Source organism: Eutrigla gurnardus, assembly GCF_963514095.1.
Source record: "Eutrigla gurnardus genome assembly, chromosome: 1".
In the NCBI taxonomy this organism is placed as follows: Eukaryota; Metazoa; Chordata; class Actinopteri; order Perciformes; family Triglidae; genus Eutrigla; species Eutrigla gurnardus.
Genome location: NC_139915.1, coordinates 27,378,726 through 27,522,904, shown reverse-complemented (window position 1 = coordinate 27,522,904; position 144,179 = coordinate 27,378,726). Strand labels below are relative to the sequence as shown.

Below are 144,179 nucleotides of genomic sequence, written 5' to 3'. Positions count from 1 at the left end.
ACAGACTACCAAAAGGCTCAAACAATGATTTATTAGAAGATTAAGTAGACACCACACTTAAACCACTGTTTGACAGTCTCTACACTATTAAATCCAATTTAAGATTGAAGTGCTGATATCATTTTTACTTTTTCCCTATCGTGTTTGTTGCTATTTAAAAACAGATTCAGCAAAGAAAAGTGGGAATGACTTGGAATACTATGTTACAGTATGCAATCTGAGTCAGGATCACTGTATCAACTACGACATATAAATAAAATCTCCTGCAACAACTCTGCACAAGGTACTGGTAAAGCCAATTATTCTCTACCAGCTGTACCACTGCAACAGACTACTGCGTCATGAATTCCTCCTTCCAAGACCAATAAACATCTTTTATCCACAGTTTAAATAGTGGTTGTCTGTTTCGGGTGAAGGAATGTTAAGTTAAAATGGAAAGTTTAAGACGTTATCAAATGATCCTGTAGAGATTATTGATGAGGGACTTCATGAGAAAAGGAAAAGACTCATTAAACAATGTCAAAAAGACTCGGGGGAGAACAGATATCTCCAAGTTTGGGAATCGGTACAACTGTCAAATGAAGTTGAAGAGAAACCCATGAGCTTATATTCTATATAAAAGGTCATGGTCATTATTTATACCTTTTATATTATATTTTATATTTATAACATCGTCACATTGCATACATTTTTTAGCAGATAAATGGGATGATATAAGTTTGTCAATTAAATTAATAAGTAACAATACAAGTGATACGAATATACAAAAAGTTTAATCTAAACTAATATTTAATGATAATAATAAAATAGAAGTAGATGGAAAATAAATAAACAATACAACTGTTCAGAGTAGGTTTTAAGGAATGTTAAACTCTATCAAAAAGAGATTTGTGTTTGGGGAAAACTTAAGCATTTTTTAGAATATTGGATTTACAATAAAACAGAAGGAGTAAATGTTAAGTGAGGAGCACAACGAGCGTTGGGACCCCATGTGGGTGAGTAACCTCCAGCCACACAGAGAGCAGGCAGGCCACAGCAGGATGAAGCCTGCCTTGAGCGGCATTTAATAAAAAATCCAGACACCTTCCCGCATGTTTCTGAGGAGGTGTTTATGTGTTTGTGTGACACAAAGTTGTATTCCTCTGACTCATGGCTGTGTTCCAGTACAGACTATTTGGACTTTGGTCTCGATTGTTCCATTTCCTGTCCTGATTCAGGTGTATTGCAAGAAAAAGCAGCAATTCAACAGGATGACATAAGTGCGAAACACACTCAGTATGCAGCCAGCGAGAGCAGCTCTCTTTATGTGTCTGTCACTGATTGGGGATGATTAGAGTTGTTTTTACATTCAGTGTCTGACCTTGGATGTTTTTGTTGTCTCTTTGTGAATTTCAGTGTCCTGATTCTTGCTTTCAACAACGGCATTTTCTCCCATATGTCAGTGATTCATCCTCAAAGGGCCAGGAGCTGAACCTTACAAGACCTAGAGGCATCTCATGATTGAACTGAGAGCCAAGACTTAAAGAAAACTTTAGTTTTTTGAGAGCACAGCCAGACTGGACTACAAAAACAAAGCACAGAGAAGGTCAGATAACAACACACACAGAGGGACAGTGAATTCATTCTGCATGATGAGAGGCCCCACCAAAACTCCTCTAAATTGAATTTAATGACAATTTTGATTGATTATTGATAGTTACTTCACAGTAATGCTTTCAGGCCAAACTTATGTTTGAAATGTTTCTTGTGTTCAACCAGATAGTACTTGTGAGAAAAAAACAACCAATACAACAATGTGAGGACAGTTTTATTATCTATATCACAAATTGTGGTTACAGATTATTTTTGGCTTATTTACAACATTCATATTTCACACATTTCGTTGTCTTTTGTACCCAAACTATTCATTTTGGCACGTTGTAGTTAATAACTTTGCCTGTAGCTTTCCTTCCTTTGGTTCTAGAAACGATATTTGCATTCATGATTGTCTTGTAAACACGCATTTTTGGTACACCGGTTACATTATTAAATACATTATTTACATTTATGGATGTTCAGGTTATAAAGTGAGGACACAAATGCATGATCATTATCACATCACAGTGGTTATTTAACAAGCTCTGCCACAGTGAACATAAGTGTAATACACAAAACAAGCCATCCCTATGCGCAAAGCCCCAAAAGCAGCTCCAGTGGGTTCTCTATAGGAATGGGCCACATTACACAAAAGAACTCAAGACAGAAAGCCAGGGCGGCCAGAGGCATAAGCAAACTAAGCAACTGCCTGGGGCCCCCCGATTGTGTTTTCTTTTTTTCATATTAAATAAATGAAACAGGTAACAAAAAAACATCAAAGTATGTATGCAAAAGAAAGATAATTCCGATATAATAGGGCCCCTTAATCATACAAAATGTGTTATGATGGCTGAAAGGGGCCCCTCAGATAAATATCACAGGATTTGTGATATAATTAATAATTGATACAATTCATAATGTAACATTATAGTGTGACATTTGTGTCAATAATCGTCAAACACAGGTGACTGTGGTGGTGGGAGGGGTCCCCAAATCAAATTCTGCTTAGGGCTCCCAAAAGGCTTGGGCCGGCCCTGCAGAAAGCTGATGAAAGTTGTTTTTTTTCCCTAAGAAGATGAGTTCACATATAGAATCCTGCTTTGTGCGCTCTGACACTTCACCTCTCTTTTTCTGTTGTTTTTGTGCCGTGCGCACTCGGCGCGTCTCGGTTACTGTTTGGCAAATCATTCACAGAGCTCCAACACAAACATCACCCTCTGTGCGTCAGGCTCCTCAACTTCTTCCTGAACTCGTCCCTCATGAGGCAGTAGATGACCGGGTTCAGGCAGCTGTTGGTGTGAGCCAGACACACGGTCAGAGGGAACACGTACGTGTGGACTATGTAGTACGCTTTGTCCCAGTTCACGGCGTTCAGTTTGACCAGCACGCTCCACAGGGTGATGGCGTGGTTCGGCATCCAGCACAGGAAGAAGGACAACACGACGATGGTGATCGACTTGGTGACTTGGGATCTCCTCTTGGGGTTGCTCGTCTTCATGCTGCGCACGCGGATGAAGCGCAGGAGCATGATGTAGCTGATGGACACGATGGACATCGGCAGCACGAAACCCACGAGGATCTTCTGGATGTGATACAGGGCCAGCCAGTACTGTCCGCCGGGGAACCGCAGCAGACACAGCTTCTCTCCGGTGACGTTGCTGACGGTGGAGAAGATGGTCGTCGGCGCGGTCGCCACCGTCGCCAGTGTCCAGATGAGCGCGCAGGTCCACCTGGCGGAGGTGGACTTGCGCGCGGTTCCGTTCTTCAGCGCCGAGGCGACCGACCAGTAGCGGGTGACGCTCATGGCCGTGAGGAAGAACACGCTGGCGTACATGTTCATCACGGTGACCGAGAGGACGATCTTGCACATGGCGTCTCCGAACGGCCAGCTGAAGTCCAGCGCCGTGTCCACGGCCCAGAAGGGCAGCGTGAGCACGAACTGCAGGTCCGTCGCGGCCAAGTTGAGGACGAAGAGGTTCACCGTGGACTTCTTCCTCTCCCGTTTGACCCTGATGAAGAAGAGGACCAGCAGGTTGCCCACCAGACCCGCGGCGCACACCACGGAGTAAACGAGGCAGATGAGGAACCGCAGGATCGGGCTCCCGTCCGCTGTCACGTCGATGTCCTCCAGGTTGCTGAAGCAGTCCACCTCCACCAGAGACCTGTTGAGGCACACGCTCTCGTTCTCTTCACTCATGGTGCCAGCAGCCCAAAGACACATGCACTAGTCTCGAAGACGGGTTAAACATTTATGTCCAAACGGAGCAGGATGCTGGAGTGCCACTTTGGTGCGTGATGCCACCCCACCCTCCTGCCCTGTCCCCTCCTCTCCTCTCCAAGGCGCGCAATCATCCAACACCGGCGCGCTCAGCTCTGACAGCATGGCAGGGGTGGTGTGGGTGAGGAGGTGTTGTGTCAGGTTGTGCGAAACGCGCTGCAAAGCTCCACCATCGCATTTAATTCAAAATTGAGCACGGATTAATAATTGCAGGTGTTAAATATAGCTCGCCTTGCAGCCAGAAAGGCACCGGCTGGAGCTGCCGACGCGCATAATTGGGCTTGTAGCGCCACAGCAAGGGACACGCTCATCAAAACGGGCCTCTCTGCTGCCACCCAGTGTCCACTCCGGAGTGTTACAGGCTGTTAAACACGATGAGGGGATGAAGCCCCATCGTTCCAGTTAAATGAGGGAAGACCACACAAAGAATTAATAGAATGCATTTTTATTACATCTAAACTTTTCTACATAAACAGGTAACATTCAATAAGTAAACAATTTCTTCCAATGCAGGTAATAAATATTTTTTTTCACTTGGTATATTTGTACAAACTGACAAGGGTCTACTGTACACCGTCTTCTCCTCCGCGCCCTCCTTGAAAAGCCTTGTTCATGATTTTTCTCGGATCGGAACCTGTGAATGTTTTAAGGCAGTGAGTGCAGATGTCGACGCGAGTCCGACTTTGATATTATTTCTGCTGTGTAAGACTCTTTATTGGCCACAGTCCTTTTTTTCTTTTTTAATAATAATAATAATAATAATAATAATAATAATAATAATAATAATAATAATAATAGTACAGCTGTCCATTTTCTAAAAAATATATAAATTAATTTATTCTCTCGCTCTGAATTGACACACAAAAAAGCATACAAACGGACATCAAACACCCACGTCTGGATCTGAACTCTCAGGTTTTTCCCACACGGACATAATATACACACGTTTGACTTTTCCCTTTTTTTTTTTAAATCGAAGGTGAAAGGTCGCGACGACCGGAAGAGGTGAGCTGCTCGTCGCCGTCGCCTGTTGAGATGTTTTGAAAACACCTTTTTTAAGAGTAACTACTGATAATAGTGGCCTTTTTTTCCCAGCGACCTCCACACCAGGGACAATAAGAGGCCCTGCCCGCGCTCACACCAGTGTGCGACTCAGATCGGAGGGGTTGAGATGGAAACAGCGCGTATCCATCCCCTGCATGCAATCTGACATCTAACGACAACAACAACCAAAAAAAAAAAAGCTCAATAACGACGGCTTCTCTCTTTAGAAAACACAACCACAGGATGGAGCCGTGGACACTATGAAACATCCCACAGAGAAGCCGACAGGAACACATTCAACGCGGTCTGCTCTCCCACTACTCGTGTGCGTAATCTGCCCCGACAAGCGTGATAAAAAGAAGAAGTTTCAAATAAATTAAGTTGTGATCAATATGCATTCGTTAGCTGCGACCACAGAGTCAAGCATCCAAATACTGGTGATCCATATTCAAACTGACACCATGGAATCTTCGTCAGTGTAGAAAGTCAGGGTAACATTTCACAATAAAGGCTCAAACACATGCTTAAGTAAAATGCACAACTAATGAGTGATGATTGATGCTTGAATGAACTCAGGATGAAGAATCTGTGTTGCTCAAGCCATGCTGGGTTTATGTGATGGGTTATTTAAGGTCTAATGAATCTTCAGTCAATGAACCCAAAGTTTCTCAAAAACATCTACCTTTTGGTGAAGTAAGAAAAAATAGTTTTTTACTTGGTGAAAATGCGTTTTCAGCCAATTTAATGGATTTTTAAGTTGTTCATTAAGTGAAATAAATAGGAGATTTACTCTCAACCCATAAAGGTATAAGGGATATTAAAAAATCCCCAAATTTGGAGACATGGTTTTCTTTGGAAAAGGATAATAATGCATCTCATCAACCTCTCTGAAAGCAGAACAGTAATTCTAATAGCATTTTTCTAATAGAAATATGAAGCCAAACTCAGACATCCGACTGTTGCTGCATCGTCTTTGTTTACGTCTTCACTTGAAAAGCTAGCAAGTGAATCCTTTGTGTACCACGGAGGAAATTAGTGCCGTAAAACCAAAAAACCTCCAGCCTGGTGCCATATTAATTTATCTGTGGGGGTAACTTAGCGTTAATCATTAATTGATCATCCATTAAGCATTAACTAATCACATAAACTCACAGCGGCTCGGTGAACAACGGGGATTCATAACACATCCTGAATGAATTCATAATGAAATCATGAGTCATGCACATATTAATTAAACATTTGCTTTGTGTCCTTATCGTGGTGTTACCAGTGTCAGCTCCCAAGAAAATACTCTGCAGACGTTTCCATGACAAATAACTAAACGGTACCTTCTGGAGAAATCACGCTGCTGGCAAGAATAATAATAAAAATCCAATATTAAATAAAATCATATCACAACTGCTCCCGGGTGACCGCGAGTCGCACGCTCAAAACAATTTGTAAAAAATATAATATACGGAAAAAAGAATACATAATAAATAAAATACTGAACGACACAGGATATTCACGCCACTTTTTCTGCTTCGGTGTGAGAGTCTGAGGGGGGGGGTTCCCAATGATATATAAAGAATAAAGTTAAAGATGGAGAGGCCCAGGGAGGAAAGGAGGGGCGGAGAAGTCTCCCATTTAGTCGGCGAAAGGACAGAACAGGATGTCGGGGGGGCGGCTGTCAGGAGTGATTATCTGGAGGTGGTGAGGGGGGGGGGTTGGGCTTTGAAGTGAGCTGCCTGTCTTTCCTGGAAGTGAACAGGGAGAGGCAGGAAAGAAGGGGATGTTTCAAGGACACGGAGGCTGGAGGAGGAGGAGGGGGAGGGCCAGGTATGCCACCGGTCATGTGACCTCTCCCACCTATGAGAATGACCCGAATGAAAGCACAGACCAAAAAAACGTGTCCAGTCTCACAATACATTCATGAGCGAACACTCGCTTTGACACTTCCACGTCGTACACCGACGCGCTCTTCAGGGTTTTTAAACTACAGACAGGTTATGTATCTTTTAAAACCAGCTGGCTTTGTGCCCCCGGTCCAAGTCAGCATGCCCCCCCACACACACACACACACACACACACACACTAGCACTTCCCAAAGATGACTCCCTTAATACCAGCTACACCGTCACAGATATCAAGTCACAAGTCAAAGCTCGGTGACCATTTAAGACATTCCTTTGAGTTCTGAAAGCTCAAACACGCTGTGAAGCATGCACACCAACAGGCACTGGTTTAAACGTGGTCACAAGCCATCCGATGCCCGTCTCTTTAAAAGGCGCCGGCGCTGCTACAGCAGCTCCACCTTCATCGAGATTCCCTTTTTTTTTTACAGAGACGCGAAGAAAACAATGAAACTGAAAGACGAGAGAGCAAAGTGTCCGAACGAACCGCCGGCTGAAATCGAAGAAGTGGACTGAAAACACTGTGGCACAACCGACTCAACTGCACTCTGGTTATTGTGAGAATTTTCATAGGAACCATATCTTATTTTTGGCATTGTGCAAGAAAAAAAAAGAATTAAACAAAAAGCTCAGAACTCTAAGTTGGCATGTATAAATAGTGTAAAAGTCTCCTTTTCTAAATGCTGATGAGTCTTTGTGATGATCCGGAAATCAAGGAATGAAAATGAAAAACCAGGATTGGCTAATTGCCACCGACACACTCCCACAGCATTAACCTAAAGGTCAAAGGGAATGTATGCATGTGTATGTGTGTGTGTGTGTGTGTGTATATACATACACATACACACACATATATACACACTGTTTAAATATACATAAGTTAAAAGCATAACAAAATTATTAGCACATGAATAAACTGTAGATTCAGTGTTCTTGTCATCGGACAGAGAAATAATACACCGTGAATTTAAAAATGAAATTGCGCAAGAGCTAAAGAGAAAGAGAACTGTAGTTAATATTGTAGAGATGCAAATAAAACGACATGTAAGCAGGATAAAAGAGAAGGAAATCAAACAGGCGTATGTATAAGCTACTGTGAGAAGAAAATAAAGAAACCAAAACAACCTCAGTCCTCCACTTAAAAACAGCGATCGAAGCAGCTCACGAGACTGAAATTGTCCTGATTTAACATACAAAAGTAAAAGAGGAAAATATATTTTGTTCTCTGTACACGGTGCCACTCCTCATTTTTGTACAAAAAGAAAAAAAAAGAAAAAAAGAAGAGCCTTCCTCCTTTGTGTGTTTTTGCTCAGGTAGCGTCTTTGCTGTTTGTGCCGGGTCGGGACCAGGTTTCTGATCTGAGGTCAGTCTACAAACAGAACGTCCAGCCGACCCCTCTAAGTGATGACTCGGTACTGTTCTCAGGTCAGCCTAGTGAAGGGAACCCCTTAGACTCATAATATTAGTGCTCTTCTTGAGGCAGCCTCGTCATCGCGACTCCACAAATGTTTGAAGACTTTTTTCTGGATCAAAACTTTACCCTGCAGTCAGAAAAAGTTTTTTTGTCACCGGATCGCAGCTGGACCCAAAGTGTAGTTTTGACCCACCTCGAGTCAGTCCAACGATATCACGTCGGGGATCCCGCCGTAAATAGCTGCCACCGCTGCCTCGGCGCTGCTCCGGCTGGCCACCACCCCGGGGTGCGCGTGCGAGGAGTGCGAGCCCGAGTGCGAGGACGAGTGTGAGGAGTGGGTGTCGCGGAGGCTGCTGGACGACACCAGGCTGCTGCTGCTGCCCGAGTTGCTCGCCCCCATGTTGGGCGCCGTCAGCGACGCGGCCGAGGAGGCCCCCGACTGATCCAGGAACAGCTGGGAGGAGGAGGACGAGGAGGAGGAGGTGCTGTAGGGCAGGAAGCGGTTGAGAAGCAGCTCGTGGTCGTCGGAGGCTGAAGCGGCGGCCGCTGCTGCCATCACCATGTTGTAATGCTGAAGACGAGGAAGGAGGAAGAGTCACAAAACATTCCAAGTTTGGAGAAACTCCTGATGTCAACAGTTTGTTTTTCACAAATCATTTTAGCACTTAAAGACATTTATGTGACCTTTAAAAGCATATTAAGATGACGCCCGAGATAATAAGAGTCTATTCAGCTCACTAATAAATCTAAACAGTCTAGTTAAACCAGACATGGTGGTTCTAACAACTCTGCACTACTTAGACTAATGGAAGCTGTTATTCATTGAATTAGTTTGACATTTCATTAAGTTTAAACTCAACAACCGCTTCAATTAAAGGAATACATCTGATGGCTGAATTACTGAGTAGAACTGATCTGTAGAGTGAAATAGACAGATTTGTTCAATCAACTAGAAAATAATTACACTGCCAACATGAAGATTGTATTTTTTAACTGTATCTTTATCTTTCTGGGTTCAGGATATAATATAAAAATGCCTGTAGTTCTTATAAAATGTTCTCTATGTCACATGTAGTGGCCAAACAGTGGAATAACAACTTTGGATGCCATGGGTGCCCCAAAAAACGTTTCCCCATAGACATGCATTGTGAAAGAGACGTGTATAAATCAAAGTTTTCTTTGAGGTAAAGCCCTTATTTAAATCAATGCGTCCGAAAGGCTGTAAAATGCTTTAAAAGATGATTCCAGTATTCCATACGTTTTCTCTCTACTACCACGTGGTGCGGCTGTGAAGCTGTCGGGGGGGCGATGCCTTTCAGAAACACCCTTTTCTGTTCACTTGTAAGGAAAACAGCAAAAAATAGCCTCACAAAATGTGAGAGCAGGTTTGTTACGGAGGCAGCACAGACCGAAACGGAGCTGCAGAGAGCAAAACACCGACCGGCGCAAAATAATTGTGCTGTTATGTATTACATTTCAGCGTGGGCAGTTTGTGTTGGATGCTGTTGGCATGACGACCCAGAGGGAGCGCACTGCGTGTGTGTTTCCAATAAGTTTTCCTTGTCATGTAAGAATTCAATGGTCTGATCTTTCTCCACCAAACCGGAGCTGTTGATTGTTGTTGAAGCTGTTGAACAGTTTGGTACTTTCAGTTTGTTTCTGTACCAGTTTGAAGTGTCTTTTAGGATGCTTTAATAAGGACATTTTGTGATTTTATTTTGTTTATTTACTGGACTAAAAATGTTAAGCGAGCTTGTGTAATGTAGCAAAATGTTCACTCGTGTGCAATGCATCCTGGTACATGTAGGCACACCTGGCATGGCTCCACAACAGGTAGAGATCTCGGTCCTCAGAGCATTTACATTCACCATCATCACTGACTGCACAGCCACATAAATGAGATGTTCCCTTTAACAGGTTGGTATTTTTCTTTATTACCTCATCTGATGTTTTAGATGGCTTGTTAATGTCAATATATTTGTGCTTCTATGTATTGATTAATATTTAATGTCACATTCACTGACACAGATGGGTGATCCGTCATCTTCATTAAATCCCCTCTGAAAGTTGCTGTCATTCATAGCATCGGTGTGAACCCGTCCCGAGTTCTCTCAGCAGCTCTCTGAACACGTATTTAAACTCTTTATGTGCAAACACCAAACTGAAGGGAAGCAGCAACCGACTGACCATTGATAGCTGAGTGTACCCGATGGTGGTATTGAAGATGACAACCTTGTGATTAGAGTCTCTTTACTCGTCTCTGGTGCTGTCCAGCTGTGTAGGCTGTTTTTCCTTCCATTTGTTCGGGGTTTGAGTCATCCGCATAGATAAAAAGATATATTTTGTTTCTGCACATATGCTCTCCATTCACCCTGCCTGTATCAGAACTGCTGTATTCAACCCATCAATAACTGTGGGACGGTCATTTATCAAAAGTTTTGCTGTCACGTCTCCTTGAGTAGTGCACAGAGACAGAAAGAGGAAGCGAGGTTGTCTGACATGGAACAATATGAACAATACCACCAGCGTCACACTTCAAAAACACATTTTTCTTTCTTCTCTAGGCTCTGCATGAAGGATCTTCACTAACTGCAGAGAAGAAGATTGTCCTGAAGGGACACAAAGTGCAGCTTATGCGTTGTAACGTGAACCACGGTCACAGGACTTCACCGGAAACAAAAGTGCCTCAGGTTGCGAGTTCAACGACGCTGTGTTGTACGTACCTGATGATTGTCGCCTTGAAGAAAAGAGAAGAAGTTCAACTCTGGAAATCAAACACAGGCTGAGTCAGTGGAGAAAATCAACAAAGATCTGTATGACGGACGCTATTACATGATGGGTTTTAAAGTTAAAGATGGAGGCATATTATACAGCTGGATCTAATGCTATTATCAGCCAGATGGATTCTGAAGAAAATAATATTTGATCTTTTATATATATATACATAAAAACTTTGACCACTTAAACTTAGAAGTTTTACACTTATGACTTTATCACATTTTATTTATCTGCTTGATCCTATTTTTAAGAAGTCACTAATTTGTATGGCTTTGTAAATACTTAATAATCTCATAAATATATTTTTATTTCCCAGAAAATGATGTCCGACATACAATATTTCATATCTCCGGGAACTTAAGTGGCCATGTTAGGAGACAGCTGGAGAGACTCCTAGGCTTGGCTGCAGACCCTGAAGGCATCATATTGCACATCATGTTTTATTGTCACAATAACCCTAATATGTACTCAAAACACAACAGTTGAAAATGAGCACTCAGCCTAACGTGAGTTAATAGGGCTTGTTTTTGCCGTTACCTGACAGGTCGTTGGGGGTGTGGTAGTAGGGTCTGTAGTCCTGGATGAGAGGGGGGACAGGAGGGATGTAGCTGGTGTCCACGGCCGGCATGCTGGGAGTGCGGCTCACAGGAGAGGCCTGGTGGTGCAGGTTCAACACCCTGAAGGCAGATAGACAAGAGGAGTCTCAGGGATGAAGAAGTAAAAGGGAGGCACATCAGGCTTTTATTTCATGTCATATTTATTTAAGTATCCTCCTCTGACCTCCAAATGCAAACCTTGGAAAAATCACTGAATGCATTTAAGGCAAATCACACTGCAGAAGTTTCTACACAAACGATCATTCATCAGAAAGCAGCTGTTTAGAGTTTCAGTGTTTAGAGGCAGAATGAGGAGGATTTAACGTCCCCGGCTCAAAGACACCAGAACGGCATGCCCCCCTGTGTGTTGGGGTGCATGCCATGCGGCAGGCAACCTGAGAAATGAAGCTGTCGTGAAAACAGCAGTACTTGAAATGGCCACTTGAGGGAGCTCCAAAAGTGAGTCAATCTCCAAAGTTGTCCATATATGTTATGTTATGTTAAAATGTCCAACTTGACATGTTTACAGCCTGGTAGAAAATAACTGGGTTGGTCTCTTTAGCTTATTGATGATAACATGATAACTGAGCCACCGACTTTGAGATTTATAATGGCTTGTCAGAAAACTATAGGTGATGTCACGGAGACTATGTCCACATTTTATAAGGTCTATAGTGTATGTGAGCAGGTGGAAACCAAACCCAGATTCACTCTTGTTTTTGAACAAGCTTTAGTCTGTTAGTGAGCTCAAAGTTACCAACCCTCCTGATCTCGACACGTTTGTCAGGCTAATGAACACATCTTGTGTTTTTCTTTTGAAAAACACTCTCTCTGTCAGCACTTTCTCTGTCAGCACTGCCATTTCCAAGTTTAATGAAATAATAAAGTGCATGTGGAGATGAAATCAGACGGCCCTGGGTGTGTAAGTGTGTCTGACCCTTTGTTGATGATGGGCGGCGAGGTCGGGGACATGGAGGGACACGCTCGTTTAGGTGGAGGAGGCAGCGGTGGCGGCTGCGGAGGCGGCGAATCCTGCCCTTCGTCTTCCGAGGAGCTGTCCAGTGTCAAGTCGATCACCTCCACTTTCTTGCCGTTTCCGCCGTCGCTGCCGCCGTGGCCTGACGACGAAGTCCGCTGATCTGAGCCTGCAGACGTTCGACACGAACCTGCGGAGCGGCACGCGTCATTCAAGCTCGTGTGATCAAGCGTCTGATTTTTGAGCTTCAAAGCGACAGAAAACAAAGCAACTCTGAATAATGTGTGAGCGTGCTTTAAACGCACGCATTAATATTTCCATTACTCTCATATGAGATACAGTGTTTTTGTTACTATGGAGACAAGCAGTGTGCTCAGTGGCATCATGAGTGATGGCTCACCAAATTAAAACTGACAACGCATAAACAAAGAGGGGACGTTCCCTCTCTTTTCACCTCGTCTCTGTGGCTCCAATTCAATCCCTTCCAGGCTTCAGATGGAACCAGCCTTTCTGTTTCCTACCCACGCCGTCCCCCCATTAATCCCTCATCATATGTCTCACCATCCAGTCCGTTGCTGTAGGAGGCAGAGGAGACCTCCTGCACTTCCTTCTTAGACCTCATGGGGGCCCAGCTGCCATCCTCCTTGAACTGGATCTCATCGCAGTCCATGCAGCTGTTGAGGATCTCCACGAAAAGCCTGAGAACAAACATGCATCGCGTCACAGGCGAACCCATCCCGAGGAAATATACACAAACACAGACAGACCTTTTTAAACAAAGGCTGAGCGTAGTGGAAAAGACCTTCCACTCACTGAAGACCAGAAATCTACTCTAAACAGGCTTACATCAACACTGCACTACGGCGGGCTGAAGGAATGCCTCCGTCTATATATTAGATCTTTATATTCTATACTCGCCGCCTGCAGGCTTTAAAAGTTGGCTGAGTGAGCCTTTGGAACCGAACATTTGCATAAATGACGAGTGGTTTGAACAGCTTTTATGAACATATGTTTTGGACTCGGTGGAGACTCCAGTCATGAGTGAATGAAGTCATAAAAGGAGCTGTTGAATATGTATTTAAATCTGTGATAAAAGTGAGAGACAGGCATCAGTTTAGATCAGGGAGTTTAACAATACGACTGTTTCCAAAGTCAAGAATGAGCTGCTAACCTGTCACACTGTCACTAGTGTGGAGAAATGAAAATATGTAAAACATATTTATTCATAAAAGGAAAGGGACTGTACAGTGTATGAAATGAAGAAAGACAGATGTGTTTCTCTTTTTCATTATTTTTGGGATGCAGGTCTTGCTGAGCGTTAGCCGAGAAGACTGAAAGCTCTCATGTGAACATGAAGCTGCAGTCAGCAGCTGGTGAGCCGAGCTTAGCGTAAAGACTGTGAGACATGGGGAAACATCTGGCCCGACTCTGTCCTACCAGCACCTCAGATGCTGACTATTAATCACATTTCATATATGCATGTTGGTGTAGACGGAACAAGTTGCTTTTAGGTGAAAAGGTTTGAACATCCTCTGCACTATTTCTAAACAGGTCATCCATAGGAGAGGACTTACCCGTCGATGATGAGGTGTTCGTAGGGGGCCTTCTTGTCACAGACAGGACACACCCAGGTGGGCTTCTTCTCATTCATCTGGATGTACAGTGTGGCGTCAAAGCACTGCAGGTGGGAGCATGTCAGCGCCCGGCATGGGATCATCAGTCGCATCTTCCCCAGCTGCACAAACACACACAATCACAACCACACACAACCACACACGTTGTTAGAGCATGAAGAGGACACACACACACACACACACACACACACACACACACACACACACACACACACACACACACACACACACACACACACACACACACACACACACACACACACACACACACACACACACACACACACACACACACACACACACAGCAGGGATGGAGGACATACGGGAGGCATAAATGTCACAAACATGCCAAACCCACATGGAAAAAGGTGCATGACGGGCTGAGAAGACAATTTGACGGATGGGTCGTGTACACAACGACCAAAGCTAAAAAAAAAAAAAGCACGTTGAGACACATACAAAGAAAAGAATGGACGGACACGTCTCAGCATGACTGAATCTGCGAACGCCGCCTTGAATAGATGAGGAGCGGAGAGCGTGTTTACCGGGCAGAGCAGCGACACTCGAAGGCTGGTTGTGGCTATTTCACTGTCGGGGTCGGCTGTTAGCTTCTCCTTTACTGCAGAACAGAAGAAAACACACACATGTATGTGAGTGAGAACCAGACTGCAGACTTAAACTCCTTTACTTGGTGTTTCAAACCAAGACACTAGATGTGTTTTGCTAAAAAAAAAAAAAAAAAAAATTCTCCATGTGGACCAGTCATGTCTCGGCTTATACATATAGTTAATACAGGCCCTGATATGGATCTGGATTATTGGATCTATTTGACCATCCTTACTGAGAGCTCTGGAGTGGTCCGGGTTTCTGATGCCCTTCGTCCGTAGTCTCTGTAACAACACTGTGGACGACTGCTGCTTCACCAAGTACACCGCCATGGAGTAACTCTGGGAAAATCACACAAATGGGTATTAATCAACAATGTGCACACTGATACTTTAAAACCCACTAGAGGCGTTTTTGTCCTGCTTTTATTCGTTTAGTTCTGTCCTCCGACTGCGTTACTCAAAGTGACCTCAGCAGGCGAGATGTCCTTGTAATTTAAAGTCGATCCCGCTGCTCAGAGACAGATGTACGTTCAGCCATGGCAAGACATGTGAGGCCAGAGATGCTTCCTTCACTGCCCTCTACTGCCACCCACCCAAATATCAGTCAGCATGTTTACTATACTGCTTAAAATATATATTTATAAATCAAATTAACAGATTTATTTGGTCTAAAAAAAAACAGGAATTCTTTAAAAACTATTTAATAGAAAAAATAAACATCACATGACTCATCGGCAGGGACCCTGCCCTCCGTCTGTATTTTCTTATTTCGCTGTGTTTGGGTTTGACGAAAATAGCGGACACAGTGCAGAAGATACACAAATATAGCGAGGGGGAAAAGCCAAGCAGACAAAGCTGGTTCCAAAACCCACAGAGAATCTGGGGCTGGCTTTCACTTTCGCTGTGTTTGTGATGCTGCAGGTGGTACGCTGGTCTGGATCCTGGTAACTGTGGTCGGGTGGTGTGTGCTTCTGGTGTTGTTGAGCCCTAGGGGTGGGGGGGGGGGGACTGAATGTTGTGTTTCCAAACCGTAAGTGGCAATTCCTGTAGGCATTTCATGTTTTCCTTCTCTGCTCCATCATTTAATGCCGTTTTGGCCGTATAATTTCAACACAGCGGTGGCCAGAAATCCCACTTCCTGTGCTTCAAACTGCTTCCCACACGTGCATACACACAGATACAGTAGGCAAGCTGGTGGATTGAAAGCTGCAGTATCAAATGGAAGTGTATCCAATCAGATTTAGCAGCAACTTCTTATATAAATTGACAGTTGAGAGACATAACTTATCCCTCATGACCCACTGCATATGTGTGGTGGTGTCTGTATCACTTTTCTTCTTGTGTTCAGGACTCTTCTGGGCACCGAGGCTCAGACCTCACAGGCCTGACACAGAGAGAGAGAGCAGACAGGCCACAGCGGGATGAAGCATTGCCTTGGGCTGCATTCATCCAAAATCCGGCACCTTCCTGCAGTTTTTCAGGTGTGGGTGTGTGGATTTGTGCTTTAGCACATTACCGTCATGAAAAAAATCTGAAAATAGCGTTTTAGTCTTCTGATTCACTGCTTTTTTTCTCACTAACGGTAACTATCACCCACGCATTATATAAAGACCAAATGTGAGTATGAATATGCAAGGAAAATAAATTAATATAAATGATTGTCTTATTGGCAAAATTGGCAAAATGTGGTTGAAGATGATAATAAGAGCTGCAAATTATTATTTGCATGATCAATTATGCTTTAAAGTTTATAAAATGACAAAAAAAAGCCCATCATAAGACACCAAAGCCTGTTGAAATGCATCTAGTCTGTCCCCACAACCGTAATCAGTTTAGAAGGACAAGAACAAATCAACCAATCTTTGTATTTGAGAAGCTTTTATCAGTGTTTAAGACATTTAACTTGATGACATAATTACTTATCTAATCCTTGATGATCAAAAGTTAAAGAGTCCCTTGTTAGGTACCGGGACACTTTGGTTCTTACCCTTCCGATCTCAGCGGTCCACGACACCACGATGGTATTGGGGACCGTGGTGGACAATCTGACCAGTGAGGTAATGTTGATGGGCCGGCTGGGCCGCTTGGGCTCTACACCGTTTTTGGTTGGAGGAAGATAACCCTGGAGGTCAGACATGAATATTAGAAGGAGAAAGGATGAAAATGAGCCTTTTTGTCCTGAATATTATAAAGTTAAGTTATAATGAAAATGGGTTCAATGCTAAGATGAAGGGGGGACAAGGCAGAAAAGGGGTGAACAAGTGAAATGAAAAGCCTGTCACTCTTCAGATTGGGTTACACAGCAGCAGACCAAAGAAGCCGTGTTCTGCTGGACGTTTATGTGATTAATGAGCAGCTCTTTACCGGCAGGTTACATGGCTTCCCGTTGACTTTCACACACAGGTTGGGTGGAAAATGGTCTTCCTGAGGACAACTCGTCTCCGACAGGCAAAACCGCAACTGGACTTGAACTGAGAAATCACATTTGGTCCCCGAGATGTCCCTTTCGAGCACGGAAACAAATTTATCACCAAACACATCTGTATAAATCATGCACATTTATGAATTATTTATGGACGGCATCCTGCACTGACAGAGTGGTGTTCATCTTACATCGAGCTGCTGATCTGCTGGACTTGTTGTGGCGTTAATGCAAAGGCGAAACACGTCTCCTGAAATCGCTGGCTGTTGTCTGATGCTGGGGAGACAGGGGGACAGGGGGGAGGACGGACATTATTAATAGAGTACATACAAGCACCAAGTTTTTAACAGTGTCAAAATATCCGCGACCTCAAGACAGCGAGATAAGCTTCTGCAAACAAGACTAAGCATCTCTGCATAAACTAAACCGCAGATTACATCTACAGACGAGCGGATAGGACAAAGAAAAATGGTGCATCAGTGTTTGTCTCATGAGATTAGCCAAGGTTTAAGAACATATGGACGTCAAAACCAGACGACCTCACATAAAGGTGAAGAAGAAGAAGAAAATGTGTGTGTGTGTGTGTGTGTGCTCTATTTATAGGCCACTGAGAGGTGCTGGAAATAACTGGTGCTACCAACCAAGCCTCCATTAAAGAGACAGCCAGTTCGCAAAGGCAAGAGAAGTTTGTGTGTACATACTAGAAGGTTAGTGGTACTTAAAGGAATAGTTCAACATTTTTGGGAATATATGCATTCACTTGCTTTCTGGATTAGATGAAAAGGTTGATATTATTCTCTGTGACTGTATTTAGGATTAAACTAGAAGGTGATTAGCTTACCTTAGCTTAGCATAAGGACCAGAATCATGGGGAAACATTGGCTATATACAAAGGGACACCCCTGCGAGTATCTCGTTTTACAGTTTAATCTCTACACAAACAGAAATGTAAAAATGAAAATGTATTGTTTGAGGTTGGGACTATTTTTTTATTCATTTGACACAACAAATCTTGATGAGCTTTCATACTCAACAGCTTAACAAGTCTTTATCAGTTCATATACAGTAATATAAACCACAGCGGACAGAACAACTTGGAGCTCAACACCCTGAAGACAGCAAGGTGGTTGTGGATTTATAGAAGATGGACCGGGTGGAGTCTTTCCGCTTCCTGGGCTCCATCACCACCCGGGACCTCAAACAAAAGTACAGCAGATGTACTTCCTGCGGCAGCTGAAGAAGCTCAAGCTGCCAAAGACAATGAAAAAAAACCTTCTCTACTGCCATCGTTGAGACTATTCCCACCTAACCATCACCATCTGGTACGCTGCTGCCACTGCCAACGACAAGGGCAGACAGAGTCATTCACTCAGCTGAGAAGGTGATCAGCTGCAATCATCCCTCCAAGACCTGTATACGACCAGGACCTGTATGCGACCAGGACCTGTATGCAACCAGAACCTGTATGCAACCAGGACCTGTATGCGACCAGGACCTGTATGCGACCAGGACCTGTATGCAACCAGGACCTGTATGCAACCAGGACCTGTATGCAACCAGAACCTGTATGCAACCAGAACCTGTATGCAACCAGGACCTGTATGCAACCAGGACCTGTATGCCACCAGGACCTGTATGCAACCAGGACCTGTATGCAACCAGGACCTGTATGCAACCAGAACCTGTATGCAACCAGGACCTGTATGCAACCAGGACCTGTATGCAACCAGAACCTGTATGCAACCAGAACCTGTATGCAACCAGGACCTGTATGCAACCAGGACCTGTATGCAACCAGGACCTGTATGCCACCAGGACCTGTATGCAACCAGGACCTGTATGCAACCAGAACCTGTATGCAACCAGGACCTGTATGCCACCAGGACCTGTATGCGACCAGAACCTGTATGCAGCCAGGACCTGTATGCAGCCAGGACCTGTATGCAACCAGAACCTATATGCAACCAGGACCTGTATGCAACCAGGACCTGTATGCCACCAGGACCTGTATGCAACCAGGACCTGTATGCCACCAGGACCTCTATGCCACCAGGACCTGTATGCAATAAAGACCTGTATGCAACCAGAACCTGTATGCAACCAGAACCTCTATGCCACCAGGACCTGTATGCAATAAAGACCTGTATGCAACCAGAACCTGTATGCAACCAGAACCTGTATGCCATCAGGACCTGTATGCAATAAGGAGTCCTGTATGCAACCAGAACCTGTATGCAACCAGGACCTGTATGCAACCAGAACCTGTATGCAACCAGGACCTGTATGCAACCAGAACCTGTATGCAACCAGGACCTGTATGCAACCAGAACCTGTATGCCACCAGGACCTGTATGCCACCAGGACCTGTATGCAACCAGGACCTGTATGCCACCAGGACCTGTATGCCACCAGGACCTGTATGCAACCAGAACCTGTATGCCACCAGGACCTGTATGCCACCAGGACCTGTATGCCACCAGGACCTGTATGCAACCAGGACCTGTATGCCACCAGGACCTGTATGCCACCAGGACCTGTATGCAACCAGGACCTGTATGCCACCAGGACCTGTATGCCACCAGGACCTGTATGCAACCAGGACCTGTATGCAACCAGAACCTGTATGCAACCAGAACCTGAATGCAACCAGGACCTGTATGCCACCAGGACCTGTATGCAACCAGGACCTGTATGCAACCAGGACCTGTATGCAACCAGGACCTGTATGCCACCAGGACCTGAATGCCACCAGGACCTGTATGCCACCAGGACCTGTATGCCACCAGGACACTGAGGCGGGCAGCAAAGATTGTGGCCGACCCCTCCCACCCTGAACACAGAGTCTTTGAACCACACTTTAGTCCTTGAGGAACCAAAAACCTCATGCCACAAAACAGTTTCTTCCCATCTGCAGCGAGGCCGGTAGGTCTGGGACGCCCATGACAGCTGAAAACCTGCTTATTTAATTTGTATTATTATTATTTTATTAGACTTCATGCTCTGTTTTTAAACTATTAGATATATGTTTTAATATTTCACTCATATATTTTAGCATCACAGTTTTGCATATTCATTCATGCCATGTCACTTCAGTATTTAAAGACTTCTTCCATTAACAATGATCGATAATATCCTTTTTTTTATTTCAGATGGAGACAGATGGCTAAACTCAGTGATTTGTTTGTATGCAAAAGTGAAACCAACTGAAATCTTCTCTACTGGCTTTTAAGAGTGCTCGCTACACCTGAGTGACTTCCTATTCCAGACTGCTTTAACCATTGTGAAAACAGAAATCCTTTTGCGTGTGTGCATGTCATATTTTGAGAAACACGCTGAATCTCCGTGGGAACCTCTTTTTTTTTTTGGCTCAAAGTCTACGCAAGTGAGAGGGAAGAAAAGTTACAGCACTGAATCACGGTTGTTGCTGTAGTGACTTTAAATAACGGGGAGTGAGTGACGGCTGAAATCACATGCAGGGAACCGGTGTGCAACACATGATCAGCACACGCCCAGCAGCGGTGGAGGTACGGAGGTCATTTCTTCCCATGTCGGGAACGACGAAGTGGATGATTACTGGACCAATCACGTTCCTCCTTTCATCCGCCTCACAAACACCCCCCCAGTAATTATGAGCCAATCTTAACACCCACATATACAGTATATACAATGTGTATGCCGTGTTTTTTATATTAAATTCTTTATGTTCCTGCGTCTTGGGAGCGGCAGCCTCTGTGTGCACTGCAGAACAAAATCATGGGCACCAAGTGTGCTTTCGAACAACAGTCTTCCTCCTCTCCGGGCACACGGGCTATAAATAGAAAGTGCTCTCTCACTCTGTCCTCCCTTGCTCTCTCACTCTCTCTCTCTCTCACTCTCCATCGCTCTATAACTCACTCTCTCTCTGGCAGCTGATTTTTTCTCTCTGGTGTTTCAATGTGTGTGGTTAGGAGAGATATGAGGAGGGTTCAAATGAGCTTTGATTTATGTCTTCCTCTCTCTCTCACACACACAGAAACGTACTTTTACTACACACACACACACGCACACACACACAGACACACACACACACACATTGGCTTCTTTAATTTTAGACGTCTTTATTCGTCCGACACATTGTGATATTAAAACTAAAGATTGATATTAAAACGCACTACTTTTCTGAAACCCGGCATCAAGTGTTTTACCTATTCTTGATTAGAAACGGTCTGAGTTCAAATCATCGTTTTGCCAGTTTTGTTGAGTATTTTATTGAGGCAAAGTTCTTGTAGGGCTGCTAGTTTGACATTTGGGTAAATTCTTTCTTGCAAATTTCTTGCAGAGATGACGAGACGGATAACGATCTCTTTTTTGGTTAAATATGAAGCCACAGCCAGCAGCTGGTTAGCTTAGCTTAGCATAGAGACTGGAAACAGGGGGGAAACAGCTAGCCTGGCTCTGTTCAAATGGTAACAAAATCAGCTTACAAGCTTCTCTAAAACCTATTATTTAACATGTTATATCTCATGTGTTTAATTCACACAACAACCAAAGTGATGACAAGTTTCTTTCGTACCCGTGGTATCGATCTGATGATCTAATTCTCAGCAAGAAAGTGAACAAGGCTATATCCTAAAAAGCACAACACATTTCGGAAGTTTGGCTTCTTATGTTAAATTTAAAATCAAATTAAAGTTAGCTTTTAGAGATAAACTGGGAAACTAAGTACAATTCTAGAATGAATATGAAAACCATCACTCCTCTGATACGTGAGCACACAAAAAACTGTTCACAGAAATATTTTATTGTAATATACTTCATTCAAAATGCCCAAATACGCTTCAGTCGTTCAACCAATCACAAAGATTATGTTTTAGCAAATCTTTCTTCATATTTTCTTCACTTCATTTTTATTTAAACTGCGACAAATTAATATTTTCTGACAGATCAAGAACAGCAAAATAAAGATTCTTTTTTTTTCACATTCATCATGTCATCAGTGCAGGTTTTTGTGTTTTAAACCTCATCAAAAGTGAAACATGTATATAGTTAAAGTATAAACCAGGTGAGTAAAGCATATGTGTGAACTGCATGTATGAGAACACAGGAATGATTTGCTGGATGCATCACATCTGGCAGAAACTCGCTACTTGAGGAATGGTTCATCATTATAAAGAATTAATTGACGACATAAAATGCAGAATGTAATTTCAGTGAATGAAGTCTCTACTTAGCTTCGATGAAAGAAGACACAAAATGAACGGCGCTATGAGGCAAACTGTAATTACTGTTATTAAGCACTTTCTGCCACCGCATGTAATCTGATTTCTGCTTAGTGGTGCTTATTAGAATATGAACATTAATAAATCATTGGGACGTTCATTTTGAGACGTGAGTTTTGAGACAATAAACAAATCAGGGCGTTATGGAGTTTGTTCTGACTAAACACCACCGTCTCAACGTCTTTCCAAGTTGTCTTGAAGAGACGAGACGAGATATAACAATAAAGGACAGAAGGATGTGCTCGTCAACTTTTAAAATCCATCCAACTGTTTTGAAGTTGTTTTAACAGTTATCGTGTCATCATGGATGTAAAAGGGAAAACTGTAAGCATGGAAACCTGCAGACCACCCTGCCATTCTGCTCCACTTTAAAAAAATGTAATAATATAAAATATATGTGCTGGAAAGACAGATGGTGGTGGGAAGAGCGACAGCTGGGAAAATGCTCTCCAATTGGTTGATGTTTACAGTGAAGAGGAAATAAACCGAGGAGGACTCAAAACAAAGTCAGATGCCATTTTATGAGGTATGGTGCATGAGAACTATAGACCGAGAAGCTGCTAATATTTTTTATCATTTTTTCATCTTTTTTCATGCTGGAAAACATCACATGACACATGCTTACATCAGCTAGACTCTCAACCAATAATATCATGACGTAAACGATCTGCAACTTCGGCTCTGCACGGCGATGGAGGAGGTCCTCTAGAGGAGCTTCCTGTCTGACTACCTGTCTGTCCCGTTTCACTGGGAAACACAGACGGAGGCTAGATACTCTGCAAATGCTGCTTCAGCTCCACTTCAACCCATAATGAAAATAAAATAATCTTTTCACATTTACTCAAGTACCAATTGTAGACATTTGTACTTTACATGAGAATTATATTTCCGTTTTATGCATCTTATACTTGAGAAGATGATCCTGCTTTGTGTTTCTGAGCCTTTTGGAGATGTGTGATTCTTCCAGGACAGAAACACGACAAACATATGATGCTATAGAATATGACGCACTGTTTATGAAAAAGCAGTAAAATGCAACACACACATGAATGCACCACATATTCATTCAAAAGCATAAAAGCAAATCACTGACAGGGACATGTTTACTGCACTGAGTAGAATTACTTTGGATACTTTAAGGAAATACAGTTAATAATACTGATATAGTTTTACTGAAGCAATGCTTTGAATGCAGAACTTTTACTTCAAGTGGAGTATTTTCAGTATGATATTAGTACTTATATTTTTAGTGGAGTATTTTCAGTATGACACTAGTACTTTTATTTTTAATGGAGTATTTATATGATATTAGTACTTTTATTTTTAGTGGAGTATTTTCAGTATGATATTAGTACTTTTATTTTTAATGGAGTATTTATATGATATTAGTACTTATATGTTTAGTGGAGTATTTTCAGTATGATATTAGTACTTATATTTTTAGTGGAGTATTTTCAGTATGATATTAGTACTTTTATTTTTAATGGAGTATTTATATGATATTAGTACTTTTATTTTTAGTGGAGTATTTTCAGTATGATATTAGTACTTTTATTTTTAATGGAGTATTTATATGATATTAGTACTTATATGTTTAGTGGAGTATTTTCAGTATGATATTAGTACTTTTATTTTTAATGGAGTATTTATATGATATTAGTACTTATATCATACTGAAAATACTCCACTAAACATATAAGTACTTTTATTTTTAGTGGAGTATTTTCAGTATGATATTAGTACTTATATTTTAAGTAGAGTATTTTCAGTATGATATTAGTACTTATATTTTTAGTGGAGTATTTTCAGTATAATATTAGTACTTTTATTAGGGTCTGAGTACTTCCTCCACCCATACTCAAGACTGTTATTGGTCACATTGGGGGGAAAAACCCAAACTGTTTGTAATCTCAGAAATGAAACAATATTTCAAACTTTGCACATTTATGTTGATGAACTAGAGTTCCAGCTCGGTTCTGGTTTGAAAGCACTTGTTACATCACTGTGAAAGGTTTCTTGATTTTCACACTGAAACCCAGCTGTACAGTAATGATACCATGGCATTTCACTCTGTGGATACTAATGTCTTCTCGTACGGAGCGTGAACGTTCTCACAATACTGACTGTGACCCTGCAGACGGTAAAATCCTAGAGAAGCCTCGGCTCTGGCTTGATTTCTGCTTCCAGGAGAGAAGATGTGTGAGCTAAGCTACAGAGAATGTGCTCGGCTCCGAAGGCCGTCTTCAGCACAACAAAGCCCAGCTGGAGTTTATTAACTTGTTAGTGGCTTTGCTACTTTTTCTGTGTTCGGTACACCACAGACACACACACACACACACACACACACACACACACACACACGCACACACACAGACACACACACACACACACACACACACACACACACACACACACACACACACACACACACACACACACACACACACACACACACACACACACACACACACACACACACACACACACACACACACACACACACACAGCAGCGTTCACAGGCAGAACAAAGACGCAAATCCTTTCAGTGTCACTCAAATTCCGAACTACGGCGCTAGAAGGATCCGCAACAAAAGGTTGGATCTGGATGTTACACCCACACTAACGCACGCTGTCAATAGCAAACTTTCCAGAAGTGTTACTTCCTGTCCCCTCCAACAGCAGCCATTATCCTTTATTATATGCGTAAGGGCGGACAGTTATATGTTGACGGGGCTCATTAAGGCATTCCAGTGTGCTTAAAGGACTGCTGAGGGGTGGGCATTATGTTTCCCAGCCTGCCAGCTGAACCATGCTATCAATGTATAGACTATAATGTATATACTTTAGCAGCGACGTCTTTCCAGCTCGGCTTCATGTGATTTAGGCCACGCCCCAACCATCATAAAACACACTAACAGGAATGTTAATGTCCAACAATGCTGGAGAGAAACGGATCAGATCAGTTTAATGAGCGATCAATGCTTAGAGTTACAATCCCGGGTTGGAGTCGGTCTAATTAGGCACCTGGTGGGGATGATGACCACTTAGAAGAAAATAAGGCTGGCTGCGTGCGCTCTGAGAGGGGGAGGCCATTTTGTGCAGCGTGTTTATAGTCTGGAGGAGCCGCAGCTCCTTTGTTGATGTTAGCTTGTTGTGAGGAGGCCGAGTTGTTTAGAGGGAGATCCAGATTTTGGATCCCGTCTTGTGTTTTGATGTCGGGTGAAGAGGCGCTTCATTGGTTCCTGTTACTGTGGATGTTTGGGTCGTCTCCACGGTAACAGGCTGCGTGTAGCGGTTAACGTATACGATAAGATATCTTCACCCCCGAGGAGACGCACTTGAACGTGGTTTACGTATGACTTGTGTTTGTTTGCTGATCCAAGAGCAAAACGAGATGTACAGAGCAACTTGATTAAGTGTGCTTGCTCAAGGACACTCCGGCAGACTCCAGCAGACAGGAGAACTGCCGTCATGAAGAGACAGGCTTGTCTCAACTGACAGATCAAATATTAAAAAAAAAGGGCCAGTTGCCTTCAGCTTGTTTTCTCTTTGGTTGGATTGTTGAGAACTTTAAAATGTATTTATAAAATAGAACATATCAGTCTTTGTCTAGGATTGAAGGATTAAGCCCTGGACTCGTCACTGGTATTTACCCAGTCCAGCAACCGTTACATAACAACATGTTCAAAAAGTAAAACCAAATACAACTTCTTCCTGGTTGTACATGAGATCACGTTGCTGCTGGTTGAACATACAAGAACGTCTGAATACAAGAAGGATGAGTTCTGATTTGGTGATTTAAGAGTTGTTAAAAACACTATCAAATGTTTCCATAATCAATCATTTTGTTCAATCAACATGATATATGGAACATAACTATATATATGTACGTATGTTTATATATACTATATAACACTGTTCATTTTGCTCATGAACATGATAATCAGGAGTCCTTGTTTGGGTTGCCGCGGTGTGAAAGTCGGGCTGGGACTCTGCTGAGGATCTAAAGAACTGCGGTCTCGGCCCGGCTGTCCACTGAACTCTGGAGCGGTTGAGTTCTGGTGTGAACACATTTCAGCGTTGGCTCCCTGTGGAGTGGCAGGGGACGAACCTGGACTCACAACGTGTGCTTTAGTCCAGGTTTTAGGGTTTGAAAAGCATGGCTGCCCGCTCGGCTTCTAGATGTGCTCAGCTTGTCATTTTGTAAATTAGCTCCCGTGTATCATCTTGTCACATGATTAAAAAGAGACTTTAGACAACACCGACGTACATATTATCCAGCCGTTACTGATGCATGTGCATCTGACAAGAATAGCACTGACGTAGGGCCCGCTCTCTCAACGCTGCTCTGCAGGTCTTGTTATATAAAGACACTTCCACCACATGACTTGTTGTAAATGTCTGGACTGTTAGGTGTGAAGCCGCCCTTGAGACAAATGCGAAAGCGGACTGTCTCCAAGACAGTGGAAGTCACATTTCCATACTGCTGCAGAGAGGCTTCAGGTTTCATGAGTTAATGAGTTATTGTGTTCAGGGTGTAACTGACAAGGCAGATGACACCATGCATGACTTCCTGCCACCAAACTAAACTTCATGTAAAGCTGAAGACAGATTATTTTTCAGGCAAATATAACTGGGACTTTGTATTTGCCTCAACAGGGAGAAGAAAAAAAAACATTCTCAACAATGAAACCTCTATATCTCGCTTTTAAAGATACTTTCAAAAGTAAAATCACGGAGCGATTCATCTTTGTTCCATCTTTGATGAGACAATTTTTATTCCACCACGATTTCCCTCCATTGTATGAATATCACAGCCATCTTCCCGCGTAACAAGCCATTATGCACAAAACGCTCATCAAACGCTAAATGGGCTTTGCATCCTTTTTCCTGAAGATATGGTGATTAAATCATGTATAATGCATGTGCACCACAATGATATCCATAATGAGCACAGAGGCACAGTTCTCTATGGGGGGACGGATAATGATGGAGAGTTCAACCAGTGGGGTCACCATGGTAATTAAGGAGTAGGTGGTGCAGGCCCAGACCGGTGACCAGTTTAGAATGGCGCGGCTGAACTCTGGCCCGAATAACCTTTATCCCACAGACTGATAACACTCGGCAGAGAGCACGAGACTGCAGGGGGGGAGGGGAGGGGAGGGGAGGGGAGGGATGATGACAGGGAGGCAGAGGAATCGAGGGAGGATGGTGTGAGAGATAAAAACTACGATGACATGCACACGAGAAAGAAAAATGTTACTGTGGGGAATCACAGTAAAAAGCAAGAAATCTGGAAATGCATTCACCATGCAATTGGTTACCATAAACCTGAATGCACATTTATTTTCCCACCCATCTATCAAGGGCTGTGGTATTTTTCAGTTTATTAATGATACATGCTGCCGCAGCTTGAAGAGTGGTGTCACGGTGAGAGGACTGGCTCTGTCGTGAGACACCACACAGTTCTCATGTGCACAATACTGTTCAAGGCTTCCTCACACGAAGCCCAATTATAACTCGTTACATCACTCTCTTCCATTTTACCTCCTTATACTTCTTCCTGTGTGAGTGTTTGGAAATACAAACCAAGAGCCAAAAAAACAAAAATGTAGACAAAACTACTTCATCAAAAACCAACACGCCCACAGGTTATTAAATTAAAAGGCTGTAAAATTCACCGGCCTGCTGCTTAAAAAGGACAGATTATGCATGAAGTCGAAAGTTATTTACCGCCTGAACGCCAAAATGAGAACAATGTGCGTGCTGAAGAAACAAGAGGTCAGAACTAATCATCATAGTTCAGTTAAAGGGGTGAATTTATGAAACTGCTGTACTGAGGAACAGAACGTGTATGTTTAAAAAACAACAACCATGTGTAGGGTTTGAAATCGCTCTCTCATTTCATTCTTTATACACTTTCACTGTCACTTCTGATGTGCACAGACGAGTGCAACACTATGCATGTCTTCCAGGAGAGACAGTCTGTGCCTATTGCACCCATATTTAAACGGTTAAATATGGGAATAATATGCATCTGGCATATTCTATGCTGCACTGTTTATTTGACATTCATTTCTTTGTTTATTTGTCCCTTTTTTTACTCTTATGCCAAATTGTTTGTGACATAAAACTATTCTCTGGATAAGCTACGGTGCAGCTGTGGAAACACACGTATTCAGACTCATCTACTTAAATAATTTAGAAGCAAGGACGCACCAAACAAGTCATAATCGTTCCCTTCGCTGCACTTGTAAAAACCCTGTTTGAGCACATACGTGGCCAACAAATCAGCTTTCTCCAGCAACAAAAAAAAAAGAAATCTAGCAAACTGAGAGAGAGAGAGAGAGAGAGAGAGAGAGAGAGAGAGAGAGAGAGAGAGAGAGAGAGAGAGAGAGAGAGAGAGAAAGAGAGTGGGGGAAGGGAGTCGTTAAAAAATGAGAGAGTGAAGGAGAGAGAAACGGGAGGCGAGGCAACAGGAGAGGCAACCACAATGGGGGAGAGAGAGGGATTGAGCAGTAATCAGAAGATCAGAGAAACGTAAACAAGCAGAGAAGAAGCAGAGAGTGTGTGAAAGAGTGTGATCAGGAAGTGAGGAGACTACAGCAGGCTAAACGCTAGAGAGAGGAGAATCTCCCCGTCTGCCCATGAGGGGAGAATTACAATTAATCAAGAGGTTTCATTACTGCCCTCCATTATTATAAGCATAAAGAGGGATATTTTTGAAGCAAATTAAAATGTTCTGCCTTGAAAGACGATGTGCAGCATCTTCTTTGAGTGTTTCCCCTTCCTCTCAGCCATCCCCATGCTCTCTCTCTCTCTCTCTCTGCTTCTTAGAGAACAATATGAGCAGCATGCATTATTTATCGGAAAGTACGCTTGTGTTTTGAAAGTACTGTATACGCTGTGTGTGTGTGTGTGTGTGTGTGTGTGTGTGGGAAAATAATGTGAACGTGTGCGATTCAGATTCAAATGAAGCGAGGGTGTGTTCTGCGGGCACAGGTGTACTACGCCTGTACGATTTTATCACTTTGCATGCAAATTTAAACCGAGGATGGCCGGGGAGACGGAGGGAGGAGGGAAGACGGCGAGGGGGAGGGGGGGGGGAGAAGAGGCTGAGAGGGATGGAAGATGGGCAGGAAATGGATGGAGTGAGAAAGGGCGAGGGAAGCAGAGAAAGCCGGTGTGATGACAGAGCTGCAGGCGCTGTGTTTGTACATGCATCTGGAGGCAAATTAATCATGAGACGGCCTCTTACTCCATTAAAATGCTAATGTAGGAAAATCTAGACATTTCCATATATTTGCAATATATCCCAGAGCCTAAAGAGTGTTATTATGCTAGCCTGGGTGCGGGGTGCACACTAAATATGACAACACATCTGACCAAGATAAAGATCAAAAGTCTCGTAAGTCATGAATTAAAGGGCAGAGTGGATGTAGGACACTCTGGGTCTTAATGAAATTAGACAAGATTATGAATTATTGTCCTCAAAGAACTGGGGTCTTACACGAACATGCTATTTTCTGCCAAAGTTGGAACAGATTTGATGCTTTAAATGTTCCTCACAGCTGACAATATTATGAAGTTGTTTACCTGTCACACTATTATTCAAAGCATAACTTCTGTGAGAAATGAGAGAAGAGAAAATGTAAGGATCTGCTATAATGTTGGACCCACTAGAGGTGTGTGACATGAGAACAAAGCAGAGTTTTGTTCAGGAAGTTAAGACCTGACGGTGTCATTCAGGGCTCCGGTGCACCAATGATTTCTCAGCGTTGCTACGGAGAGTTTTCCTCATCATCAACGTCTCAGCTCGCATTGCTCACTTCATTGAGTGTCAAAAAATTGTCAAATTGGACTTGCAGCATTGCATCAGCCTATTAATAATAATAATTGTTATTCTCCTATAATATCCAGTGGCTGACTGTCTAAATTACCTTCAGATCCACAAAAATAGAAAACATACATGTATACACATTCAGCTAAGCAAGTAGTAAGTATGGAAAATAGAATCTGAGAAAGTAAATACATCTTTTATTATAAATTTTTTCACATGAACCAACTGTAGACTCTGTCTACTCTGAACTGTATTGGGAAATCTGCAAATGCCATTTTTTGCAGCAACGTTTCGGCGCCCTGTGAAAAGCATTAGCGAGCAGCACGACAGCCGTGCTGGCAGGGAGCCTCTCCGCCACAGCGGAAACACAAATGTCAATGTTTTCTGTGACTGCTGCCATGATTATTACGGGGATGTTACACCGACATAAATATCCACCACCTTGCAGATTATTTTTCGGCAATTTTTCACATTCACAGGCTTCTGTGTGCGAGGGAAGATGCAGACAGGAAACAGATGGAGAGAGGAAGAGGGCTGACGTGCACTGATGTTCCCTGCTCCGCTGTAGTTACTGTATATGTTTGTGTCTGAGCCACAAGGTGAACAGGATGCTCCACAAACATCAACTTTACAGGGTTTTCTTCAATTTCAAGATGTAGAATTTTGTCATATTAAGCAGCCATGTGAATTCTGGCTTTGGGAAGATTCAAAAGAACCAAATATACTTCTTTCAGTCAAACACTGAAAACTATAAAATAGTTCTATTCGGTTGAAAACTGAAACCAGTAGTGAGTCACCTCACAATTTGATTATGATTCAGGTTATTATTCAATTAGGTTATATTGATTATTAAACGATTCTCTATTTTGGAAATAAATGTAAAAAACAATTCCTATTTGTAGGATACAGTTGATGTCCTATATTCCTTATATAAAATGTGGAAAGACTGCTCAAAAAAATAAAAGAAATCAATAATAATTGATTGACTTTACTGCATTGATCATCATAGAGTTGGTTATTTGTCCCACCTCTTGTGTTAATTAAAATATTCAAAACCCAAATCCTTGCTACCAGCAACACTGATGAACACACCATCCAATGCTTTAAAGTCTTATACCCTGCAGTGTGATGAACATAGTACGTGCATAGTGATGAAATATATCCATCTGTCACACAGATCACACTCACCCGTGCTCTCACCTAGACTGGTCGGCTTGATGAGCTCGTCCAGCATGTCGTAGAAGGGCAGCCTCTGCAGCTTGACGTCCGGGTGGACCGGGTGCAGCGTGGCCGAGGTGGACAGGTGGTGCGTCAGCCCCGTTAACTCGTGCTTCCCGGGGCCGAGCAGCGAGAGGGGCAGTAAGGCGGCGGGCGACGGGGCTCCGCCGTGACCCTCGTACGCCAGCTGGGTCAGGCCGGCGGGCAGTGCGGCGCCCCCTCCCCCGACCACGCCCGCCGAGGCCGGGTGGTGCGGCCCGGGCATGGCCAGCTCCGAGTGGGAGACCATTTTGGCGGGGAAGCGTCGTCGGTAGAGCTCTTTGACCTTCATGTGGATGGCGGGGCTGCAGCCGGCCTTCAGCAGGTGCAGCGCCTTCGTCAGCAGCTCGTGCTTGCGTCCGTGCTTGTTGCGCCCGGCGTATCCCAGCAGCACTTGCAGCTCCGACACCCGCAGGCTCATCACCATTTGCTGTGACCAGAAAGAGGGTGAGAAATCAACTTTTCAGATGCCATTTGAGATTGATACTGAACTGATAGAAGTGGCAATCGACAGTCATTTATGTGTAGAGGGAGAAAACAACACTATTCGGCAGCGTGGGAAAATAAAAAGTGGAACGTCCTTGTGCGGAGTACGCCGGCTCTGTCGGGAAACAACTGTCCAGTCGGAGCAGAGCACCGTATGTAAATGTGCTTCTCACAACTCCCCCCCAGAGCTGCAGATTTATGGGCAGCCAGAGACTGACTACTACTTTGTGTGAGTGCAGCGTTACTCTCAGTTAGTCTTGGATCCCTCCCAGGGAAAAGTTTGAGAAGTGATTGTGGAAGAAGACATTTAGCTGCAGAGCTTCGCCCTCCTGCTTCTGTCCGCCCGACCAGGTACAAATATAAACAGATGGATTTCATTTTAAATGTATAATTGGATGATTTGCGTCAATATGTGAGCCAGATAAAGACGTTATTAAAGACGATGCTGGTGTGAAGTCGGTGCTCCCCTACATTGAGATACCTTAGCTTTGCACAGCTGGCAGTTTGCCTCACAGATGTTTGAAAAAAAAAAAAAAATACACACACATGCTCGAACACACACACACTCTGTAGAGTTTTCCTTCAGGCCGAGAGGCATTTCATTGCGCTACGATGCATCCCGTAAATGCATGAAAGTCTCAGTCTCTTAATTTCCCAACATGTTTACGAGAAGCTGTCAGCTGGATCAGCACCTGTGTAAATACTGCAGGCACCGCTGACATCGGGGAAGCGGTGCATCTGATGCAGGAAGTTTCTGTCTGTGTTGGAGTGAGAGAAAAAAAAAAAAAAAACTACAAAGGATTTTCTTTGGCTCGACGTGAGGCTGAGGCGATACCTCCCAGGGTGTTGGGGGATGGAGGAGCTGCAGGAACATGGCAAAACATGGAGCCCAGAAGTGGCCTTGGAGCAACAACAAAAATAAATACATATATATATGTGTGTGTGTGTATATAGGGTCTCCCATAAAGTTGGAATAATATGCAAATGCCTTGTTTTATAGCACCAAACAAATGCATGGAATAGGAATAAACAGAGGATTGTGTCTGAAAACAAAATATTCCAACTTAATGGGCAACAGTGTGTTGCTTTTGGTCATTTTTACTGTAATCCCTCACAGGCCTCGGGAAGGTTTCTTTCCAACATGTAAATATGAACACTTCATTCATAATGCCATCTTTCTGATCCCACCTCATCCACCTGGACATGAAAAGGTACCAAAAGCATATTTGGCACGCTCCCCGACGTACATGGCAAGGTGCACCTGCCTGTGATCTGGCTACACGGGTGTAATAGTTACCTCACCTGAAAGGGGGAGACAGAAGGTCTCACCCAGAGACCGCAGATGGCGCAGATACCTGCTGCCTTCAGATTGATGTAAAGAGAGTCACTATTAAAGTACACAGTCCCACCAGAGAACACAAGCCAACACTGTGGTCAGCCTCGTCCACCGGTTACTCTGTTGAGGACGCCAGATAACCAGGGGGTCCTGAGTAGGGGCCGTTATGGCTTTTTCAGGGTCGATGCCGATTATTACTAATTTGAGACCGATAACTGATATTTGTAAGCTGTAAAAAAAGGTCACAAGGTGTCTAAATGTAGAAAAACACAAACTCTTAACACAAAACCTTGTTGAAATGCCTTAAAGCAGATATTTAATTCACAGAACCTTTCAACATGACCTTAACACAAAGTGCTGGGAGCTATCAGCGCCATTATTATGAAGCTGGGCGGCCGGGGCCTCAGAAGTAGTACGAGTCGTACGAGTCGTCCTCCAATCGGAAGATTGGTGGTTAGAAAACAAAATGACACGATACCAATAACCGAAAAAAATGCTGAATAAATACAGCGATAATCGGTCGACCCCCTAATCCAGAGGGAGTAATAAGTGGAGCACAATGTTTGAAATTATTCACAATATTACATGGAGCTTTGGGAACTCTTTTCAATGTATCGGTCTGCAACACGCCTGTCTTTTAGATGAAAGGCTGTGATAAATTATCATGAAGCCGCTGCACCGAATGCTGAGATTCCATTACTCAGCTAAGGTGGTCATTAAAACAAACACTGAGAAACACAACTGCAGGTACAGTGATTCCTACTGAAGGGTGTCCTTGAGCAAGGCACTTCAAGGTAAAGCCAAAGGAAGCTCGACTTCCTTGAAGAAGAATAGGTGAGATTTAGAGGCTTTGTTAATTTCTAATAATCAGATACTTACAGTCATTTCAGTCTTAACATGTTTAACGCTTCAATGACACAAGCTGTAGATGCATGCTGGAATCGGCACAGTCTTTCTGGTAAACACACACACACACACACACACACACACACACACACACACACACACACACACACACACACACACACACACACACACAGGGTCGCCTATAAGAATGTCTTGGACAAACATCCTCCCTTCGTCCCTCTATAATGACAGAGCAGGGATAAAAAAGCACAGACGCATACAAACACACGCCCCTTAAATGACAAAGCACACAGAGCTGTTGGTGCCTGAGTGTGTGAGCTCCTGACTAATCAATTATGTGTTAACAGTTAGAATTGTTATGTACGTAATGTGTTCTGCTGGTGTCCACGGATTGAAGTCTTTGAGATCCTGTTATTTTTTATATAACGAAAGTCATTTATCGCGGGTTCCGCTGGAGTCTTGCATTTAATTGACATTTAAAATGACATATGCGAGCGCTGTGGGTTATTTTCGGTGGCCTAAACATAGCAGCTACTTTTTAGACTTGAAAAACAAAAAAACACAAAAGGTCCGACCCCATTTTTCCCTTCGAGATACAGATTTTAATACGTGAATTTACATTTCGGCACTTAGTCATCTTTTAAACTGCTGTGAAAAGTTCTCCTTAAACGTTTGTACTTATCCAAGTTTCTTGTCAAAAGCTACATTTTTACCAGATTCAAAACATGGAGCTTGAATGCATCATAACTCAAAGCAACCGTTGATGTCAGCTGTTGCAACCAAGCATGATCAGGTGCATCGAGTGTTTAGCCACACGTGTGAGGCACATATGCAGCTCCAGTCAGGTGGATCGGGTAGCGAGGGACGCATGTTGTTTGTCCTCTTGTTCTGATACCAGTATTTATTTTATTTTTAGGAATAGAGCCGAGTCACGATCTTATCTGAAGTACAAACCTGAAGCTTGTTCTCTTACCTACTGCTTCCCTACTTTACTATGCTTCTAAATGTTCATCTAAATGTGCAAATACAACAAAGACAATGTGACGGTAGCAGAACGTTTTCAGCGTGAGTGGTCCGGGTATGAATAACACTTCTCGCTCTGGTCCAACCACAGAACTGCGCTGTGTGACTAAATTGACGTATGAGCGGTAGATTTGAGGGGAACTGAAACCCCAAAAGTGTTGCAGGTTACCGTAGAACTTCTTCCACTTTTGCACATCCAGCTGTCAGCAAAACAATACGTGCTTCAAGTGACATCTACAATGCCTGAAACATAAAAAACATTTTCTGGTCAAATGTTGGTTAATATTTATTCTGTTTCATCGATCAAACGGTGAAATTAGAGACCTATAAATACTTTTCCAGAAGATATGAGAGATGGATTACCAACAGGTTAAGATTTCTCCCATTATCAGCCAAATGTCTTGCGCAAAAGCATTTTTAAGCCAGAGGATGCTATTCTGGGTGGATGAAAGATTAAAATAGAGGAAGTCTTTTAGCCCTTTTTCCACTGCAGGAACTTAACAAGCTTATCATGTTCTGCCTTCATGTCCAATGTTCTCCACCCACTTTGGATACGTCTTCCTAGAACTCAATTCTGGCACCACTCAGATGTTATTTAATGCAAATTCCAGCTCGGAAAAGACGACAGAAAAATAAAAAAGGATAACAGATCACAGTGTGCGCAGCAGAGCAAACCGGCCAACTGCGATGTGCTGGACGCCGTTTGGGCCGCAGACCAACCCGCTTGTTTTGTCCTCAGCAGTGCAGTTTATAAAACCGTCTCATTTTTCACAATAACGTAAAGAAGTGTCAGCGCCTTCTGTTGTCGTCTGTTCTACCACACACCGTTACTGTAGCCCTTTTTATACATGACATTAACTTTTGTGGAATACAGTGGAAACGCAAGAATAAACCTCGTACCTGAACCTCACGTGTGTAACCATAATCATTTCCTTCATCACGTTCCCAGAGATCACGGTGATGCCTTCGAATGTCCACAGTCCAAACAAAATGATACTCAGTCTGACAGCTTTGCTTAACGATAAGAATTAATTAAATAAGAGTATTGTTGCAGAAAACATTTTCTGTCACATCAACTGATCGTTAAGCATTGTTAGGTTCCTGTATGGAGAGGAGATTTCAGACAATCAAACGAGCTTCATGATGCTCAGTGAAAGAGCAGAGACGACTGTTTACAGACCAAACACATGCATCTTGTGTACAGCTGACACACACACACACACACACACACACACACACACACACACACACACACACACACACACACACACACACACACACACACACACACACACACACACACACACACACACACACACAGATGCTAAAAAGTGTCCGAGGTATACAACATCCAGAAACAATTACCAGTTAGGACACAGACCTGTCCTTGTCCTTTGTCACTACAAACCTACATTAAAGACACATTGGTGGAAGGGGAAAGCAAGCGAATGTAATTCTGATGCCTTCGGGGGCTGAACCACACTGCAAACACATCAGTCAAACACAGACGGCTCGTACAGCAGGAAGCTCAATCACAGGTGCAGCACGCAGGCAGCAGCTGTCTGTCTGTGGATTCTCAACATTCGGAGAAACCTGTCAGGGGGTCCGTCATTTGGACCATCCAGTATCACTCTGTCCGGCGTGCCTTGGAGAGTGCACACACATGCTGTGTGTCGGTTTGGACCGAGACACTCTCCTCTGGCGACATAAATTACCAGTTCCATGAAATATGCATATTGTAGAGAAGTCGGGGGGGATGGGGGTGAAAAAAAAAACGATTCCACTGGCTGCCCACTGTTACACCCTCTATAAAGCAAACACACACTAACGACGGACAAAAACGCACAAACACTGCCTCAAATAAACGTGACACACAAACTCTTCCACCACACTGCGGATGTGTAACATTCCTCTGGCTTCAAAAAAAAAAAAAGGGAAAACATCGGGGCGGGTGGAGGAGAGACAGATGAACAGCTCTCTCCATCTCCTCCTTTGTGCAATCCTCTCCATCTGCCAATCATTTACCTTCCCAGGACAGGTGGCCGCCCTAAACACCTCCATCTTCCCTGGTCAACAGGAGGGGAGGAGGTTTCAGAGGCTATTCAATCATCTGACAGGATGCTCCCATGGAGGAATGAGAATATGAGAATATGTTCACTGACATATAAGGCAAAGAAAAGCTGCGGAATTCTCACGTTTAAGAAGATAGTCGGCACTCTGTACACGAATCAATTATTAAAAGAGTTGCAGAGTAAGGCATTATTTGCTCAGTAATGTGGGTAAAATATGTAGATTGCTACTACAGCAAATCCTGCTGCACTTCACGAAGCTCTGGAAGTAGTGAAACAGATGACGTGTGCCTGGTTTAGTTGTGCTACTGATGAAACGATGGCTATATTACATTAATATGAGGCAGATTGATCTCCCGACCACATGGAAGTGGAAATCATTAACTCAATCACTTCAAATGTACCCTTTGGCTTAATTCACACACACAAAAATAAGCACACGGCCACAGATTCGGCTGCACTGAAAAGGCCGGTTTGAACAAAGCGTGTTTGTGTGAGATTGTGCTCCATTGTGCTGTTTTACTGAAACAACTTGACATGTAGGTGCAAAGGGAAGCTGCAACAAAGGAAGGAGGGAGACAGAGAGAGAGGATACAACACAAAGAGAATAGCTGGTGGTAACAGGGGAGTTTCTACACACACACACACACACACACACTGGTTTAAAGCCCTAGTGGAAGTTTCTGCCCTTAAACTGCACCAATTATCAACATATCGAAATGAGACAATTTTGGTTTTCCCAAAAAAATCTAACGATTCACAGCGTCCACCACAGCGATATTCTCGTCAGACCGGAAAGGCCCATAAAACGGCGTTTTGACCAACGCATGCCGCTGAAACCCTCAAAAACCACTAATTATAAGATTTCCTCAGGCGAGTAAACCGCTGCACCGAAAACTCATTTAGAAAGAGAAAGCCACAACCAGGACTGTGCAAAGAAACGTCAATACAAAGTTGCACACTGCTTTCATTTAGCTGGAGTGAGGAAGAAAACGCCATTAAAAAGGTGAATGACAATAAAATCACTTTCATAAAGTGAAGGATTGGAAAGTAATTAAAACTTTTATTGCCACACATACAAACCTCGAAGCACCAAATATGTTAACTACTGTTTAAAGTTCGGCATATTGTATCTGTTAATGTTGGATCAGGGATATCATTCTTTAGATAATGAAAACGCAACCATAACTACTCTATTATGTACTTTAGCTCTCAGGGACTTTTCCAGTACCTTTTTGAGGAACTCGGGAATTGTATTTGCTAACAAAGTTTCAGTTTTGGTTACTTTGCGGTTTTACCAAAAAAGTCCCTCTTACTCTGTGATAACCAGTGGCTGACTGCTGTAATATCGGCCTCATGAGTCATTCAGACTGCAAGAAAGCACTTGTCAATACTATTAATAGTAGGACTGGATTTCTTGTGAACTTTACTAGACAGTGTTGACAAGAAACCCACAAATACCCACAAAGATTTGATAAGGAATTGAAAAGGACTCAGATTTGACAAACAAACATTGCTCTCATGGTTCAGGCAGATGTATTGGCTGATATAAGCTTATTCCAAAGTGTTTAAGTCAAATGTTCTGTATAAAAATAGTTTATGTTATCTGCTGCTGTATCGTCATCTGATTTTTTTAAAACTCACAAATATTGGCCTCAAACATTCCTGTATGTTTTGGATTATAGTCCATAGGTCCCATGATTCTGGTCTTAAATCCACTATTTTTCACATTTCTGATTCTCTAGAATTACTTTATGTCCTTGTCTCTTGTAAAATGCTATCTTTCATTGAATTTATGTTCAAATATAATAATAGCCGTGTGAAAGAATAACAAGCGTAGTCCTTTATCCAGTCTGACTTTTGGACTTTTAGTCCTTCAAAGCTTTTTAGATGCAGTGTTGTTTCTGCCTCATACTGTTTCTCTCTTATGCGTGCTGAGACATGTTGCTTCCTTTTTCCAAAACATCTGCAGCTGACTCTGCGTCCAAGCGCCGAAAACATCAGCCCATTACGCTTTTTCAAGTTGCTATAGGCAAACAGATCGACAGAGATTTGGAGTAAACAATTCTTAATGTTATCCTTTTATTTTGCTGCTGTCATCGATAACGGTTATTTGCATCAAAACACAATTCAAATGATGCGGAATTACATGATTGTATTTTTATTTAAATATTTGCTTGGATTAAACATTTGCTGGTATGATTAGCTGCTGAGAGCTAGTGGAAGGAAGTTAAACTGTTCATAATTCACCCTCTCATATCTATAAAGTTCTTCAAACTGTATTTATTCTAGTTTCTTGCAAAAAGCTGAATTTTACAAGATTTCATTTGAACGCATCATTATACGTTATGAATTAAGTTGTCATTTACCTTCACCCAGTACTCGTTTGTTTGGAGCATGAACGCATCATAAGGTAAGTTAAAACAACCTCCGTTGGCGTTAGAAAGCATTAAAAGGGTTCTCCCGGTGGCATACCGGCCCCTGATAAAGAATCATTTTTCCCTTGGCCGATCAGACAACTGCATGAGGTATTCCACTTGCCTGAACACGGTTTACTTGACCCAGGCAGGCGTACAACATTAATGCCGAGCCCTGGCACCGATCACCAAACCCTGATACCAAGGAACTCTCTGTTGATCCTTCACAGGAAATTCAAGTTAACAAACCACAACACGCTATAAGAAGCAGCTGGTGGTGATGCAGGCCTACTTTGGGATAGACCAATATAAAACCACATATCAGTTTTCTTACAAGCTTTCTTGTAAAATTGAATATCCATATTTCCAGACTACATCCATACAAACAGCCGAATCTAAAGATGTATCTTTGTCCTTGCAGTTGTGGCCGTCTGTCCCGCCCTTAGCCAGCATTTCTGACACCTCATGAGTGACCTTAGTTCCAAAAACATACTCCGGCGTGGATAAAATTATAAAAAAAAATGACCGGACTTGTATTCCTGCTCAGAAAAAAGGTCGGGTCTGTATGGCTGTAAAGTCATTTCAACTCGTTTGTATATGACCGATCAAATCACTAACCTGGTGCAAAGAGAAACAGGAGGAAGATATTTAACCACATGCTGTTATTTGATGGACAAACATCTTCTCAGAAATAGACAGGCACTGCCAAATGGCTTTTTTAAAAACATCATTAGCCGGTTTACCGTGGACTTTGTCTCGATGTTCACTTGAGCTTGACTAGACAACCATAACTACAGTGTAATCTCTCCCAGTATGTTTGGTAGATGGTGGTTGGAGTGGAGAGAGGTGGTGTGTGGGGTGATAATTTGCTGTGTCCAGAGCTGCTGAGAATGACTGATGGAGGGATACAGGGAGGGAAGGGGGATGGGCAGAGAGAGAGAGAGAGAGAGAGAGAGAGACAGAGAGAGAGAGAGAGAGAGAGAGAGAGAGAGAGAGAGAGATGGAGAGAGAGAGAGAGACAGAGAGAGAGAGAGATGGAGAGAGAGAGAGAGAGACAGAGAGAGAGAGCAGCTGAGCCTCTAAACCTAATGAAATTCTCCACAGCTCCAGTTTTTTTGCCATCAGTTCGGTGTGGCTGGTGACATTACTGTAAATAAGATACCCATGAGCCTCATCTGCCGTTGCTATGGAGAAGAGACCAGTCAGAGGCACAACTCGAGGCTGTACCAAATTGAGATGAACTGATATCGGTCCGATACTGACTCTAATAGGTGTTGGTGACAAATGGCCGATCTGGTAACAGATTTTAATAAATAATTCAGTATATCCATGTGTTTTTACCATGTTAACAAAGCAGTGTTTCAGTCAAGCCTGATTTTGCCTGATAAAGAATTATCCCAGTCACTTCTGATTCTCACCAAAGTGCACCTTGGGAGTCGTAGTTAACGTCTCTCCTCAAGGAACAAGATATATTTTAAATGATGACTCAACTGGGGTTTCCAGCCGATCTACGACTGGGTATTTTTTGAAAATGTTCTATAATCACTTAATATAGAGATACCTTCAATCTGATACCGATAACACAACGAGTATTATTATTACTTTGTGTGAATAAAAATCTCATAGCCTTATTAGTGGAGCAACTATGTTTCTCTTTTCAAAATCCACATGAACCACTCTTTGTAAAGTCCACAGCAAAGCACTTTCTTGAAAAGAGAATACTTCACTTTTAAACGTCCTCTACTCCAGTCTGTGTGTGTGGCTCCACCGCAGGATTTTAATGATTGTGTGAAATTTTAACAGCAGCCCACAAATAAGGATGTTTGTAAAGATATGTCTTGTTTTTTCCACTGCTAAGGCGATGGTGGCACTACCGTAAAGCACTGAAATTTGGCACCATTTTCCTCAAAAGTTTGGGACCCAGCCCTGCTGTCCAAGCTTGGAAAGTGCTCCAAATGTCTGTCCTGAAAATCTAACTCTAACTTCCAAGATGCCTGAAATAACGCCTCCACACTACTCACCTTTATGGCAATAATATTTTAAAAACAGAGCACTAAACTGAAGAGAGCTGGTTTCCAATGGGTAACGTGTGAGGGGATGGGAATGAGTGACACTACTGCATCTGTCAGAGGCTTCGTTGTTATTAAAGCACTCGTATAGACACACTGCTGAAATCACTGCGACACGCACAACAACTCCTGAATGCCGATTGTTGAACACAACAATGTTTTCCCCCCTGCTGATATCAAGGAAGTAAATTGTTCAGGGAATAAAATCTAGAATCAGCACCCTACTGCGCGTTTACACCTCCTAATATGTTTAATGTCAAAATGTCTGCAGAGAAAAAAGGTCCATCATCGAATGTTTTTATCAGTGTGTTCATCTTAATTAATCACACACGGGGGGGGAAATTACTACTACACACATGCTAACAGGAAATTCACAAAAGACACACACAACAAATACTTCACGGTTATCATGCAAGGTGCTTCAGTTCAACACACGCAGAGGACGGTCACAAAGAGATGGCATGCAAGGGGCCACACACACACACACACACACACACACACACACACACACACACACACACACACACACACACACACACACACACACACACACACACACACACACACACACACACACACACACACACACACACACACACACACACACACACACACCAGGACTCACGCACAACACGCAGAGATCATTAACTTCGCAGCGATAGCATGTGCCGGCCAAATGGCTAGTGTGCGAGCAAAAACCTCAAATGCAGCGTTCAGTCACATGATTATCATACTCCGACATGCACACGGTGACGCTGTCTGCATAAAACAGCTCAACTAGCTCAAAACACATGGTTTGAAAAAGAAAATATGTTTGATAATGAAAAACATCACCCGTGCTTTGATGCAAGATTGAAAAAGGCCCATTACAAATTTAGGCTAGCTTTTTTTCCTCCATTGCCCGAGGCGACATATTACACCATAAATATGTTTTCTCCCCTTCATGACGACACCGAGAAGCAATGCGGTGAAACAGGAGTCTCGCGACCACACCTTGATTCCGGGTCTAACTAGCAGCCTTTAGCAATTTCAGAAATTTTAGACTGAAAAGTCTCACAAAGTAGTGTGAAAACATGAGCGGTCATCTTCAGGTGCACCTGAAACCTCCATGTGTCCATCACCGTGCTGCCTGGATTAACCGACGGAGGACGCTGCTGCTGATTTTCAGGGATCCATACAAATAATAACAAAATGAAACAGTAATATTACAGTATTAAAGGTTACCTTGATGACCAGTTTGAGGAGCACTGATCAAAAAACACAGTGAGAATATTGCAACTATTTTCCGTGGCAGTTTCTGTTTATTCCTCATACCTAATATGCAAATATCTGGATGCTTAGCCCCGTTTTGATTGAATAATGGCATTGCTAATGAAGCTCTGCTGACTTGGTGACATACACAATGCATTTCCTACAGCTGCTTCACAATAAAAGCCACCCACCAGTTCGCCAATGACCGATAGCCGACCCTCATTAACTGACATGATGTTGCGTGCATCGTCGTGCTCGCATGCAGCCTTTTTCCCCCATCAAGTGTCCACCACATCACTGTTAGCTGTGAGGTTGTACGCTGGTTGTCTATCTCCCATAGGCAGACAGGGGGTTTCTGCCAGTGTAGTGGAGGTCCGTTGTAACGTTAGTGAGTCTGGTCGAGAAGAGATAAATGCTTGAACTCCCGTGTCTTGATGCCACGTTCTGATTAAAGCAAAGGGGGCTGAAGCTAGAATCAACAACGGCCCAGCATCACTTCAGGTAGGCTGACATTCACCGCGGGCCAGCTAGTAAGTGACGAGCCGCTCCGCTGAGTACTGATGAGCAGCAATCAGTCAAAATTCTTATTGTGGGTTATTGCAAACATCCCCTTGTTGGGAGCTTTTAATGTGAAGCAGCAACAGCGGGAACTATTTGGTTTGCATCAGCGGTAACGTAACACAGCTGTGATACGGCTGAAAGTGATCAGTACGCAGCGATCTCTGGCAGACGCTGCCGGTTGGCGGTGGTGGTCTGCTCCGGCTACCCAATTGGCTTGGCACGGCGTGATAGGTAGCAGGGCTGGAGCAGAGCGACCCGGGCTCATGGAAAAACCCTATTATGAACAGGTAACATGGACATGGATTCATAAGAGAAGATCTGTGAACAATGAAGTGATAGAAGAACATGTATGCCTCTTTCTCTACTTGGTTAAACGTCAATGTGATGAAATAAATCAAATGTCCCCAACAGAGACCTCCTGTTGACGAAAGGCTGCCGGCATCTCATCCCAGGATGGAGAGTCATAGCAGAGATCAGCTAGCGAGAGACTGTCAAACCTCAGCTAGCGCCCCCTAGAGGCCGTGCTGATCATAACACCTAACCAGAAGGAGGTAACACCTTTGTTCAGCTGACATTGTTTGCTGCATGCTTGCTTGCAGAGCAAAAAAAAAGATCTGCTGTACTTTACATGGTTTTGAGGAGGTGAACAGTAATGCAGTTCTTTTGAGTCCCAGGAGACTGGGAGATGGTGAGGCTAATAATGTTGTGCCAAGCAGTTTCTGCAAAGGTTCTGCAGGATGTGTGTGTTTGTGAGTGGGTGTGTGCAGAGGATATGTAGGCAGATTGGAGGGGGGGGGGGCTTGCACACTACCTGGCCATTATATAAAGCTCCCACTCTCAGCTAGAGGGCTCTGTACTGAGTGCCAACTCCCTCCCCATCCTCCTCCCCTCTCTGTCCTCCCATCCCCCCACCTCTTAGCCTTCCAGCTACTCTGACTCAGGCTAAACTCTGAAATACCTCCGTCTGTTGTTTTCTCTCCCTTCTTCCCTCCGTGGTATCACAATCACGGCGTGCATTGTGGATCAAACAAAAGACGGGAGTTTGGGATTCAACTATGGATTCCTTCCACCGAGCAGGATCAGTTCACGCAAACCCAGCTGGACCGAGTTCAGAATGACTTCTCTCTTAACCATTAGCACGTTAAATGCTGTGCCATCACACCTGAGGCTGCAGAGGTCTAGTCCCAGCATGCCACAGGCATGAAAACCCCGGCACAAAGATGTGATGACAAAGAAGGTTTTTGAATCTGGTGCCAAAACAGTGCACGTACACGCTGCTGGTGGCAACCGAACAACACGGATCTGCCGTCACATACGTGGACAAACATTGGCAGGAAAACGTCTGACGAACGCCCGGTTCAGACTGCACGGTATTTGTGTACGATGGCCACTATGTCAGATTAGGTGATTATAGTCTTGGCCAAGAGACATGACAGACATGCCGGTCCTCGACCAATCATCAGCTGCTCGTCTTTCAGGACTTGAATGTGAAGTCATCCCTCCCCTTGCTGAAGTGCCTCTGCTATTTCTTTCGTCTTTCTTTCTTCCCTATGTCGCAATCGTCACTCAAGGAAACATCAAAGAGGAAGGGGTGTTATGGCAATAGTGCCATACATTTTTCCCTCTATTTCACAATTCCACCAATGTTGTTCCTCTTTCACTTCATTCCTATTGGCCAAAAAAATCCAACATGCTGGAGTTACTGTCTTGTTCTTGACGTGGCGTCGGTTGTCGTCTGCTATGACACACTTGACGGTATAAAACTATCGTTATTAGGGGTGAGTATTGGCAAGAACCTCATGATACGATACATATCACAATACTTTGGTCACAATACGATACGTATCACGATATTGCGATATAAATAAAGATGAAAACGCAAGTACCTGTATAAATGTACATCAGATGATATTGATCAGAGGTCAAATTGAGTCAAAACTATTTTATTCAAAACAGCCTCTCCATTTTATTGATTCCCATGAAACTCACTGGAATAAATATTAATGTAAAATCTACGCGTGTCTACGCGTCTAAACATGAATCTTTTTTTTTTTAAATTGATCTTTGGAGTTGAAAAATCAATATTGTATTGGGCAGCAAAGTATTGCGATATATTGCCATATCTATATTTTTACCCACCCCTGATCGTTATCCTTCCCCCAAATGAGCCAGCACGCCCACCAGGCTACAATCAGGCTGTGATTGTGAGGTCCAAACCAGGGATAAGAAGTGGCAACGAGGTACAAACAATCAGGCGGGGGGAGGGGGGATTGACCTCACCCCTGGGCTGATGAAAGAAGGAAGGAATGGAACCGGAGAACAAAGACAGTATTCGCCAAAAACCCCAGTGCACTGGTGTGGTGAGAAAATGAAGGAGAGTGGGAAGACACCCATTGAGCTCGTCCTCTGCAGTGTAGAGTGTTAATCCTGCAGAGTTGGCGGAGGTCCGCAGACACCGAGATGAAGGAGAATGGTGGAGACGGGAGTCTGGACGAGACAGTAGGCTGAGACTAAAGGCAGCAAACATGTTGTGGGTAGAATAAAAGAGCACAGATGCCCTTTTATTATTAAAGTGGCCCCTCTGATGTTGGTGCTACAGATCAGGACCACCTGAGAACTGGGAATGCTTTTCCTGTAGTCTAGTCCCGAGCTTCATTCAGAGAGCGAAGGCAGTCTCGGTCGGTGAAGGTCGGTCCGTCCTGAATCACGTCTCCCAACTCAATTTCTACTTAAGTCTCACTACAGATGCATGAAAGAAAACGTGCTGTAATTAGTTTGTTGATGCTTTATGATGCAGAGAAAGTTATTTCAATATTAATCATGTTTTGCTAAAGTAGATGAAGAAAAAAACAATCTGATATTTGGTTATGTGTGGTTCTGAGCTAAATTAAAAACGTTTTAATCCCACATGACTTGTAGTGTTGTGATTTAAGTATATCAAAATATGAAAAAACATTTTTTTATTTATTTGTGTTCTTAGATTAGCAACTTTATTGTGTATGCATGCTGTTAGTGTCAGCTTAACAGGCATATGTTTAAATGGATATGAACTTTTAATTGATTTTAATTATTAATGCTTAAAAAACAACAGCATCTAAGTAACTCCTTTGGCACTAGACAGTAACAAACTGTATGGCAGATGACACAGAGCTGCAGAGAGCCTATAATGGTTTTGCCAGCTCTATTGAAAACCGCAAAAGTCATTTTTGGAAATACTTTGCTTCTGAGGCAATATCAGTGATGGACAGTAATGGTCTTTCACAATGATGGTACCTTTTGGATAATGACTTAGAACTGCAAATGCATATAGTTCTCCTCACACCACCACCAGCTTTATCCAGCATCCTTTAACACATTTAAATACTGGACATCATGCAAAGCAAATTGTTCCACAGAATCATTTTTAAATTTGAATAAAACTATATTCATTGGCAGCCGTTAAACGGTTTACAGGAACTGTGTGTGTTAATGAAGTAAAGAAGCAGACACACACACGTTATTCCAGAAGTCGCATGGCTTCTTTGACCTGTTTTATGTCCTGTTGTTACAAAATTGAATGAAACACACCAACTTATTTGAGCTGTCATTTTACGAGGGAGATTTTTTTTGCAAGAAACGGCTGCCAAAAAAACCCACAGCACTCGATATCAGACAGTGAGCTGCAGCCCAAGTAGACGTTTGCCAGCGGTAGGATAACCAAACAGTTTGGCAAAAGCAGAAGCATTAGGGGTGTGAGTCTTTGGCTTCACAGCGATTCGATTCAAGGACAAATTTTTTGGAACGATTTGATTCTGTAATCTACAATTAGACTCCGTCACTTTTAACCAAAATTCTATATCCATGAAATAAACATGCAATAATGCGAGTGAGACTATCTGTATTCTTCTGAAAGGTGAAAAATAAACAGACCACAGAATTACTTACTTCATATTTATTCTATAAAAAAGTAGCCCCGCATAATATTTTATGCTGAATACAAAAATGTTATTAAACATTGCTTGGTTATTTTGAACATTTTTCAGTAGGCTTCATGCTGGCAGGGGAGAAAGTGTCTTAAAAGTCTTAAAACATTAATCAAAATTAAGAATCACAATTCATAAGATTTAACGCATTTATATGGGTTATTGGTGAAGCCAAAACGATTCATTGTATTTGTTTATTTTAGCAGGTGGATTTAGTAGAATCCTAGGACTGACAATCGATTCATCGATACATCTCATGAATGGTTGAACTACTAAGCAGCATGGATTAAAAAGCTGCAGGTCTGTGCTGGGAACAAACTCACTGGGACCGTTAGAAGCAACTCATAAGAAAACTAGAACGGCACTCAGACAATGATGCATTCAGGTGCTCCTCGGATGGCCCCGTTTCTCAAGTGTGAAGTTGACTTTAGTGAGTTCATGAGCTCTTATACGTAATGTGGAAACATATAAGATGTGTTGTATTTTAGTGCTTAAAGAACACTGTAAGCTGTTTTTTCAAGTTGTTGTTCTGACATGGGGCTGCACGGTGGTGTAGTGGGTAGCACTGTCGCCTCACAGCAAGAGGGTCCCGGGTTCGATCCCCGGGTCGGCCCCGGGTTCCTTCTGTATGGAGTTTGCATGTTCTCCCCGTGTAAGCGTGGGTTCTCTCCGGGTTCTCCGGCTTCCTCCCACAGTCCAAAGACATGCAGGATGGGGATAGGTTCATTGGTGACTCTAAATTGCCCGTAGGTGTGAATGTGAGTGTGAATGGTTGTCTGTCTCTATATGTCGGCCCTGTGATAGACTGGCGACCTGTCCAGGGTGTACCCTGCCTTTGCCCAATGACAGCTGGGATCGGCTCCAGCCCCCCCGCGACCCTGAATACAGGATAAGCGGTAGACAATGGATGGATGGATGGATGGATGTTCTGACATGGTGGGGCTTTGGTTTTCTGATTATATCGATATCACACAAATGCAGCACGAAAATCAAACCTCCTTGGCGGAGGTAACCAACCGATTTTATGTTGATTTTATGATGTTTTCCTATTGGAAATGTAACCGTGATGGGTTGTTGTATGCAGGTTTCAGCTGCTGTCCACTCTTCTCAGTATGGAGTACCAGAACTGAATGGTTTACTGGTCCCGGACCGACCCGGTCTACTTCTCCCCCGGTAAACGCTGCTATTAACACTGTCAGTTAGGCCTGGGTATTGTAATCGGCTAAGAACAAGCAAACTATTCTTTTTTAACCCGAGAAAATTAGGCCACGCTACTAAGACGTATCAGTGTTAAATATCATCTTGACCTAAATGTCACTGATATTACTGCCATCTTGTTATCTGTGCTGCCCTCCTTCACTTCACTTTCACTGCACACGCTGAACTAAATAAAACCACATTCGTAGGAAATTAGTTCCTCAGTCTTCTGCTGGTATCAATCAGTGGCGATTACTCACAGAAAATGTGTTTTTACAGCATAAAAATCACACCAAAGTACTGAATGCGATACGTGACCCACTGGATCCTCTCGACCATTTAATTCTATCCTTCAAGCAAAGCATACAAAGCTGTTTTCTGAACGATGCATAGGGGTTTTGATGCTGCTTCCTAAAGAATAAAGAGTGTTTGGTGAATCGGTGTCTTAAGCTGCAGTCCCTCAGGTCAAAGGTCACTGGAGAGGCCACAGCAGGCACTCTCTTCTATTATTAGCCATCAACCCTTGAAGCTGACTGTTTAGGACTCAACAGAAACATCTTTACTAGTCGGTTTAATTCTCCCAGAGATCCAGGATCTCTTCCTTACGTGAAAGGCTGTTTCCTGTATGACGTTCAATAAACTTAACAGACAAACACCTGATGTGTGTCTTTTCATTTGATGACATAGCTTGATATTAAATGTATTTTTCATTTATCTTCAAGCAAAAGCATAAATACTTTTTTATGTAAAGGCGATGCATACATTTTGTTTCTCAAAATAAGTCAGCATCTCTATTTTACTACAACTTTGTTGTTTATTTTGTGCCTTTTACCTGCAGGAAGGCACATCAACACCCCAGAAAACACACATAACCAATTAGGAGGGTCAGGCTATTTATTAAGTCACTGTAGATTTTAAATATTTCCATACTTCTATGCAACTAGATGTGCAGGTTTATGCTGCAAGGTGTCTGTTTAAGGTTTGGAGTAGCTTCTATCAGGCAACACGACGTCAAACAACGAAGGTGATCTCTATGCGTGTCACACTAAAACTTATCTGCCACATTAATGTGAATCATAAGTTAATTATGAGTCAAGAATAACAAAAGTGATGCTATAATTCAAACCTGAGATTGATGAACAAACACACCAGACTCATAAAGCCTGACAACGACAAGAAGACATCTTTTTTTAAGTTAATTTATCCCTCTCGATTCACACCACTTGTTTGATATTTAAAAACCTCACAAAATAATCTGCCCGGAGGGTAGCCAGTAAAAAAAAAAAAAATGCCTGGCTGTTTCTCCCTTCACTGGGAAACACACAATCGAGTTCCAAACGGCAACCTACCCAAGTCTGTCTCAAATGTGACACGTTTCCATGGCAACGGGACTGTGTAACAAAATCGCCACAGGACTTCAGAAGCAAAGCTCCATCTCGCCGAAAAAGCCTCACAGAGAAGCCGGCGGGCTGCAGACGAGACGTGCTCCACCCGGCCGGACGTACAGGAGGACATATGTAACGGGAAAGTGTCAAAGCACGTTTGATATCTTTATCTGGCAGCCTGTCGATGAACTTCAAGGAAAATTAACTCTACAACAACAGTTGGTTCAGCACCTCTGACATTGTGAGGGGTTTTTTTTCATTCAGCTATCCGATGCCACGGATCTTACATCCAATAACATATTACATTGTGTTCGTGTCTGAGGTGATACCCGTGAAAAAACACCCTCAAAAAATCTCTTAATCACCGAGCACGAGCAGTTATCATCCACTCTGGCGACTTCCAACGTCTTAATTGTCTTTAAACCGAAAATTAACCGCTGCGCTAAAGACAGCGACAACGAGAGCAATAGGCAGGTGCTGAAAGGATGTAGGGGAGCGGAGACGAGGGCCTCTATCATTAGGGATTAACCTAGCCACAGGCTCTACAAATAGACTGTCTCCACCTATAAGCCGCCAGCGCACAGACGGTTATTTGTATTGCCAGGTTGCTGCTGCAGAGAGCAGAGCTGACGGTTCAAAGAAGCCGAGGTGCGTCGGGACTCCAGTGAAATACAAAAAATGCGATGCAACAGGACACATTTGGGGAAGAACTGGCAACATCAGAGTCTCTCACAACCACTGGGTTTTTTTCTCCAAGATGACTGCCTCACAGATTTATGAAATTTGGTGAACAAGCTGTAATAATATGTAGCCGACGGGCCTGATCAGACGTGAGGCGCGCCGCAGCGCCTTTCTGTCGCCCCATCATACAGAACGTTTTTTGTTTCGTTGCAGTTTTACTGTGTCATTTTATTTTAGTTGCTTGGCAACCACCAATGAGTGTTCAGTGCTAAGGTTAGTTATTCCAAATCTCAAGTACGACACTAATTTGTCTCCTACTTTTTTACTGTTCGGATCATGATAATAAGTGATGGTAAAGTCGTATCGCTCTGGGTATCCAGCGCTAAAAACACCCGCGAAGCAACGTGAAAGCAACGTACAAATGCTTCACTCTCATTGAAAACAGCAGGACGCAGGCTGCTAAAGTGCTCTGTCAGGTCATAAGGCAACCGTGAACAAATCATGTTACAAGATCACATGAACAGTTTCTAGGCCAATTACAACTAAAAAACTACTAAACTCAATAAAAAAGAGCTCAAATCCTCATCAAAACCCATGTCAAACCCTTACATCGGCAACAGAAACACATCATGAGGACACAAGGATTGGGTGAAGTCAGAAAACCAAATACACAAACGTCAACAATGATGACGTCAATTTGTGTAAGTCCTGTTAACGATGATTCATTCAAATATTTCTCAAATTTAATGAGTCAATAATAATCTGAGTGAGTGGATACAACAAGTTGACTGATTTTTGTATCTGTATTTGTGACTATAATGTGAGAGCTTGTCTGCTTCAAAATCTCTGCTAAATATTAACAAAAGCAGCCCAAATTTAATCCACCAGCCCCCCAAAAACAACCAACCTGGCAACCGGAATTTATTAAGAGTGGAAATGATCTTAAATAATTTATTGTTCAACATTCCCTTGTTATAACCTCTGAATTGCAAATATCTACAGCTTCTCTTTAGTAAACTGAATATGTTTGAGCTGTTTGTCAGATAAAATATGCAATTTGACGGCGTTACGTTGGGCTTTAGGGAACTATTTTCTGACATTTTACAGACCAAACGATTAGCTGTGCCTTTGGAACACATGCTGGATTCCATCATTTTGCCCATAACTACAATTCTGGAGGGGAAAGTGTGTTTTTTTAATACTGAAATTGAAATGATAAAGCAGGTAAAGCCATATTACTAGAGCTGAATCAATTAGGTGGTTATCTGAAGCTTAATCAGCACCTATTCTCATAATCATTTTATCATTAAATGTTTTTTCCCCACAAAGAAACTGCCAATCTTTTCTGGTTTCAGCTTCCAATTTGTGAGATTCTGCAGATTTGGGGTATTTTTATGAACAAGTAAGAAAAAAGGATTCATCTATGAAGGGAGTAAAATAAACAGCAGATGAGTTAATAATAATTATTTGTTTCAGCCCCATATGTTACCGAGCAAATAGCTACGTTACGAACTTCCCTTTTCATTAATATTCTCAGAGCTCCTCAGCTCTCTCTCCATCTCGTTGTGGTGATCTGGTGGTTCCTGCCTCACACTGTCTCGGCTGTATGTTGCTGCAAAAAGCAGGAGAAAGACCTGCCGAGTGCACAACGTCACAGCGGCTTTCCACACCACCGGTGCTTACGGAGAGAAGAGACTCCGTCTCAGGGGTGAAACAGCAGCAAAATGACCCCGAGATGCACCGGAGATGCTAATGTTTAACTATTTCATCTTTTCACATCTTAATGTGTGAATTATGACGAAGAAAGAGATAAAACAGAGAATGATTGCTCTAACATTACAACATGAACATGTCTTCAATGAAACCGCAGAGCGGGACACAGTAGAAATGCGTTAAATGCAACACAGCGTAATCAAACACGACCCGTCAACGCTGTCAGAAGTCTGACCTGCTGTGAAAAGCTCCCAGTGTTAAAGATGTCCTTGTCCTACTCCAGAAATCTAAAAATACTGAGTGTGAAGGTTTAAATTGGGTTGTTGCAAACTGAATTCAACCAAGTTCAAACATTTGCTCTTTAAATTATTTGTATTGTTCGATTTTCATCAAATTTTTTACACATTTTTTTCCAAAAACTGAGACCTTTTGACCTGAAGAGGAAGTTAAGATAGAATAAGTCAGACTTTGATCTTATTCTCAGTTGTGTTAGAACTATCATGGGTGTACAGTGAACGAGGAGGGGACTAATCGGTGTCTGGTAACGCCCCACGTCTGACACGTCTCCGTGCTCAGTAAATGTGAGATGCCCTAAAACGTTAACACTTAAAAACGTTGTAGTATGTGTTTAGACAGCAAGGAGTCACGAGTTAGAATAATAAGAAAAGAAAAGAGTGGTGGTGTCAATGAACTAATGACTGTTCCCTCTCGTCTGGTCACAAACCGACTGAACAAAGCTTCTTAAAAACAAAACAACAACATGTTTCCATCTATGAAATGTTTAACTTTTAATACTCACTGATAAAAATATGGTTATTGCTCAGGACGGAAGGCTCGTTAAGGAGTCTCGTCTGTCTGCATTTTGGTTTAATATTTTCATGTAAAAATTATTTACATTCACACTTGTTTTTAATGGAAAAAAAACCTCACATTTAGCAACTTGAGGTACTTAACAATTAAAGATTAGAGTGTAACTCTTTGCTGAGGAGTTATGTCGAGATCAGCTTGGGAATGGGACATTATGATCAATTAAGGTCACAATTACCTTGTGATTCACGATATGATCCCGATCATCGTAAAATGTGCATAAAACTTTAAATAGCAGTAAAAGAATAAACTGGAATCACTTTCCATTCCGTTAAGAAACAAATATTTGTATTGTGTCAAAGATAAGACATCTGAACATCCTTTTTAGTGAAAAAAGGTCAAATAATCTTATTAATATTCAATATTATTATAAGATGATCATAAATCATAAGGTTTCCCTGCATAAATAAAGCACAAATAAAATAAATGTATTCCTGTATCCTGAATGTATCAAAATCAGGCTCCATTTTTCATGTGTCTACAATGATAATGAGCTTGGACGCTTTTTCAAGCAACATGTGACCATATTTGCGATGATCTTGATAATTTTACCAGCGATATCATCATATATCGTCCCATCTCTACCTACAACTATGAAAAATATATTTTCAGAGACGTGCTATTGACTCATAACGTCCTGTGAGAAGAAACCAATATTTTAAACACGTCTTCCTTACGTAGATCTCACACTGACTGGTTTAACAATGAGGCTAAACTCATCTGGGAGAGACGGTAAGAGTAAGAGCACATTTCCACATTCATGACAAAACAACAACAAATCATCAAATCAATTAGCAGGTTTATTGTTTCATCTTTTTTTTCACACAGCTTTCACACATTTTTAAATTCGCTAAAAGGGTCCAGATAACGACCCTGCCATTAATTTTATCCAGCTTGCAAATTTCTCTGATCCCTGTAATATAATTTAAAAATAATCATGAAGCTGTTAATATAATATAGAAATAAACTATCCGTGCAAATCAGTCCACAGCAGAATGTGACGTTAACATCATCGACAGAAGTAGCCGAGCAGCCACGCTTCCTGTTCGCGTGGACACGAACATTCTGCCATTTTCCATTTTTAACAACACGACCTAGAGAATAAAAACTCCCAAGCAGGGCTGAAACCATCTGACTGATACTGAAAATGATTGTCAGTTGCTACCCCGGCAAATATATTATGAAAAATCCATAAATGCTAACGTTTAAGAAGCTGTGACCATCTCTCTCCCCATTACACTGTACTATCATTAATCGGGGAAGGCTTATAATAGTTGGACCACATGTGGCTTGTGAAAGGAGGCCGAGGGTGTAGCTTTATTACAGTCTGTACAGCAGCCAAACAGCTGGCACGAAGCAGCACGTATAGATCCACAGATCCCAGGCAGGCGGTGGACACAGGGGGAAAGTCTAAAAATAGACCCCCAGACTCAATCGATAACTTAGATATGTTCCTGCTATTAAAGTTAAATTAAAACAGTTACGTCACCGCTGATGAATAACAAGTGGTGGAATCTACTCAAGCGTATGTATGTGGTATGTGTGCTTTACTTACTTCAATCAAATTCTACAGTATTCACACGCCAAATATCATCTGTTTTACTGTAATTGTCTGACAGCTTTAGTCACTTCTCAGATTATAGATTTTCCTGCTCCTTCAGCTGAAAACAGGCAACCTGTTTTTTTCTGCCTTTTTTAAATAGAATATATTATTTGTTATAGAATATGATATATTGCTGTGAAGTAACCGACCCAGCAGTACATACAACAGGTGTATTTAACATCAACATCTGCAGCAGCAAAATGCAACATACACATTAATGCAGCGATAATATTATATATATATATATATATATATATACACAAAAACACAGACTGTTTTAGTGCATAGTGTATATATGAATGCAGATCATATTTACACATGTTTTTGTTCATACAGTTGATTCGTGCATTAGTACTTTTACTCCAGTTCGGGATCTGAACACTTCTTCCAGCGGTGTGAGTGTACGTGCGAGCGGCCCACCGGGACGCTTCGCTGATATAACGGTCGATCAGCTGCACCGTTATGTGCGCCGTTACACGTTCACACCGTATCAACAGGTAAAGAGAGACACGCCGGTATCAACAACCAGGCCGGGGAACACGTCGCTTCAGCCGCAGACCGACTCGTCCTCTATCCGCTGCTAGAGAAAAGTTTATAATCAGTCATTGGTCGGGAATAATCCGTCCATGCGTGCGTGCGTGTGTGTGCGTGTTTTCAAACCGCTGTCACAGTGAGACAGTCCGGGGAAGGCGAGCTGCCGTTATTATTCCTCCTAAAATAAAACATATATATATAAAATCACACCGGGGACAGACAGTTGTGATGCCCCGGAGAGAGCCGCTGTCCCCGCGGTAAAACACCCGCACGGAGGATGGGTGATAAAGTGGAGCCGCGCCGGCAGCCGCCGCCGGAGAAACGCTCCCGTTTCCCGACGAACACCAGCGCGTCTCAATATCAACATAAACATGCTCGTGCAAGCTTCGGCGCGCGCGGATTCAATAAAAGTTGCCGCTGCGTTTCATCGACAAACGCTGAAATGTGTCAACGTCACGGCCTCCCGAGACTTTACATCACTGACGCGCCGTGTGACCTGGCAAGAAAAACGCTCGCTAACCGACTAAAATTAAAATGATTTCAGGCTGCGCCTTACCTTCAGTTCCGCACTCTCCGCCATCTTGTATTTTTTTTATTTTTTTTTATTTTCTTACGCATGCGTGGTGAGGTGCTGTCACATGACTGGAACGCGCAGAGCTGCCTGCGTGAACGTGCGGAGGTGCGTTCAGGGACACAAATGATTATAGGAAAAATATTTGTATAGCGTTACAGAAAGAAAGAATTATAATAATCATAATCATAAAAATAACAATAATAATAATTTAAATAATAATAACAATTATAGTTTTATTGTTATTATTTTATGATATACGTGGGCTTAAAAAAAGATAATTTAACCAAAAATAAAACAATTAACTAGCGATTAAAACAGGGCAAAGTGTAATAACTAATCCTCACGTTGAATGAAGTTCACTCATGCATCTAATGATGAAAATTATGAGTGAATGCAATTGAAAGCCCCAGAAAGTAAGTGGGTCTTGAGTTCTGTCACTTTGCAGTGTAATGATGTCTCTTATGTATTTTTACTTTTCATCTTATTTAAGTTTAACATTCTCTTATTATTATTTATTTTACTTTATTCGTGTATCTTTACTTATGTCTGTCCTTGCTGCTGCAACCATTGATGATCGATAAAAGTGTATCTTGTCGTATCTCAACTAGAATATAATCTGCACATACTCAGATATGGTTCCTTGAGTCCTACCTAACTAATCTTTCTTTCACACGTGTCTCTGTTTGCACTTATTACAAAAAACGCAAATGTTTTCACTTATGACTTTTCTTGCATTGGAGTTTTTCAAACATTAACAGCCGATATCATTTTAAAACTCTCCCATGAGTATTGAAGTGATTCTATCACATCATTCCACACACAGTATCACTCAATAATGTAGGTCATCTCTGGCTATAACAATGAGGACCAAAAAGTTTCAAACATCAACAAAAGACCTGTATCTTGTTGGCCATCTTAAAAGACTGCACCATCGGTGCCACACCTCAGCGTACTCGGCTCATATTCCTCGTGCCAGCGCTGAATAAAGCCTCACAGCGCAGAGATGAAGAACCATTTGGCCCAAAAAAGTCTGCAAGGTGGGATGGTGACGTCATTCTTAACCAACGATTTAAATATATTCTTCCATTTTGTTTTGTCTGCAATATTAGAATAAATGGGGCAAATTGCAATAGTTTTATTGAAATAGAAAACCCCAATATAAATGATGCACGTCAAATGAATGAGTTCAATCTCCTTCTTGCTGTCCTTCATTCCCTTCATCACAGCTTGATAATGGACGAACCTTTACCTCGTTTGCTCGTTTGTATCAAATGAGAGTGTTTTAAAGTGCTTCACCCTCAGTTATCGATCTCCAAAATGTGGGTCCTGACAGAAAGGTGCTGCACTTTTAGAATGAATCAATCTACAAATCCTTTCACCGTCATAACAATCAGAGCTGCATGGAAAAATGAGCCGGGTATGCAGACCTCAGATGAGACCTGGCAAAGAGAGAATCAAAGAGATAAATGCTTTCTCTGTCAACTGTCTGGTCGAAATCACAGCTTCACAGGATGTTCCCCCGTCGTCTTCTCTCGCTCTCATAAATGCACACAGCTGATGTAAATCATGTTCTCAATTCTTTTTTAATATCCACATTGATCCTGACCCTGTCTTGACTATAATGGGTACAGTATATATACAATAAAAAAAAAGACCTGTAGCCACTACTATCTGTGGTCTGATTACAGCTTCAAAATCGTTTATACATTCTGAAAAGAAGAAGGAAGCTCCCACTTTTAAGCGGTGGCTCGATGAAACGTCTGGTAGCCATAACTTTGGACCAAATAAGGTTATCTCTGCAGAATATACAATTGGATATAATAAGATTGGAGGAGTAATTGTCCGTCTGTTATCTAAGAAACAACCCATAGTGAGGGCTCTTGTTTGACCGTCCATTATTACTTTTCACATTTCTTTTATTATTATTTTCCATTGCAGCCTTTATTGTCATAAAGCCTCTATCTGCTCTGTTCACTTTGTTTTACTTCAGTGAAAGTGTAGACTGCATTCACATTTCCTGCATCTTGAAACCTTTTCTTCCTCACAAACAATATTCCGGTGGAGAGTAATATCTGAAAACTCGGATGAATAAACAACTAAATCTGGCTGAATCCCAAAGAATAAATGATTTGGTAATTTGGGTGAACTGACCCCTCAGTAGACCTGTAGACCACATTCCTTCCCCCTGTTTCTCAAAGGAGCGGTGACCGTCAGCGACCACAGAGCTAATCCTGTTACACTGGAGCTTCATTCACATGGATCTAACGGCAAGTTTGATACGACGATGTGACAATCAGTGACTTCTTATCACAGAAACCTTGAAAGAAGCCCAGCAGCATATTCAATTATTGATCATTTGTATCTGGCTACTCTCAGAAATTCACTGTATTCACCTGGTATTTATGAGGAAAACAAGCTTCAAATTCCAAAGTCGCGTGTGTTTAGACCTGCTCGAGTGACCCTGACCTTTGACCTCCAAGACATCCTAAGAAAGTATCACACATACAGGCACGTTTTATTTTCATGTAATTTAATACCACTCTGCAGTACTCTTAACTATAAGTAGCTCTATTTATCATAATTATACTGAAACACTCCGATTCCATAACTTCAAAATAGAACATTACCTTTTTTTCTTTTTAGATTATTTTCCTTAATAAGTTGTCAGGAAAGCAGAGACAGCTGAGAGTTCTGGTGCCACCAAGATTATCGTGATAATTATATCAAAAGGAATGAAATCCTGAATAGTTGTGGTGAGCTGAACCGTCTGCTTGTGCTACCAATAGAAAAACAAATAAAAAGGATTTTCAAAGCTGCGTCTTCACAGTGAGAAACTGAGTTCACGATCCCAAAAAGTGTTGATTCTTATAAAAGTTTGGAGAGCGAGATGATCAAAAGCATCACATCAGCATACGCACAAAGGTTCTGTATTCTGTGGGGCACGGACTACATTTTTGATTGGCTCCATCGAGGTTTTTCTTTTCTTTTTCTGCGGTACCTTTATATTTTACGCATCAAAGTCAGTTAATGTATGACGGGGAGCTCGAGTCAGCCGAAGCCGAAAAATAACACTCAGTTTGAGAAACAGAAAGATTATTTACAAATGTTGGGGCTTGAAGTGGATTCAATAGAGTCAATATAAATACAAACACTCAGTTCATCATTCTAACAAGGAGTCGACCGATTATCGGCGCTAATATTCAGCGTTTTTATGGCTATCGGTCATTTTTTAAGGTGATTTGCCGATAAAATAACAAAATTTTAAAATGAGTTACTTTGGCTCAGATGTAGCTGCTGCTCTCTGGTCTTTATTTTATTATAAAACTATGATAATGCTGCTGAAAGCTGCCTGTACTTTGTGTGTTAAGGTCATGTTGAAAGGTTCTGTGAATAAACATCAGCTTTAAGGCTTTTCAACAAAACTGTGTGTTTAGGGTTTGTGTTATTCCAAAATTAGACACCTTTTGAGACTTTTTTTTACATTTAACTCCAGACAAATATTGGTTTCAGATATCGGTTATCGGTCTCATATATTAGTAATAATCGGTATCGGCCCAGTAAAAGCCAAATCGTTGACCCCTAATTTGAACTCCTCAGCCACGATGATCTTCACAAATACAGAAGAAAAAGCAAAAACACATCGGACAGAATAAAATACCATACAGTCCACTACCCTTATAGCTTCAACATCATCTCTTTCCAGTTCTTTGTCGTATGTTGGGGCTCAGTCCGACTTCCACATAAGTCGTGCACGTTTTCTTGCTACAACCAAATGAGTTGCTTGTTGTTTGTGATTGGGAACACACTCATGACACCTATAGGAGAGATTAGTGGGTTCGGTTGCCAAAGATTCTCAAAGGCTTTAGAGAAACATTCAAACACACTCTGTGAATAAGAGAACGTGTCAGAGCCTCGTCTGCCTCGTTGAGTTGCATCAGATTGTGTCTGGACTGAATTGAACATTTATGCACTTTCAAAAGGCCTTCGTCGCTCATTACCAGTCTCCTCGTTCAACTGGGTCTCCCAGTCCTGCTCAAGTGCCCTGATGTTAACTAATCTCTTTTTAATCGATCTCAAACAAGTCTGCCAACCTTCAGAAGGGTGATACTAAATCGCTGAAGTGCACCCGAAAGTGGAAATCTAAACACGTGACATGTTAAAGAAATAAAACTAGTAGTCCGTGTCCTTTGGTCAAGACTTTCAAGTAAATCATTTTCACTTCATCTTCACTGTTTTGACCCCACAAAAGTGCACAGAACGGAAAAAAAATTTTGGAACGATTTGATTTGATTCTGTAAACCACGATTCGATTCAGTAACTTTTAACCAAAATTCTATATCCATAAAATAAACATGCAATAATGCGAGTGAGACTATCGGTATTCTTCTGAAAGGTGAAAAAATAAACAGACCACAGAATTACTTATTAAGCATATTTATTCTATAAAAGTAGTCCTGCATGAATACAAAAATGTAATAAAACATTGCTCAGTTATTTTGAACATTTTTCAATAGATGCTGGCAGGGGAGAGAGTGTCGTAAAACATTAATCAGGATTAAGAATCAGGATTCATAAGATTTAACGCGTTTATATCGATTATTGGTGAAGCCAAAACGATTCATTTTATTTATTTATTTTAGTAGATCCATTTAGTTGTATTGGTAGGACTGACAATTTATTCATCGATGCATCGCATCAATCATTACACTACTAGTGCTGGGAAGTCAAATATTGAGAACGTATAACTGAACCTTTAAGTGAATACAATAGGAAAAAGGTTTTTGTTGTTGTTATTAACTATTAATTTACTTTAAAACCATGAAAACATTTGTCACTTGGGGATTTAATTTGATGCCACTGACTTCAGTCAGAACAAAGTCTGAATCACCACAAAGCCATCCAAAGTACAAGACCATGACAGGGGAAACCAGTAGGTGGCACTCTATCATTTCAAATGAAGATGAATCCAAACGAACATGAAGTGAACCCTCAGCTCTGGATCCTCCTCGGTGTTTTGTCCTGAACTACAGCCTGTATAGCCTATTCATTCCTACACGATGACATCTTTGCTCACTATAATGGTCTTTATTCTTCCATAGTGAACACAAAATCACACCAAACACATTAGGCTTTATGCTCAAATCCATTATCAGAAAAATGCTCCTTCCCTTCAAGGTTCACACAAAGAATCGATGGCCGAACTAGTTCTGCTGCTTGTTTCATACAAGAGAGAATCCCAGCGGTTTTATTATATCATTATGTATCCCAGCCATCTGTCGTATTGTGATGTCGATGGGACAGGTGTCCGCTGACCACGTTTATACAAGCCAAGGATTTATCAGTTATACGCACTGCAAATATTGTGAGAGACAATATGCCCAACAGGAGGATAAAACGTTATTCTTCTTTAAAAATGTTTGATATTACAGTGTATGGATCTAATGTGTAAATGCACTCAGCAGCATAAACAGCTGATGACTTTCAGAAAAACAGCACTAGGAGGGAGCCATATGGATAACATCCTGTTACAGAGCTATATGTAATTCTATATTATGATATCAATTAACAGTCGATATCAAGACATATATATTATGTCATGATATAGAAAGTAAATGTTTATGGATATATTGTACAGTTATAGTTATTTTCAAAGATCTGTGAGAATTCATCCAGATCATAGTCATTAAGCTTCATTGTGGGCAACTGGACTCGTTTTAGGTTTTTGCAGATGTTTGTGGTTTCAGTCGAGAGGCTTCTAGTTAGCTGACTAGTGGGGAGTTTAGGTATTTAACTTCTTGGAGGGGCGTTAATACTGTGAGATACATGTGACTCCTCTGGGCCGTTTACACAACAATGTTTTTTAAGCATAATACACGAGTATTTTAACGTTCCCTTACATGTCAACAACGTTTTGGGGGCTGCAAAACTTTTGAAACTCCAGCGTTACCGTGTGAACTAGCTAAAACCAGGACCCCATGGAAACAGTGATGCCAAGGCTCCACTTTTACAAACAGCCACAAAACAACAACAAAGAGATGCAAAGACAAAGCAAGTAAGAAGAGGCGCAAAGCCACTACAAAAAGAGGCCAAGGGCAACAAAAAGGGCACAAAATAACCACAGACACAAAACAGCCGAGAACACAACGAAAGAAATGCAAAGTGACCACAAAGAGGCCCAAAATGACCATAAAGAGAGCAAACGAAAAGCCACTAATAAAGGGCGCAAAACAATCTAAAAAAAGAGATAAAAACAGCCACAAACAGACAAAAAACAACCACAAAGAGATGCAAGTGCAAAGCGGCGACAAAACAGACACAAAACGACAAAGAGACATAAAACAACCACAAAGAGATGCAAATGCCAAGCAGTGACAACATAGACACAAAACGACCACAGAGTGACACAAAACAACCACAAGGAGACACAGAACAGCCACAAATAGACACAAAACAGCCACAAATAGACTTAGAACAACCACAAAGAGACATACAACAGCTGACACACACAACAGCTACAAAACTGCCACAAATGGAAGCCAATAAAGCGATGAGCAAAATGACCACAAAGAGATAAGATATGACTTAAAGGAGATGAAAAACAATCACAAACGGACACAAATCCCACACACCGTTGCCTCTCTTTGAATCAGTGAGTCTTTTAGATGGAGGGGAGGGGTCTTTTACCCGTGTGTGCCCAGGGTCCCATTGTCACATTATCCATCCACGCTTGTCACCACATATCACCCTTAATCAGGGCTTCCTTCGTGTTCAACAGCTAAATAAAAAATACACTGAAGCAGCAAATCATTCACACAGTACTTCAGTCCTGTTCATCTTCGCAGGCCTCGTTAGTATTCAGAGGGAACCGACTTTGCCACGGAGGGCAATTACGTTCACAGAAAATTAACATTCATTGTGTGCCAGTGACATTATGCGAGTATCTGTCTCAGTATGGAGCACCCGGGGACCGAGAGCCGCGTAATCAATATCTATTAGTCCTCCCATCAGAAGAATTAGATTTCACTATTAGATCAGCCCGCTCCCCTGACTCCACGTCAAACATCATAAGTTGACTGGACATGTCACGCACCGATGTGGCCGCCTAATGAAAGAGATCATGTTGAACTCAAATACAATGAGAGGAAATATGATCCGTCTCAGGAGGCCGTCCTTCTGCGTGGAGGCCAGTAGGTGGCAGGCTCAGACCGGCGGGAAGAAAACACACAAACAGCAAAGGGTGTAAAGCAGAAAGTGTCTTTCTCGTTTTTATTAATATAGACATGGGAACACACATAAACAGGGAAATGATGGGTGTCAGAAACAATATGGGAGAAGATGAAATGCAGCTGTGGCAGATTACACACACACACACACACACACACACACACGCACACACACACGCACACACACATAATTCATACAGTGTCTTCCTCTTATTAAAAAAAACACCATCAGATGAGAGGAAAACATTTTGGTTTTATCATGTAATGATAGAAAAACCCTGAAACGGAGGAGATTACGGGATCAAGAACTGTACATGATATCTATTAATGGCTCGACTGTTGTTGTTGTTGTTTTTTTTTCTTAAATGACGGAAAATCTCTTATTGTAAGAATTGTATTGTTAGAAGTAAGTGCTCATGATGATGTTCTCTATTTGAAAGATCCTCGTATTTTTTTGATAACAGAATTTGGTTTAGGACAGCATGGTCGAAGATCAGAAACGGTGTCCATTTAAAGTGCTTAACAACATATACAGTGTCACAAATCATCTAAACGAGAAGTCAGAACCAAAGACAAGATAAATAACAAATATGTGTAAAAACTCGAGACATTCGAACAGGCAACGAAAGCTAAATGATGAAACTTCGAACTTAATATCACAATTATACGAGCCATTGCACATCGTCACGTGATATATATATTTATATATGTATATAGAGTTGTTGGGGTTTTTTTTCTTCTTTTTTCAGAGTAGCAGGTGGCTTTGATTCAGAGACACTCTGCAGCTTCAGATCAACAATCCTTAAGAGTATGATCTCTTGCACTCAAAAGTTCAGTTTTTTTTGGGGGGGGGGGGGTCAAAGGGGTCAGAGGTCGCCGCTAAGATGCTTCTCAGAGTCTTCACTCAAGTGCTGAAATCGGTGGTGTGTCTGTACAGAAGGGTGGTAATCCGTGAGTGCCAGGTGGAAGGTGAACACACGAGAGCTCTCGAGGCGGACCTCTGTGTGTGTGTGTGTGTGTGTGTGTGTGTGGGTGTTTTATTATTATTATTCTTTTTTTGGCTGTGCTGGGGTCGGGTGCAGGGTGGTGCCGGACGCTAGGGTGGCAGCAGGGGGGGTTTGAAGGTGCAGGCTCCGGTGCACTGACGAGGGGTGAGCATCTTGCAGGAGAAATGGTGAAGGGCGTCATGAGCTTCTGGGGAGGAACGAGTCCATCAGTGAGAACATGCAGGCAAACACACAGACAAGATGCTGTTTGTTTTAATGTTAAAGGACAGGTGCAGGATTTTGTTTGTCTTAAAACGAAACTCACATGTACAATGTTTTTATGGTGGTTGTAATAATAACTCCTCCCGTCCACACTGTTCTTAACATGACTCGTTCTGTGTAATTACTTCTAACATTGAGGTGAAGCTAACTGGAGTCACACATGTCAAGTGCGTATCTTCCACTTGATGTCTTTTTAGTACAAAAAGTCCTCCGTGTGATTTCACGAGCCAGGCTTTCATTCAAATGTGGCCTAGACTACATTTTGATTTTCAGAAAATCTGTTTCAAAAAATAAACCCCCCAATGAGAACGAATGTGCTTTTCCATCCAGTTAGTTCATCAAGATAAACAGCTGGCGACACTAATTCTCCGGTCGGCCGCCATTAAACCGTCGCGGAGGAAGAAGGCGCAACGAGATGACGTAATTAACAGAGCGACAGTACAAGCAGTGGAGAACGTAGAACGTTGACCGCGACTGAAGCCGTAACGTTTGGAGTCTGATATAATATTCTAGCGAATAAAAGCTTTTTTTAATTGAGAAATTTGTACAAGAGCCAAATGATATTAATATGATCAACGGTATCGAACACAGCAGAGGAGATCGACAGACAGACAGAGAGACAGAGAGAGAGACAGGGAGCTGCAAGCCTCTGATTAGGACACATATTTGTTCATGAATTTAAAAAATATGCTGCGCTGTCATGCAAGTGACTAATAAAGGTATTATAATCTGATTAATAAAGGTATTATCTTGATTCTGAACCAGCGGCCTCTTGTCATGGTTTTAAGCTGTTCTGATGCTCTGACATCGTTCAATCAATTCATTTTATTTTATTATACAAAAATGTCCCCTTTGCAAATTTGTAGCAGCCCCCTCATCGACCTCCCTCTCTCTGGCTCCGGGCCTGGGCGTCGGACTCAAAGTGCTCTGAAGCAAAACTCAACACTCACACATCAGCAATATGGAAAGCCGTGTGTGTGTGTGTTCAATGCAGACCGCCGCGTGTCTCCAAACATGCCTTTGCACTTTGTCACCTCAGCCAAGTGTGAAAATGTTATCACAATATTTGTAATTTTTTTTTTTCTGTTTCCACTCATATTTTTGTGTTTTGTGTTTGGAGGAAATTCACATGATTTGACTAATTCAGATGACTGAAGCCTCTTTTTTTACCGAAAGATGTTTTGCAAAGAACAAGACTGTGGACATTGAAAACGCTTTGCATCCTGAATGAACAGACTAAAGCATGTAACAGTATTTTCAACACGCTTGTGAGTGTTGTTTTAAGACAAATGTGAACCCGTCCTTTAAGGTTGTCTTATTGCAAATACACTGATCATGCTGATCACAGTAGATGTTTCATTAAAAAAGAAAACAAAAAAAGAAAAAAAAGTAGCACTTGCATATTTATTTTTGTATATGTTTGCAGACAATGACACGTGTTCATGTTGCTCTTTCGGGCCTGATAAAATTACCTTTTAGCTTCTGTTGTATTGCATAACGAGCCTTTCTCTCTTGGTCCAACTCGCTGCACAAAGTGTCTATCCAAAAATAAAAAAAAGGCATGAAAAAGATAATAAAATAAAAGAAGAATTTGTGAGCTGCATCCGAAGCGGAGGAGTGTAATGTACGCTGCTTGCCCCTATGGTATTTAGAGTGACCCCTCTGTGTACTTGAACCCTGTATTTAAACTACTGTAACATTAAACCAATCCTTTAACGGTGGCATTAGTTGCTGTCTACTGCATGTAACCGATACACCGCTACATAATGGCCTGTCTATTCAATTTTCCAGAGCATGATTTAGGAGAAAATAACCTTTGCAAACAAAACATTGTGGTTTCAGTTTCCCATCCTGATAAGCTCATCATTTACTCAACTGCGGAAGGAGAAATATGGAGTTTACAGGAAAAAAGGCTGGACACAAATCGGCAATATTTCAATATGCAAGTGTCACTTTTCCTTTCTTTTTTTTTTTTTTTTTTTTTTTTTAGTTCAGAGGCTGGTTGGTTCAGAGTGATTGATACGATCTATGTCACCTAAACGTGTTCTTTTATGGCTCAAATATTTTTTTCCCATAAACTTAAAGAGCATTGATCTACATCCACTTTACAGTCAAAATCTATGGAGGCACAAAGTAGAGAGAGAGAGAGAGAGAGAGAGAGAGAGAGAGAGAGAGAGAGAGAGAGAGAGAGAGAGAGAGAGAGAGAGAGAGAGAGAGGGGGAGAGAGAGAGAGAGAGAGAGAGAGAGAGAGAGACCAACCTCGAACAATCTGCAGCTGCTGGACCATTTCCTCTCTGTAGGACAGCTCACGCTTCATTTGGTCCTGAAAATTATCTGAAGAGTACCGAAGGCCACGTCAGATGGAAACTCTCTGACATTGTGGGGATCATTTTTAAAGACACATTCCTGCATTTTTGATTAATAAAATATATAAACAGGCTCTCTCTCTCTCTGAGCTTTAAAAACACCAGGTTCAAAGATGGGAATGGAGATGCAAAGACATCCTCCGAGGCGTGTCGACTCACTTTTTGTCCTACCTTTTAAATGCTGAAATTCTCTCTCCAACTTTTTCCTCAACTCCACTTGTTCCACAAGCTGCCTCTGCAATTCCTCTGCAAAAAGATAAACCCCACCCAAAATATTTCAGTTTCATTATTCATCCTCAAACACTGGAACACGTGACTTCAGAATTAAAAAAATAACATGTCCCTCTCTGTCCTCATCCACCTCGCATAAATTTGATTCCACTTACTATGATATATTTTGAGTTTCCTGCACATAAAGATTTATGTCAGCCCAGTAACCCGACTTCAGGTGCGTTTACGTCCCCGATAACAACCATTTCACCGCTTTGCTCTCGCGCGCTGCCGCGGTAATTGCCACGCGTTGCCCGGAGGTTGAGACGATAATAATGGAGTCCCGGGGTTTTTCCAAGCGTTGTAAAATAATTAGCTGCCGCGCCTCGGGGTTATGGCTCCGTTCGTTAAAATATTAATAGCCTCTAAACGATTTCCTCTCACAATAATAAGTCAAAATTCCCACATCTCGTGATTAAGTGGTTAACAACTATGGAAACACTTTAGGCCTACAAAATGTAAATTCACATTTGGATCTTGGCACCTCATTTTTAGCAGGCCATGGGCCTTCAGCTGCATTTAAAATGAGGTGCAATGTTATATATTAATATAACACACATATATTGGCTACATGTATGATTTATATTGTAAAACAACTCCGGAAGTGTCGACTTGAACGTGGTTTTATAATTTTCGAAAAATTCAAACGTAATAATTGACTTTATTTGAACTGTATTTCTTATATTTAACAATATTAGTATTACTGAATGTGATGGCCAGGCCTGTTAGACGTTCTGCTGCTGTATAATTACATATTTGCTGCTTGGTGCGTTACTAATAAAAACAGGAATAATTGCTGATGATAATGACCATCTCTCTCTCTCTCTCTCTCTCTCTCTCTCTCTCTCTCTCTCTCTCTCTCTCTCTCTCTCTCTCTCTCTCTCTCCTCTTACCTTTCGCCATGTTCTCCAGATCTCGTTCATGCACGCTGATGTCGATGCGTAAAGCTCCATCGGCTGCACAAAAACAATAAAACACATGAATAAACCTACAAATGTGGAATCTGTATCACAAAAAAAAAGATTATTTTGGGCTTCTGATGAAAATACAGCAGCTTTTCTAGATAATAATGCGTTGAATTTAACATTAAAAACATTTAAAACAACAACCTTGTCTGTCCTTTTGCTCCTGGTAGGACGACGCGTTGCGTTGGTTCTGTGTCTCAGTCACGTGATGGACACCTGAACCGCAACGAAGCACAAACATTAGAAATGAAAGGAGACTCATTTGCATTAATAACAACGACACAAATTGGCTCAATAATTACCGTTGGGTCTGCGGGGGCTGCTCGAGTGTTTGGACCCGAACGACAAAGGTTCGTTGAGGAGCACGTGGCCTTCCTTTTCACGCGCGTACACCTGTAAAAACCACGCGGAGCAATTACACGTCATTTAGTGCGGGTTCTTCACATAATTGGAGGCCTTCTTCTTCTCTTCTTATTTAAAAACAGCCGAGCTGATGGGAAGACGTTTAAAATTAAAATCTGGTGGTGAAATAATGCCTCGTAATTGAACAGATACATAATATTTGTTTTAATGCGTTTTTTTTATTTAAATATTTGATTATCATGTTTGAAAACGGCGATATGTAAATCAATGTTGCTGCTTACTGGAGGGTAAATTCCCTTTTACTGATTTTAAAGAAACACCTTGCCCTCCAAACATTAGTTCATACTATTCTGCTTTATTCTTATTCTATTACTCTATTATTAATACGTATTATCCTTTCTTATATCTACATTAGTACAATCCCAGGCCAATTGTCCCTGATTACATTTTCATCGGCCTCCTCTCTTCTCCACACTCTCTCCATATTCTCCATGACTGCGACAATTCAGCTTCCCCCGCGGGGATCATTAAACTTTCATTTAATCTAATCTTACTTCATGAAGAGGAGAGCCATTACGCATCCGTCTGTCCTCGTCTGATGACCCGGTGTGCACGGAGTCCTCCGGTGATGCTGCCGCCGCTGCTGCTCCGGGGCTGGAGGCGTCAGGCTGCTCCTGGCTCTCCTCGCCACCCGAGGAGACCCGGTCCGGCACAGAGGAGTCATGGGGTTCCCCTCCCGGCGAGATCTGGATCGGTTCCTCGTCGTCCTGTCCCCGGTTGGACTCCACGTCCACGTCCGGGTCGTCGTCGTCGTCCTCGTCGTCCACCACGCTGTCCCTGTCCGGCGACACCGATCTATAACTGGAGCTCTCACTGATAAAATCCGGGGACAGGTAGCCAGGGCGCACGCCGTAGCCGTCCCGGTTGCCGTAGAGTTTGGCGATGGTCTCCGCGTCTTTGACCACGGGTCTGAAGGCCGAGATGTAGCTGATCTTCCTCTGGGGGGTCTCGTCCCCGGACTTGTCCTCGTCGTTCCTGGTGGAGCTGGAGCTGGAGCAGCGCTCCCCTCCGTCCTGCGGGTGGAGAGGGTGGTGGTTGGGGTCTTTGGGTGTGTTCGCGCCTCGGTCGCTTTGGTCGGATAAGTCGAGGTCTCCCTGCCGGACGACCGGTAGCTCTGGGAGGGGTTTGGGCGGAGACCCCGGGTAGGGCGGCATGGGTAGGCCTCCAGCTGTGGGCCAAAACATAGGGAACGCGGGGTAGAGGGCGTCCTTCGCGCCGGGCCAGAACACACCGGACACGTTGGTTTTGTTGGCGTCCGGGACGCCGTCGCTCTTCTTCTGACACAGGCCGTAGCTGGGGAAGCCGTAGGGGTGGTGGGGGAACAGGGGCGGGGGGATCTTCTGGAGCATGCCAAAGCTCTTGCTGGGCACCGGGATGACCGGGTAGGTCCGCGCGCCGCTCGCCAAACTCAGGTTAGTACTCCCCTGGTCCTCGCTGCACCGCAAAGTCTTGTGGGGGATTTCGGGGGAACTGGTTTGGGCCAGGCTGGACGAGGCCTGGGATTTCATCGACGAGGACATGCTCGAGCCGCTCATGGGCAGAGTCCTCTTTCTGCTGCCGCCGTTGAACATGGCCTTTACATCCTCCCACGCGTGGTGAATGTCCTCCGACTGCTTTTTGTCCGTCAGTTTCAAGTGGCGTCTCCACGAGTTGAAGTTGGCCGCGTCCGGCTGCAGGTACTTGGACTCCGTGGTGCGGTGCGAGTGGAAGATGAACTTGTTCGGGGAGAAGTACATGTTGCAAAAGCTGCACTTGATGCATTTGGCCCTGGAGCTGTTGTACCTGGCGGGGATGAAGCTGCCCCTGGAGCCCCAGGCGCAGTCGTGCGTCACGTCAAACGCGAAGTTCTCCGGCAGCTTCGGGGGGCTGTGCGCCCCCAGGAACGACTTGCAGAGCCTCTCGGCCTCCCGCTTGGTGATCATGCCGCAGCGCCTGGAGGAGATGGGCATGGCCCCGGCGCGCCGCAGGAGCTCCAGCTGGACCGGGGTGCACTGCACGCAGGTGATGCCCAGGGCGACGCGGCGGTTGTGTATCTCGTTGTAGCTGTAGTGTTTCAGCAGCGTGTTGGAAATCTGCGCCAGGCAGAGTCTCTCCTTACCGTCTATGACCAGACATACGATGGGCACCCCGTACAGGGCGGTCTCGCTCACTTGGTTGGGTTTGAGGGAGCTGGGCCCGGAGAAGCTCGCTGCGTCCTGCTTTGAAGTGGGCGAAGAGCTGCTGGCGTCTGGTCCCGCGTCTCGAAGCTGGCCGGGCATCGACTCCATCCCTGGAAGCCTGTCAATCAAAGAGGAGACCGGAGTGAGTCAAAGGGGGGGAGGGGGAGGGGGGGTTTCACAGGATGCAAAGCACTGTATTTCCACTGCAACCTTTCAAATTATTAAAACTAAATAATAGACACAAACACGCACAAAATATGTTAACGAAATTAACAATAATTAAAAATGTTAGAATAATATGTATTTATATTTTCCAGTGTTCTTTTTTAATTAAGTGGGACGTAATAATAATCATAATAATAATAACGCATTAAAAAATGTATAAAAATAATAACTGACATCCGGCGCGTGCAGGAGGTTGTATTTAAAAGTGAAAGCAGTCAGTGGTCTGGTTAATCATTTCTCGTATCGGTTCATGCCCCCGATGGTGGATCCGGTCTCCTCTCGTGTTCCACGCGGCGGAGGTGGATCTGCTGCTGCTTCCTCTTATCTTCCAATCGGCTCAGTCACTTATGGGGCAACTGCTTAAGGGTCACATAAGATCCTTATACGCGGATAAGGACAGAAGGGAAATACTGCCTGAGCTGCGCCAATACGCTTAGCAGAGAGGAAAAGAACAACCGTAAGCTGCTTTGCTGGTAATTACACGGATCCACCAGCGCGTCCTCGCATTGTTAATAAAAGACTAGCCCTATATATAATTAAAGCTTCTGCGCCGATTAGCCTCGGCCAGTTGCACGGAATTAGGTTGAAGCGGGCCTATCTCACGTTCACCTGCGCATACTTACTTTTGGCGTCGCGGAGGCCTCGAAAACACGCGCAAACAGCCCGCGGCGAATTAAAGGGACTTTGGCATAAAAACATAATAATAAAAATAATAAAAAATAATAATTTCACGGTGTCTGATTTAACCGCATTTTTAGAGTCACGTCACAATTTGGTTAAATGTCAAAGAGCGACAGCAAAAATAATCACCTGTCAATAATTATAATTAATATAAAAAAACAACATACCTTTCTCTCCTAAAAAAAGACGATACACTCCAACAAGGAAAAAAAGAAGAAGATAATTAATATGAATAAATATGTAGAAACGCAGGCCCGGTGAATCCAGAGAGGACGGAGCTGCAGACAAGGCGGTCTGACACAAACTCTGAGCCGGAGTCTTTATTTCGGTTTGTGTAGTGCAGCAGACAGGACCTCCATCCCGTTGGACGCCGGGGAGGTGACTGGCGTGTAGACAGGAAGCACATGGCACCTCTCCTCCCTCCCTCCCTTCCTTCCTCCCTTCCTCCCTCCCCCAGCTCTCTCCCTCTCTCTCGAAGACGTGCTGAGCTGCTGCACACCAGTTTTGATAATTCACAAATTTGCAGCTCTAGCGCACAAACACGATCACTAACGGAATCACACGCGCCTGACCAACAAAAAAAGGGGTATTTTTCACAGATAATTAAGAAAATAAGAACAATAACATCATTCTAAAAAAAAAATGCGCGCAGACACGCGCACACACAACAATAGAGTTGAAATGATAAGAGTGATCTGTGACCCTCCCGGGTCCCCGTCAGTGACCCTCTAGGGGGCCCCCGGACCCCACGTTGGACCTTTAAGCGCGAGTTCAGCTGTAATCATTTGACATCTCGTATTATTTCCCACCGAGAGAGAGAGAGAGAGAGAGAGAGAGAGAGAGAGAGAGAGAGAGAGAGAGAGAGAGAGAGAGAGAGCTGGCAAACGAGCGGCACTTTGGAGGGCAACAAGAACGAGAAAAGGCCCGAGTTCATTCCTCGAGTTACACGAGCATCTGTTGGGCCGGAAATCAATCTGAGGGGGAGAGAGGGGGCTTCTGATCTCACGTCAGATTAGTTGGAGGCATTTTAAGATGCTGATGATGAAGATGAAGATGACTCAGGCGTCTCTCTCTCTCTCTCACACACACACACACACACACACACACACATACACACACACACGGAACCCGAGCCACGCCTTCAAACGTCCAGGACCACGCCCCTTCCCCCTCTTCCTTACCTGAGGTTGCATTAAAGTAGATACATGATAATCCGATAGAACGATATTAGCTCATTTCAGATATCTGCCGATAAGAAGCTCCTGAACCTTATTTTATTTAAACTGTCAAACATCCCAGAAAATATCGGTCACAATTCTTATCTATACAAATATATTTTAAGGATCCTATGAAAGTGATATTATGGTGTATGGATTTAAAGGGTCATCGTCAAATGTTTATCGGGCTGTTTGGTGAAAGTAAAATAAACATTTAAAATTAGATTTTTGTCTTTATTTTGCTCGTCACTTGTACAAATTGAGATACATCCAACATTTGAATGATGCTGAAGATTTATGATAAAACCTGAGTTGAAGGAGCTCCGAAAATTCACTCTGATGTAAAACTGAGAGAATAAGGCCTGTAATATTCTACATCGTATAAATTCTGAGAGTGGATCTAAGAACGGGGTACTGGTGATATTTTGAGTCAAATACTCTGCCTCAAATACTGCTGATAAATAGTCCAGAAGAAATTCACCATTTCCTCCCATTGGAGTAGGCTATAATTTGCTTAAAAACAGTTTCTGGAAGTTATTTATTCTTTTAACTATAATTGTGTGTGACCCGTTTAAAATGTAGGCTGCAAACTCCATGGTGAGCTTGGGGAGGGAAGTCAGTGGTTTTGGTCTTTTCAAAATAACAATTACAAAAAGATAGTATATAATGCCAGAGAAAATCTTAAAAAAGAAAGAAAGCACGTTTCTGGTATTCGGTGTGGGTTCTTTTGGGGGGGGGGGGGGGCATTGAGCAGAATTTCACCTTGGACCCCAGAAAGTCTCAGACCGGCCCTGCCTTCAAACTGATATGAGCTAGTAATATGTAAAATAAATAAATTAGAAATAAATCTATGCTTCTAATGGCATTAAGTTACTGTAAATATGAAACAAAATATTTTTGGGGAGGATAAACCGGATATCAAGTTTGTGGACAAGTAATCCTGAATTAACAGCAGATAAACACGTCACACTCCTAGCCTGTAAAGTGTGTGTAGCCCATGTGTGTGTGTGTGTGTGTGTGTGTGTGTGTGTGTGTGTATGAAGTTTTCATGAAGCATCAGCAGCCCGAGCTCGCCAGTTTTACCTCCCTGCAATATTGATGGCGAACCCGATCCTAAGCGCATCCTCTCCTCTTTCACCATCAAGAGGCTTCCCCTGCACCCCCCCTCCCGACAATAATTACAATTTTGTACTGTAATTATTCCCCTCTTTTTAATTATTCAGACCGCCGACTTGAATGCAGCCATTGTCGCTGCGTATTCCGGGGGAAACGTGAGCTGACGTGGCTCCATCAGCTAGCGAGGAGTTTTTAATTAGACATTTCAGCGGTAATTTTAGGCGAGCTCTTTATTATTACAGTCGGATACAAATTACCCGGCGGGGCCTCATTGATACGCGCTCGATTGTTTAAACAAACCTTTGACCTGAAACATTAATGCGCTTCAGGTTGGAGCCGTTTAGAGTCCCGGTCCAGGTGAACCCAAACCTGATGGATTATTTAACGCGGCACTGGGTGAAGCTGTGGGGTTGTTTTCTCAAATTATTCCTTCATTTGATTGGCAATTATATTTAATAGGCGTTTGACTTGTGATGAAAAATGTTCATTTTTTGACACAGCAGTGTTGATTATCTGCATCCACGTCCAATAAATTGTGACAAAACATCACAGGTGAGACGTTTTTTTCTCAAAGTCAACAAATGTGCGTCGATATGGTGCTTCGTTCCGTTCACACGCTGATTTCTTTATTGATTGATTGCTTTCTCAGCAGCTTGAGATCAAGTTCAAACCTCATCACTTCCTGTTATGGTCCAATGCAAGCATGTAGCCTATAAATAATGGGGGGGGGGGCAAAATATAAAACTCCACTGCAGGAAACAAACAAACAAAATCAGCCAACGGGATGTTTGAGTCAGCTGAAGGGTGATCACGTGTTTCCCCCTGCAGGTCTTCTTAAAGGTTTATTTCCCAAACACATGCATTATTATTATTTTTTTTTTTTTCATATGATGTCAAAAAATAAATAAGATAAATCAAGTCCGCCTCAATCAGGGCGGGTTTAATAACAATCGAGGCCAAATGTTTTATAATTAACAGTTGTATCAGCACCCTATAAAACCATGACCCCTATAAATCCCATTTTAGAGACCAATCAATCCTCCTCTCGGACTAAAGGGCCTATTGATCCCTCGCTGCTAAACGCTTTCTCCGTATCCCGTTTTGTTTCCAGTGAAAAGAGCATTTCGATTACACTTTTTTTTTTTATTGGAGGAAGGATTCCGCCGAGAGGAAAAGCGATGGCTCGAAAATTAAACGGTGACATTTTAATTACAGGACATTGATAAAGGGATCTGGGCGATGGCTGTGTACGGGGCCGGCCGCTTCATTGTCCCGCCTCGTGTGCTAATCAAGTCGGACTGCTTTTTGGAGGGAAAAAAAAGGTCATCGGCCGACACAAAGCAGGAGACGCGGCGGCTCGGTGGGGATTTGGGAATATGAAGGTCCCGGACTGGCAGAAATGAAGACGCATCTCCAAACAAAGCGCGGTCAATATCCCGCAGAGAGCCCCGCCAGATGAGATCACGCAGCCGCCGCATTCTCATCCCAGACATATTATCACTATAGGTCACATGGAGCGCCGCCATAGATCAACCTCCGGCTGCCACGATTTACATGCAAGAGAAATCATTCGAGCTGTCACGCACGCGGACCAGCGGGTTAGTCCAATCAATGCGATCGGTTAAACGGTTAATCGTGTCAACTTCATCAGGTAACAAGACTTTATGCGAGCAAGGATTTGATTTTTTCTTAGAAATACTGAAGTGACATCATCCAAACCTCCAAAACCTGCAGAAACAAATGTTTGTGGTCCAACAACAGGAAATCCTTCAACCTGACTTGTCGATAGAAAGAGAAAAAAAACTAAACAAAATCAAAAGTATTCCTTTTTATAGCCTTAATAAAAGGATACAAAATATCGTTTTTCCATCTTTGCTCGAAAGACACCACATAAACTGCACCTCAGACACCAGGCGTTGGCCCCTATTAAAGGCAGGGTTTCTATTTTATTTTTTTAAAACAATACTCATGTGTCCATGGCTACGTGGAGGCCGGTCGCTGGAACTGTTGTTTCAGTTCATAATGCTGCTATAGTGGAAGAGACGGGGGTCAAAACCTCCAGCCCTTGTTCTGTGTCCGAAGCTGAGCTGAAGATAATATGAGGCTTCGGCAGTCTTCGTATCACAAAGTCACAGTTTGGTACAAAGTCACGTCTTTGTGAAAGTCCTGCCTATATGGTAACCCACACATGTGGAAAAAGACTTTGGTCGGGTCAAACAAACACAGGACTTTCAACCAGGAGACCAGTGTTTGTGTTGCAATGTTGTTATTTGCAAGTTTTCCGTGTGTAATGTTGTTGACTGACAGAGCCATCCCTAGCTATTCTTCAAATGAATTCTCTAACACACGGCATACTCACGTGTTGTGATCGGCTCCACGCGTCGTACGTTGGTAGTCGGAGTTGAGTTTCTTGATCTGCTGACAACAAAGTGCTGAAACATGTCGATTAAAACAAACTTTGTTTCTAGTTTTGCAGTAAGTACACTTTGAGCTGTGCTATCTGCGTGGACCTATGGCAAAGTTAGCCCGTCTGGTCTGAAAAATATCAACTATTGGATGGATTGGCACCTTGTGTAGACATTCATGTTCCCTAGATGATGCATTTGATTGACTCTACTTTGACTCCCAGACTTTTCATCGATTGGGTCAAAATGTAGTTTTTAGATTGTCCAATCTTTTGGTTTATGACAATCGGCGCCGTGCCGTATTGTGCTGTCTGAAGTGTTTGGTTCCCATTTGGATGAATATCCTTCCTCGGTAAAGCATAAATCTATCTAAAAGTTAGTTTTGTTGCTAAACAACTGATAGCACTCCTTTACAAAGTGCGCCCACATACGGCAAAGCAGCGTCGGGATTTTCCTCACTAAAGTGCAAAAACCTCGACGGCAGTGAACCTTTTTTGAAGCTGTTTGTGTTTGAACAGCGACAAATGAGGAGCTAACCAACAGACAGCACACCTGGACAGAAGTGGAGAGTGAGACCTTTTGTCTTCCTCATGAAACGACCATCATGAAAAGTTCTGCAGTGCTTTCACGATTCTAAAGAGCCTCTCATTGGCGCCATGCGGCAGCATTTAGGTCAATACTTTAGGACAACTCTTATTGATCCGACAGCAGGTGTTCAAGGTTGTTGTTTTTAAAAAAAGGGGAATGGATCCAACAGTAATGTGACAATGCAGCAATGATTTCCCCACTCCTTCAACAGACGCTGTACTACAGAGTCGACCCTGCACTCACCAACCTTCGATAAACTTTCTTCAACGTGTTACACTTTTCTGGGTGGAGGCGCGGAGTTCACACAGTATGGCGGCTGCTCTCTATACAGGAACAGAAACACAGAACTACAAGGACAAACGGCATTCTGGCTCGTAGCGGTTATTTGTTGCGGTGCCGCCTTCGGTGTCCCTCAGACGAATAATTGGTGCTTACATCGGCGTGTGAAAGGGGTTAGATGGCAGGTAAAGTGTCGTCACAGCAGGAGGATCAGTGAAGGTAACCTCAGTCACAAAAATCATGTTTCTCTCAGCACGGCTTTTCATTTAAAGATCATATAAAGCGGGGATAGGTTCATTGGTGACTCTAAATTGCCCGTAGGTGTGAATGTGAGCGTGAATGGTTGTTTGTCTCTACATGTCGGCCCTGTGATAGACTGGCGACCTGTCCAGGGTGTAACCTGCCTTCGCCCAATGATAGCTGGGATTGGCTCCAGCCCCCCCGCAACCCTGAATACAGGATAAGTGGTAGACAATGGATGGATGGATGGATAAAGCGGGGAATTAGTTTCTGCATAATCATATGTGAAAGTATAGACAAGCATTGAAATGCCGTTTGTCCTTCTCCTTTTCAAAAAGTTGATAATACGCACAATACGGCACAAATTGGCTGCTTACGCCGCTTATGTGTGTGAGGGTCCTGAGGGTCGCACACGGCTGTATAATTATTTATTCAGGCTGCATTCAGACAGAATCTTGTATAAATAACGTCGTACCCAGCCTCCGATTCAAAAACAATGTTTGAGGAACACCAAGTCACGTGATAAAGCTGTGAAGGCCGCGAGGATTTGCGATTTTTTACGAGTTTGTCTTCTTCAGATCACAACTACCTGATGCTCAAGACAAAAACTGCAGTAATTAATCACAGGACCTCTCGGCCTTCTGGTAATTAACCATCGTTGTGTGTCGATGAGCTGATGCGACGTAAAAGGTGAAGATGCCAAACCGAGAAGCCGGAAATGTGTTTGACTTCGGCTTTGCACATGAATGTCTGAACTGTTTATCAAACCTTGTAACGCTTGAGTGGCTAGCAGGTGTTTTAAGAACCCATAATGTAAAAGCTGCACACATTAATAATCAAGAAGGCGAATGTTAATTAAAAGGTTGACTGAGATTAATTATGAAATGCAAATAGGAACTGAACTTAAGACAGCAAGGTGCTCACAGGTTTGGGTCATTCTACGCTAAGACACGCAAATGTCAAACTACTAATGAAGCGACCATCATTTTTTCCTCCAGTTTAAGTCGAGTGAAGAGTTGGGGCCGAGACCTGGAGATGTCCCGAGTCTTCTCGTCGGAATTTTAAAAAAAACAAAACAAAAAAAACACAAGCTACTTTCCATTCCAGCATTAGGCACACAGAACCAAAACGGATGCAGCGTAAAACCACAGCCCTGCAGTGGACTAGGACACCATATCAGGGCCATTGTAGGTAAAAAAAACAAACAGACGAAAATTCACAAAAATTTCAGAGAAAAAAAATCAGGAATTTACGATAAAGATTATACAATTATCAATTTGTGAGGAATAAAAACTGAGTTGGCGAAAACAACATATGGATGAGGTGATAATAGGCTAAATTCATGACAACACTTATGACATTATGGTGACTCAAGAGTCCAGTATTTCCTTGATGCTAAATTTGATTGCAGTATAATTGTACAAGGAAGATTCTTTCTCAGTAAAGCGATTTCTTTGCTGCTGTTGTAGTTTGCATGACAGTAGTTTAACTTGGTGTACCAGTGAGGTAACTTAAATATATTTAATTAAAATATATAAAATATAATAACTATCAAAAGCAAACATAAAACACCAATTTATTGAAAAAAAAAATCAATCAAACTGATAAAGGAAGTGAGTGTTGGAATAAAGGTCAGCCAGCCATATTCACTAGGGTGGCACAGAGAAGCCTGAAGGTCATGAAGGTGAGCATGTCAACAGAACAACAGAAAAAAATAAATAAAATAAATAAATATTTATTGTTGTGTGTGGAATCGGTGAAATCACCTAGAGAAACGGACCTGAATAAATGCCAAACTTTCCAAAATGATTATGTTTAAATACTTTTTATTCTATTTGTGCATTATAGTTGGAATATGTGCCAACACAGATAATTACAGAAAAGGCCATAGTCAGCCAGTAATATCACAGCACTAATATTTCTGCTGAGTCCCATCACTGACTTAATGCTTCGTGGTTCAGGCAAAAGAAAGAAGAAAAAAACAGGCCAAGATTCACAAGCTGAAAAGTAAAAAAAAAGAAGAAGAAAGAAATAATAAATATGTTCACTCACACTGCAGATTCATACTTCAAAAACCCCAGTCAATGAGTACACTGCCAGACTATAAAATATGTGTCTGAGCTCACAGAACATCTGCTCAGAAATAATTTTCTCCTTTTTGGTTTCATCTGAGTTGCAAGAATACATTTACATTTGCAGTTTGTTCTTCAGCAGCCGGTGGCCACCACACACACATTTACTAGTTTTACCAGACTGAGAAGTATTTATAGCTTCAGTTACATTTAAGGCCGACTTGATGTAAGGCGGATGTCTCACAGATACGGTGGAATTTCATAGTTTGATGAATATAATTAACAATATACATTATGTGGTACAGTGTGAAGTACGCATTCTATTCAATGTGTAACTGTCGGATAATCCGTGTTCATGTATTTCAGTAACTGGGATGTTTTCTTTTGTTTTTCCACCAAATAACAATGTCCCAATGTTACGGTAGAAGTATATGTATGTACATAAATTGGTATTAAAGATCCCATAAAAATGGTGTTATACAGATCTTATTCACTGAGGAATCTCGTCTCAATAAGTTCTGGGCACAACCAGTAGAGAGCGCTGTAAGAGGTTTCCCTCACACATCAAAACCCGCTAAATTAAACGGTTCAAATTAAATCCGATGGGCTGTACTGATACCACACAGTACTGATACCACACAGTACTTATACCACACAGTATGCACCTGTCGTTGTAATCTCTAGGAACAGAAAGTTGAGCTGAAATGAAAAAGGCTTTTTTAGATCACACCTCCAGTCATATTATGTATCTTTGAATATCCTAAATTGAATATGCACACTTGCATCCTTGAGTATCCTAAATTTAATATGCACACTTGCATCCTTGAGTATCCTAAATTTAATATGCATACTTCCATCCTTGAGTATCCTAAATTTAATATGCATTCTTCCATCCTTGAGTATCCTAAATTGAATATGCATACTTCCATCCTTTAGTATCCTAAATTGAATATGCATACTTGTATCCTTTAGTATCCTAAATTGAATATGCATACTTCCATCCTTGAGTATCCTAAATTGAATATGCATACTTAAATATTTTAGTATACTAAATTTAAAATGCATACTTGCATCCTTTAGTTCACTAAATTTAATATGTATACTTGGATCTTTTAGCATACTAAATTTAGTATGCACGCATACAGGAATAATTATGCAGTAAGGAGCTGGGACACAGCTTGGGATTTCCACACAGAGGTTTTCTTACACTTCCTGTCCCGAGTTGGGTCAGTTCTAAAGGAAAGTTAATGTTACTCAAGTGGCTAACAAGGCTAAACGAATAACCCATCTTGAAAACAAGATGCTTGACGATCAAAATACAGACATACGGCAGACTCGGTCATGTAACAATACAAGAAATATAAAAGAGTTCCCAAAGTGTGAATGAAGGCCAGTGATTCAAATCAACCAAAAGCACATAGTTTATCTTACACCATTGTAGGACAAAAACGACTCATCACGTGTTTAATAAAACGGGTGCTTTTAAGTCTTTTCTGTAGCGCTGATGCACCGCTGTCACACCGGTCGATGCTCACACTGTACACATCATGTCACTTCAGGCCGCCTCCATGTCCCCTTTGTGGAAGAAATGCCATTTAATTGCACTTGAGCTTTACACACTTCAACAGCTGCACACGGAGACCTTGTCAAATTATTGGAGTCATTTAACCCATTTTGTTTGCCTCGGTCATGAGAAATACATATAACTCACCATTTGGGTCGTCAGTGGTCTTTGGTGTTAAGTGCGCCGCATCATTATTTCACCCTATATCAATGGATCTCATTTGGCAACAAATAAAATTATATATTTTCTGTATAATACACAACATTTCTTGCTAAAAGTAAGGATTTAGTGGTGAGCAAGTGGATAAAATAATAACTTACATTTTTAAAAGTGTTGGTTTAGTTATTGATATAGATCTCGTTTCTGTTCTTGTCCACAGTTTCTCTTATTGTTAATGGATTCTAAGAAAAACAAATAGCTACTGAATGAAAGTGGAAAAGTGCTTCAGCACAATTTCCTCTCCAACAGTTCATTCAGCGACGTTCAGCGTCAGGCATGTCTGTGCAAACGGAAACAAAAAAAAAGAAGAGATTTAAAAACAGGAACGGAGAAAAAGCCTGGTTCCCGATGAGTGAGAACAATTAATTATTTGGTCAGTGCGCCTGAGAACCAAGAAAAGATGCATGTCAATATTTCACTGCGGTGTGTAACACTGCAGAGCTGCTTCAACCGACACCGCAGGCTTGTTCTTCACTTAAACGCCCCTTGAAGACAGAGACGGAGCTTTGTGTCCACTTTAAACCCCGAACCGAACAACATTAGGGAATAAAACCCAAAACCAAAGTTTTAGTTTTGCAATTACAGTGAAACCTAAGTTTGCTGAGGTAATAAATTACACCACTGGAAAAAAAAAACAGGCACAAACATGGGCAGTTACTCACAGGCAAAAAAAACCCCTCCACTCACATTCACTAGAGGGCTGTCAACAGGAAAGCGGTTCTTTGAGATACCGTCCTGGAAACAGCGTTTTGCAGTCTTTATGCTTTCAAGTTGTTGCTTGATCCTTTAAATCAGGAGCGTCTGTCTCCGTTCACCGGACGCCGATGTGCTCACTGCATTTCTGGATACTCTGGAAAAACCGCGAGAGCGAAGCTGTGGATGGAGACCCACATTGGAAAGAAAAGCGCAGACTCTCTGCACCTGTTTTTGGATGCAGAGATTAAGAGGAAAGGTCCAAAAGGATTTCTTATTGTGACAGCTCACGACGGCTGTTACTTAAAGAATCGCTCACATAAAGCTTGTAACATCTAGTGATTTCTGTCCCCGTACATCGAGTCACCTGGACAGTGCATATGGACGTTGCTTCACTTTGAAGCCTTTGATTGAGTGTTCAAGGTTTTGGGATCAGATGTCCTGGTCCATCACGGGCGGACAGCGGGAGGACGTCAGACGTGTCCCTGAGCCTGCTGAGCTCGTCTCTCCTCCAGACAGCGACAGACCCACATCGACACCACCTCCGCGTTTCCATCGTTAAACTGGATGATGAAGGAATGATCCTGAAAAATAAACGTGTCCAATCACTTTCATTTAGAAAACAACTGACAAGTTTGGCTTGGTTTTATACAGAAGAAACATTCACATACAAACTAAATGAGTGCATTTTAGTTTTATTTGCAAAACTTGATTTGCTATACTAGTAATAAGCTGAAGGTTGTATTTTACAAATTAGTCACAACTAATTTGTTATGACTGATATTCCTGAAAACAGATAGTTGTGTTTTCTTCTTTAGTTTGGAGAAACAGACAGGAGTAGCAGCATGGCAGCAATGTAACGTACTGCTGTGAACGGGGGCCGCAGCAAAATCATATTTTAGCCAGCTACAAAAGTCAATATCCATTTAAGCGAATGCTATATTTAGAATATTTTCACCGCTTTATCTTCCCGTCAGACAGCTCTTTCTGACGGGGAAGTGAAGCCGTTACAGTCATCTATGCTCTCCTCGCAGTCAGCGACACCGGCGTTCTGAGAGGTGAAATTAATGCTTTTTTTTGTGTAAAGGATTCTTGTAGCTTTGAAAAGAGCATATATATGACGGCTTCAGTTCCCTATCAGGGAAAGGTCTGACGGTAAAGATATTCTAAAAAAAAAGCGTGGACTTAATCTGATATAGATTTTTTTTAGAAGTGGGCCAAGTTTGTTTAAGTTTGCTGCTTCCACCGACCACCAAGTAGATTGCTTTGCTGTGTTGGTGCTCCTGGGGGGCGTGTCCACCACCATCTACTGTAGGCAACACACCGACTTTATGATTAATACCTCATAAATGAAATGCCTCGTTTTCAACTACACTTCAAAACATCTGAACGTTTCCCTCGACTGCATTGACAAACCAAATTAGAAATAATCCCTAAAAGACTAAATGTAGCAACGATTGTCTTCAAATTGTGCTGGAAAAGTACAATTTAGAGATTTAATATTTGAATACACATTTTGTGTGTAAAAAAGAAAAGAAAAAAGAAATAAGTGCTGCCAGTAATCTTACTACTTAGGCATGACCTTCAGAATAATTGTCTTTCGACACGGAAAAAAAATGGACCAAAGTGGCCGTCAGAACACAAGTAATGAGCTTCCTCATAAAACAGAAAAAAAGGATATACTAACAGCTATCAAAAAAGTTTATACCTGTTCTGCAATATAATGTTTTATTATCAAACAGATTGGAGCCACAAACATTATTACCCCTTTATGCGAAGGCTTTGGTTCAGTTCTACTTGTATAATTATTCTGAACCATGAATAGAGAAATAATAATAAAATACAAATAAACTAAACAGGAACATCATTAAACCCTCTTAAATATTCATGTCCAACAGATTTGCTTTTAAATGCTAAATGCTTAAGTAATGGCTTGTCAGGGCATTTTAAAGAAATATCTTTAGCAGTTTAATGATCGACATGAGTCATAACAGGTTGTAAAATGAGCTTCGTAATAAAACAGGCGGTGAAACACACCGTCTTTGTCGACTATTTAAAAATGACTTAAGAAATGCCTTTGACTATGATATTAATTCTTTTATACAATCTTAATCACAACCGCTCCATCAATAGTGCCATTAAATTAGCTCTTAAAACAACCGGGAACATACAAGCCGTCTCCGTTGATTGGTAGCTCATGATTGGTGTTCACTTGTTACTGCTGCAGGATTGAAACAGAGATGTCACATGTGATATCTCAATGACAGCGGTCCCAATCACCGGCCTCATCCAGACCGGAGCCAGAGGTCAGAGAGGTCACACGGGGGTCAGATGTGAGAGGGGGAGGAGGTTCTAAATGAGACACTTCGACTGAGGCCGACCATGAATTTTATTTGCGGTGTTGCGATGTCCAATTAGATACACAACGCCGCGGCCCGCCGGTTTAAATGAACTTGTCAACACTGATTTCAACGACAGAGGTCCCTAACAAGAGACTGTCAGTGTTAATGGGAGGTGAGTTCCAACCTAAGTTGGCCGGACACTGCGCGGTTTATTAATGTTGTACGTTGCGTCAACTCACACTCAAAGAGATTAAATCAACAGTGTTGAAAATAAATCTATGGAAGATAAAAAACAAAATGATCCGTCTGTTCTGCAGCTCATTGTTCAGCTTTATACCACAGGGCAGTCAGTCTCAGTCAAGAGTGCACTTTAAACAAGTCATGTAAAAAACAACTTCAATAATATTAAAACAAGCTCACTTCACTTTCTAAACTACTATACAGCAAACCAAATGTCATGACGTGTCATCCCATCCAGATCTCTACGGCACATAATCAGACGTTGTGTCATGTGACCTCCCTCAAAACACACAACAAATGATGACCCGATCCGTTGGTTGGTTGGAGGAGACCAATTTGAAGATAAAATCAGGTTTAAGACACTGAAGTAGAGTTTGGCTCGACTATTAAGGGGTTAAATGAGCGTCCGACCAATAAAACGACCAGAGATATATCAGTATCTGAGTACATCTTGGCCAATAAGTGACAAGACAGTACAGAATTATGAAATATATGTTTTAAACCAGCAGATAACAGATGTTTTGGCCACCGACTCCTGAGGAAAATATCCTTCTGATAAATGCTCCACTATGTTCACCAGCTGGTCGTTAACTCTGTCCGTCTGATATTCGGTGCTCAAAGTGAAGTTCTAAAGTGAGTAGCGTTGTTGTCAGCTGTTTAAATAAAAATAAAACATAATAAAATACCCCCGGCAACACCCAAACTGGTGCAGACAATGTGAGATTAGCAACAAAGTAGGACACACTGGTAGTGGCGGTCCACTTTCTCCCTCCTGGGATCCGCCTTGTCTATTTGCGGTTTCACCGACAAATATGTAAAACTGAAGAATACGTACAGTATGTAGAATAAAGTGAAGGGTGGGAAGTTATCATGGCATCCTTTATAAAATATACCTAAATCACTTTGTTTGACTTCTGTTCTTTCTTGTCTGTGACTGTTTGACTTTGATCATTTAATCACCACAAGTTTAGTCTGGGTGTAGTTGAACATTTCTTTAAAAGAACATGTTAACACATTCCAGCATGCTCTAATCCTGCACAAAATATAGAGATTGTGAAGGACTGGGGGGGAGCCCCATCAATCCTGTTGTCCTTCTAATGGGCAGCTGGGGTTAACACAGTCTGAGGTTAATTACTCTCATATCAGTGTGAGCGTGTGTGTGTGTGTCAGTATGAGACGGGTGGAGTGGACGCTCCTGGGCGCCCCTATGTGCTGAAGACCCATGTCATCAATCATTCTTCCTCAGTAGAGAGGGAGTGATACAGAAATAAAGAAGGAAGTCCTGGGCGAGGTTTTTAAAATCCAGCTCTCTGCCTCCGTTCCAGAAATGAACCCCGACAGACCAGAGACATCTGCTGGAATATGATGTGGATGAAGGTGCGTCCAACACACCGACACACACACCATGCAACCACACATCCATGTATGCCAAGACACTGAAGAAACACAACACATTCACTCGGGCAATTCACACAAATAAGCATTGCCATCTGCTTTGACAGTATGCATGTAAATGAAAGGAATAAAGAAAGTGAGAACTACAGAAAGCATACAAGAGAGATAGAAGGAAATAAGAAAATAAACGTGTTAGGTGGTGTATTTTAATGGAAAGCCAATAAATGGACCTGGTGTTGAGATTGTTTTCTTAACTTCTGTTTCCAAGGTCAAGAATCAATCTGAACTTTTAATCCAAAATGGACGACAGGTTGAAAAAAAAGTACAGTGCTCAGAAAATATGGAAATTTGAGCATCTGCAGTTTGGTCTGCATTAAATCCTGTGATACCATCGAAAGCTCCAGAGCGGCTACTAAATGGACCTTGTCAAGTCATTGTTTTGTCAGAGTTAAACTTAATTGTCCTTTGTCCTTATTTTGGTTACAACCTAAATTGAAAATAGTAACAGATAAAACTTTCTGCATTAATGAGGTAACGGGCACACTCAGATTTTATGTACCATACACTGCTGTAATTGTCCAGAAGTGGTGGAATCAGCAAAATCTCATCTGCTGCAAATATCAGGCACGTTTGTGGGGACTCAACTCCCTCCAGGTACGTTTAGGAGCATTCCAACATGTGTCTTCTGAATACACATCTGCAACTAAACCGGAGACAGAAGATTGCTTCCAACTCATTTTCATATCGTCTCTTTTTAAAGGTGCAATAGGTGGGACTATCAAATATTTCTTCTTGTTTCTCTCATTTGTTTATCTTCTTGGGAGCCCTTCAGATTTACTTGCGACCCCATCACTCAAAATACAAGACCCCACAGGTTATACTCGCAATAATATGAGACAAAAGCTGCCTCAAGTCTTGCTTTAATACAGACACAAACAGGAGCACACACACACACACACACACACACACACACACACCCTGATATTGAGTATATAAGGAATACATCCTCTGTCACACATACATAATCGCCTTATAATTAAATTACCTGCAACCTAAATTATGTACGGTTCCTGTAAGGAAAGAGTTATAAATACAGGGTGAAAAACGACTCCTTAGTCGGGTCATTGAAGGCGTCCTGACTTTGTGTTGTGGCGGTGCTCGGACAGAGGTGACACAGGGGAAAGACTCGTTTAAAACTTACATTAATCACCGTGTGGCCACATCAAAACGGGATAATCACCTGCAACTGCCCCGCTCAAACAGAAATGGCCTGAACCCAGGGGAAATTCTACCTAACTCTTTAATTGTTAGAAGCCTTTGATGAGTCCGTTTAATCTAAGATTAATTTATGCGATTTTAAATAACTCTATGTATGATTAATATGCTCAAAGGAAATTAAAAAAGGAGTTTGAGGCAATTATAACAAGAGACTGGTCATCACCTCATTAGAATAGTGTTGGAAGAAACGTGGCGTGATTGTCAGTGTGTGTGTGTGTGTGTGTGTGTGTGTGTGTGTGTGTGTGTGTGTACGTGTGCGTGTGTGTGTGAGACAGAGAGGAGGGGGAAGAGGTAGATTGAATAACTAGGTCTTTACAGATTAGCATGCTAATCACTCGCTCCCACTGGAAACTGGCTAGCATCGGTTAGTGTGTGTATGAGTGAACAGTGTGTGTGTGTGCGTGTGTGTGTGTGTGTGTGTACTTTGGTCAATCTTAGTGTGGAGGAAATGTAGGGACACTTCTCTTCGGCGAGTTACAACGCTCTTAACTTAATGATCCAAGCAACTAATGCCACTTTCAGATCTATCTGCTGCTTTCAAAACTGCATAGTGAGGCAGCACTTTCTCCAGAGAGCCGGCCATCAACGAGCCACAACACTAAATGTTAGCAAACCAAACGGAAAGACAAAGGAGAAGTAGATGTTAAAATAAGAGAACACAACCATCTTTCCTCACAGCTGAGTTTAGTCCCGAACTAAATGTACAGAAGAGCAAAACTGGAAGAAGTGGTGAGAAATGAAAAACCCCATAAGAAACCAATCCACTCTAATAGCAATTTAACTGATTAACTGACCATTTACATTTTCACCAGAAATGAGTACAGGGTTATTTCAGCTACAATATTCACAACTGTCGAATTAACAAAAATAAACCTTGTTTCGGTCAAATCAAGGATATTTCCTCCATGTGTCGATTTTTTTTTTTTTTTTGTTATTGTACGAGATTTCAGTGTAATTACGACTCCGGCTCTCGTTCCAAATGACGTGACTGAACAGCTGCGCGGCAGCACCCCACTGCAGTCGCAGCATGTGTGAATGGGGTTTATGTCAATGCAGACCCATGGGTGAAATGTGAAAACATTTGGCAGCGTAGGTGCTGACAGAAAAGTTTAGGGGAGGAGGACACACCAGCAATTTGGAACAAGTCTGAGACGAGAAGGAATCCCAAAGATGATACAGAAGCACGCATGTGAAAATCCTTTTCGCACATGTAGCGATGTAAACGCCTTATTCCTCAGACATTAAAGCTGCTTCCGAAGTTTTGAGACGGACGAGGATTAACCCCCACCCAAAAACACACAGACCATGAGATGTGTATGTACAAACAGTCAATGAGCTCTACTCAAAAATGTTAAATGAAAATGAATGCAATTATTAAATAAAGGAGCTCATTACAACAGCTATAGTATGGATTAATATTAAGGAATCGGGGTCAATAATCATCCACAGCTTTCGATACTGGCGCTACGAGAGGACGAAACTTGATGCTCCTCAGCTTCCGTCTGTGTGTGTTTGTTTGTGAGATCTGAAAGTAGATTTAGTCAGACGCGGGAGAGGTTTTCTTTGTGAGGAATCGTGGGGCTCATCTGGTGTCTCCGGGGTTGAAAGGGGGCTACGAAATGTGTGCGTGCGTGTATGTGCCTATGAATAGAAAAGCAGAATAGGAGGGCCGCAGTGACAGGGGTGCTAAAAGGCTGTGTGAAGGCTGCTGGCTGGGGAACGGGGGATGATGAGGGAGGAGGGGGGGGAGGGGCACGGGGGTGTAATGTCCATCAAATCACAATCAAAGCAGAGAATTTAAGAGTGTGGGTCCATCACTTTTGTTTTTCTTTTCCCTCATACACTAATATTAACAACACGCAAAAACAAGCACACGGATACACAAAATAATGTTACCTGAACACTATATTTTCTGTCTTTCTTGCCCTGAAGCAAAGAAATAAAAGATGCAGGAGTCCAGGCCTTGTATTGAAGGTGAAGGAGAAAGACAGTCTGTTTCGAAGCAAAAAGCAAAGAAACCTCAGACAGGATGGGTCATCACTAAATACCTGCAGCTAGCGTTCTGGGAGCAGGCCAGTGGAAAGTCTCCTCAACTGACCAACGTCATTAGCTTATGATGACAGGATAGGGTGTCCACAATGAAAGATGCATTAGTATACGGGGAGGAAAACACACTCGCTTTCCTTTCTGATGGGACGTCATGTGATTCTTCTCTACCACTTGGGAAGAAAAGAGCAAAGATCTCTGATACAAGTGAAGCATTGAGCTTGATGAGGGGGGATGGGACCTTAAACTTTATATCACAGTATTTTTTGGCCGTATGTTTTGGCTGTATGTCTATTCCCACTTCATACAGTTGGTTTCACACTGTTTTGCTGCTTGACATACAAAGAAATGCAGTAATGTGCCAACAAAGGCAGTGAAGAAAAAGACAATAAGCTAATAAACATGGCTGTAAACAAAGCTCAAATAAAAAAAACACCAACAAAAAACCCAAATGTTTTACAGGAAAGAAAATGCTTTCTACAGGTTTGTCAGGCCTCGAGGGTTCATTAATGTGTGTAAACAGTTGTTGTACCGATAGCATCCCTATGGGAAACCTTGTGTTAATTATTCATTATGTCCGAAGGTGGTCACTGTATGCGAGGTGGGGATCTTGTTAAGTGTGAGCTCATGAGGGCTGCGCGATATTTTCACCTTACATTTCGTACATTTTTAAGGTCAATGCCTCAATTTGATGCAATTTAAGAGGCTAAAGCTATAAACAATTATGTGCTCTAGTAAAAAAAATGTATTCAGGTCTATGGTGAGGATCCTCTTGCCCAGAATGGGTGTTGTAAAAAAATTAAATATATATGTGAAACTGTGGGCCTACCTAGACTCTAGGTAATTAATCAGAAATACTGGATTAGTCAACGAACATTCATTTTTCTTTGTATCAAGCAGCAAAAATAGTTACAATGAATTTGACATCACCACACATCCTGCTATGTGACTCTTGCTCATGCACCCAGCGCAGTGTCGATGTGCAGCCCACCAAACCACAGGGCCCCTTTAATATATATTTGTACTCTAAGTCTGAAGCTGGCTTAAATGAAGAGTAACAATGCTGTTTAGTGGTGTTTTAGAGCAACAGCTGAAAAATACCAAACAGATTTTGGGTTTTAGTCATTTGTAAATCAAATTAATGGTTTTCTAATGTTAACTTTCGCCTCACAAAACATGTTCAGAGCATCCACTGCCACCACCATAATAGACATAAAAGCTGGACCTGTGTTTCCATGCGTTTATCACATTGTTGTAGAATAAAGGAAGTTACATAAATGATGTCAAAGAACAATGACATTCTTCAAGGTAGCATCGTGCAAATGCATATGAATTTGTATTTTGCATTTCTCATCTAAAACCTCCGGCTGTTGTGCACCAACACAACTCCTTCATGCTATTTCATTCAATCATTCATTTTGCTGTGTTAGCAGCACTGTTGCTCTGTTAGCACTACCACATTTCTTTTGTATTGTCCCTTTTCTTTCACCCTTTATTCATGTTGGGAAACCAAGACAAAGCTTTACCGTTCACTGCACGCCATATTTAGGTGCGTTAAAAAAAAGTTTAACTGAATAGGATAAAATATTAATAGTAGGAGCAGAACATCCAGTACAAGTAGTTGAAACACACTGTATCAGGCTTCAGGGACAGATCCCATCAAGAGCAGGCATGCAATCAAACAGCAGCCCTTTAAAGAACGTCTAATAGGATAAAATCCCAGTGAAAATAATGACGTCAATAAAAGCTACACCAGTGATTAGAGAAACCACATGCTGAAACCTATGAGCAAACTAGAGCTACTAGGTGAGTTTTTATGGCTATAAAACAACATTATTTGCTCAGTGTCTGCACTATTGTGAGTTTCCCCACATCACCTTCCAGAAGAAATGAGATGCCGACATTTAAAAAAAACTAAAAAACTGAGAGCAAATGGTGCCACTTTCTGTAAAGCAGAGGGAGAGCAGAGAAGGGGAGCTGTGACTAGGTGTATTAACATACAGATAGAATAGGTAAAGAGTTTTAATGTAGTCGGGAGGCTGAGGGGAATGGGGAGGTAGAGTGAGAGGTGGGGAGGGACGAGGGAGCGAGGAGGGGCAGAGGGAAAGACAATCAGCAGGCTGGTGCCACGAAGGCAGGCATCCATGACCTTATATCTCAGTTCATTGTGGGCAGAGGAAGAAAATGAAAGGCCTACAGCAGGACAGAAATATAGGTAAAGGGAAGATGAGAGGGAGAGGTGGAGAGAAAGTGGAAGCTAGAATATATATATATATATATATATATATATAGAGAGAGAGAGAGAGAGAGAAACTCCGGACATTTTAAAAACAGCACAGGGACCAGTGTATTTGAAGGAAGAAGGAAGTGGAGCAGAGTCGGAGGAGAGAGAGAGAGAGAGAGAGAGAGAGAGAGAGAGAGAGAGAGAGAGAGAGAGAGAGAAAGGAAACATTGACAGGAGCAGTGATGAAAATGTTGCCATGTGCGCTAAGGTGACCCGAAGCATTTAAAAACCAGGAAGGAGGGGAAGCAGCTTTAGTCCTCGTATTATTATGTTTTGGAATTAAGCTTCGGTTGTGAAAGTCATGGAGGACACAAGAAACCTCAAGAAGACACTATGAAAAAGAGCTCATAATTGTCTTATTCATTTTCTTCTTTGTGGAGTGAATACAAAAGCGGCGGAGAGAGTTTTCACTCAAACTAAAACATCCTTTCGACATACGAGTATTAACGATTGGAGGGTCACTCAACACAAACAGTGGAAGTTTCAAATTGAAAAACGAAAAAAAAATCATCCAAAGTTGAACTCTATCCCTCGGGATAGCCACGTGTCTGGAGGAAAGCATTCCCAGTGAATGTCTAGACAACAATTCCCTTCACTCCTCCTTTCTGGTGTGAGACTGAGAACATACAATCTGTTAGCAGCTCTGCATTCACACCCTGCAGCCTCCGCTCCCCACAACACAAACTGTCGCCCCTCCTCTCTCTGTGGACCTGACTGTCGCTGTCCTTGGTCCTGACACGCAGAAACCAGAGCATGTTGCAACTCTTAAAAGGCAGTTTGTGCAAACTGCTGTGGCCTTGTGTGCTAATGCTAGAACAGAGAAAAGTCTGTGTGTGTGTGTGTGTGTGTGTGTGTGTGGGGGGGGGGGGGGGGGGGGGGGGAATTGGGAATATTGGGACATACATCCAAAACATAAACGGCCAAGAAGAACTGGAACTTAGTGAAGTACTCTTCAAATCCTTATACAAATCTAGTGTAGAGTATATAATAGAGTCTGGGTGCAAAAAAATCTGGGATTTGAATATTAATCAGCTTTTCAAATGCAAGCTGCCTAATTCTTAGACAGGAAGTCTCAGCTGAGTGAAAATCAACCAACTTTTACAGCAACCTAAAAGCACACACACACACACACACACACACACACACACACACACACACACACACACACACACACACACACACACACACACACACACACACACACACACACACACACACACACACACACACACACACACACAGGTGGGATTCTGCCATTCAAATATGCCGTAACGTTTGTAACTTGGTCTTGATTAAATGCATTCTTCATTCTCTCATTCATTTGAGAATTAATTATGCTCTGTTTGTTACGTTGTTGTAATGATGAAGTCGACATGGGGACACCTTGTTACCGCTGCGTATACAAAGACAGGCAGACACACACTTAAAAAATAATTTCCTTTGGCCCCTTGCTCAAATTTTCATTACGGTATAAAACTTAATTTTCGGTAAACTAGAATGATTTGACTCTTGTACAACAGCGTGGCCCAATTCATTCAGGATGGAACCAATGCAGTGAATTGAACTAATTATTGCTGAAGTAGGTCTCAGTCCTACCTCAAGGTTTTTCGTTGCCCTCTCTCTGACATCTTTCTTTGGTTGCAAAAAGTTCATTACTGTTGTTTCCACACAGCAATCCCAAGTTTGAGGGTCCTTGACCCAAATCACCTCAATCAAATTACAATTGTCTACGCCTAAAGCTGCAGAGATAATAACATTATGTTTAATTGAATTTTCATTGGAATGCATGAATATGACCACCGTCCAAATACAGGTATTCAAAACTTATATGTTGTGGTCCTTGGAAGTGTTTAATCGATGTCTTGTTTTAACTCACCATGAGGTTATTGGGGGCAGGCCTCTCTTTGGGTTGCCGCCGCATACTGAAATAGATAAAGACAAGCAGTCTTAGCCAGCCATCATTCAAACTGTGTTTGTAAATGTGCAAAAGAGGGTTAATTTCAATGGGATAATTGACAAGTATAAATTAATAATCAAGAAGAGCCCCTCGTGGCAGAGAAGAAACTAAAAGAGTGGGCTTGATAAATACAGTATCAAAGAACGACAAAGAACATGTACTTCACATACTAATTTCAATTAACATGATCCAGAAGACATTGAAGTCGTTACACCGCATTCATTCAGTGGATTTATGTGTGTTATATGTGTCCTTCTCTTTAGTATGTATATCGCACCAAAGCAGGGAAGGTACCTTCGTCTGTACCGAGAGAGAGAGGTGCCCCGTTTGAGTAAAGCAGGCATGGGGGACAAACAACAGATGGTATAGCCAGCTAGTGACACACACACACACACACACACACACACACACACACACACACACACACACACACACACACACACACAGACACACAGACACACAGACACACAGACACACACACAGTTTGCATGTGGTTTGGGTGTGTATGTAGATGTTTGTGCAACTGTTAAGGTTACAAGAGGCTAATGAATTAGAGGCAAACAGAGTAAACACTGTCTTTGTCCTGTTGCATTAGATAAATCAATTATTGCATGGCTTTTCATTCAATATCAGCAGTGCTGAATATCAAAAGCTACAACCATCACAACCCCGACGCATTAAACACACAGGCAAATACACTTTAATTCCATTGTATTACCATTACACTTCTGATTCATGTCCCATAATTCGGTTCATCTGTGTTAAATGCAGCTTGTGGTCTTTGTAATTGTTCAGTCTGGCTCTGTGGGGCTCAGATGGCTGACTGTGCCACACAGATTGAGCTATTATGAACTAGCATCACAAACAAATGCACTACACAGTCAAACATTGAAAACAGACCCTTTCCCATTTAAAATCTGAAGGTGTTTAATGAAATAATTTAGGTGCCTGACCTTGTGACAACAAAGCATATTAAACAGTAAGTGACTCACCACTGAGTAATGAAGTTAACAAACTTCTCACTGAACTGGCCGACAGGAAAAACTGGAGGATCCTGTGGAGAGGAACAAAACAATTTGGACAACAGGTCACAATTGGGATATTACAATTTAAAGAATTTACATCTTTGTAGAAACTGAGAATGTACATAACCTTCTGCATCTTAAGATTTGGCGTGTGTTGCCATATATTTTTTCTCTGCAGAAATTGAGGGGGAAAATGATGTGTTGAGGGCTGGCAGTGGCAGTGATGCAGGAGACAGTGATGCTGTCTGTCACATGGGCAGTGTGGCTGCTCTAACCTGTTAACATGGCCACTGGAATGAAAAACAAAACGGAGCGGCGGTAGCTGAACGTAACCATAGAGAGTATAAACTCCGTGGGAGTGAGTCTTTAATTATCAAGAGACTAAAATTCACTCACAATATGAGGGTGACTAAATGTGACTAAAACTAACATGGACATTTAATCTCAACACCAAGACTAAATCTTGCAGTCAAAATGAACGATAGCAAGTGTGTGTGTGTGTGTGTGTGTGTGTGTCAGGCTTGTGACATGTTGTCAATGGAAGGTCTATGAACCGTGTCATGTAGAACAGCTGGGCCACACTGACCCTCTATTACTGCCCCTCACCTCATTACTCCATCCATTTCCCTATTCTCACTCAGCCTCTTTCCTTTCATTTAGTGGCCGTTAATATTTACGCTGATTTTTACCCTCCATAGAGACAAAGCGTGTAGCAGTATCAAATTAACATCTGTATTCTCTTTTTTTTGTCTCAATGCCAAAAGACTCTTGAACGCATACCCCCCTTTCTAGTGTTTAAAAAGAAAAAAAACAAGAAAAAAAAGTCAAAATTAAATACGGAATTAAAATAAAAAATAATCAGGTTTGTTACAATGATAAAAAGAGAGGTCTAAGTAACACATTAATTAAAAAAGAATGAAACAATGGTACTAAGAATGTATTATGGTAAAATGTGGTAGAATTTGTATTCAGATTTTTTGACACTAGATCGACTGTAGCATTCAAATATGTAGTCAATATAAAAATACAAAAGCTCATTCCTAATGATTATGAAAAGTAGCATTAAGTAATAATCAATAACTCTGCATGACTAAAATCTTCCAATACGTCACACAGATTGTTGAAATGTAGAATACTGAAGATTCATGTGACATCAGACAATATCAAAAAGTCCTCCGAGATTTAAAGTATGCACAGAAGTGACATCCGATGATATGAAAAAAAGATATGAGGAAAAATACACAAAGTACTCAGATATGCACAAATATTATAAAGCCTGGGTCCACAACCGGGCGTTTATTCAAATGTGGGGGAATTAAACCTCTTTACATCCGAAAGACCCGCTGTGCCATTAAAAACACCTCTGGGCAGTGTTCGCTATTCCTTAATGCTCTGATCGGCAGACTCCCGCAAAGCATGATGCATGAACCCATTTAAATTAACAAAGGAATGGGTTCCCTTCTAATCTCACTGCACTTCACAGTGCTGCCGCCGCTTGGATGAGCAATATATCATAGCACACACACACACACACACACACAGAGAGAGACACAGACACACAAACAAATGCCCTTGAGCAATGCACACCACAAGCCACGCGCACACTCTGTTTAGAGGGAGGGTACCAAATAATTTGCAATCACTGTACTACAAAGAGAGAGAGAGAGAGAGAGAGAGAGAGAGAGAGAGAGATAGAGACAGAGAGAGAGAGAGAGAGAGAGAGAGAGAGATCAAGTGGACCCACAGTTTGTGCAAAGTGTTGACTACACAACTAATCTATGTGGTGTAGGCTAAATCTGATACGAAATCTCTCTCTGCATTTTCCCCACATATTTGCATGCACCTTTTCACACACACACACACACACACACACACACACACACACACACACACACACACACACACACACACACACACACACACACACACACACACACACACACACACACACACACACACACACACACACACACTCATGTCCCCAGCTGAGAGGAACACCGCTGATGCTTTGATGTGGCAGCAGGCGATAGGCACAAAAGACGAGCACGCTGATGAAAGTGAAGCGTCTGCGTGAATTATTCCTCCGGTTGTCAACGCGCTCCGCCACGAGACAGAACACACACCACGAGGGTACGAGGGTACAAGTAAATATACATGTCATTGCCATGAAGCAATTATTAGGCAGAATCAGATCGGTAATTACAGGCTTGAAAATAAAGTGGGAGTTCTTTATTAGCGGAGCCACTTGCTATGCAACAAGAGCAGAGAGGCACATTAATGAGGGCGGACAACGGACAGATGGTGGGAACAACTACAGAGAGCTTCTCGTTTGAGACGTAGGCTGAAGAAGGTGAGCACGGTGCTCTGGCAGAGAACACTTCAAAAGACGCACCGGATCATTTCTGTCGGTGTGTGATCTTAAATGCACCTAAGTGGGGAATCGCCAACTTAACTGAAATGGAACATCCATCAGGTCAGGGCTGGGCCACACATCGTCAAATCATATAAATATGACTCGCATTTATGCAGGTTATTTCTATTTCCAACAGACTACAGTAGGAACGGTACAACGGTTAACAGATTTCTGAAACAATATATGCAAAAGCTGTGCACACCTCCAGATAACAGATAATAATTAATTGTGTAATCATTGATTGGTATGTATTTGTTGACACACTACCATGATACATGTCCATTACTTGTACATTGCAATGACAACATATGTCAAAAATAGTCCACAAACATCTCTCTCTACTATCTATAACTATAATATAAAAATCATGTTATGTAGGCGGTGCACACCTTGTATGAAGTTGATTCAGACTATGGGCTGTAAACTGCATTCATCAGCTGTTCTGAATAATATTACAAAATGCTGTCTCCTTTGTCTAAATAAGATATGGTTTTGGCAAGAACTGTATTTACTTTTAAACTGTTCATTTTGCACTAAAATCCTTGATAAAATGAGAACAATACACACTACCTTTTGTTATTCAAGTATTTAATTCACACAGTATGGTAAAATAGGCTTGTGGTAATTTCATACAGACTTTTATTTATTTAACATGCTATGGTGTGATATATATATTGTTATAAAATGACCTATATCATGACAGATGATCTTGGCCACATCACCCAGTACTACTTTCTCGTCTCCTTAACATTATATTTACTGCTGAGGTCATGACTTTCAAGGCCATGTGAAAAAAAATATTTTTAAATCCTCTGCGTAGCCACTTTTGTATGTAAGATTTACTTCGGAGAAAACTAAAATCCTTTGTGTCTGTTGATGTGTCTACTAAACTTAAATTTCATCTCCTTATTTATTTGGTCTTTATTTTGAGCCTCGTCAGACCCAAATCTTTATTTGAGCCTCTTAGCCGAGCCTCACTGTGTGTATGTGTGTGATAGAAGAAAAAAAAGAGAAAGGCAGACCGTTGCACTCCACCCCCCACCACACACATACCTCTAGCTACAATAATATTAATGATCCACTCACAGGAGCCTATTATTCATTCAGCCATTAAAGCAACTTTCAAATCCCCAGTGGATATGCCACACACACACAAAATCAAAACATCACAAAGAAAGAAAAAAGTATTTCGGATCACATCTACAGTACGTACTAACGGGCAGTACTTACTAAATGTCAATGAGGGCGATGTCATTTATCACACCTGCCATGAAGTTGAAGTCAGGTGTGTCTAGCTCAATTACAAATACCTTAGCATTAAATTAACTACTCCATGGGATCATTGGATGGCTTTAAATTCTACAAGCTCTACTATAATAATAACAAACTTAAGTCACACAGCACTTTTCAGAACGGAGCCAGGACTTGGGAACAACCAGCAAAGCCCTCTGGATCCTGAGGGCCTTTACGGTCTCCAAGAGCCATGGTGGCCTCAGTCTTAAAGCTACAGAGAACTATAGTCCACCGGATGAATCCATTGGTACAACCACATCAAGGGAGCTGAATAACGCTCCAAATTCATGCTAAATTTTGTAGAGGGAATACAGGCATGTTGAATTTCAAAGGGGTCACTTGACCTCTGACCTTAAGATATCTAAATGATAATGGATTCTATGGCTACCCACAAGTCTCCATGCCCATTTTATGCTAATCCTATGTAGTTTTTTTTTTTGGCAGTTTTGACGTTTTAGATACAAGCATGGATTTTTCAAGCCTCGGGGAAACACCACGGGTCAGACGGGCCACAGGAGAGGAGGCATCCCCGACCGCTCCAGAATAAGTTACGATGTATGATGAATAAGATTTGAACCAGTTTAGAGCAGTGCACTGGATGCCAAAGCACTCTTCAAGGCAAATGCAATACAATGATCAACTGTGTTCAATGCTGAGCAGAGATAGAGAAGAATTTAAATCCAAACAACTCCAGTATCAGCTGTAAGAAAAAGATTTGCATTCCTCAACCCTTAAATTCTCTCTCGTCATACTAAAGGGCGCTTAGCCTCTTGTCTGCATGAGCTGGGAGAGTAAGGCAGCGTTGGCCCGCTAGGGACTACATAAATTGTTCTCTTGCCTCAAGGGGAGGAGCAGGACAAGGCACAGGGAAAAAAAATGTTGAGTGATGCCTCTGTCAAGCTGACTAATGAACAGTTCAGCCCGGGTCAATCCTTTACAACCAAAAGCATTTAATTATTAATTACGGCCAAATTATAGGCAGTTAAGGACAAGTGGCATTGTATGTTTAATGTGTGATATCGCCGGGGTTATTGTGCTACTAGTCTATGTCAGCAAATTACTAAAAAAAAAAGAGAGGAGGGAAAGGTTGTGATCGCTGCTTTTGATGAAAAAAATAAATCAGTGTGAGCTCACATACATGTACACAGACATAATAAAATAACATGTTCACACATTAAGAAAACTGTGTGTGTGTGTGTGTTCGGGGAAAAGGAGGGGGCATGAGAGAATTTCAGTGTCAGATACCTAGATTCCAACCTAATTAAATCCTAAACTTCTGTAATGTGCCACCGCTCCGTCTGGATTTAATGATGAGATATATCCAAGTTTGGGGGTATTCCCAGTGTTAAAATCAATTACAATAAAAATGTGAAAACGCAGCAAAAAGGAAGAGACTGAATGAAAGATGAAGGGCACGGGGAAGTTACATTTCAAAGCAGAAAAGTAAAAAAGAAAATTTGTTTCTTCCCTTTCTTGGTCTAACTGTCGCTTTTATAAGCGTCTATGTTTACAGTGTTGTCTGTATATTGTCAAACAATACTTACTAATTAGTAGATAAACTCATTGTCTTCAGTGTTTTAATTGCCTTTTCATATAGGAACAAACACCCAGTGCAGTCATAAGAATAGTCCTGGTTAAACAAATGCTTGGCTCTGTCGTACACAGAATTCAAAGCTGTGTTGCCGTATGTGTGTGTGTGTGTCACTCATGACAGGTCCAACCTCTACAGTAATGTGCGTGTGCATATGTGCATTGCCTGAGGCGGTTGCATAGGGTGAAGGGTTGAGTGAATGGGGAGCAAAGCCGCCTGAGTGGTTTGCTTCATTAGGAAACAAAATATAAGCTTTCTGGGCCATTAGGACTGACTTTAGATGCAAAAGCACATAAGACGACGACTCACCTCATCAACGATGCATTGCAGTAACTGGAGAGGCTGAAAGAGGAGAGAGAGAGACACGGGGAGATGAAAAAACATGTCAGCCTACATGGAATTTCTTGGCAATAGGGAAAATCAATAGTGTGATGGGGAAAAAAAAAAGTATCTACTTAGATTAATCAAATGCAGCGAGCTCAGGGAAAGCAATCCTTCAGCTCCTGCATGTTTTTTATTATTCCATAATGGCACCAAATGTAATACCAGCAGTTTAAGCATGAGCTAATATTTCATTGCAAAAATGCAATTTTCAAATGAGGGAGCCAACGGAGAGTAACAGACTGTAGTGTGGGAGACCTCCATTTCCCTTCTACCTCTTCTAATGCAATAAAACTTACCATTAAAGATCCTTGGTTTTTCTGAATCTGGAGGGCAAGACAGAGAAGAGGGGACAAGGCAATATGTAATTAGCGCGTCATAATCAAGACGTTGCACTTGGACACATTATGATCACTAGGAGAAAATTATTGCTTTCCTGTTGGCAATTTGTGAGTATGCGTTTACACCATTTACATAATGAAAACACACAAATGTTAATGGCCTTGTTCTCATTTGCGGAGAATGGGGGTAAAAGATCCTCTAATGCTGATTTTCAGAGGAGTACTTTAGTCATACCCTCCAGGTTATCTAAATGTGCTGGAATAACTGTTACAAACAGTATGAGCAAGCTTTGTAATGAACATGCTGTATGTGTCGATTTCTCAGGTGCACACGGACCGGGGCACGCTATGCTACCTGCACACGCGATGACAACAGTGATTTGAGAACAGGATCGTTCAAAAAAACAAACCCAAATAACTAGTGTTGGGGCATGGCAATCAGTGGGAACAAAATATGTATCTAAGATGTTCTCTAATTATATATATACAGTATATAATGTATATTATCTGATGTACTAAACATACTTTCTATAAACACAAAACAGGAATATGCAACGAAGGAGCTAGAATAGGAACTTTTAATTGGAAGATCTCGACGCAGCCTCTGAGATAATGTCTTAAAATGTAAGTGACACTGCAGTGAAACTGTAAAAAGCGTTTAGTTCTCCTGCTTAAAACCCCAAAGGGCTGAATTCATCAGGACAATCCGTTTTAATTAAAAAAAAAATCAAAACAACAACAAACATTTAAAACTTCATCATATAGACTAAATTATATAAGACCCTAGAAACTAGGCTCAGCTAAATGTCTAAGAATGGTAAATAAATTGCTCATTTCTCTGGGTCTTTTGACAGTGCATTAGAACACTTATTGATTCACTCAATTAAATACAGGTTTTCACAGTCTGCAAATACCAAGAGACTCCTAAACTGCCTCTATATCCAGTTTTGCCTGATTCAGACACATTAAAGGCAACTATGGAAAACGAATTTGTTCAGAAATAATTACTAGGACAAAATTGCGTGCTGCTCCAGGGGTTGAAATTGGATAGTGGGAGACTTATTCAAGCAAAATTGAGCACTTATTCTTCTCGTACTAGGTAGCTTGACCACATATCAAAAGGAGAGCTTTAGAAACGCCTCCTTTTCTCTCCCTCGTAACAGTCTCATCAGTGTGGTCTGAATATCTGGGAAACATATCGTCATCTTTGTGTCCGTCCTCAGGGTAAACATTGCTTAATAGGACAATTATACTTAAAGACTTTCCAATAATGGTGATGTCTTCACTCTTTCCTCTGAAACCTGATCTAAGAAGAACAGACACATTGATGACAAGCAAGAATATTTAGCTGTAGAAGGTGTAAAGGGACCCAGGTTCTATAAGACTGTGTAGGAGAGTGGATATAAACGATGACTGTAATTGTGTAGAACTTTAGCTTCTTGACTCTCTGAGCTTTGTGAAGATGTTTGAGCGACATCAAGCTTTTTTTTAGTTATTTGAAAATATCACAACTCAACGAGATAATAAGTATTCACTATTTTTAGATGTTAAATGATTTCTGCTACTTTCAAGAGCAACTCAATAAACACTTCTTAAATATCAAAGGGCTGGTTCCTTTCTTAAGAATTTCAAAAGGTAAAGAATCAGAAAAGTCCTACAAAAGGCTTCCTTTGTGATCCAAATGGAGATGTCACTATGAGAAGATGATGAGAGGCACTCTGATAGCCTGAAATCCACACTGAGATTATTTCATTCTTATAGCCGAAAGCGTCAATACTGCTCAACCTAGATTGACTACGTGGTAAATTAGAGTAGATCTGCATCACCTGTTTGATTTGCAATAGAATAAGTTCTATCAAAGTCAAAATAGTACATTTAATAAATAATTAATATTGTTTACAACACAGTTACAGTCATTTTTAGAGGAAGAAAAAAAAGCAGCAAAGAATATGAGTCTTTGTTGTTTGATCGATGCAGCCAAGTGTAACAGAAGCTCCTGAAACATACACATAAATAACTGACACGCTATTTCATCCAAAAATTCATTCAAATTTGAGAAAATATGACAGAGAAACAAAAACAACCGCAGAGCAAACAAATCAATCAGAAGCAATAGCGCTGGCGGCTGTATACACATCATATCGGCTCTGGTGTCTTCAAAGACTTTCAGAGCGAGCCGTGCAAAAAAAACTCCATTAACTCCTGACAAAGGACGCAAATGAATCCCGACATGTGGTGAAGTGGTATTAAAGAGACCATCTCTAATCATGGCAAACATGAGGTGATGATTCCACTGTGCTTGCACACACAAAAGAAATGAATGAGGGATAATGCATCAAGTAACCACAAATGAAAGGAACTGGCAATCAGACTCCAAAGGGACAAGCAAAAGCGCCCAAACAATGCTACGTTGGCTTTTCAACAGTGAAAATCATGGATACCTCAAAGCCAAATTAAACTTTTAACAACTTGTTCTGTATCTTCCACTAGTCTACAGAGGAAACTGTGCCACTGACTCTCTTCCAACCTCTCTCTCTCTCTTCCATCTTCTCCAACTTCTTCCTCAGTATGTACTAAAATGTTCTCTGTGAAGTGTAGCAGGGTGTTTTTTTTTTCCTTTTTTTTTGCACAGACAGCTGTGCCAACGTCTGCAAAAATGACAGCTTAGGCCCGAGGACGTTGGCTGGCTGCGCCTGACGAGCTGGATCTGAGCGCTCTCGCCACACCGCTCTGCTACAGCCTGCAGGTGAACTGTCTGCAGTACCATATGGAGTTAGGGGAAAATTAACACTGAGAGGAGGAAAGCTGCGTGACAGCGGAGGGCCTAAACTATGAATCGAGAGGCGCATTTGCAAAAATACACTACGAATTAAGATGATAATGGAAGCACTGAATGAAGAATGGAACAGCACTCCAAAATCATTCCATAGGTTGTATATACACACTCCACACAAGCAGACATGCTTCATATGATTTCCAACTCCAACATTTAGTAAAGTGGCCTCCTCTTCCCTAAGAAGAATAGTTGATATAGTGAAAGGAAGCAAGTCAATTATGCAACCAGGTAGATAATGAAGTGGTGGTTACATCACACGCTGCTTTTTGAATCAACCATTTCAAGTTTCATTTGAGTGACAGAGCAGTGCAAGTGTTGCATACATTAAACCTGCAGTGAGATTACATAGACAAAGATCAAATGTGCCAACAGGGCAGCACAATGTCGAGACTTATTTTTCTTGGTGATCTGACAAACAGTGAGAAGTTGTAGCTACTGTCCATGTGTTAAAATAGAAATGAAAACCCACAACCTTTGTATTTTATAAGGTTTTCACACACTCCCCATGTAGTTTGAAGATCAAACTCTTCTTTCGATCCGTCGCCTCACATTTCGTGAAGGCAGGTGGCCAGGAGGTAACCTGAGGTAACCATATTTAGATTACTCCACTAGGGATTAGAGAGATAAACCCATCTTAAAAGGGATAATTAAGACTTGATGGGATTGGGAAGTCACTTCAGAGGTCGGCAATTACATTTGAGCAGGGTTTTAACTTAGTGTAATGAGGGGAAAAAAAACAAACGCTAACACCTGATTTAAACATTTAAAGTTGTAACTCAATACTGAACAACTAATCTAGAAAGAAATATAGATAACAGAAAATTATATTTTGAGATGAACACTTAGGGTTTTCTGAACATGCTTCATGTGATAGTGAGAGCAACATTTCTAAACATGATTTGAGAATCTGAAATCCTTTGAAAACCTCTTCATATAGATCATTTACTGAGGAGAATGTTTAAAAATGTGTATTGTTTTTTAAAGATCATCTTATGAAATATCTTAAAATAATAATAAAAATAATAAATAAATAATGAATCCTCACAACCAAACACCACCAAGAATCAGGATATTTAAGATGGAGATAGATAAAAAACAATTTAAATTAAACAATAACTCACCTGTGGATAGGGGAACATGCCTAGCGCCAACTGTGTAAAGAAGAAAGAAATATTAAGTACTACAGCATATAAATAGATTCTTCATGAAACATTTGAAATAATAAAAACATTGGGGAAAAGGTGGAGTCAGTACCGGGCCTGTGGATCTCTGCAAACACCTGTACAAATAATTACAATAGAATCAAACAGCCCCTCCATAATGCTGCATTGATGCAGCTCATAATGGACAATTTTAGTCATTTTGTATTTTCATTTTAGGCAGTGCCTCATATATTGCCCACCCTCCTAACAGATGCTATGTGAGTGTTAGTACACATGCATTAACGTATACATGCCTTTCCATTGCCAGGGTTTTAATGAGATGGAATCCAAGACACAGAAGGAAAATGCTCCTAAAGCCACTGATTCGTGCAGAACTTGAGACTTTCTGTCTTTGAGGTAAGCTTAGTGCCCACCTGCTGATAACACTTCCTCATAAAACAACATCAGCTATTAGTTAATAACCCCCCCGTGATTACCACCTGCGGAGAACAAAATAGAGGGATAAAGAGCAGGACAGGATTGTGGGACGGTTGCATGCAATTTGTGTTATTTTGGCTGCTGGGGGGGCGGGGGGGTTGGGTGACAGCTCTCCCTGACATTTGGCAAAGCACTTGGGGTGGGCATTTTTCATCTTGGTCAAGGGCAGCTTATAGGCAACATTACATTATTAAAACGTCAACATGCTCACGGTCTTTCCTTGAACATAAATAGAACAACTAGTAGGCTAAAGATCAATCCAAATCGAGTGGGACTGCAAGCCATTTCATTTAGCTTAATGCACACATCCACAGCTAGGAATAAAGAGAACAGGGCCGGGGGGGGTCCACTGCTGTACCACTCTCTTTATCACACAGAGATCATGTCAATAATTTTGACATGGCTCCTTCCCTCTGAATTCATCTATTATTGTTATAATTGTAATGATATTAAACATTATTGACGAACAAATGTGAGGCAGAAGCGCATTTAGCTCTGAGCCTGAGAGAGAGAGCCAGAGAGAGAGAGAGAGAGAGAGAGAGAGAGAGAGAGAGCTGTGGACAGAAACAGATGGAGAATCAATAGTGTCAGTGGGAGGACAAGAGACCAGGGAACGTTATCCTGAAATTAAAACATTATTTTAAAACACAGGGTGTCAGTCAAGCAATCGAGCTATTGTGACCAAGATAATGACACACACATATGCATCTAATGCTACTCAATGGATAACATAACTGTGTAAAATGTAAATGAACCACTTTTTCTCAAATTTAGTGTCCCCTTCCAAACATTTTCCACACATTCCTAATGCTACAGTGTGAAGCCATATACACATCGTCGTACCTCCATGAAAGAGATTCCCACACTCCAGACATCTGCATGGATACCATACTGTTCTCCTGATATCCTCTCCGGCTGTGGAGCAAAAAAAAAACAAACATCCGATTTAGAGGATCTGGTTCCTGTGCTGACTCGTATCTTGAAACATTACTGGACATCAGGCTGAACTTCGGGGGTCACTCACCGCCATGTATGCGTTAGTTCCCACATAGGTTTTGGCAATAGAATTCACCAACTGGAAAGGAAATGAATTAACAGTAGTTAAGCAAATAATAATGCTGCATATAATTATACATTCTATACTATTCAACTGACTATAATAAGCTACTTTAAGCCTTATAAATAACATCAAATGTCATTACTTCATTGTCCTATTTTGGGGAATAAAAATAAAAACAGGAGCTGGACCCGAATTACATGACCTAAATCTATTGACACGTCATGTTGACATTTTGGGCCTCTCCGAACCCTCGCACAAGGTAACAGGAGTAAGACAACGAGACATTAGTAAGCCTGTCCGTGTGTGTGTGTGTGTGTGTGTGTGTGTGTGCGTGTGTGTGTGTGTGTGTGTGTGTGGATACAATGGCACATGCCATCAATGACAAGACTGTGATAATGAGTGTCTGTTCCCTCGTGTGTGTTTTTTTTTTAGCGTGCCCTAAAGTGTGTGAGGGGGAGGGGGAGTGTATATGTGTGAAAGAGAGATAAACAGAAAAATTGAGTTGAAAAAGACAGGGGACAAGTCACTGCTGCTAGTGTTATACATGCAGCGTGTAAAAATCACCTTGGAGCTTCCAAGGAAGTGGAGGTTAAAAATGAATAACAATTTGCCACAGAAAGGATGAGGATGGTGGGTGGGTGTGTGTGTGTTGTTGAAAATGGAGACAGAGTCCTCAGGGTTGATGTTTTAGGGAACGTTGAAGGTCTGTCCCTGATGATTACATTGCAAATACACACTGCCCCACACACGCGCACACACGTGCGCACACACACACACACACGCGCAGGCACGCACACAATGACTAGGCTATTGTCTGCCACCCACGCTTTCCCCACCTCTGAATACATATAAATGAGGCTTTGCTGTGTGTGCGGGTCATAATTATAACAAGTGATTTTTTTTGGAAGCTGCAGAACAATGGAGGTGGTTGGGGGGGGGGGGGGGGGGGGGGGAGACCCTTGGGACAGCACTGACGTTTTGAGTTGAAAATTAATGCTGTGATTGAACCGTTGACCATATGCACACATGCTGCACAGGACAGTGGTGATGCAGCTATAGACAACTCTCACACACACACACACACACACACACACACACACACACACACACACACACACACACACACACACACACACACACACACACACACACACACACACACACACAGTGTACCTGTGTGCTGACACCAAAGTCACAGAGCTTGACTTGTCCTCGGGTGTTCACCAGCATATTGGAAGGCTTGACATCTGCGGAGACAAACTGCTTGATAGAACTGCAACATCAGCACTCTCCAGCTTTATCAACTCTGTTTTTTTTAATAACACAGAGCCTGTGCACTACCTTACTCACCTCTGTGAAGTATCTTCAGGCTCCACAGATATGTCAAGCCTTTGACGACCTGGAGACACAGACGGAAAAAAGAAGATGATTAACTTCGACATAATTCAACATTTAACCAGAACCACACACACACACACCTGGCTGTAATGCATTCATCACTGAAGAGGCAAAGGGGATGGTCAAGATTTACTCTGAAATCCTGAATGGTTTGGATATTGCTGTTCAGTCATGGTACACACATGTATCTAATGTTGTATTGACGTCGCCCTTAGATTGGTAATCAGCAGTGATGTTGCCAGGTTCACAAATGAGGACCAGAGGGTTTGTTGACACGATCACCTAAATCCTTTACGAAATCCTTTACGCCGGAGAGGAGACGCTGGCCAATGTTTAAACCTTCACAAAGAACATCACTGAGTTTGTAAAGAATAATGCCGGGTTCACTCTGGACGTGGATGCGGCATGAAGCGAATTTCAGTGACGTCCTGGGTTCTTTTGGGGCCCATGTAATCCAGTTGGGCTGTTCACACAACAGCCACACAATCATTATATTTTCGTTGAAGTATTACTAATTTCCAAATGTGTAATACTGTTTGTGATTTGAGAGCTGATTCTATCCCCTTGGCTTCTGTCATCCATCTCTGATGCATGAAAACTGAGATGAATTAAAAAAGCACAAAAGCCCTCTGAAGTCCTGCTGCCTCAAAATGTGGTGGTGTGAGTGCAACAATTGCAGTCTGCAGCTTCGCTCACACCCTCCTGGGTGCTTTTCCTTCTGTGATAATTAACAACTGTGACAGTGGAAGGGAAGGAAAGCTGAGAATTAGAATTAACACTGACTAAATAGCTGTCATTGTTTGATTACGGACAAAGTTAAAGGGGGGGAGACGGGAAAGAGGAGGTGGAGACAGGAGAAGGGTAATGAGTGTGGAAAAAAAAAAGAGACGTGCATTTATCAAGATCAAGGCCATTTCCATCACAACGCTGGTTTTAACTGAGAGCAGAAAGGGAGCGAGGGAAGGATATGGGGAAAACAACAGTGACTTTGTCCATCACTTCACCAAATAGAAGCTAATTGAAAAATTCACACCTGTGCTTCACTTAAAAGTGAATACAAATGTCTTCAGAACTGTTCAGCCAAACGTATAACGGATTGCAATTAAAAATGGGACAATCACATTCTTAATACACTTAAATAAATGGTTTTAAAACCTCGACAACACAACACTTCATTCACATTCCAATTACTAGAAAGGACAAGTATTTCATGAAACTTACTGCCACTGCGATCCTCCCCAGCACATGCTCTGGAATCCTTTTGTACACGTCCAGAGAACCACCTGCAAAAGACAAATTAATTATTCATTCAGCCGGGGAACAACTATTTCTCAACTATTATCCTAATGCCCTTTTTGACACATCACAAATTCATGTTGCCCATGCAGATGTTAACACGACCCACACAAATGACAAAAAAAAAGTAGTTTGCACTTATCATGTGGTCCTGATCTAGATTATGTCAACTAGCATTTCCCAGTGGGCAAGAAGGAACTGTTGATCCTCTTACACTGGATATTTACTAGGAATGCTAATTTTGATTCTTGCCTCCCCTCATTAACCAATCATTAACCACCAACCGACCAAGAGTGGTGTCTTCCATGCAGGGGTGCTCTGGTCGAACTGTCTAACAACACACCCAGCTGCAATAGTCAAGCACGACAGGAAATGACCGATCAAAGAAAAGTTTCATGAAGTAAAAAGGGCTGAGAGGTTAGACAGTCTTTGCTGACAAGCTATCAAATGTGTGAAACAGGGGAATCACCGCATTAACACACACTTGGACAAACACACACACAGACCTAAAAAATATATATACATATATACAATAGACAGTCCCCCATCTCACACCAAACCAGACACACACATACAAACGCACCTACAAATGCACTTAAGTCCAGATTTATCACGCCCTTGTAGCTTTTAGCACACAGGCATGCTAAGCAACTCAAAGCGATAAGACGTTCCCTTGATCTGCAGAAGTGTAAATGGATACACAGTAGAGAGACAGATGACAGTTCCCTTAAGTCTCTTCTACACAGCTGTGGCCAGCAAAGATAAAACACACCATCTACTGACTTGAGCCACCGAGAAACTCACCGTCCATAAACTCTGTGCATATGGATATCCTGTTCTCTACAAAAAAGGCACTGAAGAAAGTGATGATGTAGGGTGAATCACACTGCAATCGAGAGAAGAGACAATTTCATCATTAAAGGGCATGCTAAAATATCTATCTGCATTACAAAAGGATTTCTTTAGACATTATCCTCACGAATTTGAGCAAAAAGTGATTGTGTGGCACTGAATTAAAAAGAAAAGTTTCTCATGATCACTGAAGCTGACGTGAGTAGTTTGTGCTGAAAAGGATGACTCAACAGCATCAATTTGAAGTCAACTGTTTTTGGTTGGGGGAGAAAGTGGGGCCGTGTAGAAACACGTAAACATGGTGGGCTTTCTTCATGTTGCTTTTAAGGAGTTAAGAGTTTTCCATTTAAGCAGCAGCAGCAGAAAACCCTTAATCTAATGCACATACGATGATCAGTAAACTCACATGTCTAGTCCACGTGTATGTTAGGTGCGTTTCCATGTATCGCTGAACCCTGGCTTACATTGTAAGACCAGAGGTGAGCTCCGTCAGACTCGTGGTTTATTAATAATGTGATCTGATAAGACAGAAACATTCCGTGGAGGAAAAAGAAAAGACATGGTCATTGTGACGAGGAACAAGTTAAACTCACCTTGTAGAGAATTTCTAATTCTGACATGATCTGCTTCTGTAATTCCACCGTGATATCCAGGGGGATGACCTGTTATCAAAAAAGGTGCCGCCTTTAATCAACACAACGTTAACAAGTTCCTTTGAGGTTCTGATTGAGTGGACTAGATTGAGGGTGACTTATTAAAGAGCAAGTACTATCATCAACATGGAAGGAAGGTTCTCACCTTGACAGCTAAAACCTTCTTGCCCAGGAGATGGTACGCTCTACAGGGATGAAACAGAAGATAATGAGAAACAAATAATTACACACATAACACTACCCTTAAATCAAGAACGATCACAAATTGTTAATGTAACGGACTAATAATGTAAATTTGGTGATCAAGTTCCAGTGAGGGGTAATGTCAGGACATACATGACACAGCAGCGTCTAAATTAGCATGACAAAACGCCACTGTTGTTTCTCGTAAAGGTCAGAGGTCACCACCAAAAACCAGATCCAGTCAGCCCTATTACTCGTTGTTCCAGACAGAGTTTTGAGTTGCAATTGAAGCAGCCACAGACCGTCCCGGTAATGATTAAATTAGCAAACTCCTTAATGCCAAACATCGGCTTTAGTTACAGACCTTGAAGGTTAGTTTACGGCACACCGGTGACAACATCTCGGGATCTCTCAACATACAATCCTCAAGGACAAATGCGGTGCAACAGCTGTCAGGTGATGGGGATGAGGCGGGGGCCGTGTACGTCACACAGGCTGGGTTGCTTACAAACAGGCTTAGTGAATGTGATACCTGGCTACTCATCTGTCAGCGGGTCTTCCAGAGAGAACGCGTATGGTGCAAGGTGTGATTAATGTGTCTCAGATTGGTAGGATCACATTGCTCTTCGGCCAGACACCTCAAAACTGGCCCAGGCCTTTAATTAATGCCACCCATTAGTGCTATGTCAGTGTTTGAGCAAACACTGGTCTCGGCCTGCAGCTGTAGTTTACACATCTTTCATAACAGTGTCATCACTGCTTAAGTCAAAGACTAACTACAGACTTTTCAGAGATGTTAAAAGAATAAGCAAGCTATGACCGAATATTTACACGTAAAGATAAATGAAAAATATGGAACAGCAAAGTATACAAATTAGGTTTTAGTTAATAGAACAAAACACAAACCTTCTTCTGATGGAAGAGAGTTAATAACTATTTTTTATCTTTAGTGTCATCTTTTTTTTTTTAAAGAGCTCTTTAGACATAAGACTGACAACCTCGTTTTCATTTTGATGTCTCCGTCTTCCTTTAAGCCCCAATCAATATCAGTTAAGCATGAGTGCTGCCTCTTAATTAAGATGAAGATTTTAATTGAGGCAGAATTGCAGGGATAGACATGTTAAATACGGGGAGGGCAGGTTGTGTGTGTGTGTGTGTGTGTGTGTGTGTGTGTGTGTGTGTGTGGAAAAGACATTAAACTGAATCTTCGCCATGCAAAACAACTTGTATTCTTCAATTCTAGTCTAGACACGCCGAGCCCGTGGCTGACTGCACCGAAATACTACTTTAACACATGATAGCGTGTATGTGGGACACCATGTATACCAAGTTTCATCAAATACATTTTTCCATACTGGAGAAGTGCCGACCGTCATCTACTGTAGAAAATATACCGACTTTGTTTAAGTACCTCATACAAACCCACGTCCAAAGACCTGAACTATCCCGTTAAGCACAACGGGCCCAATATTACTGCACGCTCACGAAGTGAGTACTTTTACATGGTAATAATTAAATGTTTACCTAAGTTAGGTAAGTTAGGAAATCACAAAGTTTAAAGTCATATATTTTGAGGGCATGTTTAAGGTCCGGCGATATGGTGTGACTACTGCTTGGTTAAAGCTTTATTCTCAGACCGTCCTTGACCACCTCAGGGCCGAGCATCCCTGTATGAGTTACAGTGACAGGCTTGTGACAGCGGCAGAAATGGGGACAAGGTTACATAGCCACCCCCCGCCACTTCCCCTGATCTGACCCCAGTAAACGTGCCCCATTGCCTGGATCTTATTTACACTCCAGCTCGCTCTGTAATAAAAGCTCCATCATGCAGTATTCATAGAGCTTCTCTCTATGTCCCCGAAGTTGGGGCTGAGGGTTAGAGGCACTGGCCTCCTGGATCAGGGCTAAGGTGGTACTTTTACACTGCTACGTGGATGACAGGCCGCCTTTCTCTCTCACCCGATACAGCTATAATGGGTGTCCTAACTGACATGGGGGAGGCAGAAACCTAAACACAGACATTCACAAACAGACATGTGTGTACACACAAATATACACAAAAGGGCTCGCTTCGTGGCTGTGCTATAGCTTTCACTAATTGTCATTGTTGCCATCTGAATGTATGGATGGTAAGAGTTGCTTAAACTGTACGTCTTATAACATCTCCAGGCAATAAATAGCAAAGGAGAAGTTTGTTCTTTGTAAAGTTCCTGATTTTCATGTCTGCATTATAGGTTTCACAGTGCAGTTTATACTGTGTCATTTAAATAAAAACAACAATAATTAGGTCATCATAGGGTCAGACTAACCTCCAGTGGATACTCAAAACTCAAACAATCATCTCAAAAGTAACTTCCTGAATCATTTATGTAGCTTGAGGCTGTAAAACAGTAAATGTTAAATGGTGAAGTAATCATTTCCCCCCCAACCAGGCTTCAGATTTCACATTTTCAGGCTTTTAACCATTAGAAAACGTATCTTAATTGGCTGAAGCAATACTCATTGAGTCCAAAAGTCGATCCATAAAAAAGAGACAAACAAATAATTTCAATTACACTCATTATAGTCTAAATGTTCTGCACCAAAGACAAAAGCTAGGCTGCACTGATGACAATCTGAACATATCTGGATACAAGATACTATCTAACCACCAATTAACCAAAGAGCTTTGGCCCTTCGATATACAGTCTAATCAATAAGGTGAAATAATAAAATCAATGGAGAAAATGGGCCCAGATAGTAAAGTGACAGCCATGGGTGTCTAAGTAGATGTCACCACAGTCACAGTCATGGCAAATGTGCTTTGTTTTAATTGCACTGCTGGATCCATGAGTCATGAAAATAGCCTGTGTGTCCTTGTTATTGTATTTATAAGCCACGGAGTCAGTTAGATTGCCGGACAAGATGGACCTCTGAGAGAGTGTGCAATAAAAAACAAAGGCCGACATTGATGGATGGCTGGGTCAGCGTGTGGTTATGGAGAGCTGTGGTGTTGGTAACATCCAATTGAGTCTAAATGGCTCTGGGTCATAAATGGACTAAGAGGTTAAAAGGTGGGAAGCCTTTGGTAGTGCTTTCACACGTGATAAGCCTGATATAAGCTGGACTGAAGGGTCTGAAGACGACAGGGAATAGGTTTGGAAGCCAGCAGGACTGCCCCTGCCCTTGATGAGCATTAAGACAGTATCTGCTAACAATGGCTCTTTTCCTGATGGATACCGCAAATTTCACAAAAATACAAATTTTTAATTTGTTTTACAAAAAGGTTATTTTTTTTATATAAATGTTTTATTGAGCACCAACAAAAGAGGGTACATGTAATGCAATTAAAACAGAAGTACAGTGCTCACATTTTACCGATCCCCCCCTTTCCCGCCCTTCCTCCATCCCTCACCCCGCCCTCACCCTTTCGGCCTTGGGCCACAAGCACAAACAAACAAACAGACAAACAAACAGACAAACAAACAGACAAGCAAAAAAAAAATAGCCTTGCCAAAAGAAAAGTGCACATATGCCCTACCGTACTGAGAAGAGTTCAAGCCTCAAACATCCTTCCCTCCTGTCTACTCGGCCTGATAAAAACCTTTGTCTATAAATACTGTAGAGTAAATGAAGCAAAAGAGCATATTTGTTGCTGTACTTGCAGTCCTTTGGGTAGAAACCACATGGTTGAATGTACTTATAGTAAGTACTACTTCACAAATCGAGAGTGAGTAATGTGTTTGTGTTTTGTTCAAATTCTTTTAAATCTCAGACTAAATTATCATGAATATATTGTTAATATTTGTCTGCTTAAAAACAACTGTTACTGGTATATTTTATGAGCCGTTTCTATTTAACATAAATTCTTAAAGTTGCCCAAAAGATAAAATAGCAGCAGAGCGTGACGCGTTAATAACCTCTGCACTCGCTGTTTTCTATGCAAGCAACCACAAACCGCCGATGTTTGACAATCCACGCATCAGAAACAGTAACCGTATGGCGAATCAGTTGACTAGGTCTTCTGTCGCCATGGCGCTCAGCGTGTGCTTCAGACATCAACTGACGCAACACTATGCAAAGTAGCTAGTCAGCAGCAGCTTCCTAATTGGTAGGGTTTCCTGTCCATTAGACTTGGTTTTAATGACGCCGCCTTCGTCCAAAAGCAATTACTTTGGTGAGTACAATGTAAAAAAAATACCCCAAAAAAACACCGCCACTTGTAGCCTTAAACATACTTCACTTTTCTGTTGTGGAAAAGTGCCTGTGACCAGTCAGCCTGGTATATCAAAGGTTGAAAATTCCAATTCACACCAAACACAAACAATTATTGATTGTTTTTGCTTTGATTAGGAAACTGTTTGCAACACCTTTGCCAGGAACTACAGAGGGGGAAAAAGCAGAGTGGACCTTCTTTAAAACTTTTGCAGAGCGGAAGAGGCTTCCAAGAACATGGTTGGTGCTTACTAAGCTAATGCTGACTTAGCAGAAAGAGACTGGCAGGTGAGGAAGGAAGCAGCTGGGGTAGTTTGGGACGCAAAAGCCCAATTTTCAGGTGTGGACTTATGATAGGCATGACTAACAGGCAACCTTGAAGTTTTTGAAAATGCGTTTGTTGCTGTGTAACACAGAAGAATATCACCCTTGCTGTACTCGAGGAAATGTCGACGTAAACAGGAACATTTGCGGAAGGATGAGGACAAATAAAGTACTGGACAGGAGGCATTGCTGATAAGGAAGCTCTTACAGATTCAAAACAAATGTAGATACAACAACACTAAATCAGTGGCTTTTAGTATACACACTGACTGAGTATACTTTGTCACTTTCCAGTGTGAACACACCACATACTCAAAAAACGTTTAGTGTGTAGTATGAATTAGAGACAGCATATTTTCAGGCCCATCTTTAAGCTGTTTAAAAGTATGTTTGGTCTCCTCTGCTATCTAGACGGAGAGCTATTGTTTCCACGCAGCTCTGGACATGGGGATGGCTAGCAGCTAATGGTGCTAACAGCGCTAACAGAGAAAACAACATAGGAAGGCATGAAGGTATGAACGCAGAGCCGCAGCCATAAGCTAGCAAGTAGGGCATGCTAACATGAGCTAGCATGCACTAAAAAGGCACACAAGGCAAATAATGGTTTGCTGCTGTATTAATGCTCTCAATATCATATAGAGAACCTTTAATTATAGGCATGAAATAAAACAATCTACTAAATCAGAAACAAACAACAAGGATGTTTTTTTGTATCTGCTTCTTTTTTTTATCTTCTCCTTCCAACCATGAAAAAATCTGCACCAAAGCATATGGATTTTTTTGCTGAACTAAATTGACTGAGAAGTTGTTGGGCTTGCAATATTGGCCTTCCCCACTGCAGTGTAATCATTTTGGTGCCAAACCAATCAGCAATCGTATTCTCCTACAAGCATGAAAGACTGGCTCTTAATAAAACTATTTCAAAGTCATAAACAGGTTGGAAAGAAAGACGTGAAAATAAAAAACACACGTTTTGTGTATTTGCCAGATAGGACATTTACTGGGGTTGCTGGGGACTGTGTGAAAGAGACCAATCTGTCAAGTCAAGGTTAGTCTGAGCAGTGATCAATACTTCAATCTCAATAAAACAGTTCAATAGCTGAGAATTGATGGGAAGGAGAACACATAAGGTGGGGAAAAGAAGGATAAAACGAGCAACACAAATGCCAACCTTGTCATAACGTCAGCAGGGCAGTAATACATTTGTCTAGCCGGAGAGGACGGAGCTCTCCCATCGTGGCAGGTAACTATAGACAGATTAAGTCAATTGCTGTCACAACCTTACAGCCCCAAATCAATATCATATATACGTTTGCAACCTTCAAACCAGAATAAATAAATGAAGGTAAAGACACAAACCAGCCTGATAGATGTCACACGAAACACCAAGAGATAAATGGATGGACAGAGGAACAGAGGTAGGGTGGCGAACAACAACCCTTCACAGAAACCTACCGGAGACTGATGTGTTGGACATAAAACTGAGCAGAAAAAATATATATAAAAGACAAGAATCGTATCACAGTCATTAGTCTATAATTGGCAACTCATCGATACATCCTTCCTTAATATTTGGACTGTATAGAGGCTTTGGCGTCCCTGAATAAATCATTCAGACCATCTCACTTTCTTTGCCAAGTATCTCTTCAGTGTCACCATCTGTTATTGTGTTGTGGCCTTGTAATGTTGCCTCAATGCGAGAGCCAGCAAAGACTTACTTGTAAACTGTGCCTCCGTTTCCATGGCCAAGCTGCTCTTGATAGTGGATATCTTGAGCATTTATCTGCAGGAACAGGTATACAATGATGGTACTTAGATGTTATAACATTAGAAGCCATGCAACCATTGGATGAAATGCGTAACCACACAGGTGAGGCAGAGACAGTGAGACGGGATGACACGGTCACGAGAGGCTATAAACCAGACAAGCATTCAGGTCACTCCAAGTTCAGCGGCATAAGCAGAGAAAACAGAGGGACAGAAGGAGGAGATCAATACAATATTTGCTGTCCAATTTATAAACTGGCATTGTGCTTGGGTCAGTGGGGGCGTAACTGATGTAGACTTTAATGATGATTTGTTTGCAGTTGTCGTTTTATTCAACAATAAAACATTTTTTCTTTTTTTTCCAGTCGAAGGACAAAGGACATTGTGTGGATAGTTATAAAATTGAACACTTAGGAACACATTGATTCCTCAAGTTCATCAGAAAATAAAATGAATGTAAAATGACTGAAATTTTTAAAAATTAAACAAATTTTAACTTGAAAAGTGGCAAAAGTAAAACAGAATCTAAATACTTTGTTCAATATTTTAAATGCATACATAAAATGCATCCAATCTGGGCCAAAGAAATCTGTTTTTACATCACAAACATGTCGAGCACTAGAATTTCAAAACCAAATTTTGAAATTTGAAAACTGAATATGTAATTTAAAATATGATATATGAGTATTATGTGTCCCATCGATATAAGCAAATGTCCAACTGCAAAATGCTAGTGTCCATTAATTTAAAAAAAAAGAAAGGAAAATGACTGTTTGTATTTTCATCCTAAATGGCCAGAATTCATTCTCTAATGTCCCCTGTCTACGCTGCATTGTAGCAGTTCGTCTGTGTGTGTGTGTGTGGCGCTCAAGGTTATTGATATTGATATGATGCCAAAACTTATTCTGTACACAGAGAAAGGGGCAGGCATCACAACATGCATGTAAGCATGCATGCGCACAATATACATGAACCCTCCCCTTCTGGTCCACCTCAATTGATTTGATAACATAGTGAGAGGAGGGGGGGTAAAGAGAATGAGAAGAGATGGATGACGGGATGGTGAAAAGGGAACAGCTCTATTAATTCACTGTGTTACAGCAGAAACCTGAGAGGACGTGGCTTAATTGTCTCCCTGACATGCTAGCCATTGTGTGTGTGTGCGTGTGTGTGTGTGTGTGTCTGTGTATCCTCAAAACCCAAAGACCCACTGCAGTGAAGAGACAATGACCAAATACACACTCTGTATAACTTGCCCACGGTTGGCATCACAGAAAATCAATAGAGAAGTCAACCACTAGAGAGAGAATGTGTTTCTAGACAGTCAATGGAAACTGGGTGCAAGAGAGCAGGAGCAGTGAGATAACAACGCTGAAACTCTGCTTAAACCCAAAACGCAGACTCACCTGCCCATTTGTCAGGATCCTCTTCAGCTCAGCAGATGACTTTTTCAAGCTGGAGGAAGGAAGACAACACAGTTGAAGTATCACAGACATCTTTCTACTCATCTATCAACCAACCGACTACTCGGTATAGGGTAACATGCTCCTCGTGCCCCAGGAAAGCTCACCTGTTGTTGGCCACGGAGTCTGGGACAGCATGGGTGCAGTCATTGGCTGGGTTAGGTCTTGTATTAACCTGAAGGTGCGGAAACACATACGCCAAAATGTAAAAGGACACACACACACAACACATAACACACACACACACACACTTAGTGGTCAAGGCCAAAAGACAGACAGACATATGGCCAGACCCCCTAATGAACAAGAACAAAACACAAGCTCTCAGTTCAGCCTGGGGGTTAATTGGCTTTCGTGGGAGAGGAGGGAGGCAGGCAAAGAAGAAAGAAAGAGGTGTCCACATAGAGGAGGGGAAAGGATGACAGACAGCAATGGAAGGGAAAGGGGGGGAAGAGGAGAGGCAAAAATATATTTGCATGAAAGTACAGCAATATGCCTTAAAACTGAAGGAAGTGAGACAGGAAAAAAACAGATTTGGACAATAAAGTTTGGAGTTTATTTTGGTTGGCATTTTCAGCTTTATTGGACAGATGTCAGCGTAGAGGCAGACTGGAAACAGGGGTGGGGTGGAGGTGTGGAGTTGGGTGGAGGGGTGCATTAAAAATGTCACGCCTCACTTGGTACATATTTCTTTACATTTACTCATCTGCATCTATATTTACTCTGAAGACTTCTGTGCTAAACCCAGAAGTGACAAGATCCTGTCCTGTAAAGGGTATACTAAAAATAACTCATTTAATTGAGGTCAAGAGGCCGATGTGTTGGGTCTACTAAAGCACAGGGTTTGTCTCTTTAATTAGTGCCCAGGAAGACCTAATTTAAACAGCACACAAGGCTCCCCTAAGCCAATTTGTTTTATATTAAAACAGGAGAAAAGAGGGAAAAGATTACCACAGGAGCTGAAGATTCTAGAAAACATAATTATTATGAAAACAGATCCTTGATCTTAAAAAAAAAAAAAAAAAAATGACACAGTTCAGTAGTTTTTACTAAAGCTCCTCAGAGGATACATCATATAAAGCACTTTCAGTATTTGGAAAGGAGGGGTGATTTTATTATTGAAATGGAGATGGATATAATATGGATCATCTGGAAAGATGGAGGAGGTGTCAAGTAATTTAACCCTTGGTAATTAGCATTGAGTTTCAATAGCAACATATGCCGAACATAAAATGGGAAGGTCTGTGGGAGGCCATTTGCAGGGGGGGGTTGTAATGACAATTTCATGGTCAAACAATGACTTTCATTGACTTGAACATTGAATTTATTCTAATCATATGGAATGAGAGGATCATACACTGCGATCAAGGATTCAATGTAACACCTCGCTTTTAAATGACTCTCCCGGCCTACGAACCAAGAATACAGGAGATGAGAGACGGGGAGAGACGAGCCCCGCTGCAGCCATCGCCATACATAAACATAGACAAGGGAAGCAAGAGAATGAGCGAAAGAAAAGGAGAGCCTTGACTTCAATTGACATTTCAATAAGTGGAACACAGCGTTACCAATCCATTTGCCTCAACTTCCCTCCCTCCCCTCCCCTTGTTCTCCGTGTAAGGCAGCTGAAACAATTATTGAGATAGGTACCTTCAGGCCATGTATGTTCCGGATCCCTGGAGTCTTGCCGGCTGAAACAGTAATTGACTAGATTGTAGAACACATCACTGGGCCATTTACAAATGTGCTGAAAAGGAATCAGTTCTTTGTGTAAAAAAGAAAAAAAAGAAAAAAGAAAAAGATGAAATGAAATGAGGGTTACTTTGAAATTAGTTGTAGACAAGAAAGTGATTGAGATGCTGGGCTCTTGAGATAGCTAGTGGTAGGTAAGAAGGAAAAACAGAACCACACAGTAGCTATGCAGCGATTACTTACGACTGTGAATGGTGAGAAAAAGGCATGAAGATATAGAAAATGTAGGCATTGAAAAAAGCATTTATAGTCAAAACCAGGTTTGGAAGAAAAGTACACAAGACCAGAGATTTTTGGGCAAGGCTCAGCCTGAACACACGCTTGCAGTTTCAATGTCCTTGGAGCAAAAGAAATGTAGATTTATAAAAGACTGTCAACACAATAACAGAATGAGCCACTGAATTTTAATGTTTTCCAGAGGCTGCGTTGTAACTTCAAGCCACCAAATGCTCACACTCTCTTATTGTTTGAGCACAACTGATTTACCCCAAATTCTGGTTTAATAGTTCCCGTGAGTATTTTTATTATATATTTGAATTTAGCTGGAGATTAATTGTCAACACTTTAATTACAAAGACATATTGAGTCTTTCAGCATTACCAATCCATGATAAACGGTAACGTGTCACTCCGTACCTCGTGGAAAAATCTGTAGAGGGTCCAGCAGCAGTCCATTCATGCGTTGTTCATTCATTGTGTTGAAGTACTAAAAGGGGAAATTAATGTCACATAGTTGAGAACAACAGTGTATTTAAGTGAAATATATTTAACAAGGGACTTCTTCAAAAAGCTGATGCACTGCACTGACACATTTTTAGAATATAATGTTATTATAGTTTACACACACACACACACACACACACACACAACATGTTTATCTAAATGACATAAGAATTAATCCACAGTGTTCCCAAAAAATGTGAGCCTGCTGTGCTGAAATCTGTTGCCGATGAGGACCAAAGCCCTGTGGGCTTGTTCTGAAGGAGTGTAGCATTAACCCTTTTCTCCTCCAGGTCAACAGCTCACCAAACACTCATATCCTACAGGACTAACATGTGCACACAAGCACACACACACGCACACACACACAAGCGCGCACACACACATGCACACACACACATGTGCACACACACACACACACACACACACACACACAGGAGCCTCTCAGACACTTGCCAAGGCAATGTAATAATTGATGTTTCGGTTAACCAAACCATCTGTTAAGCTGTGAGAGTGTGTGTGTGCACGTTTTGTTAACGTCCCCCCCCCTTTTGAGCCTTCAAACCAACAAAGTTTAACAGCAAGACCTTACTGGAGATGTCTCTATGTAGTTCCACGTGGACATGTGTTCGACGTGTTTCATTTACAATCCAGTATGAACTAGCAAGTCATCCCTGTGATATGTAAATTTGCTCTCTCATTGTGGGAGCGGGAGGGAGGACGATGGGCCTGGCTTGGATGGGAATGGATCAGAATGGCTACCCAAGTGGCACAGCTGTTATTAAAAGGTCTATTTATCACTGTCAGATCCCTCCTCGCTCCTAGCCCTCTGCTTTTTCGCCCTCCAGCGTTTTCACTAGGCCACATCTGAACAATGGGCCTTATACCAAAAAACATGCTGGGTGTGTTGAGGGTGTGTGTGTGTGTGTGTGTGTGTGTGTGTGTGTGTGTGTGTGTGTGTGTGTGTGTGTGTGTTTGTGTAGGGGGGGTCGGGCTTCACGTACCTTTAATTTTCCGCTCAGCTAGCTTATTGATTAAGGCTGCAATTACCACCTAATCTGTAGTAGGTGTGTTATTAAAAGACATTCTCCATTGTTGGCCAATAACTAAACAGTGTCCGATCCCAAATACCATCGCTCAGCCTTAAGGGACAAGTGGGAGAGCGAGAGCAGAGAGTCGGTCTCATCATCATTAGCAGACTAAGGGGAAATGGGAGTAAGAATGGTGGAATTAGAGCCACTACCTCCAGGGGGAGCTGAGCGAGGAACAGATGAGGTCACATGTTTTTTTTAGCACCTGACACAGGCCAGTCTTTAACTTTGAACAGGGGCGTCTGTCTTTCAAGGTGTCGAACAATGATTAGAGATGCCTGGAAGACTAGTGCGTCTCACAGGAGCATGTAGCAATCAATGTTCTCGTGATGGGGGATACTTTTCACAATAAATGCCCCCTGCACACTGATGTTAATTAAGTGCCGAATTTGAGCATTAATTTTGCTAAGCAACAAGGAGCAGGGATTTTTCACGAGGCAATGTTAAAGCAGACATCTCGAATACGAGAAAAAAAAACTGTGTAGAGACAGTATATTTAAAAGCATGGTTATAGACGTATTAATTAATTATCACAAGCATCAACACACACACAGAAAAACATGCACACAAGAGGCAACCATGAGAGACTCTAATGAATTATCCCACCTTTCACCTAACATGCTGTTTTCCCTTAATTCCTATTAATTTCACATAATGGCTGTCTGCTCACCTGGAATTAACAACACTGAAGCAAGAAATCCACAGCGGTCTCTACGGAGGCCAAATGGCAACCACAGCAAACAACCAGCACAAAAAAAAAATCCTCTGAACACAAATGCAAATGACTGCTGAAATGCATAACCCTTGCAGAAGACATTTAAAGTACTCGGTTAGTGTGAATTATATTTTAGTGAGCTCAGTATTTTCCAGTTGATCAGCAGCTTTTTTTGTACACTTGCCTGTCCCACGAGGAGTAGAAAGCCATTACATTCCTGGATTTGTTTGCCAAAAATTAATTGTGGCTTTTCAAATCTGTGGACGAAGCAGTGCAGTGTTGTGGACACTAAATATTTGTGCTGCAGGTCAGGGTCATAAATTAATATGCTGTTAAGACATGTCATATCATCTGAAGAAGGAATGAGTAAGACGAAATAATACTATGTTTGTTGTGGCCTGTTCTGCCAAATAAATAAATATATATTACAGGTTCAAGATCAAGTTAATTCATATTCAAATCTAATATATATATATATATATATATATATATATATATATATATATATATATATATATATATATAATAACTAATGGCACATGCTAAAAATTACTACCAGGGACACTGATGGCTAAAATTGCAGCTTGCAGTTATTTTAGTTGTACTGTTTTTGCTTCTATGCCATTTAAAAATGCACAGATAGATGAATATTGCTGAAATTTGATTGATCACGTGTTCAGTTTTAGCTTTAAAAATGGTCTAGACCATATTTCACATCCAGGTTGTCGATTGCTGAATATTAAGGTGATGTTTTTTTTTTTGCATACAATACACAAAAATGGTGGTAATACCAAAACACAGGAAATTGGTACATCAACATTGTGCTTTTCTTGAAAGCGACTCCCAATCACACAGGACACACAGCACACTGAGCACAGCAAGGAGGCAAAATTGTAAAAGAACCTCAAAACACGTCGGCTGGATTTGTGATAAAAGCTGACTGAGGTCAATACTTTTTCCATCCCGGTTTCACAACGCTCAATCAGCAAAACAGCTGTCTCTTTTTCCTTAATCATCCTGCTACCCTTTGATACTTAATGATTAAAACGCATCCACAAGTGAATGCATGATAAAAATGGACAAAAAACAAGTGTAAATTGTGCCTGTGGCTCCAGCAGCATCATTGTGAGCTGATGGGGGGTAAAAGACATCCACAGATGAAAGTAGATTTCGAACAATTCTGCAGCCCAGGGGGCCTCGCTCTTTAATGAGGCAAAACTTTAAGTACTGAATAATAAATAATAAAAATTGACAGTTCATTTAGCTTTCAGTGTACCTCATAGAGAAACCCATTACACGCCATTACTCTTACTGTCCGTGGCATGAACAGTAAGTAAGTATGGTAGAATATGAAAACTATGTGCTAGGTGGGGGAGCTGAATGGGGAGTGGAAGAGTGTGCGCATGTGTGTTAGTGAAAACTAACAATCAACTGCATTTTATTTTTACCTGAGACAAAACACTTCAAACTCAGAACAACGATGCCTCCTGATAGACATATCTGATAGACCTGACACCCCGAACCCTTTGAACAACGGGTTTTGGACAGTGGAAATTATCTTGTACTGACATTAGCTACTGCAGCAAAAAATACCTTAAATCATTTTCATGCTAGCCAAAGTTTTCATATGTGTTTGTCTAAGATGTTTGTCCACATAAAAGGGATGTTAAGTGGTACTTAACAGGCCATTTAAAACAATGTATTTGCTATTCTATCCAGTCAAGTTACCCCAGATCACAAGAGATCCTTCAGAAGGGTTTACAATCTGTAAAACTCAAAAAAGTGTATTTTTAGACCCTTGAATTGCAAAAAGGTATGCACACATGAAGCAGATGTCATACATACATGCAACAATGAGGTGCAATTTCCATCACAGCAACTATCTATTGGAGAAAACAGCTATATATATTTGCAAGAGGGATGCATAACATATACTCACATATGACAACATGGCTTTGAGTTCTTCATCACTTCTTACAGTGATTCTGTCCCCCACCTCGTCTTCATCTAAAACACATAAAAACCTCTTAAATGTTGGATTGTAAAACAACCTGACATAAAAAATAACACAGAAAGAGCTTTCAATGTCATAGGCAACACTTGAAGCAATACTCATTTTTGGTATAAAACGGGGTTGATTTTAAGTCCTTACATTTGTAGCCTCTCAGTTTCCGTAGTGATTTAAAGATTTGACTTGCCCCTCAGGTCCTCTGGTGGGAGTCTGTTCGTTCTAAAGTGCAGGACTAAAACCTTCAATTAATCTGCTTTTAGCAATTATGCTCTGAGCTAGTGGAATGTGTTGAGATGTTTAAACATCAAATTAAAACCTACCTATTCAGTCAACCATCAAATATTTCACTTATTTTATTGTATTTCACTTATATATTGTTATACAATTAACCTATTGTTTATTTCACACTGTTTTAATACTATTACTATCATTATAGCTTTAAATTAAATTGTATTACATCTTTATAATTGTATTGCCTTGCGTGCATTGGTGTCGAAAAGCTTTTTTGACTTTTATGTTGTTTTCACAGTCCACTCTCTTATTTTCAGGTTGACAGTCATCTGTGAAGCACGTTGCACTAACCTGTATGGAAGGTGCCATACAAATAAAGTTTGATTTCATTCAGGGGTAAGAGAACAGATTAGCCCAAAGTATGTGCGCTATAGCAAATACACAGCATAAACTGAATTTAGTATCATATTGAGTAATATTTTAATTGTGAGCTGTCATTCCACATAAAAACTGTTGTAAGTAATATTGAGTCAGTCATTTTGAAACTGTACACTTTGGAGAATTAAAAAAAGCAGCAACACAAGAGGAAACGCAACCATGACTGCATATTATATAAAAGACAATTTGCAAAGAAAGCCATGAATACTTTTGCAATTAATAAGCAGTGTTTTACTATTCATGTCTGCCTTGATATGACAAAAAAATGACCCTTGTCAGCATCTTATAGTAGAATAACCCAAAGCCAAGCACAAACTACAGTATACCCACCATATTGTTTACATAACAGTAAAGACTAACCACACGCACTACACACATTAATGCTGCTTAGTGTAGAATAAAACAGAATCGTTTCAGCGTATTTATTAGGGTATAAATCATATTATATTCCCATTTTATACTGTATACAGATGAGCAGAATGCACTTCATTGCCCTCTCCACATACAGTAGCCAGTCATATACATGTAAACATATAACACATTTATTAAGTGCAAAATTAAGGGAATGATAACGTTTCAGAAGCAAAGTAATAACCAGACACTTACATTCAAAGGCTGTGACAGTAGCTTCAGGCATGACATCTCTGATTGCAACCTGAAAATGTTTGAGTGCATTACAAAACAGTTACAGCAATAAAATACAGTTTAAAGTTAATTGCATTGACAAACATTAATATATGCAACACCTTAAACAGTGTTGTTACTGTTAATTGCATCTTGAGTTCACACTGAAAGTGCCAAATTCAAAGTGTCGTTTCACTGTACAGCTGTTTTCCCCACTGGAAACGTTTAACGTAAATGACAGTTAGCTAACTTAGCTGTTTAGCATTTGAAGACTCACCAGCAAGTCATTGAAGTTCAGAAGAGATGGACAGTCAACGGCCGAGTCCATGTCACCTGACGGCGTTATTATACGGATAACTATTGCCTCGGTGTCCATCGCGCAGAGGTTATTCAAATCGAGTATTAGCATAAAGAGGTAAAAATAAGCCTCATAATAACACTTGGCTGGCTGTCTAAGCTAACTGGCTAATTTCCTGCAGTGGTTTGCTAACGAAACATGCTAGCATCCTGTACAATCCGGGCACTTTTCTCAAGTGACGCGGAGATTTAAAAACGTTAACCGTTGAGCTCGGCCAACGGTCACGTCATAACCGCATGAAAGGTTCAGCTTGGGCTGTAAATATAAATCCGACCGCTCCCCGAGGCAAAGTTTTACACTGTGTTATCTGAGACACTTAGCCATGAAGCTAGGAAAACACAACAGCTCCAACGCCGTTTCCGAATCAACATCCGCCCACGTAATTTCAAAATAAAAGACCTCCATCCCTGTTTCCACTCAATATTTCTACTTTTACTGTCGAGGCTTGAACTGGGTACTTCTAGAGGAGAAGAGTAATTAACTACATTCACTCAAGTACTGTATTTTACATTGTATTGTATATAAGTGTGTATATTACATACGTTTTAGTACATTCATTTGTTCAAATCAACAAATTCAATTCAATTAAATTGTATTTATAGTGTCATATCACAACAGAAGTCATCTCAGGACACTTAACACATGATTTTCAGAGTTAATATGTTTTCAAAGTCCCAACATCACCAGCGTTACAGCAACAGTGGCGAGAAAGATCTGCCTTAATAGGCTTTTAGGCAGAAATCTCTGCAGACCTGGCCCTTGGGTTCCAACTGCATTTGGTGTTTGTAGTAGTATAGTAGTAGAAGTATTAACAGTAGTGGAAGTATTAACAGAAGCAATAGTATCAACAGTAGTAGTGCATGGTGAGATGCATCCATCCCAACAAAAAGCAGTAGTTGTTGAGCAACCACACAGCGGGCAGGTGGAGCTACTATATGGTGTTTCCAACAGGCCAGTAAGCAGTCTCTGCTGGACAAGAAAGCATAGCCAGACTCCCAGGATTAGTCCAAGTCAAGTAATAATGATGCATTATTATAGATGAACCAGATGGAGTAGTTGAGAAGTTCTTGACCCCAAGGAGAAAGTGTCCAATCATATCAGTAAGGACCTGAATAGCAACTGCAGTTCTAAGATATATTTTATGCATGACTTTTTTTTTTGACACCCACAAGCAATATGCTAAAAAGATTTAATAACCAACTCGATTAAAAAAAGTTTCCTAATATTTAAACTGGAAAGTGAATATATTGTGAATATTTGATTATGAATGACATGATTTGAAAAATATATATATAAAAAAATAGTGTTGCTGTCATTATTCACTCCTGACAAAAACAAGATGTCACCCTAGTTAAAATTGGATTTGGATGAGAAAGAGTTGGACTGAAAAGCTTTGCAAAAGAAAGTGAATGAAGGCAAGTGCTGAGTGACGTACTATATGTGTGTACAACTCAGTCTTTTATACTTAATAGAACATTATTGAACGTTTCATCAAAAGAGATTATTCTCACCTTGGACTGTTTTGATGTGAGATCAAGTTTGATAAGAGTACAATTTTAAGCATATAGTAGCTTTTCGGGGGGTGTAATTGCGGCATATCTAAGAGGTAAATATTCTTTTTTATAATCGACCTTCGATCAATATTGTAAAAGTTCTCTCTATATTTGAATATGGAAGCAATGCTCTTCACTTTCACTGAAAGTTACAGCTGTGGAGATGGAAAATTGGCAAGGCTCCTCGACCACAATGACAATACACCTGAGCTCAACTCACTTGAAAAAGTACAAGGTGTACAGAGGAGTGCATGTCCTCCTGACCATGGCTTTTCAGGCATTCAGAGAGGGTTGCCTCTTTCACTCTACATTAACACAGCATTAGTATTTAAATGTTTCCACAAGGCATGAGTCATTAGTGTATAATTGAATGTAAAACAAAGGGGCACTTAAACTGTTGTTGATTACGGCCTTATGATTGAGGATCCGCATCGGTCTCCCTGCCCACTCACCGAAGAACTCTTGATTGCTGTTCCAAGAGCAAGACATTGATCCCTGTGCAAAATTAAGTCTCTTTTTCCTGTTAATTTACAGCTCTTCACTCACGGAGCTGATACCCAAGAACGTTGACCGGGGCTCTGCGTAATGATAGGAACCTGTTGAAGCTTGTTCAGCGTCCCCATGACCCAGGTCTGGCTGGACATGAAGCACCTCAAGACAATATCAATGAGACGTGCGTCGTGCCACCGCAGTAGGTTGGATTTCACTGGCTGTAAAACAAAAAGTCTCCACCTCTGCTTGGCCCGACGCTGAACTTCTTTATCAGGTGTTATGATCTCATTTAAAAAGGTAAAGGAAGCATTCAAAAAAGGTAAATCAACCAGTCTACCCCGGAAATGTTAGTACAAATCTCTCTTTTGCTTCTTTTTTGTTGTTGTTGACACTGACTGCTTACTGTACTATACAAGAATGTCAGTTTTGTCTAACTGAATGTTTTTTTTAAGCGCACTGAGCTTTGTAGATGACAACAATGCGTGATTGTTCCTGTACAGTCAGTGAATAAAAAATGGTCCACATTCATGCAAAAAAATAAAATATATAATAATACAATGAAAAAAGCCGTGGCCGTTCAGTATAACTTGTCCTCACAGTACAGTTAATTGAGATGCAACTCATTGTTTTGTGGAAATTGTTGACAATTGTATTTGCTCTCTTGCACACATTTGATTGAATGAAAGAGAGATTAAAAAAACAAACTGTTCAGAGATTTGAGGTTAGTTTTGTAAAAAAAACAAAACAAATATAAATGTATTCTCATTCAAGAATTGAGCCAAATGAAATGAGGAAAAACTGTATTATAGAGTTGGATTATTTATTATTGGTGCATTAACGTGTGAGCAGCCTTTTAATGCTGCAGCTTGTCAAGTTGTAGCCTCATTTCAATATTCTGTTGGACAGCTTAATTTATAAAATGCATCACCTCATCAGTTATGAGGTTGTCAAATGAATATAGTGGAGTAAAAACTACAATATTTCTCTCTGAAATGCAGAACAAGTAGCATTAAATGGAAACACTCAAATAACCAGTTCCTCAAAACTGAAGTACAGTATTGAAGTGAATGTCCACCACTGTCTATCTGCCTATTGTTAACTGTCAAACACACACACACACAAACAAAGGTTAGAAGTTCATTGCATCGACATGCTCTGCACTTCTCTAATCTCTTACACCTGTTCCAACAGCTGGGTTAAAGACCCATTGATTTCCACGTAATGCCTGGAATTATTTCAGTGCCTAATTGTTGCAGGAGAGCAAAAGGGAAAACAAAAGCCGGGCCATCAAGCGTTCTGATTAATGCCTCGACCAGCACTGCCCTCTGATGAAAAGCAGAGGATCTATATGGCACTTTGTCAAACATGCTCTCCCCGGACGTGACATTAGGTCCTTCTGCTTTAGGGGCAACGAGGATGGAGCCCAGTCAGCAATCCACATTATCAGAAATCAAACTCCTGACTTAGCTGGGAGGGGAAAGTGGAAAAGAGAGGCCAGCATTCACTGTCTGGTAATTAAAAGCCATTTTATCAGACCTCCTCTCTTGCCCCGTGCTTCTTTTCTAGCTATTGACAAGCTGCTTAGCACAAAGTGAGCTCAGTTTGACTCTGAATGTATGAGGCACACTTATTTAACTTTCTCAGCAAAGTGGGGGAAAGCAAGTAAACAAGACAGAAACAAAATTGTCCAGCAGGATTGCCCGTTGCTTACTTACTATAGGTTTAATTTTCATTTATGGCCGTCGTTTGTGTGTACAAATACAGCCCGTTTGCGTCTTCCTCCTCCTCGTCTAATGATGATTATTATTTCATTAGTCTCTGTCAAATGTATTGGTTGGCTTGTTGTGTTTATTGATTAATGAGCCAAAGTCAGCACTGTCCCCCTTCACTGTAATGCTGATATAGAAGGTCTTGAAATACTATTTGTCTGCCGGTTAAGCATCGATTGCTCCGGCGGATATTGACTGTTACTTGGTAGCTTTCTATTTACTATGTCCCTTAACATTAATGGTAATTTATTCAAAGTAAAAAAGAAAATGTGTGAGCGTGTGGTGATTTAAGGGCCTTATTTACCTCAATATCACCAACAGTAGGGACGGCATCACTTGTCTCACAAAAGGAGCCGGACCTGCTGCGAGTGAGTTCGGCGGGATAGAAAAAGCGCGTCCCACCATCTGTCCGGGGCCACTTCCCAACTCAGGTATCCAGATGCGAACCCCTCCGGCTGAAATAGAGACGTGTCTCCTCAGCCTTGAAGCCTGAAGCCTGTTGTTTATTGATGCTGCCAGAGTCCCTGCTCAGATCGATACCATCTCCCTCAGATGGGCCTTCAACACGCAGACTCCCAAATTGAGGTCAGGATATGTAGAGGGTTATGGCACTTCAGCCGATATGAATTGCCTGAGAGGCTGCGATCATTTGTTACACCTTCCTTTAAAGTTCATCTCCACGTTGACCTGTGATGAAGCATGGGGAGTTTTGCAGTCACTGGTATGAGAGTTATGAGGAAACGCGGGGATATATGGACACGGCGGTTTGGGGAGAAATGGATTGTGTGACTACCTCTGAGCTCTCGGAGCAGAATGCTTTCACCGCCGTTCCCCGTGTTTCCGATTCACCTCTGAGCCCCCTTTTATGGCCGCATGTTGTTTCTGTTGTTTCTAATAAAGAGGAAATATCGGTGCCTTCCTGACCCGCTCATGGGGGCCATCGGAAAATTTATGGGGTGTGTCTATTCCATAGAGGCTGCTTTTGAACCGAGCCGCACATAAATAACAGATCGCCAGCTCACCAGAGCTCCTCTTCTATGCTTTTGGTCAAATGACTTGCATTCAATCTTGAATGCAGATTTTACTTTACTTTGCAAAGCAAGCTCATTATGTAAAACTTTGGGGCAAAGTGAAAATGTGGGCTGCGTCTCCAAAGGTATTGAAGCCAACTTTTAAATCCGATACGTCCAGAGGCTGCACCGCTCTTCTTCATTCCCAACATGTAGTTCAGTCCAACGTGCAGGCCAGCCTGTGGAAATAGTTGATTTAAACTTTGGTTTAGCTTTGTGCAGACATTTCATCCTTCTGGCAAGACCCAAGTCCCACTGCTGGATGACATTAAAAAAAATTATGATTATGATTTGTGTTGCGAACAGCGTGACCAAATCATAGAGAGACAGGTAGTGGGATGAGATCATAAACGGGGATGGATGAGCAAAATCAAACCTTCTTGCTTCCTCCCGTTTCATATTTTAATGTACATGAATAAGTACCTCAATGCACTATGGTACATTATTTAAGACATTTTAAAGGCCTTTGTAAATAAAAACATCATGTCATGTCAGCACACAGCTACCTAGCAGGTGCGTTGGAGTGAGAACATGTTGATAGTGTAGCTGCTGATAAAGAGTGATATATCCATCTGAAATATAGTAGAAGTGTAAACTATCATCAAACTCTCTTCTCAGTTAGTTGTAGTTAATCTGGTGAAACAAGCACAATCCAGGGGGGAATCAGTGTAAATAAACATTAAGTAAAACATTTAGAACAGAATAGTGTCAACAACAACAACACTGTAACGTTATATACATGTGCATGCGTGTGTGCATGACTGTGGCCAACCACACATTGATTTGGTGCAGTGTCAGGTAGCCTGTTTGTCAGCTGAAATATTCATCAAACAGATCAACGGAAAGTCTGGCTGGCTTTTCAAACTGACAACGGTACGTCAATAATTGATGGGGAGTGAGGTAAATGACTTAGTCAGTGTTTGGGGGGGGGGGTCCTTCTCTTTCTGTAAGTGATGCCTCTGACCTTTGGTGTGTGAAAGAACTCATCATGGTCAGTGCTCACATGTCATATGAAGCCCAACACGATGAACCCAACAGTGAAAGTAATAAAGAAAGTCAATAATATTGTTTAAGAAAGGAATAACTTAGTAATTTGGTGCTTATTTTCTAGGAATCATCGTTATAAAATGGGGAATTTATACAAGCACTGTACCTGTGACTCACCATGTTGCTAAAGCTACAACAAGGTCATTTGTTCCTGATGATGTTGACTTGCTAAATGTTTGAATATCGTGTGGAGCTATTTGGTCAATGAACCCACAGAAGCATGATGTGACCCAAACAGAGCAGCCTGGATAACAACGAACACAGAGGGAAGGAGACTTCATTCTCTGCTCAGGTCGACATTGCTCCACTGCATCTCTACATATAACAAAGTTGTTTTTCTGCTTCATTAATGCTCTGAATCTGGAATTCAGCACCTTTAATTAATTTGATTTCCAAACCCAAGGTGAACTGTAGACACGTCGTGGCAGCTACAAGGAAACTGTGGTCACAAACTTGACCACTGACCTCCCTGGAGGGAAATTTAAGGATCAATAAAATGCCACATTATTACGTTATTTGTGATGAGTATGAGGCAAATTATTTCGAGGTTGTTGTTAATCAAGTTGTCTATTAGCTATTAGCGCCTACCTACCTTTGGTTCTAATTTATGGCCGACAACATACCTGAAGTAGTGATGAGTCAGAGGAAAGTTGTAGTGGGGTTGTTGAGTGTTGGTCCTTCCTGTCAGATGAGATTCTCCCGACTGCCAACCCACTAAAATCTTTATCCTTCCACCTATTGTCTGACCTTCTTCTCACAATAACCAATAGTGGTTGCACAGCTTTTTATGGTTCCAATTCCCCCGTAGGAGTATATTTAAGCAACACTGTCAGCATGAAGCGATGCACTGGTCTGGGCCGACTTGAAGACTCAGATTCTTGCAGAGGGGATAGTCGTGAGTTATCAGAAGCTCTTAGGGGTTTGAACGGTAGATTACACTCCCGCATCACGAGCCAGAAGCAACGCTGGTTTTGTTTTACTGTTTGTTGATTATATTGTAAGTTTTATTAGCAAATATGTTGGGTTGATATTCACCGGTCGATACATCTTCTGCCCTTCGCTATTTTACAACAATATTTGACCTTCATTAAAAAATATAAAATAATAATAAAGTATATATTATTTTATATAATAAAATAAAATGCCACATTATTACATTTGATATAATAAAATAATATATACTTTATTATTATTTTATATTTTTTATACTGTAGAATTTTAATCGTAAATTTAAATTAAATTTAACATTTTGTCTGCTTACCTGAGACTAGGCTTTGCACATAGAAGGATCAGATTATTACGGGTGAAATTATCTCAGTGTAAATTGTTATTTAAAAAAAATGGTTTAATGATTTCTGACAGATGGTGGTTTCTGAACTGCTGAGTGGACTCTTTGAAGCGGTCAGCCGTCCTATTAATTTATCCTTCTTGGCGGTTAAAGAAGTACCAATATAACAATGTTAAAATACTCATGCTACCGAAGTGAGACATCGCAGTCTTTCTGCTGTGATGACATCCATGTTTGTGTGTCCAGCAGGGCGACAAACAAATATTTGGAGTATAAAAACACAAGAGAGAGGGTTTTGGGATTTCTCAGCAGGTAATTTCAAGCTGTCACATGCCATGTCAAAGTCTAGTGAAAGTGTTTCTGAACTGCTGTGCAAACAATCTCAACCCTGGATGGTCAAATGTCCTGTTTTCAGATTGACGGTGTGACATTTTGTCGGCTAGAGTCCGTAGTGAGTGTTGATGAGCCCCTTTCATAGACATCCACTGGGCTGAAGATAAACATGCAGTATAGTTTATGTTTGTATATATTCCTACATAATCCATTTATGATAAAAATGTAAATTATTGGGAACAATTAAATACAAACTAACCCAGATGTCAATATAAAAAGGCAACACAAGCAGGTGCACGTTTTATAACAAGAGTGAAGAATGTGGATTGTTTTAAGTGCCACTTAAAGGTATATTCTAGCCGATTATGTTACATCTCTGTGCACAAAGTTATGGTTAGACAAATGTCCCACTAAAATAAAATAAAAAGCGTTTATTGTGGTTGATGTTTTTCTTTGTTTCTTTTTTTAAACTACTAACAAAAGAAAATGTCCACCGTTTATTATTTTCCTATTAAAATCCAGATTCAGATATAAAATCCAGTGTTTGGGTAATACTCACTTTGCTCAAGGCTGTCTGATACAAAACTAGTTATAAATGAGGAACAAAAAAAAAGCACAAAAAGCATTACTAGGGGAAAAATTACATTTTAAAACAAGTCCAGCCTTGAACCTCGAACTAAGCCCACAAAGAAATCTGAGAATGTCTGGTTGTCTGTTTTACATTTTTACCGAAAGTCCTCAGGGTTAGTTTGTTTTTTTTCCATTTGCCGGGCATTTTACTACTGCAGATGTTTCCTAAAATACTTTTAATACTAACATTTTGGAGACATATAATTTATAACGCCGGTTTGAGATTCTTTCAGATTATGAAATATACTTTTCAACATTTGCTTTTTCACAAGGAAATACATGTGTGCAATATCCCCCATTACTCCAACCATCATCGTCTGGTTAAATGTGAGGGTGTGTGTGTGTGTGTGTGTGTGTGTGTGAGTGTGCGTGTGGTTTTGTGTGTCTGAGTGTGTGTCCACAGCTTCATTGTTGGATATAACAAAGCCCTGGAAATACAACCTCCAGGGGTCTTACCTGGATGTGCGGCCCCCAATTTTTCATTAAAAACTGCAATCCTGCAGCTGAGGCTCTGTTACACCACAATGTGACAGAGCTATGCAAGGGCAAACATATGCGACCCGGACCCAACCTTCAAATATTCCCCAATAGATAGATCTTTTGCTCTTCTCTATTTTATAACAAGTTTGAATGCAAATTGATGCAGACCGTTTTCAAAGAATGTGTGTCGGTCATTGTTGGTGGCCTTGCTGTGCAGTTTTCTCAAGCGTGGCTTGTTTAAGTTGTTAAAATATCTGCATATTGAAATGGTAGAAGAGTTTACAAGCCTGTGTGTTGGGATGCACGAGGGTTCCGGTCCTTTTGAAATATGCAAATTGTGTTCAAATATTATAGTTGACCTATTTTTTGTTGTTTTCTGGTTGAGGCATTTCCTTTTTTTTCCTGGAACGGCTTTCCTTCAGCACATGTAATGAAATTTTAATCGGTCCATTCCCCGGACTATCGTTATGATTTTTGCAGGGCATGTGAGAGCAACAGAGGTATTGAAGTGAGGTAATTGAAGTGTCCGAGACCAACCTGCTCCGGTGAGATGTGTGAGCAAAGTAGCAATGTAATTACAGGTCATAAGTTGACCACCTCAGAACCACAGCGGGCACAGGGAGAGCTCAGCCTGTCAAGCACTCTGATACGTGTGCGCACACACACACACACACACACACACACACACACACACACACACACACACACACACACACACACACACACACACACACACACACAATTAAGTGTCATTACATGGTCTCGAATCAGAGCACTGTATGACCATCCGGGAGTTGTGAATGTATTTGCCAAAGACATATTTGCTCATAGCTGAATAGTCCTGTGCCAGGAAGTCTTATTGAGAGTTATCCTTGAGTCCGTCCATATAATACTACCCCCTAGTGGTGAAATAAGGCACTGCTAAGGCCGGGAGTAAAATGCAGCTCAATTAAAAAGGGAGCTGTCATTTACCTCGAGATATACCTCTACAAAAAAAAAAAAAAAAAAGAGTTTATGCAAAATCCTTCAACATTCAGATAAATGATAAAAAGGTACTAAAGATACTTGAACCAAACATTTGATTCTGAAGCTTTGGGCTACTTGTAATTGATTTGGACACACTTTACCTGGTGATGTGGTGTGTAACTGGTCCAGGGTGAGTCCGCCGCAGCACCCTCCCCCCTCCTCAGTTGAGTCATTTGTTATCACCTCACGGCTCCTCCAGTGCTCTGTGCAATTGGCCGAGCTCCTCCGGGGTCAAGGGTCAAGCCTTTAAAAAGGGAATTACTTCATTGACACAATAAGAGATGACAGTTTATTTGACGTCTTACAACCACTTCACTCTCCTCCTACATCCAGCGCTGCCCTGCATCCTAACGGCTCCCCCGGGAGCACTGGACCTCAGTGTGTGTGTGTGTGTGTGTGTGTGTGTGTGTGTGTGTGTGTTGTCATTTTGTCTGTCCTCATGTGCTTATCTGTGTCCAATGGTTTCTACAAGAGCTCCTGAGCCTGAAGAAATCATGACATAATTGTAATCATATTCTAATTAACTAATAAAAAAACAAATTGAACCAGCATAAATCCAGACATCACACGAGTAGAAATCATGTACAATTTAAATGAAATGGAATGTGTGTATTTCTGTTTTTAATGTTGAAGTATGCAATTACTGCTGATGCTGTGTGTGTAGTCTGTAGTGTGTGTTTATTACTGCATCCCTGTCAGGTGTATTTAGTATGAATAGAATGCAGATGTTACTTAGGATTCAAGCGCAGTCCTCTGTGTGTGTGTGTGTGTGTGCGTGTGTCTGTGTGAAGAGAGAGACAGACAGACGGAGAGTGAATGATTGACACCAGACAGTGTGTCACACCCAGGGGGATTGGGAGAGGCCATGCAGCCAGTCTGGCAGGTCATTATCAGTGTGTCACACAGCGGCGTGACGGCTACTTCCTCTGAGACAAAACACACACACACACACACACACACACACACACACCTACTCCTTCACTGAGTCATTGAAGAATGCCTATCCAAGCCAATCAATTGGGCGATCAATTGGGGACCAACTGGCAATCCCCTGCAATCAATACGGCCCTTGTTGCATGGCTCCAGAAGTGCCACAATGGCTGTGGCACTTAATTAAGTTGTTAATTGCTGCGTTAAGCTTTCTCAGGTACCCTCCCTAGACGGTAATTGAGAGTGGCTGGACAATTCGGCTATCGGCAGCACTTTGCTAAATTTAATCACAAATCCGAGTAATGGCGAAGGCTGTAATACAAGGAGGAGAGACTGTTGCAGTCGGACTTCTGGAAAGTAGACATTATGCCGAGTTCTGCTTCTGTTCAGCACCCTGTTTATTGAAGCATGTAGACGCGGGGATGACATCACGGAGCAGTGCCAGCCAATCAAAATGTAGCAAGCACCATTCGGGGAGGATGAAGGATTCTTTCAGGCGACATTTTTAATCCAAACAAAATCCTCAAAGCTCTAGTTTGAAGCTTTAAAATATCTTCACTGATGCCACAAAAAAATGTGGGGTTTTATCTCTAAGTTACACACAGTTCAAATGAGTCGTTGTCTAACTCTGACAACATGACGATGTGGTTATAGGAAGGTTTAATCACTTTCACATCTACTTCCCCTGAATGCACCCTCTTAACCGGATCAAAAATAGTTATTGATAATTCTCCAGTACGTTGTATTACAAAAGTTAGTCTGTTATGAAAACAGTTTTTTGCATATCCATACGGAATTGAGCAATTATAAAAAAACTAACTTTCCATTGTTGCTACAGTAGACAATCAAATATAAATGAAGAATTACTCAAATACTTTAGTTGACATACCGTGACCTAAAGGTACTAAATTACAAGTAAGACGTCCTGAATTTGAAATGTAGAAAAAAGCAGCAAAATGTTCTTTCATGAAAAATAAAAGTAGTCATGAAGAATGTTTCTTTTCAAAGAGGTGAAGTGCAACCGTCGATGCCCCATCTGGAACAAAGGAGGGAAAATTTGGAAATAAATGTCGTTAAATCCTCTGTGTTTTCTTCATGAGTTTTTGAGTGAGCTGATTTATACTCATGTACGGAGTTAGCCTGGATTGTTGCAAACAACACCCATTTGACTGGATTTGTCTGTTATAGTCTTTTTGTGCTATTAGTTTTATATGCATACCGTGCATAGCAATCTACTGTGCGACTGCTGCTCTGTTGCTACTTATCTAAAACATTGCCCGTGAATTAAAACAGCAGGTCGGCCGTTTCAAACAGGTAGCTTCACCTGTTTTGTGCGTTCTTCACCAAAAAAATGGCTCTAATTTAATGAAATATTGATGCTAAAGTTCTGTGATGAAATCAAACAGTCAACCTCCCACACAGCCGAAAGGCCTCGCTCCTCTCTGCTCACCGCGGTGCTCGGTCTGAGGGGGGTGATTACCAGAACCGCCTCCAACCACGGCAAGGGTTATGAAGGAGTCAGACGACTGCTGGCTGGCACTTTTATGGCGCTATTAGCGCACGTCCCAGCGTCTCGGTGTTAACACGCCTTTTGTCGCCTAATCCCATTACTTTTCGACACTCAAATGGAATTCAGATGGAATGGTGTCCTCCATTTTAAGAAACGACTCCAAACGCAGCGGGCGGCTGCATTCTTATCCCTGCTTTGCTGGGAAATTAGAGTGGCGAACGCAGGAGTCAAAAGCGTATCAAATCATCATTACAAAATAGGAGCTTTTTTACTTTGCCCACAGTGCAAACGTTTTCACCGCGGCACATCCACTTCTTCGAGCTTCCACAGAGGCCCGAAAGTGCCGCACAGCCCTTCAGAGATTTGGTGGGAAGTGTCGGGGCGTAGTGGAGCAGGAAAAAGTGGAAGTAGCAGTGAGACAATGAGAAACAACCACTGCTGCTCTAGGCTCTGTGAACAGGCTTGCCATTGATTAAAACAGCAAGGTGTGCAATAAAGCGCAAGGCAAAGTGTTTCCTTCCATATGGACCCCCGGACCCCGAGGCTCTGGCCACCAATTGGGCCTTTCTGTCTGCCGCTGTTTCCCCCCTTTTCTCCTCTCCGCTTCCCCTTCGCTCTCCCTCGGTCCCCAGATGGTAAAAACAATTTTCCAGCCCTCTGTCTCTCTCTGCTGCTGCTGCCCGCCGCTCTGCACCCACAAAGGGCCCTGGCCGTGATTCAACCGTTTACTCCAGTAATTAACAGCACCCATACCACAACAATTACAGCCATTAGGCTACTGCACTCCAAATATACACACACAGCCACACACACAGTGTTAACGGTGTCACAGTGTGAATTAGAAGGCGAGGTAACAGCCGGAAGCTGTAAAAAATAAAATAAAAATAGTATTAACAAAAAAATGGGGAAACATGCTGGCACTACAGCAATGATTACCTCATAATTAGAGGAGACAAAGCTCTCTCCCTATCTAGTGGCAAAACACTGTAATTACTGGCGTGACAGAAAATCAAAGGCTACTTTGTAAGCAGCAGGAAAAATTAACATTTTAGGCCCTGAAGCTGTATGTCCTGATTAGAAACGTATTAAATCAATGCATTGCTAACTGCTGGGCATAAACATGTCCCCTCCTGAAGGGGTCTATAATTGCGAGAGCAGGAAAAAAAAAAGAAAAGAAAGTAAAGTGGGTTTCAATTTCACAAGGAAGTGCCATTAATCGTAATGGCGGTATTATGAGGCAAAACGTACAGTCCTTTTGTCGTGAGATGGTGCACATTAAAGCAGCGCTCTTTTTCAAATGTGCTTTTGGTGGTGAAGATCAAAGCGTGTTTTACATAGATCGTTGGAGGCCTCTTAGCTGATGAGCCTCTCACAATGTTTGCAATGCACCAAAGTGACAGCGTTTGTTGAAAACTCTATTCCAACAGGATCATCGGCACACATGTGCTCTGCTTGATTCTGCTTGGAAAACACACTAATGGGTGTTTAATATGCAATTTAAGGGAAAAGCATGCGCCTGCTTACTTATAACTGCATTTCATTTTGTTCTTCTTTCTTAATCAAGATTCCTTTTGCCACGCAGGGCGACATTGTAAATAAGAATTTGCTCTCAGGTTGTTTGAATAAAATGGAAATTCATTATGAAATACTACAAAACCAAAATGAGTGGTGCAAAAAGCTGTTGTTGAACTGTCCCGGGGTCACGGCTACAGATAATATAAAGCCAGTTTCAGCAAAAGCAGAGAGAAGTGGTGCGTGAATAAATGTTTTTTTTGTAGTTTTTTCAGATTTTTTGTTAAAATTCAGCTCCTTTTTAAATTTCCAAGCATCGCAGACATTTAGCCTTCGAGGTTGGGACACGTGACTCGTGCAAAGCCACATGGGTTGTGACCCACCTAGTTTCCCTCCCTGTTTAAATTGATAAAAGCTGCGAAGGGGGAAAGCCAGCTGATCCCTGGCATCTTTAACGTGCCCACAATAGGCTCCTTGGGAATACAACTAATTACTTCACATCTGTATTTATTTGATCCGCGTGGAATTCTCCCTTCTGTCGGTGCCGAGCTGCGCCAGCTTGGACTAACAGTGATTCATCTAAGTGACACTTCTGGCGCAGAGTCACATCAGAGCAGCGCCAAAATCAATGGGGGAAACATGGGGAAGTCGGGGGAACTTTTTTTTTACTCCCCTCAGCAAAAGTGTCATGCATAAAATCCGGCAGCATAAATAAAGCACGCCTGTGCTTGCAGGTTTGCTGAATCAGAGCGGCTGGAAATAAGATACAAGCTGTTTGTTAATGGTAGCTTAAAGAAAGACTTTCTCAACTACAGCATTTTTTTTTTGGTGGAAACTTTGGTCCACAGCACTCAGTTGCAACACTCCAGCTCAGATGTGCAAGAGTAGCTTCTAGTGACCTCTGTTGTACACGGAGTAAACTGCAAACACCTCGCCCTGGTGCAGCCCTGTGCAGTGAACCAGCTGGTTCAAAGGGAGGCTTTCTGGGAGGCAGAGCTGCAGAACCAAGACATCGGATATTTAGATATCCGATTATAATATCAGATTCTAATCTCTACTTCACAAACACACATATCATCCAAAATAAAGTTAAAAAAAGACCCTGGTAGCACATTTTAAGTTAATGAGAAATTATTTCATAAACATTAAAGTCTGAAGCCCACTAGCGCCCCCCAGATGTTGCAATATTCATTACAGTTATCAGAGCGTGGAGACAGACTAAATAACATACTGATTAATTATTTGTTACGCACTTGGAGCAAGTACAAGTCCTGAGGGTGGCAAAGGAGGTCAAGTTCATATTACGAGCAAAATAACATCATCGACGAGTCTCGTAAATGTCATAACCTGCACAGGTGATTTTGGAATTAAATTAGGAAGACATACAATGTTTGGCAGTTAAGGTTTGATCACCTACTGTAACACCCAGCCACCTCAGTGCAGTCGCTCAGCGGCCAACAGACGACTGTGGTCGTACCCGGCATGTGTGGACGTCTGTGGAATAGAGAGGCAAAATGACTCCAGTCAAACGAAGGTTTTCAAAAAGGTAAGAGAAAACAAGATCATTAGAATCATTCCTCTGGGGATCATGAATATACACAACAAATGTCATGAAAATCCAGCCATGAAAAAGTCTCGTGTGCAAAGACGGCATTGGAGAAAAGTTCATCCTCTGGGGAAACTCATTCAGTTTCTTTGTGGTCTGCCCGGGAGATTTAGAAAGTTGTTTCGTCCCAATCATGGTACCAACGAGTCAGGAAAATTATGAGCAAACATCCTCTTGGAACCAACAATATGTGCAGCATTTTTCATGGAATGCATGATTTTTTCATTAGATTTGACCTTCTTTAGGGATAATTAATATATACTTATAATTCCCACAAATGTCATTAATATTTGGCATTAATGTTGTTGTTTTATATAATTAATAAAAACATAACATCTTCAAATGTTTAATTTATGTTATGTTTATCATCACAGGTTATGCCGTTAGTGTGGATCTAAGTTGAAGTCAGAATTAGTAACTTAATGTAACAAAGGTTTTTACTTTTCTTTCACAAACTTGTGACCCATCGTCTATCTCAAGACCCCTTGGGGAGTCCAGATCCCAGCCCTCGGAACGTCTGCAGTAACTTGTTTAGTCTCTTGGAGTTGAAGTCAAAGTATAAATGAAATGGTATCCTAAAACAAAGTCCTGCCCGACTCACCGTCCCAATGAGCCCTCTGGCATCGTGAAAACATCCCAGCATGAGGCGCCGCGGTCTCAACACGCTGCTTCCCTCCAGAAAACAAACAAACACAAACTGAGGATTCAATAAAAAAAAACATTTTTTAAAAAGTCCATCTTCTCAACCTCGAGGCTCAGAGGTGATTGCTGCTCCGGGCGAAGCATTCATATAACAATATAGCTAATTTGAAACAAATTTACATCATAGTGTTGATTATTTAAACACAACTTGGAAAAAACAGGACTTTAACTTCTTAATTATTCTTGTTCACACTGCATTTCCCATGCACACAGTCGCCTTAAGTGCAAATAAAGCCTCCCATCTGTTTGTAATTACAACTACATAATTTCAGTCATTGTGGCTAATCATTTTGACTGCACATTCGATTAAAACTAGTGCTGCAATTGTGCAACTTTGAATATCTGTGTTGAACCTTTTGTGCTACGTGCAGATGTTGAGCAGATTAACGCCGTGCAGCAAAAGGGAGGCTGGAAATGTACAAAAGCTTAAACTGTCTCAATACCAAATCCTTTATAGCCCATTTTCCACGAGCACGTTAAAATCACACCACTGCCAGAGAGCTGATCCTGCTAGCCCGCGCGACGCTTTTTATTTGCCTAATCCCCCAAATTAAATGATGTTTGACGCAAGAAATTTTAAACCTCATGTCATCAAGCCTCTGCGCTCATCATGTTTTATTTCCCTGTGGTGCCCGTGGAATAGGACGAGCAGGCTGCGTGGCAGGCTACTTCAATAAAACGGAGTTGAGAAACGTCATGTAACATCACTTTACCGCATCTCTATGCAAGCTAACGACATTATGAACCCCAGGGCAATGATGAAAGCTAATGATGGGAGGATGATGGCGACGCAATGTTGCCATAGTAGCCAATTTCCAGTGGCTTGCCAGATGTTAAACATCTAAATGTGCATTGATCAGTGACAGGATAGCCCATAGAGATTTCTTCATTTGCCCAAAAAGAAAACAAGGTTCGTCTACATTCCTCCTCGGTTTAACAGGAACGGAGCGGAGCATAAATTATATAAATTAAATTACATATGTAAAAAAAAAAAAAAACACATCTAGTCTCAATTAATTCAGTTAGCCTGCAACATGATTCCACTGGCAAGGGGTAGATTACATGGTGTAATTAATACATCACACACACACACACACAGCAAACCCCAATTAAAAAGTGATCAGCATTCCCCAACAGATGACAGTTTTGACTTAAAAACTGGTGGCCTCGTATATAGGCAAAGTTTACAGTTGTGTCGAGATGATTGGCTGATTATCGGAGCTGATTAACTACCAATTAAAAAGTCCTCACTAACTGAGCTTTTTAAATAGTCGGTGCAGCTTCTCAAATGTTAGCATACTGTTTCGTATGGCTGTATATTAAACATATTTGGGTTTTAAAGTCTGAAGGCATCTTCTGGCATTATGCCTCTATATGGAATTTTGTTATACACTGTCTATGGATAAGTACCTCATACAAGTGAGCTCTCCCCTGAAACTACACAGAGAAGACAAATCATTAAAATAAAATAAATAAATCCTTAGGTATGATCATGTGACCTCTTGATCAGGACTGGGGATTGGCGTGTTTCAGGTGTCCTGCCATCCAATCAGTGATGAAAATGAATTATAAATTTAAAAAACAAACACATTTTCATCAACACGGTCAAACAGAAAATGTAAATAAATCCAGCAGATATCTTTGGTGCTCATTTAAAGATACTGCTGACCTATTACCTATTGTTTCTATATCTACAATTAAGGTCATCTCTTAATTCTAACTTGAATATGGTCAAACAAAAGGTATGAAAACGCATTGTTTTCTGTATCTTCTGTATCTTATTATGAGGGGCAGCAGACCAAAGACCTCAAAGACCAAAGAGTTTTTTCTATAATGTGGTTTAAGTATATGTTTCTTTAAACATCGCAGAGGTGAAAATACACAGAAAAAGTAGTCGACG

General features: G+C 41.6%; 3 protein-coding genes and 1 pseudogene across 10 annotated transcripts; all 4 read right to left on the bottom strand.

Annotated features, from left to right (window-relative positions):
* Nucleotides 1-2,521: 2,521 nt before the first annotated feature.
* On the bottom strand, nucleotides 2,522-4,476 carry LOC311018084 (relaxin-3 receptor 1 pseudogene; annotated as a pseudogene). The gene has a single exon. The product of its transcript is annotated as a relaxin-3 receptor 1 pseudogene (transcript).
* Nucleotides 4,477-4,643: 167 nt separating this feature from the next.
* On the bottom strand, nucleotides 4,644-56,184 carry LOC311018073 (E3 SUMO-protein ligase PIAS1-like). Of its 2 annotated transcripts, none has more exons than XM_084016846.1 (13): nucleotides 56,150-56,184; nucleotides 31,504-32,002; nucleotides 17,409-17,493; nucleotides 17,160-17,298; nucleotides 16,783-16,917; nucleotides 15,029-15,134; nucleotides 14,733-14,806; nucleotides 14,128-14,288; nucleotides 13,115-13,251; nucleotides 12,515-12,743; nucleotides 11,519-11,658; nucleotides 10,927-10,967; nucleotides 4,644-8,774 (listed from the first exon to the last, which is right to left on the bottom strand). In XM_084016846.1, exons 1-13 carry the CDS (start codon nucleotides 56,171-56,173, stop codon nucleotides 8,403-8,405), a joined length of 2,142 nt encoding a protein of 713 aa, XP_083872972.1. In that variant the 5' UTR covers nucleotides 56,174-56,184; the 3' UTR covers nucleotides 4,644-8,402. The 2 variants fall into 2 exon arrangements, with proteins under 2 accessions (XP_083872972.1, XP_083872973.1); XM_084016847.1 differs by having other exon boundaries at nucleotides 31,516-32,002.
* An 8,255-nt stretch (nucleotides 56,185-64,439) lies between these two features.
* LOC311013848 (SKI family transcriptional corepressor 1 homolog-B-like) lies at nucleotides 64,440-72,102 on the bottom strand. 6 transcript variants are annotated; one of them, XM_084010096.1, is made up of 9 exons: nucleotides 71,915-72,102; nucleotides 69,177-70,959; nucleotides 68,562-68,652; nucleotides 68,404-68,475; nucleotides 68,188-68,250; nucleotides 67,196-67,270; nucleotides 66,918-66,992; nucleotides 66,131-66,196; nucleotides 64,440-64,584 (listed from the first exon to the last, which is right to left on the bottom strand). In XM_084010096.1, the coding sequence occupies exons 2-9, from the start codon at nucleotides 70,947-70,949 to the stop codon at nucleotides 64,487-64,489; spliced, it is 2,313 nt and encodes a 770-aa protein (XP_083866222.1). In that variant the 5' UTR covers nucleotides 70,950-70,959; nucleotides 71,915-72,102; the 3' UTR covers nucleotides 64,440-64,486. The 6 variants fall into 6 exon arrangements, with proteins under 6 accessions (XP_083866222.1, XP_083866221.1, XP_083866223.1 ...); XM_084010095.1 differs by lacking the exon at nucleotides 71,915-72,102 and having other exon boundaries at nucleotides 64,440-64,581; XM_084010097.1 differs by lacking the exons at nucleotides 66,131-66,196; nucleotides 71,915-72,102.
* A 7,275-nt stretch (nucleotides 72,103-79,377) lies between these two features.
* On the bottom strand, nucleotides 79,378-126,662 carry map2k5 (mitogen-activated protein kinase kinase 5). Its single transcript, XM_084007950.1, has 22 exons — nucleotides 126,251-126,662; nucleotides 125,956-126,004; nucleotides 124,609-124,676; nucleotides 120,780-120,849; nucleotides 120,043-120,083; nucleotides 118,500-118,567; nucleotides 118,336-118,384; nucleotides 116,881-116,945; nucleotides 110,607-110,646; nucleotides 110,402-110,470; nucleotides 109,761-109,842; nucleotides 108,882-108,943; nucleotides 107,613-107,661; nucleotides 107,436-107,509; nucleotides 106,227-106,277; nucleotides 106,046-106,117; nucleotides 104,684-104,713; nucleotides 100,685-100,711; nucleotides 100,314-100,346; nucleotides 94,675-94,736; nucleotides 93,602-93,647; nucleotides 79,378-82,724 (listed from the first exon to the last, which is right to left on the bottom strand). The coding sequence occupies exons 1-22, from the start codon at nucleotides 126,380-126,382 to the stop codon at nucleotides 82,614-82,616; spliced, it is 1,350 nt and encodes a 449-aa protein (XP_083864076.1). The 5' UTR covers nucleotides 126,383-126,662; the 3' UTR covers nucleotides 79,378-82,613.
* Between the last annotated feature and the right edge of the window lie 17,517 nt (nucleotides 126,663-144,179).

Coding starts and splice junctions, on each gene's coding strand:
- map2k5 (XM_084007950.1), bottom strand. CDS start 126,382: ATGCTAATACTCGATTTGAATAACCTCTGCGCGATGGACACCGAGGCA. Junction 108,944..109,760: donor ATGCACAGAGTTTATGGACG/GTGAGTTTCTCG, acceptor TGTCTTTTGCAG/GTGGTTCTCTGGACGTGTAC. Junction 100,347..100,684: donor AAAACCAAGGATCTTTAATG/GTAAGTTTTATT, acceptor CTCCTCTTTCAG/CCTCTCCAGTTACTGCAATG.
- LOC311013848 (XM_084010096.1), bottom strand. CDS start 70,949: ATGGAGTCGATGCCCGGCCAGCTTCGAGACGCGGGACCAGACGCCAGC. Junction 68,476..68,561: donor CAGCCCCCGCAGACCCAACG/GTAATTATTGAG, acceptor GTTGCGGTTCAG/GTGTCCATCACGTGACTGAG. Junction 66,993..67,195: donor AGAATTTCAGCATTTAAAAG/GTAGGACAAAAA, acceptor GGTACTCTTCAG/ATAATTTTCAGGACCAAATG.
- LOC311018073 (XM_084016846.1), bottom strand. CDS start 56,173: ATGGCGGAGAGTGCGGAACTGAAG. Junction 13,252..14,127: donor GAACACCTCATCATCGACGG/GTAAGTCCTCTC, acceptor GTTTGTTCTCAG/GCTTTTCGTGGAGATCCTCA. Junction 11,659..12,514: donor CCGCCCATCATCAACAAAGG/GTCAGACACACT, acceptor ATCTGCCTTCAG/GGTGTTGAACCTGCACCACC.